General features: G+C 40.1%; 5 protein-coding genes across 6 annotated transcripts; 2 read left to right on the top strand and 3 right to left on the bottom strand.

The window, feature by feature from the left end:
* Positions 1 to 9,153: 9,153 nt before the first annotated feature.
* On the top strand, positions 9,154 to 31,528 carry PGAP3 (post-GPI attachment to proteins phospholipase 3). Of its 2 annotated transcripts, none has more exons than XM_087713465.1 (8): positions 9,154 to 9,425; positions 15,609 to 15,706; positions 16,564 to 16,686; positions 22,190 to 22,252; positions 22,353 to 22,414; positions 23,519 to 23,655; positions 24,046 to 24,250; positions 26,748 to 31,528. In XM_087713465.1, the coding sequence occupies exons 1-8, from the start codon at positions 9,194 to 9,196 to the stop codon at positions 26,809 to 26,811; spliced, it is 984 nt and encodes a 327-aa protein (XP_087569591.1). In that variant the 5' UTR covers positions 9,154 to 9,193; the 3' UTR covers positions 26,812 to 31,528. The 2 variants fall into 2 exon arrangements, with proteins under 2 accessions (XP_087569591.1, XP_087569590.1); XM_087713464.1 differs by having other exon boundaries at positions 9,155 to 9,425; positions 16,534 to 16,686.
* A 4,651-nt stretch (positions 31,529 to 36,179) lies between these two features.
* On the bottom strand, positions 36,180 to 41,692 carry PNMT (phenylethanolamine N-methyltransferase). The gene is made up of 3 exons (XM_014053477.2): positions 41,527 to 41,692; positions 37,476 to 37,686; positions 36,180 to 36,749 (listed from the first exon to the last, which is right to left on the bottom strand). Exons 1-3 carry the CDS (start codon positions 41,684 to 41,686, stop codon positions 36,320 to 36,322), a joined length of 801 nt encoding a protein of 266 aa, XP_013908952.1. The 5' UTR covers positions 41,687 to 41,692; the 3' UTR covers positions 36,180 to 36,319.
* Positions 41,693 to 49,803: 8,111 nt separating this feature from the next.
* On the top strand, positions 49,804 to 53,541 carry TCAP (titin-cap). Its single transcript, XM_014053476.2, has 2 exons — positions 49,804 to 50,026; positions 52,199 to 53,541. The coding sequence occupies exons 1-2, from the start codon at positions 49,878 to 49,880 to the stop codon at positions 52,593 to 52,595; spliced, it is 546 nt and encodes a 181-aa protein (XP_013908951.2). The 5' UTR covers positions 49,804 to 49,877; the 3' UTR covers positions 52,596 to 53,541.
* Positions 53,542 to 66,406: 12,865 nt separating this feature from the next.
* MREG (melanoregulin) lies at positions 66,407 to 83,550 on the bottom strand. The gene is made up of 6 exons (XM_014053481.2): positions 83,460 to 83,550; positions 77,350 to 77,440; positions 74,634 to 74,793; positions 71,853 to 71,943; positions 68,584 to 68,750; positions 66,407 to 67,008 (listed from the first exon to the last, which is right to left on the bottom strand). Exons 2-6 carry the CDS (start codon positions 77,424 to 77,426, stop codon positions 66,769 to 66,771), a joined length of 735 nt encoding a protein of 244 aa, XP_013908956.1. The 5' UTR covers positions 77,427 to 77,440; positions 83,460 to 83,550; the 3' UTR covers positions 66,407 to 66,768.
* On the bottom strand, positions 80,644 to 115,472 carry STARD3 (StAR related lipid transfer domain containing 3). Its single transcript, XM_014053491.2, has 15 exons — positions 115,316 to 115,472; positions 104,465 to 104,743; positions 100,089 to 100,166; positions 99,749 to 99,826; positions 99,581 to 99,634; positions 99,187 to 99,304; positions 97,584 to 97,682; positions 96,672 to 96,724; positions 91,669 to 91,761; positions 88,771 to 88,833; positions 88,167 to 88,262; positions 87,295 to 87,374; positions 87,108 to 87,212; positions 83,460 to 83,553; positions 80,644 to 82,046 (listed from the first exon to the last, which is right to left on the bottom strand). The coding sequence occupies exons 2-15, from the start codon at positions 104,669 to 104,671 to the stop codon at positions 81,936 to 81,938; spliced, it is 1,329 nt and encodes a 442-aa protein (XP_013908966.1). The 5' UTR covers positions 104,672 to 104,743; positions 115,316 to 115,472; the 3' UTR covers positions 80,644 to 81,935.
* Between the last annotated feature and the right edge of the window lie 2,480 nt (positions 115,473 to 117,952).

Below are 117,952 nucleotides of genomic sequence, written 5' to 3'. Positions count from 1 at the left end.
TCATTTTATTCATCTATACAAAATCTAGGTCTATGTGCAGTACACTCCTAGTTGGCAAGTGTAATTAGTTCTTCAGTCCATTGAGTGAACTAGGGTATATATTTATCTTTCCAATGTTGTGGTAGCCGTTTTTAGCCAAAGAAAGAGCACAGAGCACATTGTTCGTTGTCAAATTCCGTGTAACAAAATGCTGTTTTGACCATTCTTTTCTATATAAACATAAATTCTAATTATTTTTTGTTGTATAAATTGTAATCTGACGTCTACTGGCACTCTTGCTGTAGAAGACATTCTCCCACTGTTTAGGCAATATAGGAAGCTCATATTTTATTTCACCCATTTCTTAGCTTCTGTATATCAAATTGATTTATTAATAACAAAATCTGTAAAACTGATTTTTTTTTAGTTTTAAAGTATTTAACCAGTTATTCTGGGATCTCAGAAGCTGAAATGCTGCTGGTCAAACAATGTTGTTAACAATTGTTGTAAATATTACGATTGGGTTACATCTGCCATATTAATATGGCTAAAATTCATCTTTATCATCTATCATTTGTCCAAAGAGATAAATTTTGCTTACCTCCAATGTTTCCTTTTCATCATCATCTTCCCAATTTTTAAAAGTTCAGTTTCCCCATAAGTCAAATAAGCATGGAAAAAAGTGTTAAATCTTTTTTTATTGACATTACATTCCGTAGCTTTCTAAGTGACTTGTTTCCATAGTTCTAGTGTACCTAGACTTTAGAAATAAGATTTAGAAATAACCCAAATAATGTCATCTGCAAATAAAAATAGTTCATTATATGATCAACTGAATACCATGAGTTTCTTTTGGAGGCTGAGTTCCAGCTGAGACATAGACAATGGCTTTGGGAGATCATTTTTTCCATCTAGACTTGCTCGGTTTGAATGATTTTTAGTTCTGTTCTCAATGGTTGCACTGAGTGCTTTCAGAAGCCCACCAATTTCATTCCACCAGAAAAGAATTTTTTTAGTTAAACAAAGTGTGCTAAATGAAGTGTATTTTTAATGTAATTTAATTTACAGTTAATCTTCTGGTTACAACCATAACTGAGCCCCACAATGATGGTTGTAAGTCAATGATGGGTTCCGGATCCCGGTGCTACCGGTTCGGTGCAACGGGGCCCATCGGCCATCACATTAATGCGTGCAGTTCGCATGTGCGCGTGCACAGCACGTGCATGCATCCTTATCTTCTGCAATGCTCCACAACACCTCTGCAACGCCTCTGCAACCCTCCAGTTGCTCGGCAAAGCGTCATGCAGGTGCCATATGCTGCATGCACGTGTGCAAATGGCCTGTTTCCTTCAAGTACAGATAAGGAATGAGGGCGGGTGATGGGCCCTCCAGAGCACCAGAACGGTACCCGGTGCTCCCGGCAGACACCGGTACACCCATACCAGGGCATACCACTGGCAACCCACCACTATTACAAGTCATGACAGTAACTGTAAGGCAGGTCGCTATGTAACTAGACCCAATTTTATAATCTTTCTTGGGGAGATCATTAAGTGAGTGTGGCAGTTGATAATTGAACCTACTGTTTGCTATGGGAGAGTTTTTGCTGGAAAGGAGAAGTTAAATTCTGGTTTCCAGTAAAACCATTGGAAATTGTGATCAAATGACTGTAGAGTGCTGTAAAGTGCTATCAATGCAATCTGGTTGCCAATATCCAAAATGCAGTGAGGGGCAATGTCAGATCTTCAAAACCAGGTGGTAAGCATTTTTTTGCAGGTCTGTCATAACTTCGATGAAGTCTATATGTACAAGTTTTAAAGCAGGAAAGCTGGAGAGTTACTAGAGTGTATTTGCTTTTAAAATGATCTTACGTTATTTAAATTATATTTTACTGTGATGTTGAATATAAACAAGTGAGTTATTTCAAACAGTAATAATAACAATAATACAAGTTTGTTTCATGGCCAAACTGCTGCTTATTCCAATGAAACGTGCCCCAGGAAAATAATCAAAAGAATGGAAAACTGGAATTGAGATTTATCAAAAGTAGCAGCATCCTACACAGTTAAAGGGCATAGATCCTCTGCTGCTGTAGTCTCAGACATCCAAGACAACTGCCTCATGCTATTGAACAATACAAAGGGATCTTATTAATTTTTCCATTGAAACCAGAGCAATTACCCTAGATTAGCACTAATGGATATATGGTAGGATGCAAAACTCTGCCCACTAAAGTAAAGCAGAATTGGACGTTTCTGGCTTTCTGGCTCTCTTTGCTGCCATCTAGTGGTCATCTCAATTTCTGTAGTTTAAATCTTGCAGTTTTCGTCTGTTTACCTGTGTAACTTTTTAAACTCAGTGCTTCCTATCGAGTATTGATAGGGAACCTGAACAGCTGCTTATAGTTATTTTTGTAATTTTCAAAACATAGAATCTCACAGTATGTTTACTGTTCCTATTTGGGGTGTGATACATGCAATTCCAAGGCTACAAGATCAGGAATTCTTCAATTTTACTCTCAGAGGTTTCTTTTTAAAATTTTCTTGCTATTTTCAATCACTTTGAATTATTATTTTATAGGATGGACCTCAGATGTTATTGAAATGCAGTCCCCAATATATCTCCTCAATGGCCTGGCTGACTGCAGGCTGCTGGGAGATGTACATGATTTCATTATTTCGAAGCAAAATGTTTCCCATAGATTTTAGAGTTCCATAGCACAATGTGAAAAGCAACATTATGAATTTAAGCCCCAAATGTGTTTTCCTGAGCAATGGGCATTTTAGCAGCACAAAAACAATGTACAAATTCATTCCTTAAAGGTAAAGGTGAAGATAAAGGTTCCCCTTGCACATGCATGCTAGTCGTTCCCAACTCTAGAGGGCAATGCTCATCTCCGTTTCAAAGCTGAAGAGTCAGTGCTGTCCAAAGACATCTCCATGGTTATGTAGCCAGCATGACTAAATGCCGAAGGGACGCAAAACGCTGTTACTTTCCCCCCAAAGGTGGTTCCTATTTTTCTACTTGCATTTTTACATGCTTTCGAATTGTTGGGTTGGCAGAAGCTGGGACAAGTAATGGGAGCTCACTCCGTTACACAGCACTAGGGAGTTGAACCGCTGAACTGCCGACCTTTCTGATCAACAAGCTCAGTGTCTTAGCCACTGAGCCACCATGTTCCTATTCATTCCTTGGTACCCCATAAATCATCATAAAACAGGGTCATGTGATTGCAAGAAGCCGCAAATGGCTGTATATGTGATCCAGCTGCCAAGGGCTCAAAGTGATATCATGTGACTGGGGGTGGAATTTCAAATCCAGGTCATAAGTACCCCACAAGTAGATTCTTCAGAACTTTGGTTGCTAAGCAACCAGTTGTAATTTGAGGATTGACAAAAGAGGCTTGTTAAAATCTTGAGGTTTGTGAGAAGGGACAAAGAAAAAATGAAAAGAAATCAAGCTCTATATTATTTGAAGGGATTAAAGATCAAAATGGTTAGAAATAAAAGGGATATAAAATTGTTTATTTGATCAAATTTAAAGTAGATATGTTATTTCTCGTGACCCCATTGGGACTGAAATGATAAAGCTTTACGGATTTGTTTAGTGATAAGAGATGGTATATAGGAACAAGAGGTCATTTGTTGTATTATAAGAGAAGGGGATAAGTTACTAAAATCATTTATAGTTGCTGAGCTGAATTTCTTTATATATTTCTTTTCTATTTTGTTTTACTCTTATTTGTTTTTATCTCCCTTTTCTGAACATTTTATTTTTTCAACTTTATTAGTTTTTACTATCGTAATTCTCTGAAATAAAATTACTATTAAATCATCATTTTTATTATATTAAAATTGCTAACTCTGCACTGTTAATCTAAAGATACTTGTTAATTTCCCCCATTTTGCAAATATGTCTTTTTAAAAGTCCAGTTATTTTCCTCAGCTAAAGACCAGCCTGCCAACTGAGTGCTCCATTGTGCAAGTTATCTTTGTTCCAATTTCCCTCTTATCTTTAAAACTCTCCTCAAAGTGCCTTCTAAAAAAAAATCTCCCAGAGAATCTGACCACTGCAGGTACTGTCAGAAAGTCATGACCGATGTCTAACTTACACAATTTGGCAGGCTACATTGTTTCCTGTGCCTCCTTAGAGCCTTTGGCATCTTCTGCCACTTGCAATGATTAGGACTTCTGTTGCACCATAGTTCCCTTTCAGATAGGACAAGCCAGGCGGTGGGAGGTGGGAGAGGGCTTTGGAGGAGGGGAGGAGGGGGCTGTTGGCTTGAGAGCCTGAAGCCTGTGAGGAAATTCTTGGAACAAGGAGAAATTGCTAGAGAATGGGCTCTTTCAAGACCTCTATCAAATCCTGCAGGCAGTGAAATGAAGGCGGGGCAATTCTTTTGTTAGTGTTAACTTTTCCTTTAACTGTACTTTTCAAGACCTGCAGCTGTTTGCAAAATCAAAGTTTACTATCTTGAAAACGACAAGAAATCTGCCTTAAAAGATCAATAGGTTGCACAGCAGTTACCATGTTTCCTATCAATATTTGACCATTGAAAATGAAAGGATTTTGAGAAGGATCTTTTTAAAAGACTGCCTCATAATTGGCTACCATAGACATGAATTTTGCTTCTATACAGAAATCACTTCATATCACTGCCACGTCAACAAGGCTATCACGCAACCTGAGTTTAGACTACAGCAATTAACCGCCAAGCCCTAGGTGGAGGCAGACATGCATAAAGATAAGGTTTCCTTCAAAGTGAACAAAACATGGGTGATTTCATAGCCAATGTCCATGGTTTCTTGGCAGCAGTACAGAAATGATATGCCTTTGTTTCCTTCCAGAATGTTTTTTTTTTCAGTCAGATTGTTCTGGTATTCTCCGAAGTTCTAAACTTGAGGCTGCACAGGATGAGCTGTAAAACAGCAAGAGGATGGCAGAATTTTTCACCTGAGATGTGGAAAAAGCTAAAAAAGCCAAAGATGGATGGTGTACCTCAACAAGTTATTGGGAAATGGGAGAAGCAGAGATTTGCAAAATGCCAGATAGTATGGAAAGCATAATGAGGAAGAAAAGTTATCAAACCACACACCCCCAAACCCCACCCCCACACACAAGACCATCCAATGCAGATTAGCAGCAGTAGTTTTAAAACTTAAAAGTATTTAATTCAATTTATAATAAACATATGGAATTTATTTATAAAATATGTGAACAGCATCTAAAACAGTGTTTCTCAACCTTGGCAACTTGAAGATGTCCGGATTTCAACTCCCAGAATGTCCGGACACAACTCCCAGAGTTGGGAGTTCAACTGGGAGTTGAAGTCCGGACATCTTCAAGTTGCCAAGGTTGAGAAACACTGATCTAAAAAGTACACATTAGCAAATATGTAAGTGTGCTAATAATATCCATAGTTAATATCCATAATATTTATGCAGAAAAAGTTGAAAAACAAGATTTCTGAGTTCTGAGATGCCATGTGGCGAGTTGGGTAAAAGGCCAATATTATCATGCCTTAATCCCATCCCCCTGGAGCTGAAGGGGAGAATTCTTTATTATGTAAAGTGGACTAGCTCAGGCTTTAATAGCTCATTGACAAAGGGGGATGGGCAGGAAGCTGCAGGAAGCTATTCTGTCTTTTAAAACAGGTTTCTTCCTTTTCACATTCAGAGAAATATTCTGCCTTTTCAATATTCCCTAGGATATTTCATTTTTTCTGGGAGAGAGGCTGGGTGATAACTTCCTACAATACCTTGGGACTTGGCCGCTAACTTCCACCTAAAAGAGAATCAGGTCCATTTAAGAAAATATACAGTTAGTCTCGGACTCAAATTTTCCATTTCTAACAAGGTGGTTAAGTGAGTTTTCCCTGTTTTAGGACCTCAGGAAAGTGCCTCAGGAGTACCAACTGATTACATTATTTAATCAAAGGAATTTGGCGCATGCTAACCCTGTAAGATCTAAATCGGGTTCCCAAACTTTGGGTTGCGGCCCAGAACCGGGCTGCAGAAATGCTGGGTAAGCATGCACACACCTGCAGCTTCACTTGTGCACACAACAGGGGGCACACATGCTCACCTGCCACTCGCACAGAACCAGGTCTCTCCCCCCACCACTGCCTTTTTACAAAGCTGGAAAGGTTAGAGATCTAAGTGGTTGGGCATATATTATGGGAAATAAAAGATCCTTCAGGCCCTATTCCATGATAGTCAACATGCTACAACTAATTAGTTTAGTTTCTGCAATAATGCTGTGATGGGCAGGTACTTTTCTTACTGTTGTGAAGTGCTAAACTATTTCCCTCATTTGGCAGGCCTGTAGTGCTAGTACCAGATCCAGATCTAAGAGCCAAGGTGGCGCAGTGGTTAAATGCAGCACTGCAGGCTACTGCTAGATCAGCAGTTCAAATCTCACCGGCTCAGGGTTGACTCAGCCTTCCATCCTTCCGAGGTGGGTAAAATGAGGACCCAGATTGTTGGGGGCAATATGCTGACTCTCTGTAAACCGCTTAGAGAGGCCTGAAAGGCCTATGAAGCGGTATATAAGTCTACTGCTATTGCTATTGCTATCTACGAGACAACAAGGCCATGGGAGCGGTGAGTGCTGCCATGTGTGCACTGGACCTGTGCCCCTCCTGGCTGGTCGCGAACAGCAAGGAGGTGACATGGGCCTGGATCCAGGCGATGGTGAATGCCTCTCTTTGGGAGGGCTTCTTTCCTCCGGCATTGAAGACAGCGGTGGTGTGACCCCTCCTGAAGAAGCCATCTCTGGATCCAGCCATTTTGAACAACTACCGTCCAGTCTCCAACCTCCCCTTTGTTGGGAAGGTTGTTGAGAAAGTGGTAGCCTTTCAGCTCCGACGGTCCTTGGATGAAGCTGATTATCTGGATCCCTTTCAGTCTGGATTCAGGCCTGGCTTCAGCGCGGAAACTGCTTTGGTCGCACTGACCGATGATCTCTGGAGAGCCAGGGATGGAGGTCATCCCTCCATCCTAGTGCTTCTTGACCTCCCAGCGGCCTTCGATACCATCGACCATGGTATCCTTCTGCAATGGTTGCGAGAGGTGGGGGTGGGAGGCACCGTTTTTCGGTGGTTCTCCTCCTACCTCTCGGACAGGTCGCAGTTGGTGTTGGTCGGGGGGCAGAGGTCGACCTCTAGGCCCCTGAAATATGGGGTCCCACAGGGTTCATTCCTGTCCCCCCTCTTGTTTAACATCTACATGAAGCCATTGGGTGAGATCATTCGGCGGCACAGGATAAAATACCATCAGTACGTGGACGACACCCAGTTGTATTTGTCCGCCCTGTGCCAACTCAGTGAAGCGGTTGATGTGATGTGCCAGTGCCTGGAGGCTGTCAGGGTCTGTAGGGGGGTTAACAAGCTTGCGCTCAATCCAGACAAGACCGAGTGGCTGTTGTGTTTCCCTCCCAAAAATTTGGCTAGTACTCCATCACTCAGGCTGGGGGGTGAAATTTTACGCCCCTCAGGGTTCGCAATTTGGGAGTCCTCTTGGACCCACAGCTGACCTTAGAACATCATTTGTTGGCTGTGACCAGGGGGGGCATTTGCCCAGGTTCGCCTGGTGCACCAATTGCATCCCTACCTGAACCGGGAGGCACTCGCAACAGTCATTCATGCCCTCGTGATCTCAAGATTGGACTACTGCAATGCGCTCTACATGGGGCAGCCCTTGAAGAGCATTTGGAGACTTCAGCTCGTCCAGAATGCAGCCGTGCGAGCAATTGTGGGTGCACCTCAGTACACCTACGTTACACCTATCCTCCACAAGCTGCACTGGTTACCGATTAGTCTCCGGATACGCTTCAAGGTGCTAGTCGTCACTTATAAAGCCCTTCATGGTATTGGACCTGGGTACTTGAGAGACCGCCTGCTGCCAATTACCTCCCAAAGACCCATTAGATCACACAGAGCAGGCCTCCTCCGGGTCCCATCTACCAGCCAATGTCATTTGGCTACTACCTGGAGGAGGGCCTTCTCTGTGGCGGCTCCGGCCCTTTGGAACGAACTCCCCGCAGAGATTCGGACCCTCACCTCTCTCCAGGCCTTCCGAAAAGCCGTTAAAACCTGGCTGTGTCGGTAGGCCTGGGGTCGATGAGTTCCCTTCCCCTCTCGAATCGTGTGGTTGTTGGTTGTTTTTAAATACCCTGTACTTTTGTAGTTTTTGTGTTGTTCCCTTCCCCTCCTTGGGTTTTTGCACCGCCCTAAGTCCCACCGGTCCTTATTTATTTATATAAATAAAATGAAACTCAAACTCAAACAGGGACCTCTGATCTACAATTCTCAGATGCAATTTTTTTTGCTACCTAGTTCTTAACTATCTTACCCATAGAGCAAAAAATTGATTATTTCATTAAGCGGGGACCAAATTCAGAAAGGCTGTTTTGAAAACTAAAGGGGAGGACTGGAGCAGATGAATTTAATAGTTTTATCCTTTTAATAAAAATATTAGTAGGGTTCCTACATGGCTTCATGGTAGATAGAAGTGCAACAACTGTAGTACTGATGGTAAATGCAATATTTATCATACAAATATTGAAGGCAAGGAAGCATCCCATTGCAAATGGGATTGGGAATACATTTTAAAACTAGCACCATTATGTCTATGGTGTGCCCCTGCAATTGCATTAATTAACATATTAGATAAGTAGCAGTAATATTTGTTCTTTAAGTGAGTGAGATAACACACATACCTTAGTTCCAATCAGTTATCAATAGGAGCTTCACCAACATCTGAAATGACAGGTTTCTACAGGGCACCTTGCTACATATGCAACTTTCTTAATTAACGCCTACATCTGCCTGATTCAAACTAAGGATCTCAAAATGTTTTCACTAAATCAGTATTTTCCTTCTACCCAATTTCTCTGCATCAATTACTGATGAAATGATAAATTGTGGGGGGAGGGGGGACGAGAAAGTTAACCCCTTTGCTTTGAAGAAAAAAAAAAGTATAAGACGCAAATAAGTCTTCAGAAAACTCTCCTCCACGCAAGTTACAGCTTTTAAAGGTGAGCGCCTTTTTCAGTTCAACGTTTTCAGAATTTTCTTAGGGCTTCGTTGAACTAGGGGATAAAAGGAAAACTACATTACCCACAATCCCTTGCCCTCACGGAAACTTTGAGAATGCAGCTCGGGTTTCCACAACTTTGTGGTTTCCCTCGCTTGCGAAGATAGCGATTATTTCCGATGCAACCCAGAAGTGGAGCGGCAGAGCTCCCCGGAGGCGGGATGGCGGCTCGGACCGCGCTGCTCTTTCTCCTGGGAGCGGCGGGAGTGGGTCCAGTGCCCTCCCAAGGCTCGCCGGGGGACCGAGAGCCCGTCTACCGTGATTGCGTGGCTCACTGCGAGAGGCGCAACTGCTCTGAGGCCGGGCTGCGGCACTTCCGCTCCCGCCAGCCACTCTACATGAGCCTCACAGGTACGGAACGGCCCCAGCGGAGATTACCTACGCCGAAGCAGGGCCACGCCCACACTGGGGATCAAGCGCGGGGTGTTTCGAAATGCCTGTTTTGCATAGCCCCGCCCATCAGGGAGGGCCCCCGCCCAGTGCTTGGCAGGCAGGTGGTTCCTTTGGTGGTGTCGCCAAGTCTGCTTGGATGCTTTCCCGCCGTCACTTCTTCCTTGGGTCGCCATAGTAATGTTGGAGAAGAGTGTATCTGACTGTTCTCACATTAACAGGAACCATCCCGTAGAAGTAGCCAATATTCATGGAATGCGCTGAGCCAGGAATCAGGCTGTCATATTTAACCTAGTGTTTGTTGTAGGAATCCACCCTACCTGGTTATTTTATAGGTGGATCTTCTGCACTGTGCCGTTTAGTTAATTCGGCTGTGATTCAGTTAATTAGGGACAAGTTAATTGTTCAAATGAAACCAATATGTATTCTGGTGTAACATCTATCCACTTAGGTCTGCAAACTGTGATAATGTATGCATGGAAGAGCTCTTGCACATCTCTCTCTTATTCCCTTGCCTGGAAGAATAAATAGTGAAACTACAAAAAAACATAGTGGTTACATTTTTAGGTGGTTGAATAGTTTACAACTTTCAAATTGATAAGAAAACTGCCAAATTCACAATGATTGGTAAAAATATTATTGACCAATTTGTATGGGATGCCAGCAATGGCAACACCTGACTAGATAGATCTTCAGAGCTGCGAAGATAAACTTGAATTGGGCCTGGGTAGACTGCAATGAATTGTGGACAATCCTTAAAAACATTGCTGTGGCAGTCCATTTGTTATAATGGAATATGAAGCAATTAAATGCTTTAAAATTAGGAATAGTATGTGTCATCACTATATTCTGTTACCTTATTTGTTTAATATATGCAGAATATATTGTGAATAATGTTTGATAAGAACAAATATAAGCTGAATTAAAATTACTTGAATAATTAGTCACCTCAGGTACATTGATATCAATGCCATTTTGATGATTAGAAATAAGCTTCAAAGAATCTTTTCTTGAAGGAGACCGAAGAAAGTGCAAAAATTGATCTGAGACTTGGTATTAAAGAGACTAAACGTTTGTCAGTACCATCCCAATACAAATAAGCAGAGAAAAAGTTGATGCATTGTAATAACATACTTTATATTCCTAGGCTTGAAGATTTGCAGGTATTGCAATTGTGAAACAAGGAAATACCTACTTGGGAGAAGGTCCATAACATATCTAGGCAAAAATATTGAAATGTGGGATATCACCCTGGCGGTGGTGGGTTCCGGATTCTGGTTGGAACGGCCCCGGCATCACAACGTGGACGCGCATGGCTCACACGCACACGTGTTGTACTTGCCTGTGATGCTTCTGCCAGCCTCCGTGATGCTCCAGCTGCTCGGCGGAGTGTTGCGCAGGCGCCATTTTACAACCTTTTTTGCCGTGGTTGTTAAACAAATCACTGCAGTTCTTAAGTGAATCACATGGTCATTAAGTAAATCTATTTTCTCCATTGATTTGCTTGTTGGAAGCTGGCTGGGAAGGTTCAAAATGACTCCAGATGCTGTGTAGATACTTGCTGGTTGATAAATGCTGAAATTTTGATCACATAATTGTGAGAATGCTGCAATAGTCATAAGTTCCAGGACCAGTCATAAGTTACTTTTCTCAGTGCTATTGTAACTTTGAATGGTCTCTAAACGGACGGTTGAAGGCTACTTGTATTAGAATGGGAGACTTCCATTGAATTCCAGAGCTGTAGGCCAGGGGTGTCAAACTCATTTTCATTGAGGGCCGCATCAGGGTTGTGTTTGATCTTGGGGATCTGGGTGGGCGGGGTCTGGGTAGGTGTGGCCAGCTTGACATCATTTGTGTCGGGAGCTCCTGTGGTGGCCTGAGTGCTCTGCCAGTGAAAACAGGCTCGTTTTTGGCTGCAATGGTCTCCTGCAACCCTCTGCCAGCAAAAAACTCTAATTTTGCTGGCAAAGGCACTGTGGGCTGGTCCTTCACTGTTTCCAGGGCAGCCTCGCAGGCCATATTTAAGCACCCCACAGACCAGCTCCGTCCCACGGGTCTTGAGTTTGAGTACAACATTCTTTTTGACTGTTGAGTACAACAGTCCCTGCTGTTAACTAAACAGGGATGTCAGGAAAAAATCCCCAAAGAATACAGTGGCAAACTACTTCTACATTAGTGAAAATAATTTTCCCTATTTATTTAATTTCTCTCTTCCTGGGAGTCAAGCTTACCCTGAAGATTTTGTTTTTCAGTTTATAGCTGAATGTGCTACATGAGCATAGTGAGTATAATTAGTTTATGGTACAATAGTTTGAGCTAAACCAGCCAATTGGGGAATATAATAAGCCATTGTTAAGTATACTTTGGGTTAGTATTGTAATCCTACTTAAATGTTTTTAAAGCTTATCTGAGTAAACATACCTCCCAGTTGGCTTTTCCTGATTGAATTTATTTCTCCCAGGTTTCTTTATGGTTTACATTTATATAGTAAAAAATCTCATTGTAGAATCCTATCTATGCAGTTTAGCCCTTTGTCAACCTTTAAGTTCATTTGAGGTTATAGTGTTACATGAAACGAGTCACAGTTCTTTAATCAGTTCTTTGTGAGTAGTATAAAAGATTTACATGCAATTGGATCCTGAATATATGTATATATATCCAATTTCAGTTTAAAAAACACACTGTCCTAAGTAAATGTATTGTAATATTTAGAGTGCTGAACTATAGCTGAGAAGATCAAGTTTCAAATCCTTATTTATTATCAAACTCACAGAATAATTTTTAGCTTTAATCTACTTCTCAGGGTTGCTGTGAAATAGTAATAATAAACTCGATTACAGTCACTGATCAGTTCAAAATGAAAAACAAATTCTGAGACCACAAACAAAGTTCATTATAAAACTTAATAATTATAAAAGTGAGATGGTTGAAGTATTGCTATTTTATTTAAAACAAAATAGAACCTAGCTATGTTTTGAGAAATCAATCCACATTCATCAGAGAATCACAACAGTAAATAAAATGGATCTGTGTGATTTGGGAATCTAACTAGACAGAGAGTTATTACGCTGTTTCCCCGAAAATACAAACTGTCCTGAGAGTAACACCTTGCCACATTTTTCGCATGGGCAAAAATATAAGCCCACCCCCCAAAATAAGCCCCCTGGACAACCCTCCTCCGGCCAGGCAGAGCACTGCTCACCGACCTAGCGGTATCCTGAAGGCCCAAGCTGGGGAGGGGAGGCGCTCACATTGCTTGGCTCCTTCAGGGGGGGTTGACTGGCCGAAGAGGGGAGTTACCGGGCAGCTGCTCCCTTGCAAGTGGGCTCCCGAAGAGCCGGGCACAGCCTCAGGGGCGAAGCAGCCATGAGGTGACCATGCTCACGAGCAGCCGCCCGGCAAACCCCCTCTCCAGCCGGGCAGAGCACCATTCACTGACGTAGGGGGTATCCCTAAGGCGCCAAGGCACGTGGCGCTCTGCGCTCCCCAGCTCCCGTGGCTTGGTACATTCAAGATACCCCCTAGGTCAGTGCATGGAGCTCTGCCTGGTTGGAGAGAGGGTTTGCCGGGCAGCTGCTTGTGAGCGTGGTCACCTCATGGTTGCTTTGCTCCTGGGGCTGTGCCCGGTTCTTCGGGAGCCAGTTTGCAAGGGAGCAGCTGCCCGGCAACCCCAAAACAATAATATAATAAGCCCAAGGCCATATTTTGTGGGAGTAAAAGAAAGTAAGACCCTGTCTTATTTTCGGGAAAACATGGTAGCTATCGGTAGGAATATTTTTAAGAAGGGCAATATTATATATAGTTGTGATGATGAACCTATGGCATGCGTGCCACAGGTGGCATGTGGAGCCATATTTGCTGACATGCCAGCCATCAGCTCTGGCATGCATGCACGTGTCGGCCAGCTGATTTTCACCCTTCCAGAGGGCTGTTTTCGCCCTTCCCAGGCTTCAGGAAAACCTCTGGAGGCTGGGGAGGGGGAAAAACGGCCATAACAGGCCAACCGAACGTTCAGGAACAAACTTCCGGTTGGAACTTCCGGTTGGCCTGTTGGGCCTGTTTTTCGCCCTCCACAGTCTCCGCAGGCTTTCCTGAAGTCTGGGGAGGGTAAGAAACTGCCTCCTCTGCCCCCCCCCCCCCCGAAGCCAGAAACAGATATTTTCCGAAGTTCCGATTGGCTTGTTGGGGCAGTTTTTCGCCCTCCCCAGCCTCCGGAGCCTTTCCTGAAGTCTGGAGAGTATGAAAATGGCCCCTCTTCCCCACCCTCCCCGGACGCTCGCCGGACATCCTCCCTAGCGTTTTTTGCCTGGGGAGGGTGGAAAACAACCCTAATGGGCCAATCCGAAGTTCAAAAACAATCTGGGTCATGTGCGCATGTGGGGGGGAGTTGCACACACATGCGCAGTTCGCCATCACTGCTATATAGGAACATACAACTTTATGTTACAGCAGCTCTTTTGTCACAGTGGCAGAGTTTTGTTCAGATGAGATATCATATAATTTGTCCTTAAAAATAAATAACATAAACGTCATCCCTAACTGTTACCTGAAGACAGGCCCAGATGCGTAAATATTTCCCAGCTGTATCTGCTCCTTTTGGAAAAATGGAATCCTATTCAGGACAAGGAGAATTAGCACTTCTCAAATTGTGATCCTCACAAGGAACTTCTTCATCTAGTCTAGATTCACTTTCAATGTGTTGTTCCTCATCTAGTTTATTACTGACTTCAGATAAACATTTGGAATCCCCCATTATTACCTGATGTTAAAGAGAAATAGACCTGGATGTAATCAGTATACTGATAGCACGCTGCTCTACATGCCTTGACAGTGTTTGCCAAACAGGGACCACAAAAATCTATCTAACTCTTTGTGACCATTTGTGGTGATTGAAACCTTGGCATCCAGATTTGGTTGTTTTATTTCCAAGTACTGTTGTGCGCCCACCAGAAAGCATTCGAGTTTCACAAGCCTTTGTTTTCCCCCTTTTATTTACTCTCAACTGTCTCCCAAGCAAGGGAAATTTTTAGTGCTAGATGTCAGCACTCAAAATGATAGGGAGTTATGAGCCACAAATACCAGTAGTTCTTTAAGTTGGTTGGCTAAGAACAAGATTATTTTTCAGTTTTCAGTTCAGTTTTCAGTTCAGTTTTCAGTTCAGATTATTTTACCAGTCAATGTGTTTGACCCACATTGTGTTTGACTCTAGAAGGGCCTTTACTAGAGCCAGATATGAGTTGTTGGATTCCATGGTCTAATATGGGCACTTCCACCACCTGCCATAACATGAGAGGACATGTATATGTGGTGTCCCAGCCACTGAAGATATTTTCATGTTTGGTTTGATGGTCAACTCTATGCCCCTCTAATGCTTTGATACTTAACATCCGTACTTAAAGGAAGAGCCTATTGGGATCCGAATTGCAGATTGTCCCATTTCCTCCTGGTTTCTAACCTATACACCATGAGCCGACTTCTAAGCTTATTGCCAAGGCAGTTGACCAAAAGACAAGTTGACCAAAAGACACTGTAAAGGCAATGTATTTACCTGAATGGGTTTTGTGTGTGTGTGTATTTAACACACAGGTATTTTATAAATGCACTTTTCATATTTTACCTTGGACTTATACCCTGTATTTATTTTTGTTTTATTTTTTATTAATTATAGCACTAATCGATCAATAAAATATTGCCTTTTTCCAAATATTAAATATCCCGACAGACTCAATTTTTTTGAATAAGCATTTATTTCTAAGAAATCCATACTGGATATCAGTTAGATCCATAGATCATGATTCTAAAAGGGCATTTGGATTTAAGTTTCCATTGTTGTCAAACATGTAAGCCCGTTTTGGGCTTACCCGTTTGACAATAAGTGTGGTGGAAACTTAAAAATAAAAGCAAGGAACATGAGACACGTTAGTTTCAGCCACAGAAACCTGGCAAGAACAATATAAAATCAGAATGAAGCAAGTCACCACACCCTAAAAATGATTGTTTTTAATGAAATAAAATATGCTATGCAAATCTGAGTATCTTCATATCATTTCTTTAGAATTATTGCAGTAATACACTGCTATCAAGTGTTATCAAAATGTATTACTTACTCTAATTTTACTAGTTTTACCCTCTTTTATATTCTAGGGTGGACCTGCAGAGATGATTGCAAATATGAATGTATGTGGCTGACTGTGGGACTTTACCTCCAGGAGGGATCCAAAGTGCCTCAGTTTCATGGAAAGGTAAGCCTTGTTTATGAAGCCAGATTGGCTAACCTGTACTGGTTGATTCAGTTCTTTGTCCATTTAACTCTGTTTATCTACTTGGGCTGACATTTTTTCAGTAGATCATTTACTAGTTATGTTATGTGGGATCCAAGCCTTCACTCTGCGGTTTTGAGCAAGCAAAATCTGTATATGTCAGACAGAAGGGAACCATTTCCTTTTTGGTGCACTAGTAAGAAATAGTAGAGCAAGCAAAAAGATGAGACTGTGCAAATTTTTTGGTAGTCTGTATCAGCCCTTTACGTATTTCCAGCCTGTAAGCACCAGAAAAAGGACAAACTGTTAAACTAATTGCAACTATTTCTTGGCAATCACAACGTGCATAGAATACATGGCAACCTAAACGGAGCTTCAGAAATCTTCAAACCATTGGGGTCAAGAATGAGATTTTTTTTTCTCTTCCCAAAACACTGCCTGAAACTGCATTTCAAGGGCAATTTCTACTACCATAGTTTATCCAGTTAGTTTGCTCTGGTTTGGGAGTGTAATAGGTGAACAAGAGACAAACACAGCTCACTGAACATCCATACCTAAGACCAAAGTATTACTTATTTCAGAAATTAGCTGTGCAATTTCAAATGAAGAACTTGGTCAAAAGAAAAAGGCAAAAGATCTCGGTTATTTCTGGAGCATTTGGAAAAAAAAATCTGAACTGCAGTTTCTCTTTTCCACCTACTTTAGGATTTGGTTTAAGCAATCATAGGAAAATATGCTGATAATCTCATTTCCATTTGATAACACTCTTTATCATTTTCTCCTCTTTCCCCTCCTTGCCTTGCCCGTAGTGGCCCTTTTCTCGTTTCCTGTTTTTTCAGGAACCTGCTTCTGCCTTTGCTTCATTCCTTAATGGTCTTGCCAATTTGGTGATGCTGAACAGATATAAAGCCACTGTTCCCCGTTCTTCTCCTATGTATCATACCTGCATTGCCTTTTCTTGGGTAAGTCATTTTTAACAAGAATCTCAACTTCCTTATCTTCTTTATCAGGTGGAAGAAAATTATTGCACAAAGCAAGCTGGTCTCACATAACATTCTAAACCATCTTATGACTTGTTTGAATTAAAATATTGTCTGAGTCCTGCCATCATGATCTGTAAATACGATTTAATGCAGACATTTATAACATTCTGAGCTAATGGTTGCACGTGTCCAACCATTAGGATGTGGGTAGGGAATTTGCCCTCTCCCCCTTCGACCGGGATTAACCCCCCACCTACTTTAAACTGTAGAACTTTGTCCCTTCTACTTGATCCAGCAGAGGAGAAGCCCCCGAGCGTAAAGATTTCCTCGCTTGTCCTATTATTGACTTATTTATCTCCAAGCTGCGCCAACTGCCTGATGGCTTAAGAATGGCGCCCATCTTTGTTTGTTGAGTGTAGGACTGCATGTTGGTATGGATGGCTGAGAGAATGTTCCCACGTGTTTAGACTTAAATTTTAAATTTTATCTGTTTTTATTGTACATTTTAGCCTTATTTTTCTGGGGTATGTATGTGGAGAATGGTTGGCCTGTGTCTATGAGGGGATTAGAGGGCAACCTGGTGCCCCCTCCACTGAGTGCAGAAGCAGAAGTGGATGGGGGCCTGGACTCGCCTCTCGTCCCAGAATGTGTGGTTTAAATGGGGAGGACAGAAGCTACGGGGGGGGGGGGAGTGGGGCCGATGGGTGCGGGGATGGGCCGGTACAGTCCGGTCATTGTTGGGAGAGGCAGGTTCGACGGGAGCTATAGGGATAGCCATTGCTGGGGAAGGAGGGTTCGCTACGTTACAGCGATCCCCCCTTCCGGCCCTACCAGCTCCACTCCAGGACCAGATGGTGAGAGTTCTCAGAGCCCTGGTCTCAGGCTGCTGTTGCTAAATGCCAGGTCTGTGATTCATAAAGCTCCTCTTGTCCGGGACCTAATATTAGATGAGGGGGCAGACCTGGCATGTATTACTGAAACCTGGCTGGGCATGAGGGAGGAGTCCCCCTCACTGAAATGTGCCCAGAAGGTTTTCAGGTGCTCCACCAGTCGCGACACCAAAGAAGGGGTGGGGGAGCGGCTGTCATCATCTGGGAGTCTCTAGCTCCTCGCAGGATCCCTGCTCCGGAGATTGTGAGTCCCTTCTGGTGAAGTTGGACCTTGGAGGTCAAATGGGGTTGTTACTAACGTACTTACCTCCCAACTGCGTTACAACAGCCCTACCTGTGCTTCTCAAGTCAGTAGCCGAGCTGGCGGTTGAGTTCCTCAGGCTTATAATGCTGGGGGATTTCAACCTGCCGTTGCTTGGCGAACGCTCTGATGGAGCATGGGAGTTCATAGCTTCCATGACAGCCATGGACTTGACCCAAGTAATTCAGGGTCCGACTCATACAGCGACACACGCTCGACCTTGTGTTTCTTTTGGGGAAGTGGAGATGTGATCTTGGGTTGAGGGGCATTAAGATCTTGCCCCTGTCATGGTCAGATCACTTCCTGAGGCTTGACTTCTGGAGGCTTGACTTCCAGAAACCAATCCCCCACTGTAGGGAGGTGGAACCGACTAGGTGGTTCCGTCCCAGGCGCCTGATGGACCCTATGGGATTTCAGACGGCACTTGGGGAGATACCTGAATCTCTGGCCCACAGTCCGGCGGAGTCCTTGGTCGCTGCTTGGAATATAGCTGCGACGGAGGCTCTAAACCGGATTGTGCCTTTATGGCCTCTCCACGGCAGTGGATCCAGGAGGGCTCCTTGGTTCACCGAGGAACTCCAGGAAGTGCCAAAAGAGATGCCTAGAGCGACGATGGAGGGCTAGTAACTCTGAATCCGACCAAACACAATTTAGAGCCTTTGTTAGGACTTATCTAGTGGCGATACGGGCGGCAAAATATGCGCATTTTTCCGCTCTTATCGCATCCGCAGAATCGCACCCAGCCGCCCTGTTTAGGATAGCCCGCTCCCTCTTGAAAGGGAGGGATGCGGATGAACCTCTACAGGGTAGAGCTGAGGAATTTGCCTAGTTTCTGTCAGATAAAATCGCTTGGATCCGGACGGACCTGGATTCCACTTGGACGGTACCAGCTGAGGTCCTGATTGGATTTTATGGAGCAAATTTCAACTTGCTGCTCCTGAGGAAATGGACAAGGCCTTATGAGCGGTGAGTGCCTCCACCTGTTTACTGGATCCGTGTCCCTCCTGGCTGGTTTCGGCCAGCAGGGAGGTGACACGTGGCTGGCTCCAGGGGATTATTAACACCTCTCTTCGGGAGGGATCCTTCCCGCACCCCTTAAAGGATGCGGTGGTGAGACCCCTCCTAAGGAAACCTTCCCTGGATCCAGCCACTTTGAACAACTATCATCCAGTCTCCAACCTCCCATTCGTGGGGAAGGTGGTGGAGAAGCTGGTGGCCTTTCAACTCTGATGGACCTTGGATGAAACAGATTATCTGGATCCCTTTCAGTCGGGTTTCAGGCCTGGTTACGGCACTGAAACTGCTTTGGTCGCGCTGACCGATGATCTCTGGTGGGCCAGGGATAGAGGTCATTCCTCTATCCTAGTGCTTCTTGACCTCTCAGTGGCCTTCGATACCATCGACCATGGTATTCTTCTGCGACGGTTACGGGAGGTGGGAGTGGGAGGCACCATCTTACGGTGGTTCTCCTCTTACCTCTCGGACAGATCGCAGTCGGTGTTGGTTGGGGGACAGAGATCGACCCCTAGGCCCCTCAAATATGGGATGCCACAGGGTTCGATCCTGTTCCCCCTCCTGTATAATATCTACATGAAGCCGCTGGGTGAGATCATACGCGCGGGATTAAATATTATCAATATGCAGACGATACACAATTATATCTGTCGGCCCCGTGCCAACTCAGTGAAGCAGTTGAAATGACGTGCTAGTGCCTGGAGGCTATCAGGATCTGGATGGGAGCGAACAAGCTTGCACTCAATCCAGACAAGACCGAGTGGCTATTGATGCTGCCTCCCAAGGATGGTCCTGACATTCCACCTCTTAGCCTGGGGGGTGAAATTATTCACCCCTTGTAGAGGGCTCTCAACCTGGGTGTCCTCTTGGACCCACAGCTGACGTTAGAACACCATTTGTCGGCTGTGACCAGGGGGGCCTTTGCCCAGGTTCGCTTGGTGCATCAGTTGCGGCCCTATCTGGACCGGGAGGCACTTCAAATGGTCACCCACACCCTCCTCACCTTAAGACTGGATTACTTTAACACGCTCTACATGGGGCTGCCCCTGAAGAGTGTCCAAAGACTACAGCTGGTCCAGAATGCAGCCGCACGAGCGATAATGGGTGAACCAAGGTACACCCATGTTACACATATCCTCTGCAAGCTGAACTTACTTCCTATTGGTCTCCGGACCCACTTCATGGTGCTAGTCGTTACTTTTAAAGCCTTACATGGTATTGGACCTGGCTACCTGAGAGACCGCCTCCTGCCATTTACCTCCCAACGACCAATAAGATCACACAGGTTGGGCCTCCTCCGGGTGCCGTCGACTGGACAATGCTGGTTGGCGGCACCCCGAGGGAGGGCCTTCTCTGTAGCTGCACCAGCCTTGTGGAACGAACTACCTGCTGAGATCTGGACCCTCACCACTCTCCCGGCCTTCAGTAAAGCGACCAAGATCTGGCTGTTCCGGCAGGCCTGGGGCTGTTGACTATTCCAGCCCCATTTGATGTAATGGATGTTGTGTTGATTTTAATTCTATAATTTTAAATGTTTTTATTTGTTGTGAGTCGCCCAGAGTCCCTAGGGAGTGGGCAGCGTACAAATTCTATTAAAGTTTAAAAGTTTAGGGTTTGAGTCTGGAAGGGATATTCCAAAAAGTAAGGTATGAAAACAGGAAATATGATTTGACTCAATTCCAATGTAATTAAAATTAAACATGCTATTTTCCAACACACTTTTTTCTTTTAATCACAAAGAGTGACTTAGAAATTTAGAGAACTTTGTGGGCTATGCTACACAGAGACTGTGTGTAGAGGTCAAGTTGTTGGAAAGGGTGACCATAATACACTTAAACATAACAATATAGCATAACTGGAAAGACCTGAGTTCAAATCCATCCTGTTGTATGGAGCAATATTTTGCTGTTCACAAAATCCCAGTCCAAGCTTTCTTACAAGTTGTTGGGTTTGGGGGGTGGGGTGGGTGGGAATAAAACAAAGAAGATCCCCATGGAAGATCTTTTACTTCCTGGAGAAAAGGTAGATCTAAAAGGTTGAATATTGATCTAACAGATTATGATGGGGAGGTGGGGGTGCTTAAAATTTTGCACTTATGCTTCAGAGCGTTGTGTGAATTCAGGCAATTGCAAAAGGCGGCTTCTTAACAGCTTATAGACAAACTAAAAGAAAGGAAATTATTTTAAGAAATGTCATTGAAGGTAGTACAAAAGAGGATGAATCACATTTGCTCAGAGCTGGAAAAACAATAGCATGCCCTCTGATGGAATGGTGATTAAAAAGAGTGTTAGGATGTGCAGAGATGGATAGGCTAACAATGGAAATAAAAAAAAGGAGAAATGGAATTTGGAACACACGGTATAATTGGTTGGAGAATAGAAGTAAAGATCAAAAAGGCTGAAGTAAATTAAGAGGTCACAGAAATGTAAAAAACATAGTGATGTAATTATAATAATAGCATACTGTATAAAATAGATATGCACATAAAAAGAAAAGAAAAAATAATGTAAATAACTTGTATGTACATATTGGATATACGGATACCAGAGTGCTGCTATACCAATCAGAAAGTGAAGGGATAAAGAAAGCACATGAGGTATTTTTTTAGGCTTGTCACATAAACAACTCTCAGACTTTCTTTCCTAAATACTGTCCCAACATCTTAAGAGGTTTGAGACATCATAGCCCCAGCAACCTAAGAGCTTTCAGGAGAAGAGTAGTCAATCTTTGGCCTTTAGATGACTTCCCTTGTGCCTCATTTGAAATTAGTATCTATTTTCATTCAGCATATTTGACAGACTTAATGTTATCATTTGATTGTGTGTGAGAAGCTGAGATTCAGAGAGCATAGTTTGTCTAAGCCAACCAGCTACATAGAAAAAGGAAATTTGGACAAGAAGACATTCAGTTTTTTAAATTCCTTTCCAAACATTAGCCTCTAGGCAAGAAAGAAAAGGGGATTTGAGGTTTCCTTTCCAGTTGTCTTCATTTTTGAATCAATAATCTATTCAGGTTTGTAGATGTAATCCAGGGCTGTCCAACCTTAGCAACTTTAAGATTTATGGACGTCAATGCTAGTTGGGGAATTCTGGGAGTTGAAGTTCACAAGCCATAACATTGCCAAGGTTGGACACCCTTGATATAATCAAATACCATTTGATAGCCACATAGGCACTTAAAAGAGTGGACTATTTCCTTCATTTCCTCTGTGCCACAGCTGCAGCTTTGTTGATTGAATCTATGCTCAGACCAATTCTTTCTTGCACTTTTCCTTCAGGTGTCTTTAAATGCCTGGTTCTGGTCCATGGTTTTTCATACCCGAGAAACAAATCTGACTGAGGTGAGCTTTTGTATTGTGATATCATAGCGGTGTTTTTCAGATGGCATGCACATTGGACAAGATCTGGCCCGCCTCTCTAATTCAATTTCTCCTCTCGTAGAAAATGGACTATTTCTGTGCATCAGCTGTCATCCTTTACTCTGTGTACTTGTGTTGTGTCAGGTAAGTTGCTACATAAGACCAAAGTTCACATAATCTTTCAGTGGTTTTGTCTTCATTTCCATTACGGTTATTTGATTAAAATGTTTCTCTGTCGTTTTAAGATGTCTTATTACATGGAAAGTGGTGTAGAATTTGATTAGTTAATGTAAAAATTAGTTCAACTGATGCAGGTCATATATTTTCTTATGTCCAATTCTGAATTTCTGAATTTCCCTTCTATTTCTCTAGAGTATCCTTCCCAAGTTCATGTCCTTTTGGTATGTTGGGAGCACAGCTCCCCATATTCTTAATCATATAGATCTATGTTGACTAGAGTTCTTGGAAGAGGAAGCTCCAAAATATTTGAAGGGGGTCAGTTTGGGTAAAAGAAAAGAATTTAGAGAAAGAAAAACATAATTTATCTGTCAAGAAAGCTTCTAGCAATACATTGCCATAGCATGCTATCTGTAGGAAATGGTGAGACATGATAAGAAATGTTTTTTCAATGAAAGCCCATATATTTACAGTATATGCAATCAATAAGCAAGCTCTAATCACACGTTATTTATTGCAATCAGTTTCCTATTCCAGTCCAGACTCTGAATGGCTTGTATTCTTCAGTCTAAGAACATTCATCAATAAATTCAGTACTTGAGGAATATTTATCAAAATATAGAAATCCCTAACTGGACAGTTACCTTCTTAATAAATCTGCACTAAGACTCACTGGAATAGTCAGTGACTTTCCTAAAAAACATAAAGTTACAGTCATGACAATTTCTAATCCCCACAATTACTCCCTATACCAGTTTTCTAAAAGTCTTCCCTAAATAGCTCCCCCCAAATCTCCAACTTCAAAGGGTTAGTTAGGGGGGGAAATGTACCCTTTTCCTGAAGGAAAAAGTGGGGATGGTAGCATCTTGGGGATGGAAAGTTGTCAAAGGCTAGAATACAATTTTCTTATTTAAATTAATGTGTGATTTTTCTTCTATAGCTGTAAGTAATCTGTATTGAGAAAAAAATATTTCTTTTTCTGTTTAGCCTAACTAGGGATAGAAAATGGTCTGTATGAAATGAGGCAGTTCTTTGAAATATCTTCAACTTCATATGCTTTTTTATTTGCAGAACTCTAGGGCTGAAACGTCCGGCTTTTGCCACTGCCTTTGGGGGTTTCCTGCTCCTTTTCCTGGCCTGCCATGTTTCCTATCTGACCCTTGTGCGCTTTGATTATGGTTACAATATGGCTGCCAATGTGGCAATTGGTGAGATTCGAGGAATCAATATTTTTATTTTATTTATGTATAATAGCTTTAGCTAATTAGTTTCAGTATTTCTTTTCTAAATGTTGAACATTCTTACTGGCTTATGAAACTTTTTTCTCTCCTGCTTGCCTTTTCCCAAACTTTCCTTTTCTTTTCCTTCCCTTCCCTTCCCTTTCCTTTCCTTTCCTTTCCTTTCTTTTCCACCCTCTCTGTGCCTTTCTGCTATGGACAAATGGGATATATACTCAGCATTTAGTGCTGAGGAGGGAGCAATGTGATCAGGGCTCTGGTGATATTGAAACCGTAACAACAAAAAGCTCCTTGTTTCTGCTGTGATCAGTGAGTAGTAAAAGTGCATATTAACACAAAGTGTTGTTCTGTGCCTTGCAGGCCTTCTCAATCTCTTCTGGTGGCTGGGTTGGTGTATGCAGAACCAGCAACGCCTGCCCTATGTCTGGAAGTGTGTGGCCGTTGTCCTGCTTCTCCAGGCCTTGGCTCTTCTGGAACTCCTGGATTTTCCACCCCTGTTCTGGGTCTTTGATGCCCATGCCATCTGGCATATCAGTACTATCCCTGTCAATATCCTTTTCTACAGGTCAGCCTATTTTGCATGCTTTTTCCTTCTTCATACTTTTTTTCTGGGTGGGCTTCTGCTGGTAGATCTCTGAGAGTCCCATTGCAAAAATATGAGAATGTCCCAACATTTGGGGATCAGGTGATTAAGATAATGGTGGCTGACCAGCTTGATAGCAGTCTAAACATAGTGAATTATCTAGACTTTTTCAGATGTTTTTCAAGTCCAGTATTGTTCTGACCCCCCTCGTTCCACACCAAAGCACACTCCGAGCCAAAGATAAATTATGGCATTTAATTAACAGACAAACAGGTCCTTGACAGCAACCCAGCACAGACAAGCTTGGGCAGCAATAAACACAGATAAGGCTTGGCAGCAATCCAGCCTGGCAAGCTCATACAAAGTTCTCCGACATTCGATTCTGTGTTGACTTCTGCAAAGAGGGACGTGTGCACAAGTAGCCTTTTTACAGTCTGGAGAGGGGCCTAATGACCACCAGCTGAGTGCAATCACCTCTTGTAAGTGCGTAATTGTTCCTGACGCCTAGTAGCTCTTCGATGGCGTGCATCCAGGAACAACTCACTACTGGCCTCCGGCTCACTCTCCTTTGTCTCCTCCCCACTGGTCCGAGGCTCAGGTGCCTCCTGGTGGCCAACCAGCCTCTCTGCGCCCTGCTCGGAGTTGGAACCCTGTCCAGGGTCCTCCAGAGCCGACTCAGAGGGACCCTCGCTGTCAGAGTCTGGTGGCAGCTCCAACGGCACCTGCTGGGCCGCAACAAGTATGGAACAGGGACAATATTGGTCTCTCTTGGGTGACCTATTTCTAGGTTGGATGGGGGGGGAGAGCGTCTTGGTCTTGTTTTTAATACCATCAATCTCAATATCCATTGAATTGTCTACAGAGGTTGGCTTTATTTCTTGCTCAGTAGGCAATTTCAGTCTTGAGATAGTGGAGAGGAAATATCAGCCTGATGGCCCCCAATATTTAGAATGGTGCTGTGGCTAGAGGGGTCTATATTAGCTGGTATGTCTGTTGTGAGTTATTGAGTTATTCTGGGAACACATAGACGCGTATATAGCTTGACACTTGAATATATGCGGGATCACCTGCCTTAGTCACCATTAGCTCAAATGATTAAAAAGTCTAGGGTGGAAATACTCCTAATTCTATATGTTTTAGAGGTTTGTGAGGCTGAAACAAGAAGGGGTTGCCTTTGTGCAACACTACCAGAGTTAGGGAACAGTTTTCCAATGTAGATCAAGTTGGTTCCTTTCTTGCTGACTTTCAGAAAAACATTTTATTTTTTAAAAATGAATGATTTCAAGGTGCCTTAAAAAAAAATTCCATTTGATTCCATCTTGTTTTCTTACTGCTTTCTGCCTTTTTCTTTTCTTTTTAAATTCTGGAGGTAAGTAATGTTTTTGTGGATAGTTTTAAGTGATAATTGGGATTGGTTTTCACCTGATTATGGATTCTTGCTTATGCAGGTAGTCCTCAACTTACAACCATTTGTTTAATGATCATTCAAAGTTATGACGGTGCTGAGAAAAGTTACTTATGACCAGTTTTCACACTTACGACTATTGCAGCATCCTCACAGTCACATGATCACAATCTGGGCACTTGGCAGCTTGAATTTACAATGGTTGCAGCATCCTGGAGTCATTTGATGGCCATTTGTGACCTTCCCAGGGGCTTCTGACAAGCAAAGTCAATGGGCAAAGCCAAATTTGCTTAATGAAGATGATGATTTGCTAAAACAGTCGTAACATTTGACATGGCTCACTTAATAACCATATTGATTAGCAATGGAGCAGGGGTGGGCTTCAAAATTTTTAGCAAGGGGTTCTCTGCCCAGTTGCTGGGTAGGCATGGCCTAGTCAGCCTCATGACCCATGGTTGAGAAGGGGGTGTTTTTGCCCTCTCCGGGCTCTGGAGGTCCTCTTCCCGAACTTCCGGTAGACCAATTTTTCACCCTCCCCAAGCCTCTGTGCGCGTCCTGCACTTACCTGCATCCAAAACAGGCCGCGTGGGGGTTCCTGGGAGGGGTGGGTGGGGCCAGCCAGGATTGGGATTTGGAGGTTTTCTGAACTTAGAGGTTTAGAGGTTTCCCAGAACCCCTGTGAACCCCCAGCAACTTACCCCTGCAATGGAGGTTCCGATCCCAATCATATTTGGAAGAAAAGGACTACACGTTTATCCTCTAGGCTGCTGAGAATAGCTTTGATTTTCAAAGTTTGAAATAGAGAGATTTCCATACTTATTGGTACAGGGAATCATCATCATCAGAAAAGGCCATTTAAACCACTGAGAAATAATAATAGTGATAAATTATCATTATTACATAGCCTAATTTAGGCCCTGCTTATTTTTTTCACTTTCTCCTATCATGATTTTGAACAGTGTTTGCAGCTTATGGCCTGAAAAAAAAAATGTCCATCTGTGTGCTGAATTTAAAATTAGCCTTAATCTATTACTACTGATTTATCCTAGTAACTTTCTTCTTTTTTCTTTACAGTTTCCTCGTCGATGACAGTCTTTATCTCCTGAAGGCCAACTCTCAGATTCTTAAAATAGACTAAAACCTGTGGCAGAGACTAACTTGGAAAAAGCCATGGGCTGCCATCTATAAAAGACACCCGGTTGCTTTGATTTCTAGCATCTGAGGAGTTTGATGTTCTAAGCCCTCTTTGCTCTGACGATTGGTGACAATTTCCTCTCTATTGCTTCTATTTTTACATCTCAACAGCTCCCCTTTCAGAATTCTGTTGCCATAGTGTGATAACCTGATTGCCTTTTTTTTGCTTGAATGTATCGAGACATGCCTCTCGTCTCCCTGGGATTATTTTGGGTCCTTTCATTTGCCTTCTCCAGTTCTTCCTACGCTTCTCTGAAGAGAGCAGGGAAAACTTTATTTATTTCATTCGGTTTCTCTTTTTTTTTTTTTTTTTCCATTTTTACAAATGCGCTTCTGTGGGTTTTGGCTGGTCCAATAGACTGCATTGAAAGGACTTTTGCAAGCCGCTTGGAAAAATAAAGGGCAGCAGCAGGTCTGGTAAACCACAATCCATCTTTATGCTGCTCTTGACTTAAAGTCCAGATTTTCAAACAAGTGGTCTTATAATGCTGCTTCACTGAGAAGCTCCCTGTTTTCTCAACAAGCCATCGGGAATTTAGCACTATGCTCCCTACTTTCCTGTCAGTCATGAGAAAAGTAGAAAATGGATTCTATACTGCAGTGACTTTTTTAAAAAAACAACAATAGGTGCTGGGGTCAACTGTCTTCTTTTTCCAAAGTTTGTTTGTGTGCGTGTGTGTGTGTGTGTTCGGGTCTTTTCCCATGTAAGATTGAGATTGTCTTGGCAACGTTTCGGCGAGGTCTCACTCGCCATCTTCAGGCTGGAGTTTTCGGCTTACAAACATACATACATACATACATACATACATACATACATACATACATACTCATTCTATCATAGTAATACTTATTCTTTCATGGACGTGCTCGGTCACATCACTTCATTGTGTACTGCATTATTAAGTTGCTCCAAAAATCTTGAGAACACCCCCACCACCAGATTTATTGGACTGTCATCAGAATTCGCTTCCAGCTGGAGGAGGAAAATCATGGGGAATTATTTAAAAATATTTTAATTAATCTTTTGGAATTAATTTGTGACATTTTAATGGCACAACCTATTCCTAGCAAGCTGCAATAGCTGTTTGAGAAATTTCAAAACAAAATGCAAAACAGATCTGGAGGGGAAATAAATAGCATTTCTCCTACTCATCTTGCCACAAAACTTCATCTTGTTCTATGTTCCCTGAATCATTTGTCACTCAAAGTCCAGGAGGAAGTTTGCTGTCTTATCTGTCTACACTATTGGGGCTTCTATGGCTATACCCCATTGCTTGGATCAGCCAAATCCATCTATATTTAAAGGCAGGCTATTCCTATAGTTTCTTTTGGTGTTCAGCCATTTTCTTTCCTTTAATTGTAGGAAGGCTCAAATTAAGGGATGTCCGTCTGAATCTGAAGATGACAGAGTGCTTGAATATTTATGCCAAGAAATGTTGATTGTTTGCAGAGACAGATGACCTCAGGATTTTGTTGCTCATTAAATTTTCTCATTGTTGAAGCCTTTCAGGGCATTCAATTCAGCAACACTTACAGCACTTAAGAGAACTCATTACATGCTGATTGTGAAACACTTGAGCAATTTTCTGCCTGTGGGAAAACTAGAAAAAGTAACCTGAGGCCAAAGTGTCTTTTGCTTGAAGAGTGCCAAAAGATTCAGAAATTGCCTATGATTAGTGAAAAATCAAAATAAGATGTGCAATGGAGTGAGACTGTTCATGTGAGTATTTTGGTTCTATTCGGCCACCAGATGGCAGTGCTTGCCAATTCATCTATGATTTGGAAGTGGTGTTTAAAACATAAGGTTTTGGTTCTGTTTTTATTGTAATGTGGTAATTTTAAACAGGGGAGCCTTTAATTAATTTATGTTATCAGGCTACTGCACAAGAAAATTGGCAATAGCGGCTAGACTTGCGTGAACAACAGTTTGCTTATTCTCATCCTTTTTAAGAAACAGTCATGGGGAATCCCATTTATTGCTGGTTGTATTGTTCTGCCTGACCTGGGGGAGATTCTTTTGATAGTGACTCCCCAATCTTGGGGGATGTGCTTGGTATCTGTTCAATGTGAAAAGGGTTCACATTGGCAGTGAAGGAGATTTAAAATCCCCCTCCCCCATACTATATGCATCCCCACTTTCAGTTTTGTGAGAGAAAAGGAGTGCCTTTTATTATAGCCTTTTAATTCACTTCAGTTTGGCTAAAACTTTTCCATTTATGTTCATTTCTCTGAAGACTGGAGCAGAAAAGTTGCTCACCTATAGTTCCTGGTCATAGGTAATACTCATTAGGTCTGGAGAAAGTTGAAATCTAGAATATCTGATCTGGAACCTTGGTTGCCTTTCTCTGGCAAAAACTCAGATATGTCCAAGACCAACAGTATTATCTTATGCTTATACAAAAGAAATCCTTGTTTGGTGACTGCCTTATTTAGCAGATGTTCACGATTACTATGTGATGAAGAAATAATTTTACAACCAATCCTTGTATGTATGACCTTCACAGGTTTTAAAGGAAAGGAAAACTGAAGTAAGTACAGTTGTTTCACTTAGTGATTGCTTGGCTTAATGCCTGAGTGGCTGGGCCCAATTGTGGTTGCTAAATGTGAATAGAAGACAAGAGATCATCAACATGAAGTTCCAGATGGCTAGATTCAACAACAAAAAATCATTATCTTACAAGATGTTGGCCTTCTCACATGAAATTTCATGCATCAATGCTGCTTTCACAAATTTTTCTGTGAGAATACCAGATTAAAGTAATTAAAATAGACAAATGTTGATCATCTTGGACAATTTGGATTGTGATTATTTTAACGGGGCTGGTTTACATTGTTGCATGATGATAACCTGGGAAAAAAATAGCTGATCTTAAATTTAGGCTACTGGTGTTGACAATTTCTGGCAGAGTTCTAGGAATGTTAAATAGTTTCTCCCAAAGTTAAGGTTGACTTGAAGATGTTATATTTAACGTTCTACAGCCTTTCTTCGTTATGTTTTGCTGCAGTTGGAGATTTGATTGTTCTTCAGGAAGCAATCAAACAAGCTTGGGAATGATTTCAGATTTAAATGTTAAAGTCCACTGGCCTTCTTGTTCTTTTAAAATGAAATCTTACTTTCTTCAATCATAAACAGGTACTATATTTTGCAGTAGAGTGTACGGAGTTCTTCAAAGATGAAAGCTTAATTGACTGAACCATCTTCTGGCAGCATTCTGCAAGCCAGCATTGTATACATAACAATAGGGAGCAAGAGAAGCTGCTCATTGTATAGGACTTAAACATGTGAAAGCAGAAATTACAGTCTTGGAAATCTGACATTGTCCTGATTGCCTTTTGTCAGTCAGCATTTCTGTTCAAAAGTGCTGTGTCACAAAACAGAGTGTGCCAGACGTAAACTGGGGGGTTCAAAATAATCAGGATGGCCACCATAATCATAAAATTGAAGCCTTACTCCTTTTTTTTTTACATGCATCATAACACACTTTAAAGGAGGCTGGACTTTGGTTGAATGTTCATAGCAATTATGTCAAGTTTTTGGGCTGTCTTGCAGACCCTGCTGAAGTCGGCTGACTGGAAAAGATCCAGGCAAGGGGAATTATCCGACGGTCCTGAGAGCCATATTTGTGAGAAATGCTTATTTTTGCTTCCCAGACACCACTTTTTAAATGTAAGGCTGTTTTTGCATGTCTAATTTTATATAGTACATCCACCTTCAGGTTAAATGTGTGAATTGGATTAATAGTAATCCTATTGTTACTTTCCAAAAGTCACTAATCCTGTTTTAGAGGTACTTTCCACAAGCTTTGCCAATCCTTTTGGCTGGTAGCTTGGAACCTGGACAGCTGGAGATGTCCTGTTACTGGCTTTGGGGATCTATATTAGGCTGCACCTTAGTTTGGCTAACCAAAGAGAACAAAATGTGATGTGCATTTTTTTTTCCTTTGCTTTGTCTGAGCAATCTGCAGCCTTCTGCATGTTGCTCAATATTAACTCACTGCAACTTCTATCAGAAATGTCAGTGTTAACTGACTAGTCTCTGGAAGGTTGCAGGTTGCCCACAGTTTGGATATCTAATAAATGAAAGAAAAAAAAGGAGCTAAAAATGCTGGTTCTGAAAGCATGGGGGCGGGGGGGGGGGCTCTTGTGCAAGCATTGGTAGCCAAAAGAACAGTTTCTAATTGGGCCCATGCAGAGCAATCCTGACTGACTGCCCACCCAGTGTTTAAATATATGAAATCAGTGGCATTTTTGCTGAAAGTCCAAGAGCTGCTTTCCTGTTTAGGAGAGGCAGCTGCTAGAGCTTTTTGGTTTCCTAAGCGGAAAATAGAAAGGAATAGGAAACATGTCTGTTGCAGAGCCACTACCAGGCTAGATGTACTATTGGACAGTTTTCAGTTCCTGTGACTAAAATCTCATAGGAACAATTGTAATTGGAGCTGTGTGCCTTCTGTTCTAAAGCTGTTCTGGATTCTGTGCTGAGAAGGGTGTTTTGTAAACAGGAAAAAAATTCCTTCCTTCAGAAGTGGTGGGTGCTCCGTCATTGGAGGTTTTCAAGAAGAGAGTGGACAACCATTTGTCTATTTGCTTGAACAAGAGTTTGGACTAGAACAGTGTTTTTCAACCTTTTTTGTGCAAAGGCACACTTTTTTCATGAAAAAAATCACGATTTTTAAATGTTTAAAAAATTTAACTCTGTGCCTATATTGACTATATATAAAGTAATTCTCCCACGGCACACCTTACACTATGTCACGGCACACTAGTGTGCCACGGCACAGTGGTTGAAAAACACTGGACTAGAAGACTTCCAAGGCTTCTTCCAACCCTATTCTATATTCTGATCTTGACCTTATGGTCAATGGGAGGAAAGCCTTCTTCCTGCCTTCTTCCCATGATTGTTAGGAGCCTCCTGTTTGTGAAAATATATCTAGAATATGCTAGCATTATAGCTAAGTATGTTGTGTGAACACAGTTGACTTAATTTGATAGACCATAGTCTAGTAAACCATGTGCTAGTAATTTGTGCATAGAGATCTAAGTTAGCAGTTTCAGATGTGGTATGTATGGGATCAATAAATCATGAAAAATAATGGTGAGGAAAATAAACTGATAAAAGAAGAACCCGTTTCCTATCCCAGAAGGCTGTGGGTGCATTCCTATAAGTCCTTGCTAACCCATCAAGCTCATTTGGCCTTCCTGTTTTATATTTCAGCTCGGCAGTTTATAACCATGAGTACATTGTGCAATTAAGCCAATTATAGTTTATTAACTGAACCCTGAAAAAAAAAGCAAACCTTGGTTTAAGCATGAACTCAATCCTAATATGAGTTGTACCACTCATACTCTACCCCACTGTGCTGAGAAGGAGTTGGATGAAAAGAAGACCCAGCTCATGCTAATTTTTGATGTCTGATACGTTTTCACCAAGATAGTAAAGTGCTCTAGTGTCTCAAATGCAAGCTAAATTGTAATAATGGGACTTTTTCATGGCTAACCCCCACCCCTTTCTATTCCAGAAGAGAAATTCAATAACATTTTTTTTTTCTGTGACTGGTCCCAATTCTGTTTGGAATTTTGGCAAAATCATAGAAAAGCACCCACTTTTTCTTCTGGGACTCCAGATGCCTCGTAAATCATATCCTTATAAATGTGATACCAGGATTTAAGTTAAAATCCAGCCTTTCCTTTGCAAACAGCTTAGACGAAATTCCTAGGCAGGCAACTCTCCTTCTTTCTGTTGAATAGGGTAAGGTTGGTGGAGTTTCAACTGTGAAACATTTTGTCTATCCTAAGATTTTATATGTGTCAAGAAGGAAAAGCACAATTTTATTAAAATATTGCATAAAAGATAATATATTCTGTTTAAACTACATTCATCTGTCCAGACTTACATCCCAGGCACTTGGTAATTTTTTTACTGCTACTTCTGCTGGAAGTCAGCTGAATTGAAAGAAACTATTAAATCCCAGATAACATACTGGATGGTCAACTGCGTTCCTCTTAATGGGTTACATTGTACAGAGTCTTCTCAGGGAGACATCCTGCTGTAATTGAATTTCTGCTGGGTTTTTTTTTTTTTCAAATGTGTGTGCAATTTCCAATAAAAATGATTCAGTTTAAATGCTAAACTCTAGATGACCTTATTTAGCAGCTTGTAACTGCCATGAAAAATCCTTCCATCATATTACTATCCCTTTAATCTCCATTTGTCTTTGAAGCTTGGCTTGGTTAAAGGGCAGCTGCTGAAGTCTGTGAGTTTCCCAGCGTGTGAGAATGCTTACAGACAAGCAAGTCCGTGATGGATCTTCTGCCTGCAAGCTGCCTTTTTCCTAAATCGGGGAATTTGATTTAGGAAAAAGGTGGCCTGTAGGCAGAAGATGGATCTCTTCCACCAGCTGGGCTAAGAGGTGACCAACCTATGAGTAACACCATCACATTCCTCCTATCTGCTTTCTGAAATGACACAACTCAATCATGGATTTGCAAGTGAAAAATTCGGTAAATGTAATGAAATACTTAAAATATTACGTTTTAGTTTTAGAAACATTTGGCTGTTAGATATGTTTAATTCGGTGATAATGTCTTTGTGTCAGAAATGCTGTAATAACACACCCATACATATACACACAGACACCACATACACATGGAGGGGCAGCAAGAGGTGTGGAAATACTTGCAATGACTTCAACGCCACCGAGCCTTGAACATAATCATTTCAATAGCCTGGTTGTTGTTGTTTTTCAAGGAAAATACATGTACAGTATCTAAGATCCTCTGCTTTTAGTATATTCTCTTCTACTCTGAAAATAACTTTTGGAATTAAGGAAGCATACAATCTGCAGAATTTACATAATGCCTTGGCTATGGCTGATGCTGCTTCCTGTTGGGCTTGGAAGCCATCTTTTGCAGTGGGCCTCAAGCCTGCCACATATTCTACTGTGGGAAACTGGGAGGGGAATTGTATGGAGCATGGAAGGTATGTAGCCAAAATAACATTCTTTCTAAGTGAGTCAAGGTCATCTTGCCCCTGCACCTGGAGTGACATGATTGGGAGAAATCTTCCTCTGGACAATGACTGATTGGACCATGTGATGGACGTGTGGGTGCTGGGGCCAGGTCTTGAACTTTCAACTGGGTGGGAAAAACCTGTAAGCTTTCAGATTTGGGTTCTACCAGATGTGCCAACATGGCTTCTCTAATAAATTGGAACTTTGAAGAACCTCTAGCCCTGGATTCTTATTTGATTGAGGATACTATTTGGAACTTTGACACTTACAACATAATTGAAATCACAACACCTGCTATTTGTGTTTTACTGTCAGTATACCCAAACTGTAACTCCTCAGATAATGCAACTAAATTAGAGTGAAGGGAAGATAAACTAAAAGTATTACGGCTGAGTTCAACTTATATTCCAAGCAATTTTGTTTTTAAAAAAAAGTTTAGCAGATCCCTCTAACTGCCACCAAAGATGGCAGCCATTCATGGCAAATGTCTTTCCAGTTAACACATTTGGGACGGAAGATAAAAATTTAAAAACTATTTGTGAATTCAAAGTGGTTCTCATATTAATTCCTTCAAGAAGGTCAGCATGAAGAGGAAAACAAAAGTTCAATAAGCATGCAGCACCTCCTAGTACAGCAATGGCGAACCTTTTTTGGCTTGTGTGCCATAAGTAGGGGGAGTACAGGGGGGCGTTGTGTGCGGGCATGCCACACCCATAATGCAATGCGTGACACCCCACACCCCATGCGCATGCGCACACTACAGGCATACCATATTTTTTGCATGCTTTTTTCGCCCTCCCCAGGCTCCAGAGGCTTTATAGGAGCCTGGGGAGGGTGAAAACAGCCTCCCCCTGGAAGCCCTCTGGAGGCTTCAGGGACCTTCAGGAGGCTTCCCTGAAGCCTCCAGAGCCGTCAAAACGACCCTCTGAGCAAACCAGAAGTCCGTTCCTGAACATCCGGTTTGCCCTTGGGCTGTTTTTTTTGCACTCCGGGGGCTTCAGGGAAGTTCATGAAGCCTCCGGAGGGCCTCCCGGGAATGTGGGCAGGGGAGGCTCCTTTTGCCCTCTCTAAGCTCATATAAAGCCTCTGGAGCCTGGGGTGGGCGAAAAATGGCTTTAAAAAGGGTGAACTCAGCTGGTCAGCGCGTGCATGCGTGCTGGCCAACTGACAGGGCAGCGCCTCACATGCCCTGACAAATGGCTCCACATGCCACCTGTGGCACGCGTGCCATAGGTTTGCCATCACTGTCCTAGTAGATGTCCATAAAGTGTTGGTTTTTAAATGAAAGCTACCCAATCTGTTCAGATATATTTCATAACATATGCTGTAGTATTTATTTAGTTTTCTGTCTCAATATTGAGTTGGATTCAGTTTTAATCATATTTTATATAAGTCTGTTGAAATAGGTGCACTTAATTATTTTGTCCAGCAATTTTCCTAGATCTTGGAATCTTTCTTCTTCCTGATTTTTCTTGCTTTCTTCACCCACCTGTTAGCAGAATCCTTAGTAATATGGATTACATAATACATATAATGTGACACGAGAATTCAAGCAACTGAGACTTCTTTAAACCACAGTTAAGCAAATCATTCCTTAGTATATTATACAAAACAAATCAGTAAGTTGCTTATGATGCACCTTCCTCCTAAGATGTTTTTCCATAAAGCTTTTTAGAACTTGTGATTGATATTTCTGGAATTATTTTTCTTGTGCCTGTGAAGTTTGATTTCATAGCCAATAATACTCATGCCATTACACTGAAAACAGAGGACTTAGAAGATAAAATAGCTTCTAGCATCAATTTTCTCAGGCAATCAGGAAAAAAAAATGTAGGGAAGTGTCCAGTTTGTTCTGTAGAACACCAAAACAGGGTTCTTTTGCCAACTTCAAAATTAATAGAACAGGCAATATATGGTATTTATTTAAATAGGCAGGCTATTTTGTGGATAATTGTAGATTGCTTGCTCAACCTTGCTATCCAATATATTTGCAATCTTCAATTTGATGCGCTTCAAATATATTGGGCTCCAAATGTTATATTTGCCAACTACCAAGGCCTTGGAAGTCCTACACATCTGGAGAATACCAAACTGGAGGAAACTCCCCCTTTTTTTCTGCAGTTCTAGAGGTATAACTTTGCTCTGGCTGTTCTAAATGAAAAATATGTTTTATGTCCCTGATCTGCACTATAGGTGGGGTATAGAATTTGGGCAACACATTATTTCATTCTATGGACAGTAAAAATGAATAAAATCTGCAAAGGAATTTGTTTCAGATTACTAAAACTCTCCTCTTTTGGCAATAAATGTGAATTCAGATGAGAAAACAGAGGCAATAAGATCTAAGCACAGAGACTCCCAACAGAAAAAACAATGGGAAGAATGAGCAAGCTGAGTTTTTATGCCACATTATGTTTCTTTGACGGGAAATGAAGCAACCTGGAATCAAGCAAACTTTTGTGCATGGATGAAAAAGATCCCTTGTACATCATCAACTCCGATCTTCAAGGTTGGAGGCATCTTGTAGGAATGGAAGTCATGAATACGATAGCCATTTTTTGCAAACGATTCCTTGATGTCTACTTCACTCAGGGGCACCACCGTCAGCTTTACTTCTCCTGCTAAGTAGAAAGACTCTTCCAAAGCTCCAATCATGAGGAAATGGCCACCAGGTTTAAGGAGCCTGGTGACATTCTGAAAAGCTTTATCAAAGCTTGGGCGGTCAGGGCTCGCGGCCTCTAGGCAAAACGTAGAAATCAAAGCATCAGCTGGCTGGCTGAACAAAGAACCCAGTGGGTCAGGTTGGTGGATGTCAATAGGAAGGATCTTTTTCAGCTTCTTTTTCAGCTTTTGTTCTTTCTCCTTCCACGGCTCCCTATAGTCATTAGGAAGAGAAAAAAAAGGGAGGCGGAACAGGTTTATGGCTGTTATGATACATGGAAAGTTTAATTCTAATATAGAAATGGAGTCATGTGTCAAATCACTGTATTACATGAGATCAGGGGTGGGCTTCAAAATTTTTACCAAGAGGTTCTCTGCCTGGTTGCTGGGTGGGCATGGCCATAGTGGGCACCGCTTAGTCGGCCTCCTGCACTACAGCGAGTGTGTTAAGGAGTTTTTGTCCTCCCTGAGCTCCGGAGGCTTTTCTCAAGCCTCCGGGAGGGTGTAAACAGCCTCTCCAGGCTCCAGAGGCCTGTTTCTGGCCTTCCGGAACTTTCAGTGTGGCAGTTTTTCGCCCTCCCCGAGCCTCCACATGTGTCCTGCACTTACCTGCATCCAAAATGGGCCATGTGGGGACTCCTGGGAGGGGAGAGGTGGGTGGGGCCAGCCAGGAGTGGAATTTGGGGGTTCTCCAAACTGCACAGAATCTTAGCTAGAGATTATCCCAAACCCCTGCGAACTCCAGCAGCCCATTGATCACACATTGGCATATTAATCAGTTTGGCTCCTGGTTTATATTTCCAGGTACAATATAATTTTCGCTTTGTTTTCTCACAAATCATGTTGGGTCCCTCTTAACCATTTTTTACGTGGACATAAATTCCAAGAATATATAGCTTTTCCCTAAATCCAAAAGCAAAGTCCCCTCTCGGTTTCTTACCCTTTGCCTTCAATTTTACAAACATGCTGGATATAAGGTGACCAGTCAAAGCCATCCTTGTCTTCATTGTGCACCCAGTTGTGAATGAAAGTCCGGTTCACTTCCAGGAAGTCGGTGGCTACAATCTCCTCAAAGTAGTCACAGGCACTGAGGAGCTGGTAGATGGTGGGGCCTGTGCCAATATCAATCAAAGTGTGACCAGTGATTTTTCCTGCAAGAAATTTAAAAAGGGGGAGGGGGACCAATGTTTGCAAAAATCAGAAATGATTTATTTAAATATCAAAGTCAAAATAGTTAGTGAGAGTGAAGGGAAATACAAAGAGGAGGAGGAGGCACCATTGGAATGTGGTACTTGGATACACACTGAGAGTCCTCTGTCATACTTAATCCCATTGACCCCAAAGGGCCATCCCAAAAATGATTTCTTTTGTTTTTCACCACAGCACTACGGAATCCTAAGGGCATGTGTGGAAGGAAAGCAGGGAATTGACTCTCTAGGGAATAATATAATATTAAATAGTAGTTGCTATTCATTTTGAGTTTCCTCTTTAGCTTTGTGCTAAACAGCTCAGGTGCTGTTATTGTAAGAAATTAAGCAGTTCCCTTGACAGAAATAGAACACTAGTCCATTTGACATTCCAGGAGGCAGACAAATTTTCCTGAAAATTTCAGGGAATGAATCAAGGGCTTTTTGTAGGCAAAGAATTATTCCATGATTGTTAACCCACTAAGTTTAAGCATTATTAAAACAATAAACAGGAAGAGGGGTTAGTATAGGACTTCTTCTCTGTGATGTCCCACAACATACATTGAACAGCAAGTTGTATATTATCTTTCCACCATCAAAGAAGTCAATAATTCATCAAAGAGAGTCGACAAGGCTGCTTCGTATCTGCATTTTTAAAATTTATAAATATGCAGAATTCCAAATATCTAATTCTAAATGTTCATATTTCTAAATATGAACATTTACTAGATTTGAATAGAAACACAGTATACACAGCAGGAAGACCAGGCATTGGTCAGCTATACAATGTTCAGAGGATCACTTCGGAATCCTTGTTCTTTCTCCTTTCATACCATTCTTAATTCTTACATTAGATGCAGAATTCTTAATCTTCAAGCACAGGTTGCCTGGACGTTTGTATCTTTCTTTGATAGCCCTTCAGTTAGATTACAACATTTTGTCAAGAAGAAAGTATACAGTCACAACAGTTATTCCAGTTGAACTAAGTGCTAATATGCAAATAAGATTATTTGTCTTGTGAAACTGATTAATAACTGAGTCGCTAGGTAAGAGAATGCTTTGTGTCAACATGGTTGATTCAACCCAAGTTTCAAAAATCAAAATCTCATCCATTTAGCAAATAAGCATTTAAGTTAAAAAAAAAAGATTGACACTGAATCTGATGGGAGCAGGTTTTGGGGTATCATTATCTGCAGATTCATAAATAGAATGTTAATTAAAACCAAACCCTGACATTTGCTCCTCCTTGGGGAATACCCAAGATAGGATGGACAAGGATTGTTCACTCAGATGGCCATTCCAGGCATTGCTGGAGAAGAGTTTCTATTCTTCAAATATTCTAAACTAGGCAGATGATGATGGAGTTGATGATGATGATAAATTAAAAGATGCATTGATCAGTTTCACCATGAGTTCACTCTGGAGAATTTTTCTACTTGTGTCAAAACTTAGAAGCAGGTATTTTCATACCCACACCCTCAGCTTCATTATAACATTATAACAACTCTGCAAGAGAAGGGCAGATCTTTTGGTTCAGATTTTGAGATTTGAAAGTCATTGTTTTGAAAGAGCTAAATTGTTTTCTTACTATGAAAACCTTCAAAAGGTTAGTGCTGGCCCACCTGAAAGCTATCAAGGATCTGCTGCTAGACTTTCTGCAATTCATCTACCTTGGAAATAAATCAGCAGATGATGCTGTGAATATAGCATTGTACTACAACTTACAACATTTAGAATCCCCAAAGACCCCAAAAGTGTCCTTTTTGTAGACTTCAGCTCTGCATTCAACACTATCGTTCCAGAAATCCTCCTCTCGAAACTGACTCAGATAGCTGTGGCTGATCACACTTGTAGTTGGATTATAAACTTTCTTTTTTGTATTATCTTCTTATTTTTTTTAATATATATATATATTATTTTCATTTTCATACACTCACATGTATACACCATACAGTATTAAACAATAATTGCATCAATTCCTCTTATCGACAATGCCCCAAAGAATAAAAGCCCAATATACCTCTTCCATTCTCCATACACCTCTTCCTTCCACCACCCTCCAACTTTCTTTCTTCCCTCCCTCATCCCCCTCTACCCTACTTCCCCTCCCCCTCTGCCACTCCTCTCTCCAAATCCGCTCCCCCCCTTCCTTTTCACCTTCCCCCCCACCCTCTCTCCCATCCCTCTCTACCCATCCTTCTTCTTTCCTACTCCTCCTCCCCTTGGTGTATTTCCAGTATATGTTGATGTACTTGGCTTATCCTATTTCTAAAGAAAAATTAAAGAAAAACAGTATACATGTGAAGTACATTGCATTGAGATCTAACACATTGTTTCTAACCTAATATATGTCCCTCCCTCTCCCCTCCCCCCAATCCCCCACCTCCTCCCCCCCCCCGACTTCCCAGAACCCGTACACGGTATAGATTTTTAACAAACACAGTCTAAAATCTATTGAGAAAAAAGAAATAAAAAAATCAATAATATCTCTACATTGATCTTAGCTTCTTCTTGCAGGATTATAAACTTTCTAACGAATAGGAAGCAGCAGGTTAAGCTAGGGAAAATCACATCAAATACCCATTCACTTAGTACAGGATTGTGTGCTTTCTCCATTACTCTTCTCTATATATCAATGACTGCATCTTGGAGAATTTTTCTGTTAAAATACTGAGGTTTGCAGGTGATAAATAGTCATTGGTCTCATTCGAAATGATGAGTCTGCACATAGGCAAGAGGTAGATCAACGGTCCCTATGGTGTAACCAGAACTGAACTGGAGCTGAATACACTTAAAACTGTAGAGATGATTGTAGATTTTAGAAGAAGCTCTCCTATTTTACCACCTCTTACAATATTAGACAATAAGGTATCAACAATAGGGACCTTCAAGTTTCTGGGTTGTATTATCTCCCAGGACTTGAAATGGACACCTAACATTAGCACAATCATTTAAAAAGCACAAACAAGAATGTTCTTCCTGAGTATAAACTCAGAAAGCTCAGATTGCCCAAGGATCTGCTGATACAGTTCTACAGAGGAATTACTGAGTCTGTCATTTGTACCTCAATAACTGTATGGTACAGGTACAAACAGGTACAAACTTTAATGGATAATTAGTACTGCAGAAAAATAATTTCAGTCAGCCTTCCTTCCATTAAGATCTGAATACTACACGAGCCAGAAAGAGGGCTGAGAAAATATCTCACATCCTGGACATAATCCGTTTCAACTTCTCTCCCCTCAGGACGCCACTATAGGGTATTGCATGCCAAACAACTAGACTCAAAGATAGTTTCTTCCCCCATGCCATCACTCTGCTGAACACTTAATTCCCATAGCATTGTTTTAGGCCTAAGATATTTACCCATGTAGTAGGCTGTATTGCTATTATCATCTTTCTCATCTTCTCATTTCTCATCTTCCTTACCATCTTCCCCTATTGCTTTCTTGTGATTTATCACTTGTTGTTTGTGTCATATAATTAATGGTTGTAACTATGATTTATGACCTATGACCTATAATTTTGTTGTTGTATGTACATATGAGAGTTTATGCACTAAAGACAAATTCCTTATGTATCCACTCACCCTGGGTAATAAAGTATTCTATTCTGTTCTGTTCTGTTTTGTTCTTTGTTCCTGATTACCAAGGTTAGCATTTCGACAATGTATTAACAAATGTTCTATTAACAGGAGAGGAAATAATCTATGAGGGGAGACCACAGAATGTTCCAGCCAGAAAAAAAATAATGTTCAGTATCAAGAGGCCCTTCCAACTAATGTAAACCTTGGTAACTCCTTACCTGTGGCAAAGGCATCTGCCAGGCATCGAAGCTTCCAGGGCACCACAAACTCTTCACTAGTAAAATTGGCACGTGGTGCCACATAGTTGTTCTGCAAGTAAGCCAAGGGGTCGAACCTCTGGTAGTTTTCAGCCATAGCTGCAACACCAATGGCATTCATGGCTTTGGAGATACTTAGCTGCATTCAGCTCATCTACTGTGCTTGGAGTTGACAAGTGGTGGTTTTATAGCCCTGCATGCCCAAGGTATTGAAACAAGTTAATGGACCCAATGCAATTAGTGCCAAGTACTTTGAGCTGATACCATCAGAGATTCCCTGTAGGGTATCTATAAATTGGAGTCATTTGTCCAATACACATCCACGCCCTTTCATAGAGTAATTGAGAAGACCTTTCAAAGAGCTTGATAAAAGCTCTGGCAAAGCTGTTGGGGGAAGGCAAGGGAATGGAGTGTGTATCTTGTTCTGGACAGTCATTTAATAACTGTATTGAAAGGACACTTTATTGAGGTTGTACATTCAGTATAACAAAATTAGTGTCAGGAACCAGGGAGGGCAATATGGTATGACAGATACCACTGTCCTTCAGGGAAGGATCTTGTGCACAAATAATGCATAGCTCTTGAATTTAATATATGACCCACTTTTGAGAGGCAGGAAATAGCAGTTGTAAATCAAGTTCCTTCTATATCATCAAATCACCTTAGATGCAATCCAGATGGGGCAATGGCTCTCTCCCAGCCCCCACCAGGAGATGCCAATCTTTCATTACTTAGGACCAGACTACACATTATATAGGCGATATGCAATCAGTACCCCAAACATTTAAAAATAAAGTACACTGAAACAAAAATGAGTATCCTCACTCTCAACTGCTTTTCTTGGATAATAGAACTGGAACACAACAGAAGAGAACAGAACACAATAGTAGAGTTGGAAGGGCCCTTGGAGTTCTTGTATTCCAACTCTCTGCCCAAGCAGGAGACCCTACACCATTTCAAACAAATGGCTGCTCAGTATATATTGAAAAGCCTCCAGTGATGGAGCACCCAGAATTTCTGAAGGCAAGCAGTTCCACTTGTTTATCTTTAGTTCTATGTTGCTTCTCCCCTTGGTTAGTTTCCATTGCTTTTTGTCTTTCCTTCTGGTGCTTTGGAAAATAGGCTAACCTTCCCTCTCATTGTTACTTTTGCTTGCTTCTAGGTGTTCACAAATCTGTTTTTTTATTATCTTTTTTTGATATTTGTAATAATTTATTTATTATCTTCCCAGGTATTAATATCAGGCTGATTGATATGTAGTTTCCTCAATCTGTTTTCTCCTCTTTTTTTTTAAGATGGGAACCACATCAGCTCTTTTCCAGTCCTCTGGTAGATCCTTGGTACTTTAGGATTTTTGAAAGATATGGTTCAGTGCTTCTGAGATCACATGTGCCTGCTCTTTCAAAACTCTGGGATGTAATATTGGTAGTCCTGGTGATTGGAACCAGGGGTGGGTTCCTGCCAGTTCTAACCTCTTATATAGAAGAGGTTCCACAAATCTATAGTGCCGTTTAGAACCGGTTCCAGCTCCCTCCCCGCCCCCCCATCTGCACATCATCAAGATGAAGAGCGAGAGGAGGAATTCTGGGAGTTGAAGTCCACAAGTCTTAAAGCTGTCAAGTTTGAACACCCCTGGGTATTTTTTTTCCTAAAGGGTTAGGGTTACAAGGATCTTGTAACTTGACAGCTTTAAGACTTGCACACTTCAATGCCAGAGTTCCTGAGCCAACATTTTGGTTGCTAAGCAAGAGCATTGTTAAGTGAGTTTCACCACATTTTACAAATTGGCCATGCCCACCCAGTCACATGACTGCCAAGCCACTCCCACCCAACCACATGGCTGGCAAGCCACTCCCACAAAGTAGGCTACACCTACAGAAGAAGTTCTAAAACATTTTGAAACCCACCACTGATTGGAACTCATCTAGAGTGGACAGGTGTTTTCTTAGCTATTTTAATTTAAATTCCTATTCTGTTTTGTATAGTTCTCTTTTTGGTAGGATGGACTATTTTTTTCTTTTTGTGTGAAGACAGATACAAAGAAAGAATTAAGTAATTCTGCTTTCTCCCTGCTGCTCATCACCTGGGCTTCCCCTTGAAGTGCGCATTCCCAAGATGGTGTCCTGTCGCGTTTGAGGAGAACTTTAGGGAGATGATAGTCCTTCTCAGGGCTTGCAGGGGGTACCCTATCCCATCGTCGGTTCTGGGTTCAACTATGAGAACTTTCTGGGAACGTCATGAGTGAAACGGGGTGGTTGGCGGTGAAAGGAGAATGGAGAGCATCGGCAGCTGCCGGCATGGGGGTGGGTGGCAGTGGGGGTGGCGGGACGCCCGGCCTGGGGTCTCTGCAGCTGCCGCTCCCCACACCGTGGTGTTATCCTGGTTGCTCTTCCCCTCCACCTTGCTTATTGATGTGATAGACCGGATCAGCGGCGCATCACTTGTGGGGTGCCCCAGGGGTCAGTTCTCTCACTCCTCCTGTTCAACATATATATGAAACCTCTGGGTGAGATCATCCGTGGTTTTGGGGTACGGTATCATCAATATGCTGATGATACCCAACTTTTCATGTCTACCCCAAACCACCCAAACGATGCCCTCGACATGATGTCCCGATGCCTGGAGGCTGTGCGGATCTGGATGGGGAGGAACAGGCTCAAGGTTCAATCCCTCCAAGACTGAGTGGCTGTGCTTTCCATCATGCCGATTTGTGCATCTTGTTCCATCTTTGATGATAGGGAGAGAAATTTTAGCCCCCTCAGAGAAGGCCCAGAATCTGGGAGTCCTCCTAGATAGAAGAACACCTGATGGCCATGACCAGGGAGGTTCGCCTGGTATGTCAGTTGCGCCCCTTCCTGGATCAGGATGCTCTGTGCACAGTCACTCATGCCCTTGTCCTTTCTCGCCTGGACTACTGCAATGGTCTCTACATGAGGCTGCCCTTGAAGAGCACCAAAGGCTTCAGTTGGTCCAGAGTGCGGCCGCGCGTGTTATCATGGGGGTACCTAGGTGCTCCCATGTTACATCCCTTTTAGGCAACCTGCACTGGTTTTCAGTTGTTTTCCGGGTGCGATTCAAGGTACTAATTATGACCTTTAAAGCGCTCCATGGCTTAGGCCCAGGGTACCTGCGAGACCACCTACTGCCACCAGTAGCCTCCCACCATCCAGTGCGATCCCACAGAGTTGGCCTCCTCAGGGTGCTGTCAGCCAGACAGTGTCGGCAAGCAACCCCCAGGGGAAGAGCCTTCTCTGTGGGAGCACCTTCCCTCTGGAATGAGCTACCCCTGGAGCTTCGTATAATCCCTGACCTCTGGTCCATCTGACGCGCCCTAAAAAGTTGCCTTTTCCAGCAAGCCAGCCTGGCCTGGATAGAATAAAATAAATGATTAATTTAATTGTTAATTTTAATCTAATTTTAAAAATTTTATTGTTAATATTAATTGGGTTTGTTTTGGGATACTTTATTTAATTTCCTTTTTAACTTTTGTAACATGATTTTTTTAATGTTGTACGCCGCCCTGAGTCCTTTGGGAGAAGGGCGGCATATAAATCCAGCAAACAAACAAACCTCCTTGCCATCTTCTCCCATTAGTGGACCAATTGTTTCTGACTTTTTTCTTGTTTTTTATATTTTGAAAGAATTTTTTAAAATTATTTTTGACATTTGTCAAAAATAATTTTGTCAGAATGAAGTCTTACTTCATTCTGAGCCTCAGCTTTGCCTTTTGCAGGTTTGGGCCATGTGCTGACATTCTGTCTTAGTTATGTATCCGTCTTTCCATTTTTTATTCTTATCCTTTTTGTCTGTTTATTTATTTATTCTTATTTTTCTTTTTGATTATGTTCTATTGGTTGTGCCTGCATTATACTGAATTCTAATATGACATAGTTACTCTCTCCCAAGATTCCTGCAACTTCAAGCCACTCTATCATTTCTTCTATGTTAGTAAGAATTAGATCCAGTATAACAGACTGTCTAATCCCTTCCTCTACCTTTTGGATGACAAAGTTGTCAGCTAGGTTAGTCAGGAACCTGCTTGATGCAGAATTTGTCTTCCAGTTGATGCTAGGATAGTTAAAGTCCTCCATTGTGTTTCCTGCATACATTTGTTAACTGATTAGCAAAACGTTCATCTATTTCTGGGAGAAGAAATAGTATTTAATTTTTATTCTTATACTGTGTTTCTGATTAAACTGATTCTCAATTTATAGGGATTACTCAATTTTTCAAAGTTGGGATAGAAGTAAAAATGCTATGCAATATTAAAAATGTAATATTTTAACAATATTAATTGTTAAAAAGAAATAATACGCTTAGTTGATACATTTTACTTTGATAGATGCATCAAAGATATTTTGTATGGTTGGATAGAACAATGTAAATGCTTGCCTGTTGACTCACGTAATTATGACATTTTGTGCTCTCTACAATTGCAGATAAGGCACTATCGGCTGTATATCCTGTTGACCTCTTTGAGGTTGTAAAATTATATAACCTTCTCTATGCAAGTGCATGCAAATGCACTGAATTACAATCCCATCATCCCTAGTGCATTATTGCTAGCTTAGATGGCAGGGACATCTGGAAGATATCAGATTGGAGAAGGCTGTTTTAGACCCAGTCTGCAATGTGATCCTTAACATGAATGGAAGATGGAGAACACAGAAGAAATTTGCATCTGCCTCCCCTTCCCATCACATTTTTGAATGTATTAACAAAGCATGGAAGAGTAGGAAATGGAAGTTACATAGCCATGAACCATGTAGAGTTGAATGTGAATATCATAGAGTAATCTTTATTTCAAAAAGAAAAATACTTGATGTTCTGATTTGCATTCCACAAATCACCCTGTTTTGCAGAATTGGATGGAGAGAAAATAATATAACTGTTCCCAATCTGCTGACCTCCTCTGGTTGGGAATTGAGGATGAGGCAAAATGTTTGTTGCAAAACAAAGGAAGGAAGTGGGGAGAAAAGTGAACTTTGCTGTAGCCTACCTGCTGTGATGGAAAATACCTTACAGGGGGAGTGGGGAGGAAAGGCAAAGTTTTTCCAAAAAGGCATCAGTAGAACTATATATCTTTTATGGGAGCTAACTTCAATGTTTTAATGTCTCTTTTCTGTTGATTTGCTTAGCTATCATATTTCATTATTTTAATAATGCAGCAGTCAAGTCAAGGAAAATGGCTCACCTTTGCCAAAGAAATCAGGTAGGACTTGATGTTATCAAAGTCTAGTAAAACTGAATACACAAAGAATTTATCTATGTAAAATTGAAGATTACAATGGATTGGGGCTTCTGAAATATTCCAGCTGTACTATTCTTTTCTTTCCTCTGAGACACCCAGAGGAGAAATTATGCTCTCATATTACTCTTAGTTAGCTGCTTATTTTTGTCTTTTTACTGCTAGTTCTTTACCCTAATTTGCTTTGCAGACTGAGATATAGTTAGAAACTGCATCTTATTGCAACCCGTTGAAAAAGCATTAAGGTCACATCAAGCAAGAGCCAGGGACAATTATCCCCACCTTCATTTGTTTTCCTTTTCAGCTGCCCAATGAAATAATTGTACATCTATTGTGCACAGGCTGGGGGGTGGTATATGTGCAACTAAAAACATGTCTGTCAAGCAAGCTGTTCCAAAGTAATCAAGTGCACATCTGTCTGCATATATGGGATCTGTCTGATAGTGCGAGTTAGATGATACAACTGCCGGAAAACTTAGTAAAAATAATTCTCATTATTATAGTGAGCAAGTAACTGGCTTTAAGGAGTCATCTCATTTGTTTGTGCTGGCTGCTATCAACAATTAGTGTCTAGTAACAAAGAACAGCTGATGGGTTTCTAAAATCCACAGGCTAAATATCCCATACAATGCTGAATGAATGTCAAGCCCTTATTCTTTGATGTTGGAAATGTTACAGAAAGATTTGGGGGGGGGGAGACTAAATAAACATGGTGTCACTAGAGAATAATTCAAGGCATATTGATTCAGATCTAAATTCCTTTGAGTTCCATGGGACTTTCTCATAGGTAAGGTTGAATTGATGCATTCCCAAGGCATACTTGGGATTGGTTTACATACTACTTAATCCAAAAAAATAGTTCAAGGTTATTTTACAACTGCAGAAGAGACTGACTGTCTGGCAGATCCACTGCCTGAGTTACTTTGGATTGGCAAAGCCGGGATTCCTGTTTCTATATCAATAGAATTCAGTTATGGAAAGTTTGGTTATGCTAGAGCTAATAGGAGAAATCAAGCCATGTGCACCGGTATGTCTATTCATCCTTAGTAAGTCAGTAAGTCATATATGACTGCTTCTCATGCCTTTTAACTAATGCCATTTAAAAGGGTGCAATGCAAAAGGCATGCTGATTCTTCTTCCCGGCTTATGAGTTCCTTCTTGTCCCACGTCTTTGCAGTGTTTGATTTTACACATACTTCAATAGTCATGCTTCTTCTACTCCCAGCATTTCCATGCCTCTTGGTAAGGACTGCTTGCCAAGTCAACATCTCATGTTGCCCCTGACCCTATCTACCCTTCGGGAACATGCAGGACATTTTCTCCCAGTTACACCAAAGTTTTGGCATTGGGTCTCTCTGGACATGAGAAAAGTGAGCAAGAGCTTGGCTCTGAGGGAGTATGGTGCTCCTGAAACCTGAGGGGGAGAGAAGGAGGGAGGGAGTGGAAAGGTTTTTCCAAATGACTTCATCCTGCGGAACTGTCATAGAGCTGTGTACTCCCAAAGCAGGCCTCCCATCTTCCATCAACAAGTTCTGCAAATCTTCCTTCTATTACAGAATACCTTCTTGAATTATTAAGCCTTGGTCAGGGTTCCCAATAGCTGAAATAATGATTTTATTTTTCAGTGAAAAGAAGCTTGAAATGAATATGAAGTCAAAAATTCTTAGAAGAACTGATTCTGAATACTCTCTGCTTATACACCTTTTGCACACTGATGCTTTCTAGTATAATGATTATAGGTGTTTGATGGTGAATATACAAGTGTATGTACTCTGACAATAAAAGATAATATTAATTAATACTAATGCAATATTAGTATTGAAGCGCTTATGAAATTGCATATTCTTTTACATAATAGTATAAACCTACATAAATCTGCATACATGCTACATAAATACATTATGATACCGAGGTTCTTGGCAAAAACATGATGCATATCAAGGTCAATGCCAACTAAAGAACTGGCAGCTGTGACTTCACATTGTTGTCAACAGATTATAGTGATAATAATAATTAACAACTGTCAATGAGAAAGACAAAAAAAAGTCTCAATGGTGGATGTCATCATACCTGGAGATAGCAGAACAGTATAGAAAGAAATTCACAAAGTACAAACATGTGCAAATGGAAGTATAATAATGGCAAAAGAGAGCAAAGATAGTACCTAGAGTTAATAGGCATCTTGGGTGCAATCCCAAAACATCTTGAGCATCTCTTGAACACCATTGACATTGATGAAATCATCTCAGTCAATTATAAAAAAGCAGTTTACAGTTAGACTTGAAGAGTTTACAGTTTACGTCCTGCAACCATCGAACAACATTTTCCTATCCCAGGTCTTTGGAAAGGACTTGATAGGTGGAACAAAAATGCCAAGTCCTCTCTAAATATCTGGCTGACTCTGAAAAGAACTATAATAATAAAGAAGAAGAGGAGGAGGAGGAGGGAATACAGCCTAATGTTTACTGTACTTTCACAATTCCTTAATGAGGCTTAAAGTACTTGATACTCTGCAAAATCAAAGATAATTTTAAAAAAATATTTGGGCTGATCTAAAGGCATTAAGAAGTCATGTATCTCTAAAGACCCACTTTCTCCTTGAGAGAGAGACCCCAAATAAAGTTATGGCTTTTCATGAGTTCATTAGATTGTAATTTGAAGTATTAGGTAGCTTTAATGTCCATCCAAGTTAAAGACTGCTACACAATGCTGCAGATTTAGAACTTACAAACTTTCTTTTCATCTTCAAATAGTGAATTAATTAAATTACCAGTCCATACTATTGCCAGGAAGTACAGAAATAAAAGAGCATTAAAAAAATTTACGTCACTAATGTGGATTCCAGTAATACATACATATCCCATGAGGCAAAGGGGTGGAGAAGAGGTATTCAGTATTGGAATGCTGTAGCAGTGACTCTGCAAGACTAATTTAGCTCCAGCACCATCCCCCAGAAATGAGCTCTCCTAAAACTATATAAACCACCTAAGCAGGGACAAAACACTAGACAGAATTCAGATTTACAGATCTTGTTTTATTTCAAACAGACCTTTACAACACAAAGATGCACGGCAAGAGTGTGATTCTCCACAGCTCCGGCATTCTGTCTGCAGCTGAACTGGCCTGCCGGGTGTCTGAGAAGGATGAGGCCCGGAAGGAATCATTCAATGCTGAATGGAAAGACTTGTCACTCACCTCAAGGCCTGAAGAAGGGTAAGTGCTTGCCTTTGGTTAGGCAAAGGTTGTATTAGACTTGATCAAAAACTATTTATTCCAGCAGATGGGTGGGGAGAGATTCCCCAGTTCTTTTCTGAAACTTGGAGGATAGACTGCTGGGACTCCTAATACCATGTCTACACAAAGTGAAATTGTGGTACCTTCACTTAAGAAATCAAACATAATCAGATCTTGGACGTACTACATGCATCGGGAGATGAAGAACAGCTGGGTTTTTCAAGGGGTTGATATATTTCTTTCATTGGAAAGCAACAACTTAGCATGGGGTTGAATTGAAGTGTTTCTAAGGTTATCATTGTGTATAGCACCAGACATATGCCTATTGTATGTTACACATAAAGACAGAAGAGACAGAAAGGGAAAGGCACACCCAAAGGATGGACATGAATATGAATCTCCATACGCTCTAACCTTGTGTTTAGATTATGGCATCTTAGATGAATAGGTATGTAACATTAAATCAAGGCATCAGTGATACACCATTGAAAAAGGTGAGTTGGGTTGAAAGGAGAATGATATGTTCATGGTTATTGCAGCCAGGATTTTTAAAAGTAGATTTTCCTGCTACTATTAAATTCATTTTAGTAGATGGATCATATACATTGACTGCTTTGTTGGTTCAAAGCCAGGCTGAGTATAGGCAAGCAGGCCATGATAGAGTTCATTGTCCTATGTTGTTTACAAAAATATATTATCTCTGGCTGTAAGAGCAAATTTCTAGGCAAAGGCCTGCCTAGTCTTACTTCTGTTTTACCTACACTGGATATTTTTGAGGAAAGGCAACACTGCTTCCTACTCTGGCAAGCATTGTAAGAAATAGCCATTGAAAGGACAACCTTCCATTTATTTTTCCAAACCACCTTAGACATAGAAAGCCACCTAAATTGAAGCCACCTAACTTAGTGATAGTGAACGTCATCCTTGAATGATACATATAGCAAGTTCAATTTCACATATGCTTAGCAACAAACATACATTTGAAGGCTTAGTATACTGTGTGAATATTATCATTGAATGAAAGGGACCTCCTTTGCTGAATTTCTCCAGTTTTCTGAGCATTTCAAGATCTACTGCCATGAGAGAGAATGGGAGAGCAACAACATGTTCTTTCTACCCTTTTCTCTATACTTAGTATACAAAATATAATATATGATGTCATTCTTCATTCTTTTTAAAACTGAATGTGCAATCTTTCTTTTTTAGTGGAATACAGCCTTAACATATTCTCCCCTTTTAAAGAATGCTGATGACACTTTTTTACAGTGTTTGAAATGCATCATTATTATATCACAAATCTGTGAAAAGATTATAATATAATCTTCATCCCCTTCCCTAATTATATCAAGTATGGAAGAAACTTTCCTTCTTCCTTTCTTCCACACACATTAATCACATTGCCTGCTTAGTCTCCATTATCATTTATATGAAGTTAGAATATTTATTAATCTGTTTTGGAGATAGTGTATGTCCCTTACATTGAACTGTATTTGCTATTGTGTTCTTTATTCACTTAAACTGGATATATTTGGGGTGGGGGAGAGATCTTCACAATTCCATTTGGAACTAACCACTTCCACTTTGTAGCTGCCACAGCTAAGTATTTGCAATCAGAATGTCCTTCATGAACTTCTTCAATCCTATAAAGCCCTATTTAGATGTTCTCTTCTCAACAAATTGCTACCACATGAAAGTAAAACTGGGCATGAGTCTCTTAGGCAAGCTCCTATATCTAATTCTTTTTACTGGCTTTCTCAATTTGTGGAGGCTTGCTATGTGATTGACAATCATGGAAGATTAGGGCTCTAAAGGATGTATGAAGGGAACTTCCAAGCAGAAATAAACTTCCTCCCAGCGTAGATGTTATACAATGGAAAGCAGTAGGATGAAACAGAGAGATTGGAGTTTGCATGCTCTTATTGCACCAATAAATTCTTCCTTTTGGCAAACGGAGCATGGACTTCAAACAAGTCAATTGAGAATATGATTTTGAATGGCAATATTCTTGATGGCTTCATTCTTCCAGATGAAAGAACTCAAGTTTTTCTGTTTCTGCTAGCAGTGTGTGTTATATGGTTGGTTTCAAGACAGAATTGTTAAGATACATTGTAGGGTGGATTTTTAATTCATACTGTGCTCACATCCATATAGCTGCTCTCACTCTGAGGTGGACAGTCAGCGCAAAGAAACCTATCGACAACAACAGGAGGCTTGGGCCATAATTCAGCGATCACCATGGGGCATCCTCCGTCTAGGTCTGTTGGGTGAGCCTCTGGTCTCTTACCATCTGCCTTATCAGCGAGCTCTGCCTTTGCCCATCTTCACACCAATCAAGCTAAGCACCAAGGCTGAACGGGAGCTGACACCAACTCCATCAGAGTCAGTGGAGTCTCTGCCAGTCACAGGCATCTGCCCTGACAAGACACCTGTGTTTGAGATCACCAAAGAGTTGCCCCTTGTTGTCCAGCCCACCTGCCCCGACTTCAAAAAAGCTGGCCTGCACCGTTCACTGTCCCGCTCTATGTCCCAGGAGGCCCAGAGAGGCTGAGGCAACTCAACAACTCTCCTATTTGGAACTGGTTTGGGCCAAAGTGCCTTTTGCTGCATGAGGACAATCTGAAGGGGCCCAGATATGTAGAAAAGACTTTGTAGGATTGAACTTTGGATGGCCTTCTTTTTCTGTGAGTAGGGATGGGAGGGGGGGGGAAGGATGTGGGATGTCTTTGTGTATATATAATTAGCTGTATAATGTTACATATTTCTATGACCAGTTCTTATTTTTCTTTCTTCTTCTTTTGTTTAATGTTTTAACTGGAGAAGTCAGGAAGGTGTACATGAATAAAGGCGAAAAAGAAAAACAGTACGCCCCTTGAGGTGATTGACATAATTGCCTAAAATTACAGTGAAAAATGAATTTGTAGATAAAATGGCTGATCCAAATGATAAGAATGGCAGTTTCTGAGTTTAGCAAGTGAGAGATATGCTGGAGTTATACTTGAGTTCAGGAAAATGGTGCTTAGTGGTATAGCTAGTGAAAGAATTTGGAGGAAATTTTTAGCTTTCTTGGTCCTGTTCCAGAAAGGGATTATGAAGCATTTAGGATAGGAACTATCTTCTAGGATTCTATTCCAATATTCCTTCCCTAGTTCTGTGACATAGGATAGGAGACATCCATGGTAATGTCCCAGTCAGTGAACATATGCCATGAAAAATGAAGAGTAAGTACACCTCGGGAAAGTAATGAATGAAAGTTGAATTAAGAAGTTTAGAGAAAGGATAGGAAATGGATTTAATTTATCAAGAACAGATTTGGTCTTTCACCTCCTTGTCCCTTCCATGTACAAGTAGTTGAGGAGGAAAAAAAGATTCCACTGTGAATTTTTCCTAGTGCCTTCTATTTCTTGTCTTGTTTTCTTTTAAATAAAATGATACATGGATTTCTCTTGATTGTGTTCTAAAGGATTAATGAAATAAAAAGAAAACGATGGAATGTGTATCTCTTTCACTTAACACTCTTTTGCAGCAGTCTAGTTTTACTCACCTGATAACAAATTGGCTTCATATTCATCGGGCACATTTTTGAACATAAACCTTCATTAAATGCATTTAAGAGTCAAGTTGCTTTGAATAGTGAGATGAGCTGCATATAAATTTAATAAACAAATAATAAATATGTTGCATGACTAAGAAAGATACTGTACAGCTGCATGTTAACGCGTGCTACCTTACAGGAAGTGTGTATTTAATATTACAGCACACCTTAGAGAGTGGTTCCTTTATTATTTTCAGAAATACAGAGCCAAAGAGTTTTCATTTCCACTTCTATTGCTAGAGAAGGTGAGCTGAATTATGGTCATAAATTGAGGACTACCTGTAGTTTCAAAGAAGAGACTTAAGGTGTATCGTCCTTATTTCAGCAGATAGGCAGATACTACTGTGAAAAGGTAATCCTGAAAGTATCCTGATCCCATGGCATTCAAGGGTTTCTATGTGATAGCCAGCATCAAGAATTGCGTCCGGAAGTCCTCAACTTACAACCACAACTGGGACAAGAATTTCTGATGCTAAGCAATGTGGTTGTTAAGTGAGCCACACACAATTTTGCGCCTTTTTTAACCACAATTGTTAAGCAAATCACTGCAGTTATTAAATGAGTCATACAACTGTTAAGCAAATCAGGCTTCCCCCACTGACTTTGCTTGTGGGAAGCCAGCTGAAAAAGTCAAAATGGCAATCACACGGCCACTGCAGTGTAAATGTGAATCAGTTGCTAAGAGCCTGAATTTTGATCATGTGAATCCAACTTCTGCTACTGACTTTACTTATTGGACATCAGTTTGGCAAATGGCAATCACAGAACCTCAGGAGATGGAGAGAGTCATAAATACATGTCAGTTGCAAACATCCAAATTTTGATCACGTGACTCTGAGATACTGCAAGAGTTGTAAGTGCAAAGACCAATTATAAGTTGCTTGTTACAATGCTGTTATAACTTGTATGCTAATCCAATAGTTGTAAATAAAGAACTACTTGTAGGAATCCAGTACAGTTTACAGAGTAAAGAAGTTATATAATCGTAAAAAGGATTGCCCATAAATATTTAAATTGTACCCAGTTGGTTGGAAGCCATTCAGCGTTGGACCAGTTATAGCTTCCAGATATCTTCAAGGGCAGCTCCATGTAGACTGCATTGACATAATCTATCCAGAAAATGATTAAGGCATGAATGAACTTTAGCAGGGCCTCATTATCTAAGAACAATCATAATTGGTGCCCAGTTGCTTCCTGCTCTTCAAGCAGAAATGACAAGTTCATTGTTCCCTGACTCTGAGGCAATAAGGCAATTCTATTCAGGATCAAAGATGAAATTTCTTCAGTTCCAGGACCAATGGAGTCCAATACCCATAATCGCTTGGATTTATTAAGATTGTGTTAAAATCTATTCCCCATCAAGACCCCACAGCCTCCCATAAAATAAAATAAAAAAACAGAGTACAATTAGTGGCCAACTTCAATTTTGTTTCTACATTAAAATATCCCAGTCTCTCTCATCTGCACCTCCAGTTAGAATTGGAAAAAAGGTATGTTTGAACTTTAAGTGAGCTACTACTAATCAGAGAAGATCAATCTCTCCCACTAGTTGCTTTCTAAAATGTTTGGATTGCAGCTTCTATCAGAAACATCTGTTACAGTTAGGACACCATGTTGGTTAGGGATTATGGAAGCTATAGGGGTTGTCATTAATTTGGGGAAGAGTGGTGTAGGTAATATTGAGTTACATAGAGCAGAATCTATTCATAACACTACTAATAAAGAGATCATTATACTACTTCGGCTAGGGAGAATAGACCAAGGGCCCATGTTTATCACTGTATCTGTATGACGTGGGCAGGGGGAGTTCTATGCAAAACACTGAAGTATATTGGGATTTGGCAGTGAGATATATACCATAACAGCTGTGAAGACCTAGTGAAGGGAGGGGGAGGGGGGGAAACAGAAAAATAAGATGTTAGAGTAACCTGATAAATAATAATTATTTTCTGTAATAGTCACTCTCACAAATTAGGGGGTCAGTTCAATTTTGCCCTGCTAGTTTGCCTTTTCTATTAAACTTCAACCCCAAACAAATCCTTGCAGATAATAATTGCTGGACAGATTGAATTGCAACAGCTAGATACAGATTCACCTGTGCTTGCTTGTGTGTAGTTCAAAGCTACTAGGAAAGGGATGATTTGGCTGCTGGGAAGGTGGGCGAGATCTAAGGGAAGGAGGAGGAAGGGACAGCTAATCCAGACTTGGGACTTGTTCATGATGCCAAAGCAAGGCCAAGGAACCTGGCAACCATTCAAGGTATGGAGTGATTAGTTATATAATTCAAGAGGGCAAAGTTCCAAGGTCTCCTTCCGACAACTCAACAAGGAAGACAGCATGACCTGGCATGGTCAAAGCCAACATTTTTAGGACTATTAATAGTTTTGAAGAGGAACAGGGTAGACTCAAAGCAAAAACAGGACACTGTCCATTTAGGAACTTTCACCTAGAGTGGCTCTATTCTAATGGTGAAAATGAATGGTTGGCAGAGACAGAAACAGAATAAGAGATAGTAGAACAGGCTAAGAGGCAGGAGTAAAATGTCAGCGTCTGTACATCTCCCTTGTGAAATTTTCTCACATACCCGTTTTAAAAGGGGAAGAAGCCCTTGAACTGACCTCAGTTAGACCATCCATGCAGATTCTTGGAAGTGTTATGGAATTGGTTTGCCATTGTCATTGAAGATTTTTCTTTTTACTTCCCAGTCTAGTTATTGATTCTGAAATTATCAGATATCTCCCCTCTCCCAGGATTGACCTTATTTAGTCTCCAATGTCAGCCAAGGTCAGTTGGGTCGTACTACTGATTGAACCTGCTCTTTAATTTTAGATTGTCTTTAAAATTCCAGTTCTGCTTTAACCTGCCTTTTGAGATCCCACATTCCTGCACTATACAACTGCTAAGACACATCCTCCACTGGAGATGTCAAAGAAGGCACTTGCAATCACTTATTTCATATATTAATCAATGGAAAGAGAGACAATATAGGGAGTTTTCACCCAGGGAACTCAATTAACATTAAGTGCCAATATTTAATGAAAGTCCACAGAGGTAAGGAAAAAACTCTTTTTGAAAATCTTCTTTGCTTTATTTTAAACATGCAATGCCAATCCTTGTAAGGATTTGAGATGTGAAAGGCATGTGCTCAAGAGAGTTCTGTTCTTTTACTATTGGTTATATTCACATTGCACCATAAACCACAGCTAAGAAATCACAGTATCTCTGTGTTAAATATGAATCAAATTTGTATGCCTCCAATTCAGTGGTGGGTTTCAAATTTTTTTAGAACCTCTTCTGTAGGTGTGGCCTGCTTTGTGGGAGTGGCTTGCTGGCTATGTGACTGGGTGGGTGTGGCCAACTTGTAAAATGTGGTGAAACTCACTTAACAACGCTCTTGCTTAGCAACCAAAATGTTGCCTCAGAAACTGGCATTTGAAGCACGCAGGTCTTAAAGCTGTCAAGTTACAAGACCCTTGCACCCCTAACCCTTTAGAAAAAAAAACCCCAGGGATGTTCAAACTTGACAGCTTTAAGACTTTAAGGTTTAGATAGGACTCTTAGAGGTGGGTGGGCCGATTGGTGAGTCAGCCAATCAGTGAGTGGTGGGCGGGGCAAGCGTGGTGCAGACAGGCGGGGGGAGGGAGCTGGAACCGGGTCTAAATGTCATGGTAGATTTGTGGAACCTCTTCTATAGAAGAGGTTAGGACTGGCAGGAACTCACCCCTGCTCCAATTTCACTGTAAACATAGTGGCTGATGGCTTGCTAAACCAAAACTGCACAAGTCACGTTTATAGCTTAAAATAATAACTGGATTCACACAGTGCAGTGAGTTTAATTACTATGGTTTCTAAGCAAAGGCTGGGGATGTTGCAAGAAGATAGACACTGAATAGCTTAGTCTACTCCTAATACTTACAAAGCTCTGTTATTTCCAATAACTGGTAGGAGTTTTGGTTTATAAATGGATTCTTTTAAAATCCTCAGTTTTTGGGAACCTACATCTTTAGCTTGTCAGAGACTCATTCTACTATTTTTCTGCATCAGACTTTGTGCATTAGTTTCATAATGAAGGAAGCCCTGCAACCCACAGGAACGCAGTCCAGACAGGATATGTTTTTATAACATTGGACACTTCACACACGTCACTGGGTTCATCCCTGCTATCATCTTGGCCATTTGACCATTAGTTGTAACAAAGAGCCATATATGTCGATATCAATATACACAGTGCTGATAGCATGAATCTTTATTAATATTGTCCCTTGCCATTTCTCCCTTCTTGCACCAAAAGATGCTGCTGGTATCCTGCGTTTGAAAGGGGATTCAATGTTTTCTTTTCCCCCTCTTTAAATGGACTTTGACTTTAAAAATAGAAGAGGACTTGGCGAGGGATCATCCACATGTGATTTGCTGGAGGCGTGTGGTGTTTGGATGCCAGGATAAGTCAGGGCGGAGGGGGAGTGGCAGTTCCCAACCACAACAGAAAACACTTATCAAAAGTGAATGCAGAAAGTGTAACCCACCTCCTGCCCCAATCCACAGCCTTATAAGCAACAACATTTCATAGTTATTTTTAAAAGCCCATCTCTCCCTAACTGAACCAGTTCCCAACATATCAGCACAGGTCTTCCAACATGACCAGAGATATGGTGAGCAAAGAAAGCACGAGGCTCCAGCAGAAAACCACTCCAGCCACATCTTTCAACACATCCCTGTGCTCCATTGTATCCACAGGAGGAGAAAAAAAAGGCTTTAAATAATCAGGGTAGCTGAAAACCTTTGTAACCTTTCTAAAGAAAGATTATACACTTGGAAATGTTGTTGATATGTTAGTGTGCATGTGAGTTTCTGATGAACAATTCCATATAGGGCCACAATTCAGGCTAAGTTTCAATATACTGAATAATAGGATCTAAATTCAGAGCTTCTTTAGTTGATAGTTGAGTAGATAGAAGCCCTGAACTGACCCTGCAGGCTGACTTTAAAATCAATGGAGGTGGAAACCGAGTTATCACTTGAATGGGACACCACAAGGAAATCATAAGCCTGTAAAGTAGGCTTGGAAGTTCAAAAAACTTTCTGGAATAAAGACGTGGAAACCTTTTGATATTGTTGTTAAGAAAAGTATATATGTATGTGTCCATTTAGACACAAGCAATTGACCTTGACATAAGAGAGTATTCTTATTTAGTTAGTTACTTTTATCAACAGAAAGATTAACAAGCCTTTATATACTGAATACAAAATATGCAATGGGAGATGTACAGTATTAATACATGGGATACCTTGTTGTCCTTACAGTTTCAAGGTACAATTTCATAACCTCTAGCAATTTGCCAGAGATCGTTGTCAGCTTTTACAACTGGAAAATAAAACCCAAAAGAATGAGAGTGGATTTCTGGGGCAAGCAACAAAAAGCAAAGGATTTCTAATAATTACAGCAAAAAAATAAAAAAATAAAAAAATAAAAAATAAAATTAAACAAAAACAAAATTATGGGATGTTCCATGCACATCACTAAGTAATGGGATTAACAATGTTTGCAGTGCTGGTGGTTTCAAAGAAGGCTGGCCAAATTAATCAAGGTTAAGGTTGCCCATGGTTATTACAATACTTATGTAAGATAGCAGGGGCACTATTGCATCCATTTGTTCCTTGTGGACTTTCCATTGACATCCTGGAAACGAAACACAGATTGTCAATCTAGTAAAACCTCTTTTTATGCTCTATATGCTTAGCACGTCTGAATACTGATGCCATTAAACCAGCAAGTTTCCTATTGTACTGAGGATTTCTCATTCTTTGTGAGCGGCCTCTCTATGCAGACTTTCCAAGTAATTCCTGCCTGGACAATCAAGTAATCCCTTCCACATATTTAACATATTAGCAGAGGGAATGTTTGGGTTTCTAAAAGTTACACTGATTGAACTTCTAACATCTTGGCTTGAACACATATGCACATAGCTAAGTGTACGTAACCGTCCAACTTTGCAGACAGAATCACATTTCACGAAGCAAATGCAAGCTTCAGATCTCAGCTGCCTTGTAGCACTGATGTCTGGGTGGGGTACAATATGAGGGTTAACAAGTGGAAGGATATCTCACTTTTCTCACATCTGCTGATCCTTTCTTTCTGAAACCCCATGCTGGGGGGGGGGGAAATGGAATATTACAGGTTTAGGAGCACTTTGTGGTGAAAATGTATAGTTTTGCTTCCAAGTATCATAATGCTTACCACTGCTGGCTTCATTATGCCACAACTGTGATGTTTACCCCTAATCTTTTAAGTAGGATAGCAACATGAATAAGGCTATTATTCTGGGAATGAAATGGGGATACTTTCAACTACAATTTAACCAAAACTCATTTTTGCACTAGGCTAATTGTAGTTTTTGTCTCAAGCTTTCCAATTCTCTGGGCAGAAAAGAAATACCTGGGCCTGTCTCACATGATGCTTCCATCCAATCACATAATTTCCTTCCAGATCATCCTTAAAAATAACATTCTGCTAGAAGATATTTCCGGTGTCAATATGTTATGCATTCAAAATAATTTAATTTGATCCTTATATTAATTATGTCATTTTGATCTTCTTTTCTTGCTCATTTTCTGATAGCTATAATTCTGGCTTATCTGTTGATTAAGTACAAATGTAGAATATCTTGGAGAAAATTACAGGATGCCCCAATTGCGTTAAGTTTGCAGATTCATCTGGAGCCAAAAAAGAGACGCCACACATTCTTTTTTCACCCATTCTGACTATTGTCTTCTACTATGATGCAGTGTATTGTAATAGGCTAATCTGCCTCTCATTTCCCAGAAGGAATGAGAGGCAGCTTGGTCCAGACAGTCCCTCCTTAATAGTTTTAATAGTATATGCTTGAAGTAGATAGTAGAATGCTTCAGTCTGGCAAGATTCTATCTGTAGGCATGGAACCATTAAAACAAAGTCTCCTTGAAAGAATCGCCATGTGTCTTTCTTGGTTTTGGGGAACCGACATCTGCTTAAGCCACACAAAGTCCTCAGAACAAGATCAGTTTGCAAGTGGGACATGCATGCAGGGTAAGGGTAGCTCCTAAGGGCCAACTTAATTTGCCTCCAAAGCCCCTGACTTGAAAAGTGGATTAGCTGTTTCTTTTTTATTCCCCTTGAGGCAGATCAGCATCATTTACTGCTGGAAACAAGATGCTGGGCTAGTTAGAACTTAGTCTAATTCAGCAGATCTGCTTTTATGTTTTTGAGTCAGAAGGGACTAGAAGGTCATCTATTCTGGCTCCACATCCAAAAGGCAGCGCTGTAACCTGGCATTAGGAAAGGTCAACCTTCTGCAACTGAAGCTTCATAGGTACATTTCGAAAAATGCCAAAGGATTTTGAGACTTTTGGGTAGAATCAATATTATCTGGGGAGCATCAGACTGAGAAAACGTGATCCAGGGTCTTTTACAATTTTATCTTGGCTTTCAGCAAAAGCTGGCAGCACATTTCTTGATGTGGTTTTGAGCATATTTTTCTAAACTCTAGATCAGTGTGACAAATATCCAGACTGCAAAGTGGAAGCAAAAGATGGAAGCAAAAATATTTAGAGACCAGTAATTTTGGTGTTGTCTAGTTGCAGTCCTAATCTGGTAGCTTTACTAGTAGAAAAATGAAGAATTGTAATGGTTTCCTAGTTCTCTATCCCCAGCATTTGAATTTGGAGATAAACTGCTTCTGAATCCCAATGAATGTAAGAAATACTCAATATTGATAATAATGTCTTCTCTTCAAGATATCTCATCTGGAGGCTACCACCACATTTTATGTCAGTAAGCTCCATAAATCATTGTGTGAGGAGATACAGTTTCTCTGTGTTGAACAAGCTATCAGGGCACTTGAGAAATGAAATATAGGAAATTGCTGCCAAAGATAACATTATAGATATGACTATCTTCTGTCTTTACTCTGTTCAATTCCTTAACTGTTTCAATTTTTATCCCCTTTTAAAATATGTACTATGTAATATTTCTAGATGGTGTCTAGAAAGGTAGGCAATATCTGGTTTGCATTAGCAAAAGATTATGATTAAATATTACATTCATACTTTTCTGAGTAACATCTTACGTTTTCTTTCATTTAAGTAAGGAGAATAAACCACAATTCAGTTGTTTCCCCATTTATAATTGTCAATAAAAATATGAGCGAAGAATTATAATTTAAAAGTTTAATTTAATACAGCCAACTTTAAGCCCCAATAGCCTAGTATATGTTTTAAACCACAATTTCTAAATCATGTGAAATAAAATACCAAGAATTTTGTTGTTCCCTCTCCTAGCGCTGGAGACAAAAATAGGGAAAGCCCAGAGCTCATTGCTCAGTTCAGATTTGCAGTGATTGCCACATGCAATACAAAATGCTAACTTTCTGCTGCGCACAAATCAGCCTATTTCAAAGCAACTGTAACACAGAGTCATATACAAGTGATGTTCATCCCAACTTGATTCCCCTCTATGTGATTCTTGAAACCTGAGTTTGACAGCTGATATCCATTTCTCTCGCCCACATATTCAGAATCCCTTGCAGGAGGTCAAGATTGTTGGGAAAGTGCAAAACCACAAATCCCTTGATAAGGAAGGAAGAAGCCTTTCAGAACAAGCTGGATAAAAGACTTGTTAACTGTGTGTATTAGTTGACAGTTGGCAGCTGATGGAGCAGTAGATAGTGAGAGAAGGGGTGGAGGTTTCTGCCAAGGAGGAACAAGCCCAAAAGTTTCCTTAATTTATTCTCACTCTTTTGGTTGATACTTGACCTCTATGATCTGGACTTTAAGCACCAACCTGCTGGGCTTTTGCAGAAGACACATAGGGGAATGAAGTGTAGGGAGAGAAAACAGAAGAAGTGAAAGTTGAAACATTGCTCTGAGAAACTAGAGGCTCTGCTATTTAGCTGCAGAGCCAGAAGGATTAGTGAAAGCAGCCACAATTCTGTCTCCAAGCTCCATTTGTGCGGCAGGGACAATTTGTTCACAGAGATTGTGCAAGAAAGACATGATGAGAGGAGAACAGGTGTCCAGGAAGAAGAAAATGTGGCTATGGAAAAACAAGAAAATGGATCCGTCTTTCAAAGTACAGAGAAAAGCTATTACAGAAGAAAGCATGTCAGGTTTATATTGTATACTAAAGCTCCCCATTATTTTCTTGCTTAAAATACACATATACTGTGCCAAAAGCTGAACCCTTCATGTTGTTTATATCCTGCAAATCAACACAACTGACACATTTTGCAGATTTTATTTAGTATCTATAGAAACAAATGATATGAGTATTACATATAAGACTCATCTCCTATTTAGTCAGAGTTTGGTTGTCTGAATTTATTTTTGAACTAATATATTTTTAACCTCCTGGAGATCAAAGGTAATTTTCCCATTAGGAATGCACTTAAAACTAACAAAAAATATTTATAAAAATGTTATTCAGAATTTTACATGAAGCAAAAGGATCTATAGAGAGAGAAAAGAAAAAAAATAGGTTCAAAACCAGAAAAAAGTTATTGAAGAAAATGACTTCCGAACTTCTTTTCAACAGATATTGATAAACCCATCATATCTGCTTTCTTGTATCTCTTCCTTATTATATTCTCATATTTTTCAATTATTAAACCCATAGATCATTATTTCACCTTTTTCTTTCTTTAGCAAAAACCATAAAAGGTTTCCAATCTGCTAAAAAAAACAACACCATTGTTCTCTCTTTGGCCAACAAGTCAATTTTGCCACTTCTGCTAATTCTGACAGTTTTGCAATCCATTCCTCCCTTCAATACTCTTCCATCTTTGTGCATATAAGAATCTTGCTGCCAAAGCTAATAGAAATCCTTACATTTAGGTCCTTATATTCAAATTCCATACTCTGGAATATAATGCGAAAGAGCAATCACCAAACAAATTTGCAAAGATGAATATATTTCAGCACTTAAAAGTATTCTAAATACTGCCTGAGAGAAGTGGAATTAAATGGAAGTAGGCTGACAAACCTATTCTTTGAACTATGTTTTTTATTATTTGTGTAAAGGAAAAGGTGAGAATATCATGCAGAGCCCAGAATTCCTGTCTCTGGTTTCTCAACTTCATCAGGCATTACTATGCATAATGTCTTTTAAGTAATAAAAATGTACTTTTGAAAATATACATGATAGAAACACATAGAAGCTAAGAGGAGACATGATAGCAATGTTCCAATATTTGAGGGGCCGCCAGATAGAGGAGAGGGTCAAGCAATTTTCTAAAGCACCAGAAGGCCAGACATGGAATAATGGATGGAAACTGAACAAGAAGAGATTCAACCTGGAAATAAAGAAAAATTTTCTGACAGTGAGAGCAATCAGCCAATGGAACAAGTTGTGGGAGCTTCATCACTGGAAACTTTGGAGACTGGACTGCCATCTGTCGGAAATGGTATAGGGTCTCCTGCTTGGGCAGGGGGTTGGACTAGATGACCACAAAGTCTCCTCCAACTGTTAATATGTTAATATTTGGATTTTAGCATATATGAACAAATAATAAAGGCTAAATCACATAAGGCTGTTTCCATGAGGCTATACAGTACTTCTAGCTTTGGCTTCTCTTGCATGACCAATTTTGAAAACACAGTAGTGAGTTTTAAAGTTGGTGACAGAACTATAAAGCCAGATCCTTCTGGCTGAAGAGGTGCCATCATATGAAGATGCATAGAATGAAAACTGTAAGCTGTCATTAGTCAGTGGTTGGTTTTGCTCTGTGATGGTTTGTTTAACAAAGCACAATTGTCTGTGCTAAACTGGATTGGGCAATACTTTCCAGGAAATGTCCTGTCTGGCCACTTTCAGAGGGTGAGATTAGGTAATCAAACCTCCTTGACCCTTATTCTTAACACGGGTACACCACAGGGTTGCGTTTTGAGTCCCTTACTCTATACTCTTTATGTACATGACTGCATTCCCACTCATCTCGGGGGTGATGTGGTTGTGTGATGGATGAGTCTGCCTATCAAGATGAGGTGGATTGATTGCTTTCATGGTGTGGAGACAATAACTTGATCCTTAACACCAATAAGACCAAGAGGCTTATAGTGGACTACAAAAGGAATAGATCAGACATCCAGCCCTTGCTTATCAATGGAGACCGAAAGGAGCAAGTGGCCAGTTTTAAGTTTTTGAATATTATCATAAAAGAGGACCTGACCTCACATTGCAGCATTGGTCAAAAAGGTCCAGCAGAGATTATACTACCTGAGACTTCTCAGGAAACAACAACTGAATGAAAAAATTCTTCTACCAGTACAACAGCGAGAGTATTTTAACTTGCTGCACCTGTGAATGCTTTGCCAATTGCACAGTGGAAGATAGGACAGCACTCCAGAGGGTTAACGTCATTGCCCAGAGGATCACTAGTTGCTCTCTCCCGTCTTTGGAAGAGCTTAATAACTCCCGCTGCCTTAAGGAATTTCAAAACATTCTTAAAGATCCATCTCATCCTGGGCACCCTTTTTTTGAACTATTACCATCTGGCAGACGGTACAGGATAATAAAAACAGGAACAAATAGGCTGAAAAACAGCTTCTATCCCAGGGCAGTAACTATATTGAATTCTACTGAATAGTGTAATATTAATGCAGTATCAGGGGTTTTCAATTCAATTGTATAGAATGTGAAGGATGTGTGTTTTTGTTTTATTTTTATAGTTTTCCTATGTATGATGTACACTGAAGATGGCATTTAATTTCATTGTACAAGGTGCAATAACAATAAAGTAAACTAAATATTTGGGGTTTTTTAATGCTTAAGACCATAGAGTTGTGTCCACTCATACAGAGCCGAGGTGGCGCAGAGGTTAAATGCAGCACTGCAGGCTACTTCAGCTGACTGCAGTTCTGCAGTTCGGCTGTTCAAATCTCACTGGCTCAGGGTTGACTCAGCCTTCCATCTTTCCGAGGTGGGTAAAATGAGGACCCAGATTGCTGTTGGGGGCAATATGCTGACTCTGTAAACCGCTTAGAGAGGCCTGAAAGCCCTATGAAGCGGTATATAAGTCTAACTGCGATTGCAATACAGTGAGAGGCAAAGCCATATTAATTAGAATGCTGAACTAGTGAATTCTGATCTGTTCAACAAACCATAGCTAATTAAATCATGGCTTAGCATGGTATCTGAAGCCATTCTTGCATGCAGATGAAATATTGTTGTGTTATACAAGAAACTCTAAGGTGGACATTGTGTAGGGTAAGGAGGGTGGTGATGTGATCGCTATCTTTGGAGAGTTTTACATTTCTCATTCTCAACCTCTATCATGTATAAGAAATAACCATAAATGAAAAGTAAAATGTGATGGAATTTAGAGCTGAGTTGATGGGAAGGAAGCAGCTGAAAGGGGATCCTCCCTAAATCTTCACAGTGTTTATCTACTGGTTGTGTGGTGAGCGCTTTAGTCTGACTATATTCCTTTCTATAGACAAGCTGCAATAAACATATCACTCTGATCAGCTCCTTGTGTCATTTCTTGCACGTGACATAAAATGACTTGGAGTCTTGTAAAACACAATGTAAAATAAGGTATCAGCCAACAGTAGCAAGGGGCAGTGTGGAGACATTAAATTAGAGAGAAAAGAAAGATAGTTCTGCTACATTATTTACCCCCAAATGTTTACCATTTCCTACTTTTATCATTTAGAAGGGACAGTGACTTATTTATAGTATAAATTTCAAAGATTATTTTAGACTGTGCTATAATAAAAAGAAAACAAGAAATGGGAAATAAGGAAAGGTAAGTTTATTCTATGAAAAATAACTTTTTAAAAAGTTCACAATGTAAGTTACCTAGACTCAATATTGGCATCCCATCAATGGGATTCAGAAGCATTCTAGATGGGACACAGAATAACTACATGAAATTTCAAGTCTTTCAAACTTACTGTACATGATAAATTTAGTAACAGATTATTTGTAAATGTACAGCTGTCATTGTCAGTGTACGGGGAGTTTTATTTTGTATTATGTGGATCCTGATTCTTATGATAACTAGTGAATTTTTTAAAAAAAATGAAGGATGAGAATCCTTGCTCTAATCCTCCATAGATCCATACTAAATCATTTGAGTTGGCTTCTCTTCATGGTACTTTACTCAGATTTATCCATTTCTTCCTTTGCCTCTCCAAAATATTCATAGTCCTCATTTAATTCCTCCCCCTGTTCTACTTCAGCATCTTTTTGAGTTTCATTATTTAATTGTACTAAAATGGGACCAGGAGTAGATGGTCCTCCATCACTGGAAGACATGTCTTCTTCTTCCTCTGCAGGATAAAAGTGTCGGGCAGCTGACAGAAAATCATCTCCCACATCAAGAAGAATAAGCCGGTCCTGAAATTAGAATATAAATAAATTGAAGCACAGTGAAGGTGAAAAAATACATCAAAAATATGATAAGAAATTACTCAAATCACAAAAATCCCAATTAGCAGTAAACCACAGATTACATTACATTTCCATCTTATAAAACTGTATGGTATAGTAAATATGAGGAGGTAAAGATTCTTAAATAGTTCTGGGGTGACAGTTTTGCCAGTTTTCATTATTTGACTTTTTAAAAGACTGTTTATGGTGATTCCTCCAGATTTTTGGTGTGAATGAGGAACAAAAAAATGCTTAGAGGAATTCATTTTAGAATCTAGAAAATTCAAAATCCTTCCTGGTGCGTCTAAGAAAAATAACATTTTAGAGGGATTGAAGAATTCCATGTAAATCTCTCCTAGCAAATTTTATTTGGTCATAAACAGGAGGAGATAACTTTTGATTTTGAAATGTGGTCTAGTTATCAGCAGAATAAGGGAAGGAAGGGCTGGGAGTGATCTTATTACCACTTAATCCAATAAAAGCACAATGACAAACAAAATGAGTTCAATGAAAGTGGCATTTCTGTGACATAAAAATGTATTATTACATTTGCAAAGACTGAAATGACAGACCCACATTTGTAGAAGAGAGAGGCTATTGGAATTAAACGGAGCAGAAAAGACTCTTTTCCTCCTTTCTGGAGGCCCACATTCAGGCCACACAAGGCAGATACCTTCTCAATGAATTGTCTAGGGGGAACCAAAACAGTATGGAAGCCAAATAGGCTTTGGAGAATTTTAAAGAAAATTCTCTGGGCTTCTGTTTCAAGTAGCCACAACCCTATTTTTAGCAACTTCCAATTCCGTCCCTAAATGGCTTGTTAGGAATGGCGCAACCACGACAACTATTTCATTGGCATTGCTGGAAAAGGAAGGATTTATCCTTCTCACCAAATAATGCTCATTTGCTGCTTCTAGATGGCAGCAAAGAGATCTAGAAAAATCTAAACTCTTTGCTGCTCTGTCTTAGTTTTGTCTGTAGTTTTGAAGCATGGATCTGGTGGCCTAAGTCCAGGGGTGTCTGTGGAAAGTTTGCATGAAAAAAAGTCAAGATGGAGTATCTTATTGTCATTGGAGGGCGATCTTATTGTCAAACACCTGCTCCTTTTTACAAGTGTTGCTTTAAGGATACGTGGGAATGATCTTGAGAGACAGAAAGGAGAGCCACAGACTGGACAACCTGGTGTGTAAGAGATGTATCAACCCCTAGAAGGAGGGAGCATGTGGAAATATTTCAGAAACAACAATTCCCAGTTTTCTGGAGAGTAAAAGGAAAGGAGGGAGAAATACCACTTTTCAAAATCTTTTTTCTTTTTCTAGGCCTTGAACCACAAAGTACATTAGAAGGAATCAACTTACATTGGCTCCACATTAGGTTAACCATTGTGGGAAGACTTATATCAAATTTCAGTTAATTAGGAGAGATGCAGCTGCTGTTCTCACCCTCCAAAATAGTTTCCATAATGGTCTGAGTAATATCCAGGGCTTCTTCTGACAAGCACTGTATAGCCAGTGTATTCTCTACAGTTTCCTCCCTACTCACCAGGACAAAGAGATATCTCTCTGGTGGACCACCATGGTGATGACCAAAAATTGATGTCTGTTCAGCCAGGATAGTGTGGAGTCTACGGGCCTCTTGAGGATTGTGGAGAGATTCATAGGAAGTACAGGAAGTTACAGTGAGTAGGCCATCTGCTTCAGCTTTGAATCCTACATTGAGAAAATATCATTAACCTTCATGTTTCATTCATAGCAATTCACTAAATGATCTTCTATTGTATTTATATGCACTTCCAGAAAATTCAACATTAAAATACATGTTAAAACAAATTTCAGATTGCAATTTAGTCATTCTTGAACTTATAAAAAGCTTTTATCTGACACCAAGGGATCCTCTATAATCAATGTGCTACAAAAGAAAATGCTTTGTACAGTGTAATCACCATCTAACTTTAACTACCATTAAACAAATTACAGAAGATCTTAAAGTTCAGATAGGTACAGCATACAGCAAGGGACATCTATCAAAACATCAATTACACAAGAAATGATGCCTGCCATCCTCCCATTTGTATTACAATCAAAAACAATTTTCAATGTTATTCCTGAATTCAAGGACATAGAGGAAGGGTTAGGGAGAATGACATTTGTGATTTGAAAAGGTCCAAAAAAATATCTGCCTTTGATTTTCAGTTGCTCAGTGTTGCTCAGTGAAAGTGCAAGCAAAAAGCACTGATAGAAAGTCTTTAGACTAGGATATAACCTTATAGCCCTGAGTAGCTTAAATTTCTACAATTCCATCTTCCACTTGTACCAAATCTTACAGAACCCAAGAATGAAACTATTGAAACATGGATTCCCCCCAAATTCAACGAGAGAGCCAGTTTTATGTATTGGTTAAAGCAGAGGTGGTATTCAGCCAGTTCTGGAGCACCAGTAGCAGAAATTTTGAGTAGTTTGGAGAATCAAAGATCAGCTGGCCCCGCCTCTGCTGTCTCCCAGCCAATCTTTTGTTGCCCTGAACAGGAGAACGGAGCTGGAAAGCTGGTTAGTGGGGTTGAGAAGAAATGGGGATGGCAGTATCCTTCCCCCGCCATGCCCACAAAGCCACGGCCACAGAACTAGTAGTAAAAAAAATTGAAATTTGAAAACATTTGGTGACAAAAACATCAGGAAACCATGAGTTCTAGTCCAGTCTTAAGCATGAAGCCAGCTGGTTGTCTTCGGGCCAGTCCCTACTTTCAGCCACATAAAGAGGGCAATGGCAAACCATTTAAGAAAGACATTGCTAAGAAGACTGAAGAGACTAGTCCAGGAGTTGCCAAGAGCCAAGCCTGATGTCAAGATAGACATAGATACACAAGCCAACGTAGAGGGAACCCCTACAGTAATTTCTGGTCAGGCAGCCCAAATTCAGCATCGGTCTAAACCCTGAGAAGGAGATTTCCCCTGCCCCCAGGCCTAACTACTAGCTTAATATTGTTCTTTTAGATCAGTTTAAACATACCCAGAGCACTGTTCCCTCTAAGGTGCGCGGCTGCGCACGTGGCAAGAAACACCCGTGCAGCAGTTTCTAACTGCCGCGCAGAGATTTCTATCAAAGCAAACGTGGGGAAGTCCTTTGCAGGCGGCTAGAACTGGCCGCCTACAAAGGACTTCCCCAGACTGGGAGAGATATTAAAAAAAACGGGGGTCCTTCTGGCTCGCTTTGTTGCTTGGTTTGCTGCAGCCCTGGGGAGCCATGGAGAGGGTGAGTCAGAGGCAGCCCAGCACCTGGCGTACCCCCCCCCGCCTCGGCGGCACCAAGATGGCTCTCCTGGATGCTCGACCTGCTGGTATCTCCCCCCCGCTTTCCGCCTTCCGGAAGCCCATCGCTTTGGGCGCTTCAGGCTCTTTTCTTTCTTCCCATCCCTTGCCCTGCTTTCTGCTTGAATGGAATATCTGCTGCTGCCTCCTCCTCCCCCAACAGCACTGCCGGATTTGCCACCCAACGCTGCGGCTGAGGTGAAGCCGCCAAAGCTCCCGCCAGCACCCCTGCTTAGGTGAGGTGTTCCGAGCAGAGGGGGAGGCACCGCCGCCGCTGCCATGGGTGGGGGCGCCTGCGGGAGCTTTGGCGGCTTCACCTGGGCTGCAGTGCTGGGCAGCAAATGTGGTGGTCCTCTTGGAGGAGGAGGGGGAGGCAGCAGGAGTTATTCTGGTGGGGGGGAGTCTCGTCGGCATCTTCAGCGGCAGCCCTGCCCCCTGTGAAAAACCCCAAAGATGGAGCAGATCCATGCAGATGACGTCGCCGCAACATGACTGGAGAAGGAATTCTGGGAGTTGAAGTCCACAGTCTTAAGCTGTCAGGTTTAAAGACCCCTGTGTTTTTTTTCTAAAGGGTTAGGGGTGCAAGGGTATTGTAACAATAGCTTTAAGATTTGTGTGCTCCAAAAGCTAGACTTTCTGAGCCAACATTTTGGTTGCTAAGCAGGACCGTTGTTAAGTGATACTGATATTATATAACACTTTTAATTAAGCGGGTACCTTGAATAAACATAACTTTGAGTTTCAAATAACACTGATTTCGTTGTTGTCTTAGGTGACATCTGTTAAAAAAATTCAGGTGCTCAGGCATGAAAATGTACCGCTCAAACACTATACTTTTCCGCTCACACTGAAAAAAAATTAGAGGGAACATTGACCCAGAGACAAAGAGATAGATAGACAGACAGACAAGGTTTGCTTAAAGATTGTCACTTTTGTATCACTACTGTTCTGTCTCTCAGGGATTCCAAGATTTTTTTTTAAAAACTAACAGATTTTGTGGTGTGGAATAATTTAAAAATTCCTGTTTCAATTTCTAAAGCCTACTAAACCTTGCAATATCATATAATAAGGGAAACTGCCATATAGTTATTTAATTCTCTAGATTTTTTAAATAACAAGTTTTGTTGGATTAAAGCCCTTCAGATGGTCAAAATAACTAGAAGCATTCTTTCCATAGTTTTTTTTTTAATTTGTCAGAATTGCAGAGTCAACCAATTGACAATTCTTTTCAATAGACAATGGCAGATTTAATTTTCTGAATCTAGGATACTGTACTTGCTGATATTAGTTAACATCCCGCAATAGCTCAGCCAATGGGGAAAAAACCCTTTATCTTATTCTTACTGGGTATTTTATGTTTAAATCTGAAACAACAATCTGAAACTACAGAAACAGTATCTGAGGTCCTGCCTATAATTTTTAATTTTTCCTTTAGAACAAAAGATTATACAATAGTTAAATAAATTAACTTGACAGAAAAAAAATGTTCACTATTAGGACATTTACCTAAGACTTCCAAGACATGTTTCCATCGATCCTTTACCTTTCGACGGATCTGTCGGTGGGCAATGATGTCAAAGCTCAAACGTCGATATCCCTTTATCAGAATAAGGAGAACAGAGGGGTGAGAAAGAATCCACAAGCTAGACAGATGAGCAAAATACAAGCTCTTACAGAGGGCAAGGCATGTGCATGTGAGCAGCTAGATTTTACAGAGGCATGAAAGCAGAGACTTCCAACCTTGTGGAACCAGAGAATATATTAATATTTTGGGAATAGATTATATATGGTCAAAATTAATTGTTGCATAGAGTGTATGTCCATTCACAACAAGGCTACCACAATGGTTGAACCCAGTCATAAAACCCCATTGACCAGAAGTTAACCAGTGAAGTTGATCCTTGCAACAGTTTTAAGTCTAAGAATAGTTTTGGAACTATATATAATTCCTTGCCTTTCTGGGAATTAGGATCATTCCAGAGACTATTGCTGTTTTGCAGTATATCAAGTTTTTCTTCTTCTATCTTAAACAAAGAAAAAAGTAGAATAGAATTAGGTCGGTACATAGGGAGATGCCATTGAGGTTCCAATTTTAAATATAATGGGTTTGGGCATGCATGTGCAGATACATACATATGTGTTCTACTCAGATGAGATCTCTGCTCCTCATATTTAAGGGCTGTGAATACAATTAATTCTTATACTTATTTGTATAGGAAAATAGAGTAAATGATTGATATAAATAGTGATAATAATTTTACTTCTAACATACCCAATAATTGAAATTTTCTGGATTAACCATAATTGTTAGACCTACTCTTTAAAGAAGAGTAACAAAAATATAATCAAATGATTTTTATATGCCATCAAGTCATTACTGAATCTTAATGACTACATAGATAGATTTTCTCTATGATGATCTGTCCCTCACCCTCTTTCAGGTCTTCCAATAGAATTTCAGGTCTCAGCACCACTATTATTGAGTCCACTCATCTTGGTGCTGATCATCTTTTTCTTTCCTTCCACAGACTGCAAGAGGCGCCTGACACTCAAAGAACCTGTTCCTTGTAGTTACCCACTTTGCTCCACTTGTTGGAAACCTCTGGAGAAATGCCTCCAAAGAGGACAAAAGCAACCATATTGAAACATAGTGTGTTTCTTGAGGTAGTCTGCTCCTAAACTATGCAGGGTTTCAGTACTGAAATCTTGAATCAGGAGGCCTAGAAAGTGAATAGGAGCTAAACAATGAATCCAGATTTGAAGGTTTATTTTATTTATATGCCGCCCTATTCCCTGAGAGACTCAAGGCGGATAAAAAAACCCAAGAGGGGGGGAGGTAAGCACGAAGGAATACAACAAAGAAGGTATAAGGGAATTTAAAAGACAATCAACAGTCCCATGATTCGAGAGGGGAAGGGAACTCATCAACCCCAGGCCTGCCGGCACAGCCAGGTTTTAACGGCTTTACGGAAAGCCTGGAGAGAGGTGAGGGTCCGAATCTCTGCGGGGAGTTCGTTCCAAAGGGCCGGAGCAGCCACAGAGAAGGCCCTCCCCCGGGTAGTAGCCAGATGACATTGGCCAGTAGATGGAACCCGGAGGAGGCCTAATCTGAGGGATCTAATGGGCCTTTGGGAGGTAATTGGCAGCGGGCAGTCTCTCAAGTACCCAGGTCCAATACCATGAAGGGCTTTATAAGTGACAACTAGCACCTTGAAGCGTATCCGGAGACCAATCGGTAACCAGTGCAGCTCGCGGAGGATAGATGTAACGTGGGTGTACCGAGGTGCACCCACAATCGCTCTGGCGGCTGCATTCTGGACAAGCTGAAGTCTCCGAATGCTCTTCAAGGGCTACCCCATGTAGAGCACATTGCAGTAGTCCAGTCTTGAGGTCACAAGGGCATGAGTGACTGTTGCGAGTGCCTCCCGGTTCAGGTAGGGACGCAATTGGTGCACCAGGCGAACACATTCTGATGTTTTGACAAGCAGCGGTTAGATTTTCCCATCCTCCTTCCATCCACCTGATTGTTTATATTGCTAGTAGCAATGAAAGCCATCAAGTACCAAGTTCACCAGGAAGTCATAAAGATCAAGATGTTAGCCACAACCATATAACACGTGTAAAGTGTGCTTTATTACATGGGTGTGGGTCAACATCTTTCTTTCTTTATTCCCACACACACACTGCTTCTCCCAGATACCTCTGCAATGAGATCTCTGCAGTCCAGATCTGTTTTAGAGGGTAATACATCTTAAACTTAGTTTATTATTTTTATGTTCTATTTTATGAGAAAATATTTTTTTGGTTTAGGTAAAGTTGCAGTTCTCAAGGCCAATTTGGTAGAAAAATGTTAACACCTGCCTCCACTCTCCCTTGTAGCACTGTGCAGCATAGTGTTGTTTAGCTACAGTTTCAGTGCTCTGAGGATGAGAAATTAAAATCACGTTTCTAATTTTTATGAGTTCTAGAAGTCTTGGACAAAGCAGCTCAGGGAATGACAGCATGACAAACCCAGCCATAACTAGATGTAGCCACAAGCATTTTCAGAATGGTCTTAAAAAGACCAATTTATGTATTTACACCTTTTTTTTTCTTGGTTCAAGGCAGCAATAGCATTTTTGTTTATGATTATTCTTGACATGTACTTCACCATTTTCACATGGAGAAAACAACACAAAAAACTATTCACTATATCTGTCAACATATCAAGTTACATGTGGCTGAATTCCACATCATTAAATTCAGTTCCATATGAAAGAAAGAGCTTCAACTGTGTGGGCCACTTACCTCTGACCCACGACGCATTTTTGACCTTTTCTCTAGCAGCTTGTGAAGCTCATGATCATCTCCCCGCTCCACATGAGCGGAGTCTGCAGGTTCATTCCACAAATTAGCTGCCTCTGACTGCCGCCATTTCTGTAACTTATTGAAATACTGAAATGTGTCACTGGAATAGAAAATGGAAAAGATTCAAGGTTTTGTTTTAGATGGCAGTGTGAGGGGAATCCATAGCAATGCAATGTAATGGAGTTATTGAAACTGGCCAAGTCTAGTCTTTTCCATGGTGTATCGTTTATTTCATCCAAAATATTTAAAGGTCTTGCACAGACTTTTCAGGAGTTTCAGGGCTTTGTGAGTTCAGATCAGGGGTGGGTTTCTGCCAGTTCTAACCTCTTCTATAGAAGAGGTTCCACAAATCTACAGTGCTGTTTAGAACCAGTTCCAGCTCCCTCCCCCTGCCTTCTGCACATCATCAAGATGAAGAGCGAGAGGAGGAATTCTGGGAGTCGAAGTCCACAAGTCTTAAAGCTGTCATGTTTGAACACTCCTGGTGGATTTTTTCTAACGGGTTAGGGGTGCAAAGGTCATGTAAACTTGACAGCTTTAAGACTTGCATGCTTCAAATGCCAGAGTTTCTGAGCCAACATTTTGGTTGCTAAGCAAGAGGGTTATTAAGTGAGTTTCACCACATTTTACGTTGGCCATGCCCACCCAGTCACATGACTGCCAAGCCACTCCCACCTGGTCACATGGCCAGCAGGCCACTCCCACAAAGCAGGCCACACCTACAGAATAGGTTCTAAAAAAAATTGAAATCCACCACTGGTTCAGATATATTCAAAACTATGTCTGGGAATTGGGTCTCAGAAATGGCTGCTGAATTGTGATTCAAAGACTGTGTGAGGCTTCACATTTGTTAATGGATCATCACCATTCCTCTGGGGCAGTATTTTTCAACCTTGGCAATATATGGGATCCCAGAATTCCTCACCCAGGGCAATAAGTTTGAAAACAGACAAGGAGAACCGGAGATTGCCCACCAATGCTCCTCATGGTTTAAAGCTCTGGAAGAAGAAATGGCCAGCTTGCTCAAACCATGGTTGGCACCTTCAAAAGTATACTTCCTTTCCCAATCGCTTTTGAACATTGCTTGTTAATAATTTTTCAACTATACAGAAGCTTCGGACCAACCAATCTGAAATCATTGGATGAGTTTCCTTTAATTGTTAGTGAAAGAAGTTCAAATACAACTTTATTTTTTATTTTGGAATAAACAGCAAAAAGATAATTAGAAGTTTGATTTTGGAAAGTTGCAAACAAACTTTAAAATTTTGGAATTAGTTATTTACTATTGCATAAGAATGCTTCCCACGGGAAAATGTTTTTGTAACATAGTAGCTAACTGGAAGGAGGGAGCACATTCCAAGGAGGCGTGTGAGATAAGAGCAAACAGAGCCCCAAAACTGGATTGTGGGAAGAGGATAAATTTTTGGATAACTACTCCCTAAAATCTCCAGGGTACCTCTATTAGGTTAGGGTCGTATAGGCTTACTCTGTCAAAATTGAATATGTAATCTCCCCCCCCCCCCCCCCTGGATTCTGTTGCATTGCTCTTTGGCTAAACTTGACTTCTAAAAAAAAAAAAAGATAGAATAGGACTTTGAAGGTTAGACACTAGAGGTAACTAGAAGGAATTATGATTACAATTAAAGGAGAACAACACTTAGATTCAACTTACAAATACAGAATGAAGCAAAATATTTTGACATTGGACATGCTACCATAATGAAATTAATTTCAAGAGATTAAGAGATCAGATCCTGTTGGAAACAGGAACAGGAGAAATCTGCCTTGAAGCTAAGTAAAAGCACTCACAGATGCTGTCCTATTTATACTAATAACAAGCCATTACTTTATGCAGCCCAAACGGCAGCATCTAAACCTAAAGAGATAACTTCAGAAGAGATAAACAAACATCCCCAAGGCTGAAGAAATATTGCTTTTATTTATTAAACAAATGTGTATAGTAGCCCATCTCCTAAAGAAACTCTGGGAAGGAAACAAAATAAAAATGTAATAGCATTAAAAACCATTCAATGCAATAAACTGTGCTGGGGTCTTAATAAAAAACTTTCATCCATCCATCATCCACCAGCGGTCAAACTATCAAATCCTGGCCTCCGTGCCTGGAGGAAAAGAACAGACCTTCACCATTTTCCTGAAAGCCAAAAGGGTCAGGCCATCTTATCTATAGGTAGAGGCCATATAGTGCTAACGTATAAGGCATTATAACACACAAAGCATACTTCCGAGGCCCTGTAGGTAACACAGTTTCATGAGTGTACTCAGAGCATGTCCAACCCTGCCAAATTTACATATAGAAATCATTGGAGGAGATAATCCCACTCTGGCTCCATGCAAGTACAGGACAATTTTGTCCCTTGATAAAAGCATAGAAAAATATAGGGATCAGCCTAATGAGAACAGAACATGAGGAATACAAAAAGTTGTCTTTCGAATGGAATTAGAGAGGAATCACAGAAAACAAGGGGAACAAGCAACAGAATGGACAATGGTAGAAGACTCCTGGAGGTGAATCTAAAGGTTCAACTTTCCAGCATTACTTCCAAAGCAAAAGATTTCATATGAATTATGCAAACTTGTACCATTGCAATTATATTTATGGAACCTTGAGATAATTGTGAAATGCTAAAATACATACCCAGTGTTCAATGAGTTCTTCTCTAATTCATCTTCATCGTGATAACAGCAACAACACACTTGGCCCAAGAAATCCATGTCACTTGCAAAAGCTGCAGATTATAAAATATGCCTATAACTAGTATATCAGAGTATACGATAGGGATAACCGAAATTGCACTTGAAAAAAAGGCAAAGAAGTTTATATTTCTCTTTCAACACTGTCTGACAGTCATAAGCAGAGATCATGTGAAATGTTTCCTTCAATCCTCCATAGCTTAAGGCGTTTGAACAAAACATACAAAATTCAACATAATATATTGTGGTCTTGGCATTTATATGGGAAGACACGTAAAGTTCATTTCTGTTATCTTCTTCAAGACCTATTAAAGCAGTATTAAATAATGACGTGCCTCTAGGAGGTGCAGAGACACTTATCTAACCTGGTATCAGTTGGAGCCCTTGATTTGATTTTGTTTATTCCCTTTTTTTAAAAAAAATGGAAGAAGTGCCATGACCTTCACTTAAACTCCATGGATTATAATTAGAAAATAAAAATACAAGGAGGCTGTATGCCCATGCTTGTCAGGAAATGTACCTCACCAGGTAAGCTAGGTTGCTGAACAGTGAGCAATTACCATATTCATTTGACTTTTAGAACATGATTTTTTAAATGGTCAGTCTACTGCTATTGCATTCCACAAAATGGTGACCAGTTTCTGACAGTGCTCTTGACACTCAAAATTCCTAATGTCCCCAAAGACTTCTGGATCAAATATTTCGTCTAGTTGTGAGTTATCTTGTACCTTTTTGAAGACGAAGTACCCAGTATACCCAAGACCACAGATTAATGGATGGGACTCATTTTACAACCATGATATATGATTGGTATGAGACTGTAATACTGACTTGCCAAAACAAAAGTGAACATCATTTCTGAGATCAAACACTGTGTTTGGTATCATCTTGGTTTCAGGGGAGAATATATGCCTAAGCTAGGTAAATTTCTGCCTTGGTAGCTTTTCAAGTCTTGCAAAGAAAAAAAATAACCCTCAAATATTTTAAATGGCTTTTCCCAGCCTGTTTCTTTCTAGATGGGACTTCCGATCCTGGCACTTCATATTGGCCTACAAACACCAAGACATCTGGATGTCAGGTTGCAATAAAAGTTATCTAGCTTCAATAATAAAATTGAGGATGTTGTGGTACATGAATCACATTCCTTCACCTAAAATTTTACATCCTGAGAAGTGCAAATAAGCCTTTTTTTCAAATGATCTTTGATTATATCTTTGTGACATCACAACAAACACTTATGATAAAGCAGATGGAAGAGGTTCACAGGGAACGATATCGATTAAACTGCTGCATTGGTTTGGGATTTTTTTTTCTTTTTGTCCTAAGGCTATAGTTTACGGTTCATGTACAAAGCAAAACACATTAGATTTTAGAATATGTTTCATATGCATTGCATTCTTACAATTCTGCATCCTTATAGCTCAGAAAATAAGAATTTATAAGAATTTAAATGAATGAGTGAAATTTCCAGGTGGTCTATATTTTACAGTACTTTTAATAGCTATAAATGTTGATTTAATAAGGCTGGTTTGGGAGTCAGAACATTTATCTGCCCTGGGATTGCTTTATTATCTATATTTTATGACTTTTAAACAATAAAAACTAACACAGACTAATACAGTATAAACAAAATAAAAGAAAAAGGATAGAAGTGGCTTCTGATATTCTTCACGGCAATTGTAAGTACAAATATATTTTAATCTCTATTGTTAAAGCTACATTTTATTATACTTTCTATAATCTATTGAGTCTAATAATCAAACCCATAAATTGCAAGTTTATTTATGTGCAAAAAGTTCATGAAAGGCTTCCAATCACCAATAATATAGATATGTTTTTTTCTCTAATCAAAGAAAACAATTTATCAATTTCAGCAAAATGTAGCAAATTCAGCTTCAATAACCATTGCTCATAGTGGTGAGTGTTGAATCTTTCCATCTGTGCATATAATAATCTACCATAGCTGCTTATATTGAAATAATCTTCCATAGCTTCTTTTTTAACTGTTTAACAACCAAAGGGAAAAGCTCTGGCTTCACTGGAATATTATTAATTAATAGAATTCTTGTTAAGATGTTACTAAGATATTTCTTAATAAGCAATTGTTCTTGTAGGTTACAATCCCGACATACTGAAATCTTTCTCATTTCAAGAGCTATGGCTACTTTGAGTAGTGAGGCAGAAAAGCTTACATTTTTCTTCTTCCTATTTATTGGACAATTACTAACAAAAATTACTCATTGCCCCTTTCATGATAGCCAAATCAGCTTAAATAGCTCCATTGGTTCTCTCCATTTTTTGGATTCAATTTCAATACCCACTTTTATAGATTCATACGGCAATCTCAGGCAATTGTCTTTTAATCAGCCAGCATCCAGCTTGAACAAAAAATCTTGCACATAGAAGTGGCTTGTTTGCAGCATAGAACTTCAAACCACTTTCCTATAGAAATTCTGAATTTGGATGTCACATTGGTTAAGTAGATGGCAAGCTCTATTATGTTTATCAGTTTTGATGTATAAGCCATAAAGTGAGATATCAAAATGTGCAACTGGTTTTAATTGAGCTAATAACCACATTAATCTATATCTAAAAGGATAATAATTTATTAGGGCATAGTTCTGTGGTTTATATTTTATACATTAGATCATTTTGTGTTTTTTTAAGGTACCACAAGGGCCTTTGTTTCTTCTTTCTCAGAAGAATATGTAAACACAATAAAATAAAGAAAATAACAGATATACTTATGAAGGATAAGTTATAACAGAATACGTGTATTTATGAGACAGCAGGCTTTGGGTCATGTTAGATATATAAAAACCCCACTAACTGCATAACACAGAAAAGCAAAAATTTATTTAGAATAATGAAAACAAAGATTAGATTTAGATTAGATTAGCAAAGCTGAACGTAAAAAGATACATCAGGCTCAAAAGAAATACACATTGAGACATTGAAGTTTTTATTATTACTTTATTTGATTAATTCTCAAATATCTGAAGCAAAAGGCATGTTTTTTTTAATTCAAGTGGCTTTTTAAATGAGGTGTAAAGGCAAAGAAATCTATGTTAGATTTACAAAAAAGTACAAGCCACTTCCCAATGATATCCAGAATGTTTAAAATTGAAGGCATTTAAATAAGATTAATTGCTAATCTTTAAAATGAGAATATATTCACATATTTCATGGTGGTACAGGTTATTTAAAAAAAATATTTTGAAGCAGCTTCTTGTTTCCTTATTCCCGGAGATGATACATAGTAAGGTTTCACTTCAATAGTGATAGGCAATATATATATAGGACAGATGGTACTGCTAGTCCGGTTCATATCCAAAAGCCTTTTCAGGACCTGCTTTTATTAAGGAATTATCTTCCATGAAAATAAATTTTGGAGGAAGAAGATGGACCACAAGTCTCTACTTTAAGGAAGCACAATCCTCATGCTCTGGTGATAGCTCTTGTCTTTGCCTTAAGAAGGTCCATTCATTATTATGGCAAATCCAGCACGTGCCTCATGATGTTGTCAGGGCAAGGAAAATAAGTGGATGCCAAGTTTTCAAGTAAGCTTCTCTTGCACTTAACATGTATCCTTGAAGACAAGGGCTGGACTTCACTGTTTCTGGATTAAGAAGTCATTTAGGAACACACAGAATATACATCTTGGCAAATCCTCCAGCCTACTTACAACAGGATGGAATATCATAATCAAACTATGAAATGTTAGCCACTGTAGAAGGTTCAGTTCTGCAGAGATGGGGCCTTCTTCATATTCTCGGAAATAAGAAATATATATTTATATATATGTATATATATAAAATCATGATAGAACTAGAATAGCAGCCCAGAAAGGTGCACACCAATTTGAAGTACAATTCTAATCCATGTATTCAATGGAGATAGTGGGAATTTCATTTTCTGAAACATTGCCTCTTCAGAGACACATAGTCAAATTATGGTCACACCTTTGGGCAATTCAGTCCTCTGATTTGAAGGAGTACATCATTGTTTAGGAAAGTGGAGGGTCCAGAGTTGATACAACAGTGATTAGAAAATTATCTGGCTTATTCTGCAGCACTCCAACGATATTACTTCATATGCAAGATTACTTGATGGTAACATTTGGATGTGTTTATGAGTTTATACTAGTCAGAAATAGCATGACCATGTAAAGGGAGAAAGAGGAACAGATAGAGAAGTATTAGGGATTAAGCGACAGGGTTTTGCAATTATGTTCATGAATTAATTTGGCACAACTGCAGTGTTAACTTTGATCATCAGCAAAAGATCTCAAAGATTTTGTCCTAATTTTTTTCAATATGTTCTGTTTTGAACCACCAACCATCTTATCTCCTCTTCCCACATGATTATCTTCCTGAGTCTATACATTGACATCACCAGCCACATGCTCATATTTCATTTTTATCCTGAATGACAGCTAAATAATTTTTTTCAACTAGTAGGAAGAGATATCCACTTCTTTGGGCCTTGATAGGTTCACAGAACATTCAAAAGGCAATGTTAAACCAAGTTTTAAGAATTAGATCTTGAGGTGATATCCATAATTCGTTTACGCAGGTGGAACATAAATTCTGTCATGGTGGCACTCAAGCTTTGGTTAATTAGATATCGGGGAAGCCGACCCTATAGGACAAAACAAGCAAATCAAAAGACATCAATTTAATGTTTATATATTCTAATGCTCATTGGTCTTGTCTAATCTAGTCAAATTATCAAATATTTGGTACATATTTGTGGCCTCTTATGATACAGCAATAACTTTCCCAGTTCTGCCATCCAACTTCAATTTTATCTGAGGCATTACTGAGTAAATGAGGTTAACCACAAACTATGGATACTCTCTCTTTTTAAAATAAACAAAACTAAGAATCCAGGAACTTACTTTATACAACTATGTCCATCTAGTTCAATTTTATCTACACTAATTTCAAGCAGAACTTTAGGATTTCTGGCAACTTTTTTTGTCAAGTATATTTAGAAATGAAATCTACGTTTGGCATACAAAGCATAGTTTTCAATCACAATATAGTTCCATTTTTAACCATAAGATTAGAATAATGTAAGCACTGTGATGGAAGAAATTGCAGAATTGAGCTATTATTGGGTTCACTTAAACAAACAATGGCTTATTTATTAGAAATGCATAGGTTAATTAGCATATTTTCACCATTTTTATTTCTTCTCCCAATTTCTTCTGGCTACAACAGTTTTTTGAAGCCAGAAAATAATTAAAAATGGCACTACTGAGTGTTCTAATAAGGAAGAACACCATCAATTTCTCCCAGGAATCTCTAAAGAGGGAACTGCTGCAGCAAAGCAATTGGAACTAAACAAAACTAACCTGGAACTAAAAACTTCCACTGCAGGAAACTGAATCCAACCCATATTGGAAACTTTGTATTTTATATAGACTTTGTAATCATAGTACTTTATGGATATCATAAAATACCTATATTGTAGATTAGAATAACATTTGCAATAGCACTTAGACTTATAGACCACTACATAGTGCTATACAGCCCCCTCTAAGCTGTTTACAGAGTCAGCATGTAGCCCCCAACAATTTGGGTCCTCATTTTACCAACCTTGAAAGGATGGAAGGCTGAGTCATCCTTGAGCCAATGAGGATCGAACTCCTGGCAGTGAGCTGAATTAGCCTGCAATACTGCATTCCAACCACTACACCACCATGGCTCCCAGACTCATATTACCAGTTAGAATAAAAAGATCAGTAGAACGTCATTTTGCAAAATGTCTGAGTATGTATGAATTAATCTGTGATATTTATTTATACAACAGTGAATCTCATATGAACTGCAGGAAGTAAAGTATGTATTGCAACAGAATCTAGGTTGTTATACAATCCATGTAACATTCTGTTCAGTATATCCCACAAGCACCAAGGAGCCAAAGACAATACAGTAATAGCCAGCCAGTTGTGTTGAAAAATATTAGAATACAGTAAAGCACAATGGACCAATTTGTAATTATAAGCCTGTATTAAATCAAGACCTAGAAAGATAAAATACACTTTACCTTAAGGTCCGTATTGAGTATCCAGAACAAGGTAGAAATATTTGGATTGGTGGGACATTTCAGGGCAACAAAGCCTCCTGGGCCATTCTCTGCTCTGAGAAAAGCCAAAAGCATAAATAATGTTGGAGATATACTGACAGAGCAGAAAAAATTAGGATAAATTTTAGTTTAATGGCAGACCAACCATTGAACAGAAGGGTTCAAGGCAATGTACATTTACATTATGAAAACAAATTAGGCATTATCACTATCATTATACCCTTCTCCCTTAATGATGCTCTTTTAGAATCATTAATTGGTTTAATTCAACTGCAATCCCGCCTCCAGCAATTTAAAACTAGTACAAATAAGCCCCTGGCTTGGAATTTCCTTATGAACATTCCATCAATGGAGTGCTAAAGAGAGCACCAACCATTTTGAAAATAATGACACCCAAACTATTTCAGATGGGAAAGCAGCTGTCAGTGATACTGGATCCAGGCCTAGCTATTAAAGATTGCAAATTTATTGACCTTTTAAAACATCTATAATCTGCATTTCATTGGAAATTAGTTATGAGCAAGCCACCAACCACAGAAACAGTGCTGATTTGCATTGATTATGCCTTACCAGTGCATTTATAAATAAAGCATTATTACAGATATGTCCATAAGTCCCAGTGTTCTTTCAACCAAATGAATATGGACCCCATGATTGCTTAGACTTCTCATCATGAAGGATGCCCTTCAAGGAATATCCCACAAACTTAAATACTGAGAAAAAGGGGTGAAAAGATGCTAGTTTTTATCTGTATTTGGTATCTTGATAACAGATGCAAAAAACTTGGTTTTTTTAAACAGAACATTTTGAATACCAGAAACTCAATTTCCTTGAACAGGATAAAGATACACAACACTTGATAATGCACACTGACATGTGAAATGAACACAGTTCCTCTCATATATCTTTCCAATTGCTACGCAAATTCTGAGTTAAAGGCCAATGATGTTTTAATGCTATTACTCAGAAAAAATAAAGGTGGTGAACAAAGACACCCTGACTGGTCACCCGAGGCAGAAAGCATGACAACAAAGAGGCCTTGTTGGAAACTGCTCACAACTGGAGTTTGCTCGTCACAAGACATTATATAGAGGCCAAAAACAAACTAATTGCCAGAAAATGCTTTTATGTAGGAAGCTCTGAAATGCACCGTCCCAGGGGGTGGCTTCTGCATTAAAATCAGAAGGTGTGTCTTATTCATGCAGCCTTCATTACAGGAACACACGAAAGACCATAGAAACTATTCTGAAGGACGAGTGCTATGATTGTTCCATTTGTTTTAGCAGAACGAATTCTAGAGTGCTGACATAAAACTCAAGAATTTCTGCTGATACAAGAAAAATTCCAAATTTCTATTCTTCCAGGAAGCAGAAAACTGAATAGTTTCCCTTTTCTCTAAATTTCCCCAAGACCACCATTGCAGCAAGTTTTAGTTAACTATACAAAAGGAACAGGGTATCTAAGAAAATGCTACAGCTATCCTAAATACCTATTTTGAAAATTCCTTTTCACTTTGAAGAATAATCAAAACATGAACTCGACTACCTTTCAGAAATTTTGGAAAATATTTGGAATGGGAATTTTGGACTTTGCTTTTAAAAATATTTTTACATACATTACTTACAATTTGAAAAGTACAAAACACAACATGAGACAAATAAAAATGGTATAAATACTTAGGACTGCATGGCCAATTGGTTACTGCAGAGGTAGTCCTCAATTTATAACCACAATTGAGCCCAAAATTTCTGTTGCTGTGAGAAATTTGTTAAGTCAGTTTTGCCCCATTTTACGACTTTTCTTGCCACAGTTGCTAAGTGAATCACTGCAGTTGAAAAGTCAGTAAACAGGTTGTTAAATGAACCTAGCTTCCCCATTGTCTCTGCTTGTGAGATGGTTGCAAAAGAAGATGACATTGTGAGACACAGCAACAGTCATAAATATGAATCAGTTGCCAAGCGTTCGAATTTTGTTTACATGGCCATGAGGATGTTGCAAAAGTCATAACTGTGAAAAACAGTCGTAAATCACATTTTTCAGTGCCATTGTAACTTTGAACCATCACTAAATGAACTGTTGTAAGTTGAGGACTTCCTATACTATGCTTTATGATTTATAATCACTACTACCCCCAGCCAGCATGGCTATTGGAGTATAGATGCTTAACTTTCCACAGTTCTGGAAGTCATTCAGCATAGATTCTCTCTTTTTCTCTGTTTTAATTGATTTATTCCTTACAAATATGCTTATGCATTCTTTGATGGTCTTTGATCAAATTAAGGCAGAGAAGCATAATGCAGATCCCATCAGTCAAGGAATTTGGGATGGCAAAAGTCCAGGAGAAGAGCCTTCTCTGCTATGGATTCCACCCTTTGAAATATTATAGCCCCTGAGGCAAGATTGGCTTCCACTCTGCTGACTTTAAGAACCTTAAGATCTGATCCTGCCAGATGGCTTGGGTCCCCAATGGTGGAGCTTCAAACTGCAGGTGGACGTTATTTAAAAGTTAATCCCCGTCTCCCCTCCTCTGTGTATTTAATTTCCCCCTTCTCCATTTTGCTCAATGATTTTATTGTTTATATTGTGATTTTATTGGGTGTACTCATATTTGACGATGTAAATTTGTTCATGCTGTAAGCCGCTAAGAGTTGCTTTGAAATGAGATGGGCGGCAAATAAATTTAATAATAAATAAAAAAAATAAGGATACTTAAATTATGCATACTGGGGAATCCCCAAGTATATATAAGCTACTACCATACAATACTGTTTACATCCAAGAATGTTCCTAAATTATTTAAAATTATTATCAAATGAACAATAAATTATTTCTTCTCACCGTTGCTGAAAGTCAAAAGCAAACGTATTACTTAGAAAATGCTGCTATATGGGAAGCTCTTTACTGTATTTTTTTTCATTGCCAATGCAGACAGTAACTAAAGGCTTTATAAATTAAAAATATTTTTTCCTACCCTTTCCTACCTGTGTATTGAGTCTCTCGGGAATAGGGCAGCATACAAACTAAATAAATCCAATCCAATCAATATTGGAGAAAAGCTTCTAGCATGATATGACACGCGTGCCAGAGGTGGCATGCAGAGCCCTCTCTGTGGGCACAAACATCATCACCTGTTGGTCCTCGTGGGCACTGGAGTGCTGGAAAACTGCCTGAAAAGCGGCCTAACAATAGACAGTTCTTTGGGATGTTTTCCAGGCCCTTTTCAAGCCATTTGGGGGGCTTTTCCAAGTTTTTTCCCAGACCATTTTCAGGCCATTTTTGGGTCACGTTTATGCCATTTTCCAGACCATTTTCAGGGCATTTTTCAGGCTGTTGTTGGCCTGAAAAACGGCCAAAAACAGCCAAAAAAACCAGCCTCAAAATGGCCTGAAAACCGCTTGAAAAAAAGCCTGAAAACCGCTTGAAAAAAAGCCTGAAAACAGCCCCCCCCCCCAAAAAAAAAATGGCCAAGAAAACAGGCATGCACATGCTGGCCAGCTGGTCTTCAGCTTTCCGGCATTCCAGTGCATGCACATGTACGTTCCAGTTTGGGCACTCAGTAACGAAAAGGTTAGCCTTCACTAATATAGGACAACAGCATGATTTTCATACCTGACGTATTTGGATGTAGGAGGGCGCAAGCTGTGAGTTGTTGCCATCCCTGATGAAATGTATCGGTCTCTTCTTCTCTCAATCCGACGCACATTCACAAAATCTCTTGATTTGTAAAGAGAGCACATATGAAACATCAGTTCATTGAAACGAAATAGTGAAAAATATACTTTGAATTAGAACTTACCTAGGAGAGACAACACCAGCTGCGGCACCAGCTGCCACATCATAGGATACAGTTGTGTTATCATCAATCCGTTCCAAGATCTGATAAGAAAACAGAAGGTTTTCCCACTTCTGCCAACATAAACTAGTTTAAAGTATTTCCTTGGCATGATTTCTTTGTAAAGGAACTTTGACTTGTGAAGAAATCAGAACAATGATGATTAATTTCAGGTATGTTCACAAAATTAACTTCCATACTTACATCGAAGAAAAACACTATTGCTGTCTGGTATTATAAACATTCATGTATTTAATTTGGTAACAGAATAAATTCTGAACCAATATATTTGGAGAGCACAAGACAAAGGAAAAGCGATAGGTTTTGTCATTAAATAAAGCAGAAAATTACTTGCTGTTAGCAGAAACTAATGGATAAAAAATGAACTCTTAAGTAGCCAATCCTGGGTAACTCTGTAGCATTTCAAAGATCCTCTTATTTTATAAATATTTATTTTAAAAATTATAAATTATGCATTAATTTAATGGGGGATTGTGTTTTTGAGCCTTTCAATCTTAATGTGTAATGCTAATGCAAGTGGCATCAAACAGCAAAAGTGTCTTTAGCAAGCAAAAGGATGAATAATTATGCTGCAGTTCTGATTCATAGCTATTGAAAAGAAAAGCCCAAAATAACCTAAGAAACCCAGCAGCCTAGAAATCATCTCTCTACCTTTCTCAATCATTTTCTGAAGATAACAGTTCATAGCAAGAAGTGCCATGTATAGTTCAGAATTTCAGCTTGGGGTGTTAGAGAGATAAGAATAATCAATACTAAGAATAATGTTAGTGATAAGTGAATAATTTTTGGATACAAGTCTGTCTGGAAAGACTTACGTGACATGCTAGTAAAGTTTTATTCCATAGGACCATCTTCTCTGGTTGAAGAATCAGCTCCTGGTATACTAACTCAGCTGGACATTGTAGAATAGCCTGCGAATGAGGGACGCAGGTTACATGTCAGAATCTCTGCCCCCTAACCAGTCAGTGGAAATTGAAGGATGAGCTTAAACACCTCAGTGCCTCATGTAAACTCACTAAAGCAATAATTAAAAGGAATATTCATTTGAGACTCCTGTGATGCTCAGAGGTTGTTGGGTTTCAACTCCCTATCATCCCTAATTCATAGTCATGTCAGTCAGTCCTGATGGGAGTTGAAATGCATTCATACCCCAATTTAAAATCTCTCAAATAAATAACATCATTGGGAGAAGTGCTGGAAAGAATAAAATACCAGCTAGACACAAAAAAAGAAATATGTGTATCACAGAGTGGTAAGCAATCACCCCACAGTATCTTCCCCTCCAGCCATTCAAAAAAGCTCCTCTTTCAAAATATAGATTGTATCTTCCCATCTTTACTCCCTCCATTTTCAACAATTGTAAGAATGGATAAGGAAAGATGGTTGGAAAACGTGGAAGGAAGCTGAAAGGCACCTTACCTTTAGGATGAAAACCTTGCCATAGAATGGCATTTCGAGAAAATGAATTGTATCCCCAAAGTCCTGCACAAGAAATATTAAAGTCACATGAGTTCAATATTTGTCCTTTTACTGTCGCATGAAAAATTCCAGGATTGTAGCATTCCCCCCTCCCCCTTTTATTAATTGAGCTGGCCCCAAGGTTAAATAACAGACAACCCTATACTATCTTGTTTATCTGATTCAACAACTTCCACTGCTTTTGTAAATTATCTAATCCCTGAGCCTTTCATTGGCAAGACATCAGAGTCAGCTCGGGAGTTCATGGCTTCCATGACGGCTATGGACCTAACTCAGTTAATTCAAGACCCCACACATAACAGGGGACACACGCTCAACCTGATTTTTTTCTCCAGGCAGAGGATGAATAATCTAGATTTAGGGGATATTTCTATCCAACCCTTGCCATGGTCGGATCATTTCCTCATCAGGTTTGACTTCCATACTGTTACCCTCGCCGCAGGGAGGCAGAACCGACTAGATGGTTCTGCCCCAGGCGCCTGATGGACCCTGAAAAGTTCCTGATGAAGTTTGGGATTTTTCCTGAATCCCTTGCTCACAGCTCGACTGAAGCCCTAGTGGAAGCCTGGGATAAAATCGCTCAGATCTGGACAGGCTTGGATTCTGACGGGTAGATTCGGGTGAGTTGATGGGGATAAATCTTGTGGAGACTATCTGGGATGAGTTTGACCCTGTGACCCCCCAAGGGCATGAACAGGACTATGGGGAGACTCAGTGCTGCCACTTGTGTGCTGGACCCGTGTCCCTCTTGGTTAGTTTCAGCTTCCCGGGAGGTGACAGAGGCTGGTTCCAGGCGATTACCAATGCTTCATTGAGAGAGGGGCTCTTTCCCACCACCTTGAAGGAGGCGGTGGTGAGCCCCCTCCTTAAGAAGCCATCCCTGGACCCAGCGTCTTTAGCCAACTATTGTCCGGTCTCCAACCTTCGTTTTGTAGCGAAGGTTGTCGAGAGTGTGGTAGCACGTCAGCTTCCCCAGTAACTGGATGAAGCTGCCTACCTGGATCTGTTTCAGTCGGGTTTCAGGCCCGGGTACAGCACGGAGACGGCACTGGTCGTGTTGGTTGATGATCTCTGGCGGGCCCGGGGCAGGGGCTGCTCCTCTGTCAGGGTCCTATTAGACCTCTCGCCGTCTTTCGATACCATCGACCATGGTATCCTACTGCGACGACTCGGGGGGTTGGGAGTGGGGGGGCATCATTTTACGGTGGTTCTCCTCCTACCTGTCGGATCAGTCACAGTTCATGTTGACTGGAGGACAGGGATCGATCCCGAGGTGAGTCACTTGTGGGGTGCCCCAGGGGTCGGTTCTCTCACCCCTCCTATTCAACATATATATGAAACCACTGAGCGAGATCATCCATGGTTTTGGGGTACGGCATCATCAATATGCTGATGATACCCAACTTTTCATCTCTACCCCAAACCACCCAAACGGTGCCCTCGACGTGATGTCCCGATGCCTGGAGGCTGTGTGGATCTGGATTGGGAGGAACAGGCTCAAGCTCAATCCCTCCAAAACTGAGTGGCTGTGGTTTCCGTCATGCTGATTTGTGCATCTTGTTCCATCTTTGATGATAGGGGGAGAAATTTTAGCCCCCTCAGAGAGGGCCCTCAATCTGGGAGTCCTCCTGGATATGCGGCTTAGTTTAGAAGAACACCTGACGGCCATGACCAGGGCCGACTTTTACCAGGTTCACCTCGTACGTCAGTTGTGCCCCTTCCTGGATCGGGATGCTCTATGCACAGTCACTCATGCCCTCCTTTCTCGCCTGGACTACTGCAACGCTCTCTACATGGGGCTGTCCTTGAAGAGCACCCGGAGGCTTCAGCTAGTCCAGAATGCGGCCGTGCGGGTTATCATGGGGGTACCTAGGTTACACCCCTTTTACCGTGTTACACCCCTTTTAGGCGGCCTGCACTGATTGCTGGTTGTTTTCCGGGTGAGATTCAAGGTACTAATTATGACTTTTAAAGCGCTCCATGGCTTAGGCCCAGGGTACCTGCAAGACCACCTATTGCCACCAGTAGCCTCCCACTGTCCAGTGCGATCCCACAGAGTTGGCCTCCTCAGGGTGCTGTCGGCCAGATAGTGTCGGCTAGTGACCCCCAGGGGGAGACCCTTCTCTGTGGGAGCACCTTCCCTCTGGAATGAGCTGCACCCTGAGCTTTGTATAATCCCCAAACTCCGGTCCTTCCGACACACGCTAAAATTTGGCTTTTACAGCAAGCCGGCCTGGCCTGAACAGAATAAAATAAATGATTAATTTTATTGTTAATTTTAATTTAATTTTTAAAATTTTATTGTTAATATTAATTGGGTTTGTTTTGGGATACTTTATTTAATTTCCTTTTTAACTTTTGTAATATGTTTTTTTTTTTTAATGTTGTATGCCGCCCTGAGTCCTTTGGGAGAAGGCGGCATATAAATCCAACAAACAAACAAACAAACAATTACTCTAGTTGAGAGTGAAGCTTCCAAGAAGCCTCTTAGTATATGCTCTGGCTAGCCTATTTGGCACACAGATGAACTACTTAAGACAGCATTATTGGTTAATCTCAGAGGTTGAAGTGATTCAACAGAAAAAAAGACAGGGAATAGGTATAACTATTTAAATTATGACTGACAGTGGTATAAAATGCCAAGGTTTTGAGATGTAAAAAAAAAACCCCAGACCAAAATAAATCACTTTAGAATTTTCTGCTTCTAATATAACATATAAGCTGTACAAGTATCAGAAAACTTCAGCACTGCTATTTCTAAATCAAATAGTGCAATTTCCAGGTGACATGATTGGTTCTAGGATTTCCGCCAGCAGTCACTCAGAAATGTAAACTTACTGTGCATTTCTCAAAAATCCAGTTTTCTTCTTGGGTTAAGATCTGATCCATCACCTCCATTGCTACTTTGCCTTGCCGGACATATTCTCTCTCCTAGGCCAAAATATGGAATTCATCTTATCAGCACATAATTTACTTTATACCCAGCAAATGTTGATATCTGAAGTTCATTAGATCAAGACTTAATTTAATCTAGTATGATACAAGGAGATACTCTTGGCTACATGCAGCACCAACCAGACTTCCTTTCATTTACCATCTGCACTCTGTATATCCCCATGCTGTTCCCGGGAGTCAAAGTGATCAAATTCTAAGACAGGTGCCATTTCGGGATGAATGAAAGAAAAAACTCTGTCGTCCATTGAATCAGTATAAAATCAGATTTCTTGAAAACAAGAATGTAGAACATAGAACATTAGAATTGGAAGAGAACTCAGAGGTCTTCTAGTCCAACCCCCTGCTTGAGCAGGAGCTCCTATACCAGTGATGGCTAAACTTTTTGTTGTTGGGTGCTACAAATGCGAGTGAGCACGTGCGCATGTGTGCTGGCACCCATAATGCAAAGTGTGCCCCCATATGCGCATGCATGCAAAACTTCCCACACGCTTCCCCCCCCCTGTTGGTGCGTTGCTCGCTACCAAACTGAGCTTGGTATTTCTTTTGGGGGGTGGGGTGGAGGAAGCTGTTTTCACCCTCTTCAGGCTCCAGGAAAGCCTCCTTGAAACCTCCGGTAGGCCCGTTTTTCACCCCCCACAGGCTCCAGAGGCTTTCCTGGAGCCTGGGGAGGACGAAGATGGCCTCCCTCAGTGGTCTTCGGGAAGCGGAAACAGTCGGTTTCCGAACTTCCGGTAGGCCCCTTTTTTGCTCTCCCCAGACTCTGGAGGCTTTCTTGAAGTCTGGGGAGGGTGAAACAGAAAATCAGCTGGCTGGAGCACTCGTGCACTGGAGCTGACATAGGGCAATGGCTTGCATGATCGCAGAGATGGCTCTGTGTGTCACCTGTGACACCTGTGCTATAGGTTCGCCATCACGGCCCTATATTATTTCAGACAAATGGTTATCCAGTCTCTTTTTGAAAGCCTTCAGTGATGGAGCACCCATAGTTTCTGAAGGCAAGCTATATACCATTGGTTGATTGCTCTCAACATTAGGAAATTTCTTAGTTCTAGATCATTTCTCTCCTTGGTTAGTTTCCAACCATTGTTTCTTCTCTTGTCTTTTGGTGCTTTGGAAAATAATTTGATCCCTCTTTTTTTTAGTAGCCTCTCAAATATTGGAAAAGAGCTATCATGTGCTACCTAGTCCTCCAGCCACCTAATCATTTTTGGGGGGGGGGGGGGGAATTTCTATGCATTCTTTCCAGAGTCTCAACATCTTTTTTTATTGTGGTGACCAAAACTGGATGCAGTATTCCAAGTGTTATCTTAATAAGGCTTTGTAAACTGATATTAGAACTTCCTTCTATCCATTAATGCAGTCTAGGATTGCCTTGGCTTTTTTGACTGCCTACCGCACACTGTTGCTTCATATTTAAGTGATTGTCCCCTCGGACTCCAAGATCCCTCTCACAATTACAGACATTAAGCCATGTTTCACTTAATCAATCTATACCTATACAGTTGTTTTTTCTTACCTAACTATAAAACTTTATTTTTAACTCCATTGAATTTTATTTTCTTAGACAGGACCCAGTGTTGAAGTCTGTCAATATCTTTTTGGATCTTACGTTTGTTTTCTGGGGTATTGGCTATTCCTGCCAACTTAGTGTTGTCTGCAAATTTGATGAGTCCCCTTCAGTTCCCTCCTCTAGATCATTTATGAAGATATTGAAGAATACTGGGCCTAAAAGGGAACCTTGGGGGTCACTGTTCCCTCTAAGGTGCGCGGCTGCGCAGCCGGGCACATGGCAAGAAAACCCCGCACAGCAGTTTCTAACTGCCGCGCAGTAATTTCTGTCAAAGCAAATGTGGGGAAATCCTTTGCAGGCGGCTAGAATTGGCCACCCGCAAAGATCCTCCGCAGTGCTTTTGAGGAGCAATGAAGCTGCGGGAGCCAGTAGGAAGGCGGCGGAGGGGGCGGGAGCAGGAAAAAAAGCCCTCATGTCTTCTAAAAAGCACGGCAGAGGATGAGGCGGCGGCAGGGGTAAATGTGGTGCCCTTGCGGCGGCTCCACCTCTCCGCCCTTCCCCCACCTGCAGCCTTCCCCGGCCTGGGGGTGGTTGGGTGGGTGTCTCCTGGGGGAGCCCAGCTCGTTTCTCACGCGCAGGAGTTGTCGGCGGGCGTGGATGTGCTTTGTTTGCGGGCAAAGGTACATGGCGGGCATGCGGCGCTCTTGCTCCTCTGGGCTCCTGGTTCCCTCCTTTCAGCCCCGTTCAGACAAGCTCTTTGGCTGCGCCCGAAGATCCACGCTTGGAGAAGGGCGGCGGTGCTGGGCGGCGGAGGGGCCGCGCTTAGGCGTATCTGGGTGGATGGGTGCTGATCCCCCTCCTCGTCTCTTGTTGCAACATAAACACTCCGACTCTTCTCTTCCCTACTGACTTACATTTGTGAGGATGGGACGAGTGTGCGTGGTGGTCGTGTGCGAGGCAGCCGAGCGGAAGAGGCTTGGGAACTCGGGAGGCTTCTAGACGGAGCTTTTGAGTTGCTGACTATTGGCCTTGGGGTTTGCAGCCTTGGCCTGCCAGATTGTCTCTTGAGGAGGTGCAGAGACCCTCTACCCAATTATGACACACACTTAGCTTAGCAAGAGATGCAACTACTAGGAGCTACAGAAAGAGGGCCAGAAAGGGTTCTTCCCTTTCTTCTCCAAATGAAATTCTCCACCTGACCACAGGAAAGTAAATAAGGAACAGGAAGTTTGTAATCCAGTGACTGGTTGGCACAGAAAGGTTTCATCCCTCATTCCATAATGCTTGTGGCTGTTGCAAGTCAATAAAAACCTTTTAGCTTCTGCAGGGTTGAGCAAGGGAGAGGAGATCCAGTGGCTTCCCTGTAAGCAACTGGCCCCTTTCTGATTAGGAGGATTCTTGCAGATAAGTGAAATAAGTGGAATTTGTTACGATTTTAAAATGTACAGTGGGAAGGATTGCTTAATATAGCTTGCTTATTATTTGAGTGGTTAGGAAATCCTGATTCTGCTTTTCAGATGATAAAACTTGCATGTTTCAATGCCAGAGTTTCTGAGCCAACATGACTAGAGGAGGAATTCTGGGAGTTGAAGTCCACAAGTTTTAAAACTGTCAGGTTTGAAGACCCCTGGTTTTTTTTTCTAAAGGGTTAGGGGTGCGAGGGTCTTGTAACAACAGCTTTAAGATTTGCGTGCTTCAAATGCCAGACTTTCTGAGCCAACATTTTGGTTGCTAAGCAGGAGCGTTGTTAAGTGATACTGATATTATATAACACTTTTAATTAAGCGGGTACCTTGAATAAACATAACTTTGAGTTTCAAATAATACTGATTTCGTTATTGTCTTAGGTGACATCTATGAAAAAAATTCAGGTGCTCAGGCATGAAAATATGCCGCTCAAACACTATACTTTTCTGCTCACACTGAAAAAAAATTAGAGGGAACATTGCTTGGGGTACCCCACTGTTACTTCCTTCCAAATGGATGTAAATTTTACTTCAAATTCAAATTGAATTTAAGGATAATTTCCCTCCCTTCCCCAAGGTTATATTAGAAAAAAAATCTTCCTTTTTTATTTTAAGTGAGTTCAATATCTGTTTATTTTCAGTAATCTTTCCATAAATATTAAATAAGCAAGTCCAGCCTTTATGCCTTACACCTTTTTCAAAAGCTACTTCTCCCAATCTAAATCGCCACCAGCCTACCATCTCTGCTGTTTTATTTCTCCTAATATTAAAAACAAAAAAACTATTACTCATTCAAGGAAGCAAATACAAATTGTTTGTCCATGTCACAATAGGACCAGCATGCTACTATGGTACCAAAAACTTTTGAGTTTATGGAGCTTCTTTGAGAAATTGGTAGAAAATATTAGACAGGATAATCCTGCCCCCTGGTGGATAGCAAGAAACAAAAACAAGAGACAAGTAGATTTTTCTAATAAATCTAGGATAGGCATGTCCAACTAGCGGTCTGTTATGTTGCCCAGCACAACTAGTAATGTGGCCCCACAAGATCATACATTTTTAACATTCTGTGGTTTATATACATTAAGTATATTATATTTTTTATATGCAGTCCAAGACAATTCCTCTTCATTCATTCAATATGGCCCAGGCTAGAGAAAAAGTTGGGACACCCAAGGTCTGGGATGCAGAGTGATGATTGAAATTTCTGCAGAAAAGATTCAATTGCTCTGCTTGATGCTCTGCTTTAGGGAAGCATATTTGTCAAACAACAGAAGAAATTTCAGATTTTTCTGAAAGCCATGGGGTTCTCCAAGAAGTAAGATACTACACCCTACTTACAATATTTGTATGAAGTTAATATAAATAAAATATTATTTTAATATACTGTTTGCATAAACCCACACCAAACATTTGCACATTTGATACATGCAGATATATAACATCTGATCACTGCAACTAATCTGGAAGTTCTTCTAGGCACAGTGTTTGGATAAACATCTATCTGTGATAAATGCTGAGATATCTCAGAATAAAAACCACAGAGTACATTTGAGCACCTGTCCTGGGAAATATTTCCTTGGATATTTCAGAAACCCATCACATGTCTAGCTTTATGTGAATTGAAATGATGAGCAAAGGGATTTAATACACCTTCACAGTAGACTAGATAGATGGGTGAGGTGGCATTAACCTGATTCTTTTCCATTACTATTATGGGTTGCTGCCCACTATTGTATTCTTGTTTATCTTTTGCTTCTATTTTATTGCCATTTCATTGTGCAATTTAGATTGGACACCCAACACAAAAGCAAATAGATAAGAACACTAGCATGCATTTTATTATATGAAAACAGAAAAATATAACCCAAAATATGAGAGCCCCAAAGGATTCTGCTGTTAAGGCATACCTCAGCAGTTACTGCTCTTTTCCCCATAACTTCATCATCTGACTCATCCGATCCTGCATTAGAGAGAGAAATAAATAAATATTTACAAGTTTGGAAATGACTTTTAGAAGTATTACGTGTAAAGTAGGAAGAAACATTTCTAGCTCTAGAATTTCTTGACAAAACCGACTATTCTAGGAGAACATAAAACAAAAATAGGAAAGTGTAGATATTTTCTCTTATGTATTCTAAATATTTAAATTCCAGTTTGGGTTATTAAGTCAGGAGTTTGCTTTTAGAACATGTTGAGGTATAAAAACCGCTAACCCGAAGAAAAACTAATCCTTGTTGTTTCTGTATGAATTAATGGTTTGTCTTACAACTAGAAGTAGGTAGACCTAAAATAGCAATAGCACTTAGGCTTATCTGCTATATGAATGTGATTCATGTAAGGGAAGAAGGCTTGCAGATTACATAATTCTATGCTAATTCTGCAGAACTGTTAAATGTTCCCATAAACATTGCATCAATTTCCCCCATCTAATTCTGCTGAGGTTAGGTATAATCTGGACACTAAATTATGAAAAAACCCTGGACAGGTTTCTGTGCATATAAGGATTTGGGGTTCATAGCAGATTTTACCTGCTGGAAGCATATTAATGTGTTAGGAAAGAGTTGTTAAAATATCTCCAGAGTGTACAAACTTTCCCCCTTTTATGTCTGCTCCTTCTTTTTATTAACAGAGAAGTGAAACAGTTTTGTCATATTTGTGTCAGATATTAAGGGAAAAGGGCTGCAGTTGACAAAAGAGAAATCATGTCTGAATGTCATGTGTGAATTTATAACTTCTATGTTCTCCATCAGACCAACTCTTAAACTCATCATTATAAAAAGTTGGTTAGCAAGTGTTTGAGAGGAAGAAGTATCAGTCACCTGCAACAGATTCTGGAGGGGAGTAGAACTGGCCATCTGAAAGTGCTCCTGAATAAAAGAGTGGTCCTCGAGACACAGCAGCCTGAGCGGCCACATACCCTGAAAAGAAGAGAAGAGAAGAGATAAGAAAAAAACTGGTTGGCTTGATCATTATCTTGTGATACTTATTGCTCAGTCTACACAATATATGACATGAGAAAGCCTACCAAATGAAAGGGAAAATCACATTAGAAAATAGTGAGCAATCTTCTTAGAAATTAGACTATTTCACAAATTAGAACTATAATTTTCATTGAAGTCCAGGTGAAACTGAAAGACTCAGAAAATTGTTCATTGTTCACTGGTGAGAAAGATTTAAAAAAATCTAATGCCTAAATAGGAGAGGCTGGTCTAATGAAGGACTGAATTGGACTTCATGGAAGATCTATTGGTGTAAGAATAAAAAGCAAATTAGAGTGAAAACTGCAATTTCGTTCTTTCAATTCAGATTAGCAAACATTCAGTGATGAAGAGTTTTAGGAAAACACATTGGTCTGGCTGTCTGTTCACTCATCTAGCAATTGAGATTATTACAAACAAATGAATCCTACATCCTGTCAAGCAACAGTTCATATGATGACTCTTTCATCAGAGTGAAAGTTACTATTAATATTTTTTTTAATGCCTCATAATGAAACACATACCAGTTCTTTATTTTCCAACAATTTTACCCATTTATTTCTCAAATGTATATATCACCAGAATCCAAAAACCCCTGCTGGTACTGGATTGGTTAGACTAAATATTACTTCCAAAGGATAGGTACAATTTTAAAACCAGGCCTTCCTATTTCTAATACAAACTAGAAATTGTTACCAGCATACTTTTGGGGTGTTAATAGGAAAATAAAGACAAACATACTGCCCACTCCAATATCCTCATGCTAAAATCCCCAGTCTTTCTTCCAGAATGCAAGTCTAGAGATTGTATGATTATTGAACAGTATTTTAAAAAGTTGCCAGACCACTAACCCATCTGCTTTTCAAAGAATTGCAAATCATGATCACAACATCAAAGTCACATAAAAATTTAATTACATACATCATAGCAGATCATGAACCTGTACATTCTGTTGGACAAACAAGCAACTCGTTGTAGCATGTTTAAGTTCAAAAAAGCAGATTTTTTGCTTTTGTATAGCAGCTGGCCAAACTACTATAACTTTTCAGCTTAGTCTATCTGCCTGTCACATCTCAAAAGCAACTGCTTAAACAATAGAGAGCTTTTTTCATCTAAGCAATCTCGTTATGTTTCTAGATTAAAGATGACATCTCAGTCCCACCATCTTTACATTTTTACATACACTGCAGTATGTCAAAAATAAAATGAGACAGAAAGAAAGGATATATCATGGGTAAATTCTAACTTCCTTCTACTTAGAGGTAGCTTATTTAAAAACAAAAAGTCTTAAAATATATTGCGTTTAAAGTAGCAAATGCTTCCCTGAATTCTACAAGGAAGTCTCTGGTCAGAATGCCTCATCAAGAAAGCTGATAACACCATTTAATAGGTGGAAGGGCAGCTTTATTTAACACACCCGCCCTCACTGGATAAACAGACTCACATTGTTCTTCCTCTATCTCCTGCGGCAAGACTTTGAAATCCAAAAACCATGTTTCTAGCCAGGCAAGGACAAAGGAAACAATGGGCAGGAGGTAGCCAAATGCCCCTTTGGTCAGCAGCTGTTTCATGAAGAAAGAAAAAAAAGAAGAGAAATTTCAAGGCATGTATTGGAGATCACTTAACACTTGACTATTATTCACCATCTTGGAAGATCAGATGTTATGAATAAAGTACTTTATTTGTAAGCACACCTTTGCACCTCCAATCCCATTACCACCACTGGAATCTTAATGATGAACTAAATTCCCATGAGCTAATACGGAATATTTTAATCTGCTCCAACCATTAGAAAGATGCAAAATTTCAAATAGAACCCATTTTTTTCATGAACTTACATCTGAGAAGATAACTTTCACTATCAGGAAAGTGCTACACACCAATGTAGTGATCTTGGGGATGAAGAGGAGAGAAGGAGAAAGAAAAAAGAAAATCCATTACAAGAGCAGCTTGGGAAGCTACAAAGTTATATAATTAAACATATTTTGTAAAGAATTTTCTCTTACCGCTATGACCCACCAATGACGGAGTTTAAAAACAGCATATGCAAGAAGTAGTACCGAGAACCGGAAAAAAGCCAAGAGCTAATAAAAATGAATATACAACATATTTATGAACAATAATGAAGTTCTGAGAAATACAATTATTTCTGAGTGAATTAAATTAACAGAAAACTAAGTAAACTGCTGGCAGTATAAGATTTTTAGAGACTTAAAAATAATTCTACAAAATGCAACAGCTGATATGTTTTAACAGCCATGTGAATTATTTAGTAATAATTTGCCCTGACAAAAAAACCCTCCTTTTTTTTTTAAAAAAAAAAGAGAATTGCAGCAGAATACTTACAAATATGTCAAAAAAGGATGTTTTAAACTTGTAATAGATGACTTCTTCTTTTAAATTAACTTGGATAGTTTTGATAGTCTGAAATTAAATAAGATTAAAGAAAATGACATTAATAGAGTTTAATGGATAGACAATGATTAACTGGGATTTTTTTTTTACTATGAGCACTGTTCGCTAGAGTTAGACACAACTGAACAGGAGAAACCTTTACCTTTTATTTAAACTTTTTTTAGCCTTCCTCAGTTGGTGTCTCCGGATATGATGGGACTACAATTCCCAAAATTTAGAACAGCATAGCCTCTCATCATGCATAAACCCACATCTCTGAAGACACAAGGGAAGTTTTAAGATAATGCACCATTTGTATCTTGAGTACAAAACTGTTTTGAATATAAAACCATCTGCTTCATACTCAAAAGATAATATATGAAGCATTATTATAAGCTTGAAACATTTCCAAAAGTTTTGTAAAAGCACATTTTGTACTCAAGCAATTTTGCACTTGGGATATGACATTTTCTGAACTATTGCGCTTGAAATGGTTTGAAAGACACCCTAGGAAGTTTCTTCTAGGCCTGGGGTACCAAACCCCACTTCCATGGACCAACATCAGCCCACAGTATTCCAGACCCTGCAAACAAACAAAGCCGCATCTGCAGGATGCTGGCAGCACACAAAACCATGCCCCCCACCAATCCACAGAAGAATCTTTCTCCATGGAAACGGACCCTGTGCCCAAAAGGTTGGGGGGCTACTGTTCTAGGTAATATTGGATAGCTCAGAAGAATAACATATAGCACTACAATTGACTCTAGTCCATTCTGATTTGGCTCTTAATTTATGTTATCTTTTAGTTATACATTGTTGACAACTGGAGATGGGTAAGAAAGGGTAGCTACAGAAGATGACCAAGGTAGCTATAGAAGATGACCAAGGTGAATCCAGGGGTGGGGTGAAATGCATCATCAATGTGGAATTACTACACCCTCATAAGAGACCTAAGTCCAGCCTCGCTGGAAGTCTATTGAGTCTTATCTGATGCCAATTTGCCTTTACTGTTAGTAGATCTTATTTCTGTGTGTATAGGTAGCATGAAATAAACGTTTAGTACTTCTGAACTTTATCCTAGCTCCTGATTTCTTGCACCTGAAAGTAGCAAGTTTAATTTGGAATGATTGCGTCTTCAGACCTGTTTATTGGGGATTTTATACAACAGCCAAATTATGGATATAATCACTAGTCTGATCCACTGAAATATGTAAAAAAGGCATTAAATAGCAATGTGAATCAACTAGCCCGTTAAGGAAGACTAATTTATTGGTCCAAATACAAATTAAGTTCACATTCAAATTGCACAAGATCTAGTTCAAGATGAATTCTTGTGACATAATTACATCTTGAGCCATAAATAACAAGACTTCGACCATAGTGTCAATGTTCCCTCCCCCACCCTAAGCAGCAGGGAGACTGGGCAGAACATACTTGCTATCCTACATTCAAGGCTTAACTACAACTAATCCATAATGGGACCAGAAGATGCACTTCTGGCAGAGGGGCAGAATTTCATGTCATAACTTTCGTTGTCACTGAGGCCAGCTTCATTATTTACTGTATTATTTATTTATTTATTTATTTATTTAAATCTATCTGGCTACCACACGACTATATATAAAGAAACCTGTGAGGGAGAAACATCTGGGAGAAATACAGACAGATCCTTACATCTCTCCAAATCACTTTCAACAACATGCACAAAATTTGTAGCTAATCGGGGGCCAGGTCCTGGATAGTCAGATTGTCCCATTGACTACTTTCAACAATACTACAGATATTCAATGGACTACTAAAAGAACCTCCAGAGTTTTTGCATAGCAGTACTTGTTCTCTACCCAGCTATCATTAAAATATTCTGAACTTTATTGGGGTCATTATTCTTAGTTGGCTTGGCATTTCTCAGGTTGGGGAAGAATAGTTTTTTAGCATCATATATTTATCTGAATTCTGCCTAACAATGGCAGACTCTTTTCATCTTAGTTCTCCCTGTTTGATCTGGACCTCTCTAACAAGTATCAAGCAATAACAAAGAGTTAAAAACAAACACGCAACATGAATGTTAAGAGTGATAAACCAAACATCAGACATGTACCGTGTTTCCCTCAAAATAAGACAGGGTCTTATTTTCTTTTGCTCCACGAAATATGGCCTTGGGCTTATTATAGGGGGAGGGCTTATTGTTTTGGGGTTGCTGGGCAGCTGCTCCCTTGCGAACTGGCTCCCGAAGAGCCGGGCACAGCCGCAGGGGCGAAATAGCCATGAGGTGACCATGCTCATGAGCAGCCACTTGGCAAACCCCCTTTCCAGCCAGGCAGAGCTCCATGCACTGACCTAGGGGGTATCCCCAAGACGCCAAGGCACGTGGTGCTCTGCCCGCTCCCCAGATCCCGTGACTTGGCACATTTGGGATACTTCCTAGGTCAGTGCATGGAGCTCTGCCCGGCTGGAGAGGGTGGTTGCGCGAGCGCCTGTTCAGCCCTCGCCGCGCTCCGAGCCTAACTTCTTCTCTGTCTTCCAAACTTCAAAACTTGGCTGCTGAGTCTTCCAGCAACGGCTGCTCTAGGAGTGCGCTGTATGGTTGTTGGCTGGCTGCTGGACAGAGAGTTTTCCGGACAGAGAGTTCTCCAGCAGCCAGCCCACAACCATAGCGTGCACTCCTAGAGCGGCAGCTGCTGGAAGACTCCACAAGAATCCCTAGCCTAGAGTTAGACAATATTGACCTCTGCAGATTGACTTAGCTAATTCCTGTGAATGCAAGTCATTTGCTATTTTGGTAAGTGTTTATAGAAATTCTACCCCAGAACATCAGTAAGAGGTTAGATTGCTGAATCCCTCAGTGCAGATACAGATGTGATGGAGATTCTTCTCTCTCCATTTGTTCTTATGAATGTGAAGATTCCCTTCCCTCTGTTTTTATGACTGAGTTGTTAAATAACTGCTTTATACAATGGAAAGACTGAATCTTGCTTCTAGCAGGATAAGCTTTCCTTTACTTGTGCATTCTGTTCTGGGGAAATTGATTGGCCCATTTGAGGCTATAATACTATCAGGAAAACCACGTGTTATTTCCTGTGAGTAGGGTATTTAGGCTTTTCATTGTTTCCCTTCCTTTCAAAAAAACCCCTCCTTTTTTCTAATCCTTTGAAAGCAAGGAAGCGGAGTGAATGGGTGGCCATATGATGAATCTCTGCTCACTTGTCGGTTAAAGAAGTTGTGGTTTCCAAATCTAAAAGAGTGGCATTCAAGAGATCTATAAATTACTATACTTGAGCTACTTTTTCACAATAGTTGCTACTATGGAATATATTGACACATTGCATGTAGAGAGCACAGAGTGAAGTGACCAAAACATTCCATTTCTATCATATGGTTCTTTCCATTTCCAATGACTCTGTTCTTACTGACATGCTATATTGAGAAACATTTTGTTTACAAAGAATATTGTTGGAATGCTCCAAAGTTATTATGTATTATGCAAATTAAATTGTGCTTAATGAAATTTCTGTTCAGAAGCTCTAGTATATCTTTGACACAATTAGTTACCCTTTAGACGTGGACTACAACTCCATTTCCTCTGGACACTTGCCAATAGATTAAGAAGCTTCCATGTTGGAAGAATTGCTGAAAGAGTACAGAACTAACTGCTACAGATGAGTGGGAGTATAATATTACTCCTACAGGGAGCAGTGTTTTCAAATGCTCTGAGGAACCAATTGGAACATGTTTGCAATCAGGAAGGAATGCTTTTCCTTAAAATCAAATTGGTTTCTATTCTTATAGCACAATGTGTAAGCTGAGTAATTCACCTGAGTCATTACCTCACTAACTTGTAGCCCACAATAGCATTGATATGTATAGGTTTGTTTACAGGAGGAGATATGAAATGGCCTTCCTTCTATGGCTAACAATTAGAATAATTCCAAGAGGTTAGTCACTATTGTTTTTTGTCCCAAGCAGGTTTACAAATTAAAAACTTGCAGGTTTGATTCAGCCTCTCTTATGGTTTGTGTTTAAAGCTGAAAAGACCAGGCAATCAGATTCTAAATCCAATGAAATAATAGCCTATTCCCCCCACTCTTGTCCCCTAAGATGAAAACTAGTCCTAATATACTATTGTTGGCTTAGGCAATTATTTACCCAAAACAGGGATGGACATCTCCAACTGATGCACTGTATTTCATTCACTGCAGTAGCTGTGAAGAAAAGTGTCTCTGGAGAAACTTTTATTTCTCTAATGTTTGAGCGAAATAGGGAAGCGGGAGAGGGAATCTAGGAGGTCAGGAGAGAAGATCTTATTTGCAAAAGCCAGCTTTTTGACTCACATTCAGCTCAATTATCCAGAGGAGTGAGATGAAGAGAAGGTCAAATGTCACAAAGAGGCAGAAGGTTCGTCGCACATCAGAAATGGCCCTTCTTCTCTCTGGAGAAAAGTAATGTGGGGAAAACCCCGGTGAGTGTGAAAACGAGGAAGCAATGGCAGGAAGACTCTGCTCCAAATCAGTGTTCTGGAAGTTATACAACTTGCTCATCCTTGGAGAGAACAGTGAAGTTGTTGATATTTATGTACAGGCGTGTCATCCGTGATCTTGTCAATGGATCATCTGTTTTGAAGGAAAGGGGAGAAAAAGAAAACACACAGATAAGGCCTTCTAGACGTTAAACCTACTCTTTCTACCAAGGAAGTCGGGATGGCATATTAGGTAGAAACTCAAGCATATTTCTGAATTAGATCAGATTGATTTGCCATGGTTTACCATGAGCTCATGGCAAGTGGAATCCCATCGCTACTGCCTCTTCACAAGATACATAGTCAAAGAACTTCAGTATCCTAACACAGATAGGATGGGTATAGGAAGAATAGAAAGCTCTTGCACAGAATGAGCTGAGACAAATCTAAATACAAACAATTCACTTTTAATATTTGTTTTGATTTTGTCTCCATCAAAATGGGACTTATTTTGTGGGAGTTGGAATGAATCTGACTTCTATCTCCTTCCCCATTGAATTTCCTTGTAGGAAGCTGTCAGGAAGCATTCAAAACTTCACACTACTCCACCACTCCCACCAGCTTCCCATTTTCTTTGCAAAAGCAAGGCCAACAGACATAAAAGTGGCTGCTGGGAAAGTAGGTGGTTAGGTATGGTGCATTGGGGGGGGCATGGATCAGTAAGGCTGTATGAGTAGGTGCAACAAGTGTCACATGAATCAGCGAAGGTGTGAGGGGAAGGGTTCTGTGAGAGGTTGTGTGTGGTTGGGGAGGGTATGTGAATGGGTGGCATGGATCAGGAATGCTACATAGGGGTACATGATAAATCTATGTGTGTTGGGTAGTATATGTGAGGTGATGCAGACTGATAATACATGGGGGTTGCAGGCATGTGCAAGAGGTGCTATGGTGGCGTTGGAGAGGGCATGTGGGAGAATGGAATAAGTCACGGTCAGTGCTTGGAGGTGTGCAAGAGGTGCCACATGGGTTGGAGAAGGCCTGGAGAGAGTGGGGTGGGAAAAGTATGCAGGGTTTCCTTCCACTGTGTTTGCCCTCCCTCTGCTGCTATGTGTAGAAGGGAGGGAGGGCTTACAAGAATGGCTAGGAAACTCACAGAACACGGAAAATGATGATCATGTGACTGTAGCAACCGCCGCCGCCAGACCATGCCTAAGTAGTCACAACTTTCCCAAATTTTGTTCCTCAGAACAACAGCTACTGTAAGTTACCCCATTTGAGCTTTGTTGATAAAATGTTGTCCTATTATGCACCCTTTCATCCAGCTAAAGTTACAGACACAAGAGTTTTAGTAGTTTATACATTAGGCAACACTAATGCAGGAAGTCTCCTCAAGGATATTGAACACAAGTCATATTTTAAGAAAATGAACAACTGGTAAGAAATTGTGATATTCACTTATGAAGTAGGTTCAATGGCAGAATGAAAGCAAGTATGAAAATGCTGGGCCATCCTATTCCAGCTTCTGTCAGTTGATCCATGAGAGGGGATGAGAAAATTGTATCCCCCTCCCTAATATCTACAACTGTTGTATCAGATGGTTGTCTGCAGATTTGGAAAGATTCAAAGGTCATCTAATCCAACTTTCTACCCAAAGACAGCAGGGTTGGAAGAAGTATTCTACAATAACTAGAGTCTAGAAGCAAATTACATGGGAGGTGGGGGAACAGCTCAATTTTCCCCATACCCCATTTGCATTTGCTTGGGAGATGGCCAGCCACCCAACAATCAATCCACCCAGATCAAATTATAAAATCAAAATTGCAATTTCAAAACATCCAACAGCAAAAGAATTTGTTCCTTGGCATAGCTAAGCTCCAAGAACAGGGTGAGTGTGTGGAATTTGGGGAGGGGGAGAGTTCCAGATCTGCAAAAAAAAGTAAACTGTCCAAATTATGAGTCACATGTTACATCTTCCCAAGTGGCAGCTTTCATCATAAAATTTATGCCAGTTACGACCGAGGCAATTAGATTTTCCATCTGTGCATTTTGCAAGGAAAAGCTACAGTTTACACATGTGTGTGCCCTTTCCATAAAGGTTGCTATGAATGTAGGCATCAAACTTGGTTCCCAAGCAACATTCAACATTTAGCACTCCCTGCTAAAATGACCTTCAATCACTAAGCTTCACTGGATTTGGGGGTGGGGAAAGAGGAATGTCACTGTAAATAATACTGTAAGAATTGGCAGTATTGGAGACAAGAGGTTTAAAGTTCAGCCATTTTACAATTCCCTTACAATATATCCCTGCACGTCTGCTGATATCTCTGCACAACTTTGAGACCACTTACATTTATATCATAACATCCATGTAAAAAAATCATGAATCATAATCATCGATCATAACTAATCCCTCTTCAGTGTATCTCTAGTTAAAAAGAACAAAAATAGAGATTTCTTAGAACCAAAGCTAGGGATTTATGAAGATTTATGATTTACTTGTTTGTAAACCACCACCCCTTTTAACAATGCACTTACAACCTAATTCTAATCATGCAGTAAGTAATCTAAGTTATTTGGCTCTGAAAATGTCCATCCCAATGACTGACCCAGATTGGATCCTGCAAAATTATCCTAGAAAATGTATAGTTGCGTGTTAGGAAGTCCTCCTATATTCAAGGCCACTGCTGTTGGGCAGGTGGAGGCCATTGCTTGGGAAGGCTGCACCCAGCTTTAGTTAGCAGACCAACTGCATCTGAATTATGAGATTCTTGCATGGGGACATTGTCTTTGTCACTTTGAAAATAGATCACTGCAATGCTCTATACATAGGACTGCCTTTAAAGACTATTCAGAAATAGGGTTCCACCACAAAACCGCGGTCGACTAAAGCGCGCTCGACGAAACCACGTACCTGACGTCATCACAGCGCGACGAAAAAAGCACGCTGTGAGCGCTGAAGGTAAAATTAACCCCGAAACCTAAACCTAACCCCCCGAAACCTAACCCTAAACCTAACCCTAAACCTAACCCTTAACCTAACGCTAAACCTAACGCTAACCCTTAACCTAACCCTAACTCTTAACCTAACGCTTAACCTAACCCTAAACCTAACCCTAACTCTTAACCTAACCCTAACCTTAACCCTTACCTTAACGTGAATCGACTTGCTTTCAAAGCGCTTTTTAAAGCACCCTTTTTTCTCCGCGGTTGCTGTTGTCGCACTGCTGATGACATCAGCGACGCGCTTTAATCGGGCGCGCTTTAGTGGACCGCAGTTTTGTCGTGCCACGCAGAAATAGTGGTGCCTGAGTTTATTACCTGTCAACAGCACATTTTGCCTGAACCTCAGGCCTATGTTGGTGGCCAGTATGCTTCTAAATGCAATTCACAGAGTTGCTATTGACTTACAAAATCAGTTAGGTTTTTCAGCTCCTTTTCCACAGAGAGTTGGTAATTTCCTGTTTATGAGTATTGCCATTGTTTTATTACTTCATGTATTTTTACTCACTTTGTGGGGAGATAAGCAGCAAACAAAATATATATAAATAAAAATTATAAATTTGTTGTTTCAGTTATTTTTAGCATCATCCTATACTTTTACTACAGACATTTTAAATGCTGAACATTGTGAGTGTTTAATTTTTAATTGCTATTCTAAACTGCCACGAGTCTCAATAATTTAGTGGCATATAAATGCAAAAATAACTGTGTTTAAATATGTGAAGATATGCAAGATTATTTGTCATGGTAGCTGAGAATTTTGCTTAACTGTGTTGGGAATTTGTTTTTTTCATTTTATTCTATTTTTCATTTTCTTCATCTGACAGTGAAGATTTGACTTATGTCCTACTTTTATCTTTGATCAACTCAAGGCAACAAAAGCTCCTGTCTTCTGTTTTCTTCATAGCAGCAACCTTATGGTCTATATGACAGTGATTGGTCCAAAGTTATCCAGACAGATGTTATGGTTGGGGGAGGCCTCTAAGAAAGGGGGTGAGGGAATGAAAGAAAAATTATCTTTTTATCTTTAATCCAACTCTTCAAACTTGATTTAGTCTCTAAGTAAGATATCTATCTGAAAATTGGAATTTTATATGAATTATTTCTGACTCTTTAAAATATCTATGTCTTGAATATTTTACTTGAAACACTTATAAATTCTGATACCAAGGTAATAGTAAACAATTTTAAACATATCACTAACAAGAAATAGGGGTAAAAAAAAATCGCCAGGGCGCCAGACTTCACAAAAGAACAAGGACCAGAACAGCATTTTCCTTCATGCCTTGGATTGCAACTAATTTTACTCTTTGCTATCTTTGCAATATCAGCTGGAATGAAGAGTTCTAGATAAATACATCAAGAGAGAACTCAATGGGAAAGATTGAACTATGAATGTAAAATCTATCAGCATTCCACAGTACAACTTGCAAGGTGTAATTGCAGGTGTGCAAGTAACGTACAACTATCCACAATTATTTTTGTCTCAGATAACTTTTTTCAATATGAAAAAAGTTCATGCTGTTACTGTCCTGCTCTGTAATGGTGGTTCAACTAAACCCAATCAAATTTAGGATTATGTAATCTAAAATCATGGAGCAGGCTGAAAAACGCCAATAAATGGTATATTGTTCAACATGTTGAGCAGTGAGTCGACCTGAAGTTCTCCAGCTGGAGAGACATGGGGGATGTGAGCTCTGAAGAGTCTCACATGAACCCTGTCTGACAAACTGTCTTGGACATCCGTTTTGGATCAGAACCCGCCTGTGTCTGTGTGTGTGAAGAAGGGGCAGCGACCCAGAGGAAGTGCAACAGGTCCCTCGTAGGTCAGAGATTTGCCCTCTGAATTGGAGCCGGGCCGGCAGCATGGCAACATGGCTGCAGAAGAGCTGGCTCCAGGCCAAAGCAGCTGAACAGGAGCGTGCAAAGGTGAGATAAAAGCCTGGTAAGATCTATTATCCCACAATCATAAATCAGAATTTGGAAAAGGCAAAGAATCTTGAGAGCATAAATAATATTGATGGACAGATTGGGATTTTTGCGAAAAGATAGAGGAGGAAAATGGAGGGTTGAATCACTAGCCCCAAAGAGAGCCATTTGCTTGAAATAATTTGGACAGAAAGGAGAAAGAAGAGAAGTGACAAATCCACTTAAACACAACCCACTTAAACACAACCTCTAAATTTGGTTTTGGATTTGAAAAGATTGTGTTTTTAAAAGAGCCTAGGAGCGTGAAGATTTGCTTCGTCTGAGTGTCTCTTAACTAACATATCTTAAGCAACTTCCATTAATGAGAACTGAAATGCAACAAGGGAGAAAGATCAAGAAAAAAAGCACCATCTCCTTACTGACAACTGATAACCTAATCTTGCCTTTGTAGGAAATTTCAATTAACCAACTGCCATAAATCAGAATTTGGAAAAGCAGGAGGGAAGAGAAACATACCCGAATTTGGCTGTATGCAAGTGTGTTCCACTTAATATATTTTGAGCAATTATAACCAATGAGAAGTGAAATGTACCAAGGAAAAATAATAACAAAATCAAGAACTGGGGGAAAAGTCTTTTTTTCTTTTTTGTCTGCAAAAGATCAAGATTGCTCCAGCTTCTCTTCCGATTTCACAGTAGTTGAATTAACTAAATATAAGGAGAACCAGAATTTTGAAATAAGATTGGCATAACTAACTGCAATTTTGGAACTGGACATTAAAGAAGAGCAAAAGACCAAGATAGCTCCATCACATTTCCCCACAGCAGCTGAAGCAGATAAATTTAAGGTGGACCAGAAATAAGAATTGTATATTTAACTGTAACTTTGGGACTAGAGATTATGGAAAGGTGGGAATTTGAAGAACTACATGAAATTATAACAAAAATATGCATAAATCATTAAAATCAAGTCTAAAGAGAATTCAGAATTCAGAAAAGCAGGTATTTAAAGGAGAAGGGGAGGAAGTAGGGTGGAGAGACAATGAAAGGGTAGAAATGATGGAAAATAAAAAGTACACAAAAAACTCCATAGGGCTTGGCAGAGAAGACTGGAATAGAGAAGTGGGAAAAAAGATTTGCTAGGAAAATATCAGACAACTAGAAATTATTATATGGGAAAATATAAAGCTGTTGACCTGTTGCTTCTATAAGCAAACTGGTGTTGATCAAAATTTGGTGGAAGACATGACCTGAGGTGTTGTAGGACCAGTCTCTCAAAGCACTTCATCACTATAGACGTCAGTGCAATGGGTCTATAGTCATTCAAGCTTTTTATGGCTGCTTTCTTCGAAACTGGGATAATTGTAGCTGCTTTCAAGCATGATGGGACTAGCCTGTTGCAGGGAGAGGTTAAAAATCCTTGTCACAACCCCTGTTAATTGGTCAGCACAGGTTTTTACCACTTTTCCCAACGCCCCGTTTGGACCTGCAGCTTTGTTGGGATTTACAGCCTTCAGCTCAGCTTTGTTGGGATTTACAGCCTTCAGCTATTGTCACTGAATATGACAATAGAAGGACAATTAAGCAGGAGTTAAAATATATGAAAAATAGACATATATAGAACTTTTAAGATGAACAAAGTGAGATGTGTACCGCTTGTTATTCTATATAGTAGATTACAGGAATTGTAATCAACATTGAACAGTAAGGATTGCCATTTATAGACAATTAAGGGTAATCTAAACCAAGATATTGAAAAATGGAGAGGGAACATGAAATATACTTACAATGGGAAACTATTGAGATTTAAAGACAGAATTACAAAGTGGGGGCGAATAAGGATGAATAATTATATAAACATAATGATGAGAATAGCTGGGAATTGTAACCAGGTCTACATCTCAGTCAAAATTAGGCCGGGGGTGGGCGCTTTAAAGTATAATGAATATATATATTACTCTTTTGTTTTCTCTCTTTTTTTAAAAAAGGAAGAAGATATATGTTAAAAGTAAATATGTATACTGAAAAGGAATTATAAATACCATCAACATAAAATGGAGCTTGTTCAGAAGCTGAAATACACCAAGTAAGTGAGATGAAGAGTGTGAAGTACAGGAGAAAGAAGGTAAAAAAGGAGGGATAGGAGGGTGGGGTGAAAGAGGAGGAGAGAAAGGAGAAGTGGAAAGGGAAGAGAGGAGAAGGAGAGAGGACGCGGTAGTAGAGAAGGGTGACAGAGGGAAGAAAGGCGGTAGGGAAAGGGAGGAGAGAAGAAGAAAGTGAAGATACAAAAATGGTGTATGGCGAGCAGAAGAGCCAATAATTGTTTTTGGGAGTTGATGGTAAGATTAACTGATGTAAACATTTAATAATACAATACGATGTTGGTTATGTAATAGTGTACATGTGGTTATATGTTATGAAAATGAAAAAAATAACTTTATATATATTAAAAAGACATGTTGAGCAGTGATCAAAATGTAGTTCTAATGAATGTAAAGAAAAGCAGAGTCAAAGTAATAAATTAAGTTCTAATTCAGACAGGCAATTCAAAGGAACTTATAGGTTTGCTGTTCAAAAGGGTCAAAGAGCTCAAAGACATTGGTTGTATTCATGCAACATATGAAAGCACACTGAATGGCTTGATAAGATAGTTCAATTCACATGTCACATTAAGAAATATATTCTATGTAGCTTTGGCTTGAACCCCTGTAATTTGTCATTCAAAATGTGCACACTTTCTAAAACTCCTGTCTTCAGGACCTGCTGAATCTAAAAAACAAAGTTTAATGTGAAAGGTGTCAAGCATCCATCTAAGACTTGTAACTAGAGTTGGATGTAGGTCTAGTGAAGAGTAACTTCAATGTCTAAGAGATCATTATTCCTACAAAAAATTCCCATTAATCTGGTAATGGTACTTCTTTTAGTCTTCTGAAATTAGCCTCAAGCAGCACTGTTCCCTTTGGAGTTCTGCAGGATAGCAAAGGATATCAAAGTTGTAGGAACTTAAAAAAATAGGTCCCAGACTGAAATGAATCTGTTTTTCCTCAGTCTTTGTACCTGACTTTGGGTTCAGGGTTTTCCAAAACTTCTCTCAACTCTTCTTCTGAAGGACATAACAATTAGAACAGTGTACCTTTAGTTTTTGCTACTATATTTGCCTAGATTTCAATGGTTTCTATCACTTAAGAACTTTTAAGCACTCTTTAAAGAAAGACAATGAAGGTAGTCCTGAACATACAGCACAATTGGAACCATAATTTCCACTGCTAAGTCAGATGGTTATTAAATGAGTTGTAATTAATTTTATGGCCCTTGTTGCCATGGTTGTTAACTGAATACTGCAGTTGTTAAGTGAATGGTGCTGTTAATCATGTGATCTGCGGATGCTACAATGGTTGTAAATGAAAGGACCAGCCACCAGTCTCTTTTTTTTACTGCCATTATAACTTTGGTCATTAAATAAATGGTTGCAAGTTGAGACTACCTGTATCAGAAAGAAAGCTGATATGACAATCTAAAAGCAAAATGTACTCAATCTATATAATATAAAATTTATTGAGGGTTCGAATAGGTAATAAATGGTTGAATAGAAGCAGTGGTAGCAATGAAGGCAATTACTTAATGACTTAACAATCAAGGAAATAAAAATAAAAGGAATAATGCAAGTATGAGTAAAATCACTTCCTGATCACAAAAATATCCTAAATGGCCAGCCCCTTCTGCTTCCAAAAGGTATTTTAAGTACACATTTCAGAAGGGTATTACCCAGCTTCATATAAAGTTATGAGAAAACAAAGAAGCAGAACAAACTGCTGTTAGCTTGCTACCATTTAGGCATGAAGGCCAACTAGAAGTTGGAAGGTAAAATTATTATTTAGTACATTATCATAAAGTCCTTTTGCTAAGAACAGCACAGCCTCATATGACAGATTAACACAACAAGGATAGCAGTATTTGATTACCTAAAAGTTACTCAATAAATGAAGGAAAATTCCAATGTTTCAAAACAACAACTCACTACCTGGATAGCCTGATCAGCAGAGATTCCAATGGCAAATTAGAAACACAAGTGTACCGAAACAATTTAGCAACTCTGAAAGGCAGAAAAAGGAATAGAGCAACTATACAAGATCTTCCAACAAATTCAACAAATGTGCCTGACCACTCAACCCAATATAACACAAGCTATAAAAAGGATAACACTACCAAACATTAAAAAAAAAAATCTCAAAAACCACCAACAAACCCTTACAACCACATGGAATCAATATAGCACAGAAACAAACTAAAGCCCTCCAAAACATCATAAGTTAACAAAAAGAACCCATAGTCCAAGAAGAAGAAAAGAGTCATTTATAACATAGAGTGTAAACACTGCTACAGCCACTACATATAGAACAATCAGGCGGAAGACTAGTAGAAGTAATCATAAACACTAACCAGCAGTCAAAAACATGATGAAAATTCTTTTATTCCACAACATAACATACTTAGCCATAGTTTCAACTGGAAAACTGTGAATATCTTAGACCAAGCCAAGTCCAAAAAGGCTAGAGAATTCCAGGAAGCCTGGCACTCTGATAAATTACTCATCAACACATAGATATAAATATCTACATACTATGCAAGAAACAATCATCAAGCCAAAAAGAAAACAAAAAGACCAAAGCATCTCCCCACCAGCCATCAGCACCCAGAGAGCATAGATTAACACCAAGATTAACATCAGATCAGCAATCAAGACTGGTATTGTTTACTCTTGCTTTGGGTAAACAATACCCAAATCAAGGAATTGCCAAACTGAAAGCTCAACCAAAAAGAGCAAATATCCCAACACTCAGACAGCAAACAACTAAAATATAAACTAACAAGCAAACTGCACTCCTTACCAACACTGATGATATTACCTAGTTTGGATAATGAAATGTCTGCAAGGAAACCACTGAGGTCAGAGGGCACCAAGACCCCTCCTCGTTTTAACCCTCAGCTATAAATATTCTCCTTTATTGGAACATCTGCTCACCAACAGAAGATGACTCTGCAGACATATCATGCAGTGGATTCTAATCACTCTCTCAGCATAACCTACCTCACAGGATTGTTGGTGTGGAAAAAATGCGAGGAAAAACAATCATGTACACTTCCTTAAAGGAAAAGGTGGACTATAAATCAAAGCGATTATAAACCTATAGAACGTGATTGGCAGTTTTCCCAATCTACTACCCTTTACATGTTTTACCGCAGAGCTTTTAATGCCGTTCAAAAGACAATACAGATTGTGAATTGTTGATTTTTATCATATTAGATGTATCAACCCCCTTAAAACGGTTGTTTCAAACTCTCACCTTTCCTAACGTGGTAATAACAGATGCTGTAAAGCTTTAAAAGATTCTGTCATAATTCACTAAGCCTACGGAAAATTACCGCAGATTCTGTCCGCCCGCGTAAACACTGAAACCCCAAATCTAGAATTCAAGGAAAACCTTAATGCTTCTCATAATGCTGTGTTAAATGTATATTTATTTATATTGATGTTTAAGTAGAAGCAGTATGCTCCATCCCATATTTGGGTAGATCAGGTTGCCCTGAAAAAAAAAAGACCTCATAGGGCTGTTTTAAACCTTATTTCATTAATAAATGTTGAATTATTTATTCAGAACAACCTATCGGGCAACACTATATAACAGAACTGCTTTTTATTATTAAAGACTGACGAATATTAAAGTATTAATCCATATGATTTAAGAGTGCCTGCAAGGCATGCTTTTCGCCGCTGCAATTACTATATAAGGATTTACCTGGTCAGTCGCTGTCTCAATTCCTCATCGACAAGAGGAATCAAGTGAAAAAAGGCGGAAGTCACCCCAATTTGAGTCGCACACTACTTCCGGTCACATGGCGAAATGTGACCAAGAATAAGCCGGAAGAGACCCCCTCCCCCAGTTTCGATTACCTCGAAAAAGAAACAAAACAGTGGGACTGAGTCAAACATTCCAAAATGGGCCGAGGGGGCGGGGCATGGAAGACAGAAGGACATTTCTACTGGCTAAGAGGATGGGGAGAGGAAGCCTGTTGGCTGAGAGAAAATCAATTTGATTGGTTCAGAAGAGGAATGAGCTACTTACAGAAACGGAACTGGAGGGAGGGTGGAAGAGTGTAAATAAAGAGGTGCAAATAAGTGGTGGTGGGGAACTGGTGATAAGAGCAAGAGATTTGTCGAATGCAAGAGCATCGATCGATTTGTGGCCAATAACAGCCTGCTATTAGCTCAGAGAGAAACAATATTAACTGAAGAAAAAAAATCAAACGTAAGAGGGACCATTGGCTGCTCCTGTGAAGAGGCGGAGTCTGGAACTTTTCCGGGAAAGATTGAATTCTGGGAGCATTTTTCTGCAGTATAGCTGCCGTCTGGTTTGAATTTTTTTTTCTTTTTTGACTATTATGCCGTGTTTTAAGATCTCCGCATTCCACTTTTGGAATCACCCCAAAGAATGCTGGTTGTGGTTCTTCGTATGATTGTGCCTTGTCTCCTTTTGTAACTGAACCAAGTTTTTCGTCCGTTCCCAATCTCAGCAGATAGCAACACCTGACTCACCTGCTCTGGGCTTGTTAGTATTTGGGTGAAAATCCTAAAGATGCTTTTTTTTTTCCCCAAGAGGCAACTGGACTTTCTGGTTTTTTTTTTGAAAACTTTTCGCTTCTCATCCAAGCAGCTTCAGATGCTTTCTTGGATGAGAAGCGAAAGTCTTCAAAGAAAAAACAGAAAGTCCAGTTGCCTCTTGAAAAAAGCACCTTTGGGACAACCATGACCTGGATGACTGAGAATCTCCATAGACATTTGGATGAAAAATCTCGGAAGAAGAATCCCAGAGCCATAGGTTAGTGATAGGAAGTGAAAAGAAATCCTGGAATAAAGCAGCAGTAAGCCATTGATGTAGAGCTGCCCAGAAAACTATGGATCGGGTAGTAGGGTTTTTCCGATGCCTTCCATTCTTAAAAGAGAGAGAAAAGATCTTATCTTTCTTCCTGTCAAAAGAGTTTTAGATATGGCGAGTTGCTTCTCAAGATTAAACATTCAGCCTCTTCACTCTCTCGGGTCTTATAGAGATTTTAAGAATTTGGTTTCACCTGTTCATCTTCATTGCCATTCTCTAAATCTGTTCCAAAATCTTCCAGTTAAAATATATTCCCAGAACTAGATTCATTATGCAAGATGAATAATTTTGTTATCCCATCTTTTTTATACAATACTAGCTGGATACCTGTGCTTCACTACGAAACTATGTGATGGGGCTTGATAAATTGACACTTAAAGCTTGAAAATTAATGAGCAGTTAAGGTGAAGGATGCTGTACCTTGTGGAGTTCTTGCATACTCTCAACCCACCAGGATTACAACCTCATGTCCTCTACCTCAAGGTTGGCGCTCCAATCATGCTGTTAGGCATTCTAAGCCCTCCAAAATTGCAATGACACCAGGCTTCAGGTGAAAGACTGTACAAACACAAAATCGAAGCCACGATTTTCACAGATGTCAATCAGAGAGAAACTGGTTTCATCCCCTGAATTCCTCTGATCCCATCAGACTACCACTTCGAGTTCAAATGTCTACAAATTCCTGTTAGGGTGTGCTATGCCATCACCATCAATAAGGCACAGGGATAGACTTTGAAAGTGGCTAGTGTGCATCTGAAGAGTGACTGTTTCTCCCATGGCCAGTTCTACCATGGCACGACAAAACCGCGCTCCACTAAAGCGCGCCCGATTAAACCGCGTCGCTGACGTCATCAGCAGGGCGACAACAGCGACCGTGGAAAAAAAAGGGCGCTTTAAATAGCGCTTTGAAAGCAAGCCGATTCAAGTTAAGGTAAGGGTTAGGGTTAGGTTAAGGGTTAGGGTTAGGTTTAGGGTTAGGTTAAGGGGTAGGTTAAGGGTTAGGATTAGGTTTAGCGTTAGGTTAAGGGTTACGGTTAGGTTTAGGGTTAGGTTAAGGGTTAGGTTAGGGTTAGGATTAGGTTTAGGGGGTTAGGGTTAGGTTTAGGGGTTAATTTTAGCTTTAGCGTTTACAGCGTGCTTTTTTCTTCGCGCTGTCATGACGTCAGCTACGCGGTTTCGACGAGCGTGCTTTAGTCGAACGCGGTTTTGTGGTGGAACCAGTTCTACGTGGCGTGCTCCAGAGTCAGTTCACCTGACATGTGGTTATCCTCCAGCAGAGAGCAAAACCAGGAATGTTGTTGACAGGGAAGTCCTGAGCAATTCATCTGAGGGAGGAATTGAAAGTCCATGCTATGCAAGTTATTAGCCTGGCTACGTAAGATGAAAAAGCCAGGGGTGCTGGTGGCATTTTCCCCTTTTCCCTTTAACTGGTCTTAATTAGAAGGAACAGATTTGTCTGAACTGAGGGGGTCAGTGTAAGAAGTGAGTTGGGGCTGGGAC

Source organism: Thamnophis sirtalis, unplaced genomic scaffold, assembly GCF_051295495.1.
Source record: "Thamnophis sirtalis isolate CommonGarterSnake01/CBP01778 unplaced genomic scaffold, rThaSir2_p1.2 scaffold_4, whole genome shotgun sequence".
NCBI classification, from domain to species: Eukaryota; Metazoa; Chordata; class Lepidosauria; order Squamata; family Natricidae; genus Thamnophis; species Thamnophis sirtalis.
The sequence above is the reverse complement of the archived record's forward strand: the minus strand, read 5'-3'. Positions and strand labels throughout refer to the sequence as shown.

What these genes read in the sequence shown, in the direction of transcription:
- PGAP3 (XM_087713464.1), top strand. Translation starts at nt 9,194, where the DNA reads ATGCAACCCAGAAGTGGAGCGGCAGAGCTCCCCGGAGGCGGGATGGCG. An exon ending in GAGAAACAAATCTGACTGAG is followed by an intron (nt 22,253 to 22,352) that starts GTGAGCTTTTGT and finishes CTCCTCTCGTAG; the next exon opens with AAAATGGACTATTTCTGTGC. An exon ending in GGCTGCCAATGTGGCAATTG is followed by an intron (nt 23,656 to 24,045) that starts GTGAGATTCGAG and finishes TGTGCCTTGCAG; the next exon opens with GCCTTCTCAATCTCTTCTGG.
- PNMT (XM_014053477.2), bottom strand. Translation starts at nt 41,686, where the DNA reads ATGAATGCCATTGGTGTTGCAGCTATGGCTGAAAACTACCAGAGGTTC. An exon ending in GGCAGATGCCTTTGCCACAG is followed by an intron (nt 37,687 to 41,526) that starts GTAAGGAGTTAC and finishes AATTTCTTGCAG; the next exon opens with GAAAAATCACTGGTCACACT. An exon ending in TGTAAAATTGAAGGCAAAGG is followed by an intron (nt 36,750 to 37,475) that starts GTAAGAAACCGA and finishes TAATGACTATAG; the next exon opens with GGAGCCGTGGAAGGAGAAAG.
- TCAP (XM_014053476.2), top strand. Translation starts at nt 49,878, where the DNA reads ATGCACGGCAAGAGTGTGATTCTCCACAGCTCCGGCATTCTGTCTGCA. An exon ending in ACCTCAAGGCCTGAAGAAGG is followed by an intron (nt 50,027 to 52,198) that starts GTAAGTGCTTGC and finishes ACATCCATATAG; the next exon opens with CTGCTCTCACTCTGAGGTGG.
- MREG (XM_014053481.2), bottom strand. Translation starts at nt 77,426, where the DNA reads ATGGATTTCTTGGGCCAAGTGTGTTGTTGCTGTTATCACGATGAAGAT. An exon ending in AAGAACTCATTGAACACTGG is followed by an intron (nt 74,794 to 77,349) that starts GTATGTATTTTA and finishes TTTCTATTCCAG; the next exon opens with TGACACATTTCAGTATTTCA. An exon ending in AAATGCGTCGTGGGTCAGAG is followed by an intron (nt 71,944 to 74,633) that starts GTAAGTGGCCCA and finishes ATTCTGATAAAG; the next exon opens with GGATATCGACGTTTGAGCTT.
- STARD3 (XM_014053491.2), bottom strand. Translation starts at nt 104,671, where the DNA reads ATGAGCAAGTTGTATAACTTCCAGAACACTGATTTGGAGCAGAGTCTT. An exon ending in CCCTCCAGAATCTGTTGCAG is followed by an intron (nt 96,725 to 97,583) that starts GTGACTGATACT and finishes TCTCTAATGCAG; the next exon opens with GATCGGATGAGTCAGATGAT. An exon ending in GGATTTTTGAGAAATGCACA is followed by an intron (nt 88,834 to 91,668) that starts GTAAGTTTACAT and finishes TTTCTTGTGCAG; the next exon opens with GACTTTGGGGATACAATTCA.